Source organism: Spea bombifrons, chromosome 3 (assembly GCF_027358695.1).
Source record: "Spea bombifrons isolate aSpeBom1 chromosome 3, aSpeBom1.2.pri, whole genome shotgun sequence".
Lineage (NCBI taxonomy): Eukaryota > Metazoa > Chordata > Amphibia > Anura > Pelobatidae > Spea > Spea bombifrons.
In genome coordinates this window covers 101794300-101938478 of record NC_071089.1, presented here as the reverse complement: position 1 = coordinate 101938478, position 144179 = coordinate 101794300, and the positions used below count along the sequence as shown (strand labels likewise).

Genomic DNA, 144179 nt, shown 5'->3' with positions numbered 1-144179 from the left:
GTAACTATATACCGTAAATGAATAAATATGTCTATTTTAATATATTTTGTTATTGAATATTTGTAACAATTTTTAAGTGCTGAAATATAAAATGTAAATATTGGGCCTTAATCATCACAATTTGGAGATCTACTCTTGAGACTTGAAGTAATTACCCTCTATATGCACTACTATACACTGTGCAACACATCAAGTACGCACACACGCATGAAACACACTTGGCGCTCACGTTATACAGTCAGACACACTCCAAAAGTATGCTTACAACATAAAGCATTAAGCACGGATCTGTATTACTTTGTACATTGTCTGACGCTGAAGGTACCAACCAATGCTACTAGATTATTAAAAATGTAATTATTTTCTTGCCTAAAGTAACAAAACAGATATTTAGGAAACATTAGAGTATGCACAGGAGTAGTCTTCACTAAACTGTGAGTCTGTGGGCAAGTTGGACAGTTTAAATCACCAAACTTACTAAACATTATTAAGAGCTGACTGCAGTGAGCATCTATTGCAAAATGTTATGAGTAAACACATCAATAATTTTGGTATATATTAGATGAGGGCCTACCAAGATACAAAATAAAAACCCAGATTTCTAAGTAATTTGATGCAGAAGCTCTAGGAATCACACAAGAGTTTACACAGACAAATAAGTGACACATAACACACAACTTGACTTCAGTTAAGTACTTTATTTACACGGCATGTTTGAATACATGAATACCCAAGTTTTTCCTGTATCGGAAAACAAACTGAAACAGAGATCATCCATTTCACCAAACAAATCGCACATAGTGATCAAATATTGGATATTACTGGATGTCATCATCATCAAATAAGTCTTCAAAGTCTGAAAGAGAAGAAACTATTTAAGAATGCACTGCTAAAAATTGGTATCAACATATGTAATTTTTGGTCACAAGATATTCTTACCGTTAAAGAAGTCTGCATGCACCGCCTTTTCATTTGCAGCCAAGTCCATTAGAAGTCCAGTACTTCCACCAGCCTGTAGGAGATAGTGTAGGTTAAGTTTCTTAGTACTGATTAATTATGTAGAGATTGTGGATTTGGTAGACGTATGTTTGCACAGATATTGCATATACGAATGTGTATCAAAATTATCATCTATGGCTACAAGGATCTGTTCAGTACAATATCTAAAAATAAGAAGGGCATGCAGATATAGACAGACAAAATAAGGCACAATTTTATAATTTCTGCCCACATAGTTAATGTGTATATGTCCCACTAATATGTACTATATACATAGTTTAGTATTTATCTGTGAAGCTTTTGTTATGTAAAAGCCTCAAAGAAACACAAAAGCAGCATTAACTTGTATTGTCGCATGCAATAGCATATGAGAGGTATACTAATTGGATCATACCTCCTAAATTTCCAAATAATAAAGCAAACCTTCCTTATACTAAAATTAAGGTTTTGCGGAATTGTTCCATTACAAGTTTCCCTGATCTTTTCTTCAGAAACCGGTCTCCAAAACGTACAGGAGCCTGCTGTGTCCATCAAATGCAGACACACTAACTCAGAGAATCTGATGGTGCAGTTTAAACATCTGGCTTCTGTATGGTTGGAGACCAACTTCAGCAGAGAGGACCAGTGACAAGGAGGCAGGTGGAAGGATCCACCAACTGGCAGGAAAGTAAGGGTTTCTCAGAAAAATATATCTTAAAGGGGACAATTCCGCAAAGCCTACTTTTATTATAAGTAAGGTTTGCTTAATTGTTTCATTAAGGGTGCCAGTTAAAGTTTACATATTTAATCCCTTCTAAGTCATCATGATGTTTAATGCTGAGTTACATTATCTCCATCATCACAGCAGGAAAGTGTATGCTTTATGTAAGTAACTCATTAACACTCCTGATGCAGGGGACTGCTTTACAGACCACTCATTTACGCTGAAACAGCCCTGGCAATGGTTACCTGATTCCCATGATCAAGTATGACAGTATGTTGTTTTTCTGTGTCCCTTTTTTTTTTTAAAGTTTACATCAATAAGCAGCTTATTATAAAGATAATTTTAATTATATGATATTTTTCATACACACATATTTGTACTGAAGCGTTTAATAAGAGACCAATATCAAATAGTAAATGTTTTGGGGTTTAAATGTTTCTAAAATTATTGTTGTATAAAAACATCTGCTTTTTTTGTTTCGCTCCGCCTTCTATTGACTTTTAACACAAATGTACCCAGAAAACATTCGGTACCCGTAAACCAGATAGCTGGGGCCTTTAGGAAGTAAGGAAACGACTTTATAATATACTCCAAGCTGTGGCAGGTAGTTGACCACCATGACACTAAATAACATAAACTGCGGTATACTGCAAGTAACACCTTATCGACACCACAATAAGAAGTAAAAACAAAAAAAAAAACAGCCATGTCGTATCTGTAAATATCTTCTTATACTTCTGTACATGTATAGCTGATTATCGCTGATAGACAATATACATTTCTAATCTGTATATTTTACTTGGCTCTCACCTCATCAAGATCTACATAAGGACCAGCTCCTTCCGGGAACATCTCGTCCACTGCCGGCTTCATGACGCCTATAAACTAAAATACTAATACGCAGCAATAAAAAAAATATTGTATTTAGAATTGAAGGAATACCACTTTCGTGCAGCTGCTCAGAAGCCCCCTTTCAGGGTCAGCATAATCGCTCGGTAGCCCCACTTCCGGGTCTACATAATCGCTAAGCAGCCCCACTTCCGGGTCAGCGTTATTGCTCAGTAGCCCCACTTCCGGGTCAGTAAAATAGCTTGGCAGCCCCACGTCCGCTTTAGTTCCGGTTTAAATTGTTAGCTCGGAAGTTCTGAATAATATCTGTTTGCAAAGATAGCGGGGAGACCTGCTTAGGGTTCGCAGCGCCAGTGTTTTGAGTAACGGGATAGCGTATGTCTGTAATACTTCAGAACGTCTATCGGTTACCTTTAGCTGGTTTATTTTTCGGCCGGTAGTGTGGGGTTCTCGGTAGTTAGTAGCTAGTAACATACACATTGTTATGGAATATAGGGACTGTAATTAAAATTAGAATTTCAGTAAAGATGAAGATTTATTTTTTCTTTCTCCTGCCCATGATTGTTTTTATGAACTTCTTTAGCGTTGCTCAGTGTTCTGAGGTTAGGATACAGTGACTTTTAGCTTGTTCGGTGTAAGGGTACAAATAGATGAGATATAATATAAATAGAATGTATATACATATGGAGGAGATGTACTAATTTTATTGAATAACATTATATAGGCCCCCCAGGACACATCACCGTTTTGGAGAGAAAGTGAGTGCACACACAGTTCTATGTATCCTCAGAGGAGAAAAAATACAGATTATATTCAACCTTTGAAACCTTTCTGCCAATTAAAATATACTGGCTCTGTGCCAGCATCTCATCCATTATTTAAAGTGTATTCTTAAAGGATAACTCAAACATTTGTTGCTATATAATAATAATAATAATACCTTGTGGATACTTTTTGTGTGTGCGTGTTAGGGGTGGCAGTAAAAACTGCTCCGCTTAAGCTACGCCGATTTTACAAAACATATCCATATTTATGGATCTGAGCCTGCAGTTGTTCCAATTAATATATATTTAGCAGCGGAAACACTGTTATCACAGGTAATGCAATCCTGTCACTATTTTTTATTCCACCTCTATAACTGATGGCACTTTTTCTGTGCTAGTCTTGTCACTGTAACCCAACATATGACCTACTAATATGGTCTCTTAAGTTCTTTTTTTGGCCCGTTGCTTGAAAAAGCCTAAACTAGAGTTATAGGTTGCTCCTCGAAGGCTCTTGTAGTAGTAGTAGTAGTAGTAGTAGTAGTAGTATCTTTTATTTACATAGTGCCAAAGTGTTAAAATGTTTTTATTTGGGCAAAATGAGCTTAATTGCTGTTCTGCTATTAGAAAGTTGGTAAACATGGCGCTTAACGGAGATGAATGGCTGCTTGATTGCAGTGCTGGACCAGGAAACAAAAAGGAGCCTCAATCAGCAATTGTTTTTATTGCTATACAACACATGCACAGCGTTTTTTTTTCTTTACAGCTTTGTATCTAATATTTCAATATTATAAACATTCATGAGGGTAGAGGTGGCAATACATATACATGAACAATGGAAAGCATTACACTGTGCAAATAGTTTTTTTTTCTTTTTAGAACTGTTTGAGGCAGTTGGATGATTTAATGATGGATTTTGAGTTAGGATGATACTTGGTTCACCCATTCATTCCATAATCATGGTTCTTCTAGATTTCAGATTCTTTTTTTATGTACAGGTATCTAAAGCTATGATACTACCTATAACCATACTTCTAATGCTCATGGTTTGGGCCCAAAGTATCTCCCAGGGGATAGTGAGCATAGAAAGTACGGGCCAGGTCATTAATCTGGTCGTATGCACCCATGCTGCGGAAATGCTCCACATATTGCCAGAAATCTGAGGCCGAAAAGGGCCAGTAAGGTTGAGCAGGGGCTTCAGCATATGGATCTGTTGATACAAAAACAGGAGTCAGAATATATACACTATATGGTTGTGGGGATATGCATCCCATTCGCTGCATTTTAATAAATGTTTTGCCATCTTATGCACTATTACTGTGTATGTTTATATTCTGAATTGCAGGCAGTACTATTTGGTTTATTGATGAATTATTTATATATAATCAAAACAGATTTGATTAACTTAAAACCAAGAAGACTGATTAGACTTTGGATTTCTGAGCTATGGAGACTTCACATTACATTTTATTTATAGAGCACCAGTAGTTTCTGTAAGCATTGTTTTATAATAGGGGGGCTGAAAATGAACAATAACTCTAAAAATGACAAGATGCTGTTTGATAATAAGATCCACACAGGTTAAGGTATACTGGCAAAGAAGGAGAAGAGGGTCCTGCTTTTTGACTAAGTGCTGACTGCTATCAAGGCAAATATGTTTCTGCCAGAACTATCTGCCTGCAAGGTATATTTTTTTCTTTCCTTAAAATAGTTGTAGCACTAAACAAAATGTGTAAAAAGAAAAAAAGTTACCATCTTCCTCATGAATTGGCCGAGCATCTGTAAATAAACAGGGAAACCATATGTGAGAGGCATTCATAATAAACAATGAAGACTTTCATAGTTTAAGGAGTGAGCAAAATCCTAATGACAGCAGGAATTCCTAATAGTGCAGGTCTGTGTTTCATACAATAGGGTCCTGTGTCCAGTAACTCAGCAGCACTAGACCCATCATACGCCAGCAAATGAAACAACATTCTAGGGCATACATGCTGATCAGGGGAGGACGGTGGTGGTGTGTGGATAAACAGGATGTACCTGCATAGCTATCTCTCTTACAGAGCGCTATCCAGCAGCATACACATTTTTTTAGTGGATCTTGCCACCATAAAACCACATATTAGACGGACGTGTAAAAAGAACGTACACTATAGTCTGTTTTAAGTATCGTAAATATCAGTTGGACGGATGCAGTCATATTTAGATAATTGGTGTGGAATAAGGTGCAAAAAGCTATGGTATGCATTTTACCTTCATGCTCAAAGCATCCATGAACAGTGACTGATTTTTTGCAGAAAAAAGATCTCTCTCTGTTTTGGTGCATTTTATTATGCTGACACTTTACATAGGAGCCACACCATATACACGCAATGTAATTATGTAGTTCTTGTTAGTGGCATAGTCCAGCTCATCAATATACCTGAAAACTTTAGAAACCAGCTCTCTCATAGTTTCAATAGTGTCTATTGAGCTTGCATTATAGAGCCTACATTAACAATGGTGTTTTTCTTTTTAAAGACAAGTTTCAAGACATTCGTAATAATAGAATCCTCACCAAAACCAACATATACATTTGTATATCATTACTGACATTGTGATATCAGCCAAACACCGGCTCTCTGGCACATTACAAAATCATCTCTGAGAAAAAAAACATCTTTAGCTAGAAAGTCCAAACCGTTTAGCGCTAAAGACCAACCACTCAAAGTTTGTACACGTACACTTACCCATGAATGTTCCAAGGAGGAGGTAGGCAAAATATAATCCAATAAAAAGTATCTTCATTATGCCTTTGATGTATTTCCTGAAACATTACATAAAATATTTATGTAAAGGAAAAATGTCACTAAATCTTTTGTTCCACACAAGGTGTATTTTGTTGTCTAGGGATGCAAACATATGCATTCTACAGTACATGTGTAATGCTCAGATTAGGGACTTCTGTATGTATAGAACATTTTCTTGTAAATACATTAAGGTGCATAAACAGATACATTGTACTCTGTAGGATATCGTATTTGAGGTATAATTTCTAATATGCATTAAACTACATTAATGTTGTGACAAAACTAATGTATATTCTCGTGCAGAGATGTAAAATCACTGCCTGACAATTTCTGTACTTTAAAAAGAGATAAAGTTAGATATAGAAAAACAGAACTAGTGCACTGTGCATTTCCTCAGAAAAAAACTCTTTCATATATGTAGCCTTTTCTATGTGCTAAGTGTTACTAATGGTGCTGATTTGTCTCCCCTTGTCTTGCTACCTGCTGAAGTCCTGTAACTTGCTTAGCTGTTTCCAGTGATGTATTACCTTTTACTGCCGTTTCTTGTCCTGCTCACGCTGATGGCTCTCGTCTCAGTTTGTGTGCTTCTGTGTCAGTTTTCTCTGAGCTACTGGTATATAAACAGGGGGCTGTTTGACACAAGCCCAGGATCAGGTTCACATAGAAATATAACTAAATAGATTATGCTGTCTCTGTGGGGATTTTTGACCATAACAGACTGGTGTGATTGCTGGAATATTGCCAGGTTCCTCTGTCTGACCCCCCCTTCTCTCTTACCTCATAACCATAAGAGAGAGAGAAAGTAAAGAATTGTAGCTACAGATTGCTGCACTTTACAGGCCACAGCAAATTGACAGTAACAAGTATAAATTGGAATGCATGTGACATATACTATAGATATATACCCTATAATTTGTTAACGGCTCAGTCGATTGCATGGTTAACCCGTAACCGTCCTGAGAACTCTGGGCTCCCCCTACAACTTGAATGGAGCCCAGCTTACTGATCACAATATGATTAGTAAAATAAGTTAAACCTTTTTAACCATTTTTAACATGTCAAAATAATTCCCCACTGATGTCACCGTCGGGGGAACCATCCAGTTCCAATAAAGTGTAAAAAAAAGTCAAATTTTTATATATATATATATATATATAAGTCCTAAAATGAGCGCTATATCTTCACAAAAATTCTCACATGGAAAAAGTTAATACAGGCATTTGAATTTTTTTTTAAAAATGAACGATTTTGATGGGGTAAATCGAATTGGCATGGTTCAAAGATGTCTCAAAAATAGGACATGGGCACAGACTGACCAGATGTCAAAATTCCAAAAAATGCACACCTCACCATGTCAGGGCCCATTCTCAGCAGGCAGGAGGCTAGCCATCAGTCCCCTCCAAAAGCTCCAGCGACAGAAGGTTCCATCACAGTAGTGTATGGAAAGAGTATTAAATACTAACATTTGAAATAATGGGGTGTCTAGTTTTCAAAAACATATGGTTTGATGGGGTTAGTTGAACTGACTGGCTTCAAACATGTCCCTATGGCACATGGGGGCGGAATGACCAGTTTTGGGAAAGAAATGGTTTTGAAATAGCAAAACGCTATTTGTCCTTATTGCCATATAACTTGCAAAAAAAAAAAAGAAGAAAAAAACCCCTAAATTGGGTATTTCTAAACTTAGTACACACATTCGAATCTATTCAGAAGGTTTTACATTAACTTTTGTAGATGACAAAAGGTTTTTCAAATAAAAGTATGCTTTTTTCCCCTTCAATGTTTCTCCATATTTTTTATAGTAAATTAGATGATGTGTTACATAACTGCATATGCGATGCTCCTCTTCCATGCCTTCTTCTCAAGGAAGGGGGAGACCCACCTTCTCCTCAAAGCTGCTGCTACAGCAACAGCCGCAGAGAAGAGGGAGACCTTCCTGCACTTTGCAGCCAGTGCGGAGAAGAGGGAGACCCTTCTCCACTTCACGACCACCACAGCAGCAGCCTACAAAAAGGGGAGACCCCTCTCTACCTCTCAACTGCTGCAGCGGCAGTCGGGGGGAGACCCTCCTCCACTCCGCAGCTGCCTCCTCCAGAACAGCTGCACAGGAGTGGGAGACCTTCCTCCCTGTGGCAGTCAGGTCCTGCAATTGAAAATTCTGTGCGTGCTAGATTACTCAATACACAGATCCTGACACCGGAAGTGATGTCTTGACTGATTTTGGAGCCAACTGAATGCCACGCCTCTTCAGGTTCCTAGTTAAACATCCCAGTTTATCCTCGGCAGTCCTTTCATGTGTGACCTTGGCTTGTTTCCTCGTTTATGTTAATGCTCTTGTATCCTGGCCTTGGTGTGTTATCTGTTGATCCTGGCGGCTGGTACCCTGACCTCGGCCACGTTATCGCTGCCCTTAGGTCCTACCTGACTCTGGTGTCTCCAACCTTGTTGTGCGTTACAATATGATCAAAAAATGGTATCTAAAGTGAGGTCCTAGATGGTCCTATGTGGGGTCCCAAATGACGACTCACTTGGTGCATGCTACCCTTCTCTTGCAGTAGGGGTATTTGCAGGCACAGAGGGGTCAGCTTCCTACGTGCCGTCATGTCACAGGATCTGCCAGTAAGCAGCTCTTTTTGTAGTCGCATGTTGAGGCTGCATGGCTTTTAAGGAGAAGGGAACGGTAAGTTACTGTAACAGGATCCCCCCCAGCCCATCAACTTGCAGCTGCAGGACGAGAGATACTCTGAAGGTAGAAGCTGGGATCTGTGTTTGACGTGTGGTTGTAAGTAATATGTATATATATTTATAAGAACACACTACACTAAACTGGATGAAACAGAAGAACAAACTTAACTAACAACCAATTCACCCATCTACCACAAATGGTTACACCCTTAAACCAATCGTGGCCCTGCCCCAACAAAACCACAACCTGAAAATATCACACCCAATTTCAGACAAACGTGTACCATCTTTTCTATTAAGAGCTTCACAACCACCTTCAAAATCTGCATGTCTAAAACTAACACCCATAAACTTTTCCATTGACCTATTTAACTGTGACGTACCTTTCTAAAGCTTTTAAATTTGCTCTTTTGACCCAGATAAGTCTTTGCACAATTTCAGACCATATTATTATTAAAGCAGTGCCAAAGAATCTCTTCAGATCCAACATGTTCTTTTCAAAAAAAGCAATAACTAATTTTTTCTTACCTATATACAGTTGGAATCAAAATTGTTCATCCCCCATTGCAAGTCAGATTTATTGTCAAACTTTACAGACTTTTTTAGCTGTTTGCAATGAAGAAATTAAAAACAAAACCAATTGAAATAGCTCAACACAACAAACAAATACTTCAAGTGGTTTCCCCAAAACTGAAAATACAGCTTATGACTTCTCCAGTCTCAAAATTATTCAAATAATAAAAATCAATAGCCATATATATGCCACTCTGCTCCTCAGATATACTTTATGCCCCCTGATATGCCACTGCCCCCCAGATATGCTTTATACCCTTCTGATATGTCACTCTGCGCTCCATCATAGAAGCCCTGGCATATCCCTGGCGTCGGGCGATACGAATTGCGCATCCCTGCACTAAACCCCAATTGTGCGGCCTATAATCGGACCAATATAGCATTTTATAAAGACAACACTCAAATTAATTCCAACAAACTTTATCTAACATACCCACCAAACTTTGCAGCACTTCAAACAAAATTGGTCTCCTTGTATCCAATTTACCCTTTATACAACTATAACCTTTAAAAGCAGGTTTAATCAAGAAATCCTTAAAGCTTGGTTGTTTCCCTGACAACTTCAAGAAAAAAGAACCCCCTAACGAACACCTGTTTATCCATGACTGTGAACATCCTTTATTTATAAAATTCAATACAAACTCTAAAACCCCTATCCAAAGCATCTATTCCTTCAGGTATTTGGGAGCCTTCTGATGTTTTTCTAAAAAAATAAATCTGGATGTCCTCCTTTTTAATGTTGCCGATGTGATCTCGTATTTTGTTCTTTAATTCACGTGTCGTTCTCCCCACATATTATAAACCACGTCGGCACCTGAGGAGGTAGATAACAGTTGTACTATTGCAAGTCAGGAATTATTTGGTGGGATAGGTTTTCTTTGAAAGGAAAGGTTCTGTAAATCAAGAACCATCAGAGTGCTAGAAGGTATTTTCGGCCCAGCATCTTTTTAGGGCTTTAACATTAGCCTCACCTGCAGCCACTAATTAACCCATTCACTACTGGGGGGGTTAGTACTCCAAATACTGTACATGTTTTGCCATTGTAGCCTATCTGGGTTTTATTGAGATTCCCCTTTTCCGCATTTGATGTACCCACACAATTATGCATCTTGTTTCCAGAACAAATTAGGCTTTCATTTGAAACCATAGAAACTATTTTCTTTGAATTTCTTCTACACATTAGGTTGCACAGTTAAACAGTTACCAAATTCACGTTCAGCAACATGTTCTAGAGAGCTGTAAAAAAAAAAAAAAAAAAAAAAGACTTTAGTTATTGAACCAGACAAAAGTTTGTGGGTTGGTTGGAATCAAAACATGCATCTAAATAAATGCTAGATATTAGTTTATTAAAGTTCATATTATTTGCAGCACATATTTTACACCCTTTCTGCTAACTTTTTAAAATAATCCGGAGATTGCCAACAAGTTCTTTTTTCTATTTGGTGATCTATGGACCTTCTTTAAACAAACAGCAAAACAGTTAACTTTAGCATCAAACAGTTGCCACGAGCACCATCTTGTGGCTATTATGTCCGATCTGCTGTCACACAGCACCATCTTGTGGATACAAGCTATTTTGGTCAAAGAAAACATGCCTATTTTTATTATCACCATAAACCATTTCTTCAAGAAGTGTTTATCTTCATTGTCATTTTCCTACATTGAACTAGAATACTTTCAGTATTAGCTGTCTAATATATCATACTGTTTTCCTGGGTATGGGCTGGTATCTTAGAAACATAGAATTTGACATGGGATCATTCAGTCCATCTAATCTGCCCATTTTTCATTTTTTTCCAACTCCTGGTGACTGAAAGCAAAACATGAGTTAAGGGTTGATAAGTAGCTGATTGAAGGCAAAGAGAGCAGGAGACTTTGAGCTTACATAGAATGTGTAAAGACAGAGGTCAGGAGACAAATTTAGGGACGTAGTCATTGACAAGCTGATGTTAGGGACCAGGAGGTCAAGCTACTTATAGGCATACTCAGGCTGACCAAGATGCTGCCCTGAATAAAGAGTGTGGTCAGCATGTTAGGTGGGGGATACACATAGAGTAAAGAGTGGCAGGAGGAAGCCTGAAGTCAACAGCAAGTGTTCTAGAAGTGAGTGGACATGAGCAGGGCAGGCCAGGGCCAAGCCAAGGGAACAGGAGCCAATGACCTCCTATAAAACAACTTAATAGATGTCAAGCCTGTAAATAGTCTGTGTGTGCGCCAATTAAATTAGACATTATTATTATTTATTGTTTTAAATAGTATCATCAAATTCTGTAGCGCTGTACAATGGGTTGACAAGACATAAGTTACAGAAACAAGAGGTGAGGGGGGACCTGCTCAAAACGAGCTTACAATCTAGAGATGACAAGTTATTTTTCGCTGAACGTTCTCTAATAATGTTACTTATTAAAAAAAAAACATATCCTTTTATTTTTTTTTTACTTTATAGAGAAAATTAATTTTGTGCTGCTATGCATTGTACCAGTTAATAAGCTTTATTAGAGTGTTCATTACCATTTGTAGTTTTTTTTTTTTTTTTTTTTAATTGTGTGTTGAGTGGCGTGACAGGCTATCGCGCAATAATTTAGTAGAGGTGTGTAATAAACTATTGTATCGATAAATGGAAAATATGTGGTATAATACAAAAAGTATCACAATTTTGTAATAACATATATAATAAATAAATATCTCCTCCAAAAATGCACCTTCCTACATACCACATTTGCTCCATTATAAGACAAGGGTTTTTCCAGATCAAATGCTGCTGCCAGGCTTCTATGACTGAGCACCGGAAGCTCACGTCACGCTGGCGCTCCGTCATAGAAGCCCCGGCGGAACTAACGGGCAGCAGAGGTTGTCTACGCGTATTGCGCAGACGTCCACCAGCTGCTCCCACTAGACACCAGGGAGTCAGAAGTACGAGGAACGAGTCTGGGGAAGCATTGGTAAGTCGGGGCAGAGTGGCATTCCTGTAGGCGGAATGATATATAGGGGTTAAAAGGCATTTTGGGGGGGGCAGAGTGGTATAATGGGGGTTAAAAGGCAAACCATTGAGGCAGAGTGGCATATAGGCATGTATAAGGCATATCTGGGGGGGGCAGAGTGGCATATAGGGGGTTAAAATGCATTTCTGGGGGGGCAGAATGGCATAATGGGGGTTAAAAGGCATATCTGGGGGGCAGAGTTGCATATAGGGGTGTATAAGGCATATCTAGGGGGAGAGTAGCAAGCCGTGGGGCAGATGTGCATAACTGGGGGGCAGGTTGGCAAATAAAAGGAAATGAAAACAAAAAAACATTTTTCTCAATCAGTTTTTATTAAATAAGAAAAATAGTTTACATGTGAATTAATATTTACTAGTAAAACATTTTTCCTATAGGGTAGTCTTATATTCAGGCTTTTTCTTTTTTTTCCTAAATTAATATTCAAATTTTGGGGGGTGGTCTTATAATCAGGGTCATCTTATAATTGAGCAAATACAGTAATAAGGAATTTTTTAATGTAATGAAGCTCTAAAGTAATAGACAGCCTAAAGTAAACAAATTCACCAGACCTTAAAACAAACCTAGCTCTTCAGAAAAAGAACCCTGGCAACAATGGCAGTTGGTTTCTTTGATTCCTGTGATGTACTTGATTTTATATTTTAAAGGACATCAATAACACTTCAACAAGTGTTGAAGATCCAACAGAACTTTTGAAGCTGTGCTAGGGCTATCTTGTGCTTTTTCCAAAACCTGAGTTTTAAGAGTGAAAGGACAAGGTTGAAAAGGAGGACCCCCCATGGGATTTTACACATCCTATCCTGTTTTTAGTTGTTACAGTGTAACATTCTCCAATTGCTTATTAAATAGAGTGGATCCTAAATATTAACATTCGGGTCTAAAAGGTATACTGTTGGAGTGGCCATCATCCCGGCTTAAACATGCAATTGTAGAAGGCTAGATAATTACTTGATTGATTTTTTATGTCAAGCTAATTCTTCTCTTGCCCCCTCTTTTTCACCTGGCTTTGCTATTCTGATTACCAGTTCTGTTTATAGTAAGTCCAGTTTAATTTTCTATAAAAAAAACCAAAAATTATAAATTTGTTATTTCCAACAAGAGATACAAGTATCTACTTGTCAGGTACCACCCTCCTCAGCCGGGAGTTTTCAAAACTTTGCTATGCTCAGGTTGTTCTACAACCACTAGTGGCCGCCCTTCTCTCTCTGGAGCACCCAGACCTCATTATCACCAGCAGCTGGGTCTTGTTACCTGGATTACCCTGCCCTTCTGTCAGGGCCTTTTGCATTAATGTGTTTAGACTGCTTTGCTCTGGCCCTGTACCTGACCTTGTATTGTTTCTGCCGTGTGCCCCGCCAGTGGGGTTTCTGCCGTGTGCCCCGCCAGTGGGCTTCCTGCCATTTGTCCCGCCATTGGGCTTCCTGCCAAGAGACTTATTACCTGTACTTATTTGCCCTGCCAGTTTCCTCAATACAGACTATATCCTAGTATTCTGCCTGTGGTGTATTTCTTTGCGCCTGTCTGTATCATCCCACAGTTATTATGCATCGTGGGGTACAGACAGAACCCCAAGTACCCCCTGTGACTGGGCTCTTACCCAACCTGCTTGCCCGGGTCCTGACACTACTTTATTTCATTTATTTAACCCATGGTCTCAAACGAAATTCTTGTTATTAATTTGCTCATACCTGGCCCGTTCTTTTTATCGCAAAGAACTTTGTTAGATCTCTAATTCCAAATGGCTAGAAAAAAACATTCTGGAATTAAGCATTTCATCCATAGGGGGAGACAAATGTTTACATCTTTAAACAGCATCTTCTCAGGAAGAGAAGTGATGGAGCATTACATTTTTTAAAGCAAATTATGTATTGTCAGATGTACTTTTAATTTTTATTCTACTATTCCAACCAATATTTTTTTGTTCCAAATTGAGCTATTAAATATTATGCTCTGTCAGAGTCCAACAGAATGTGTATTCAAAAGCTTTGCTGTAAAAACGAATTTATTGTACCATGCAGACCTGTAATATAAATAATGTCAGTCAGTTAATCATGGGCTTTTATAAACTGCTGACTACCAGAAATTTTAGATACTTGCCAATACTGTAAATTAAAACAGTCATTAATTGAATTTTGCGTCTGCATACAAGGTAAGGAACTCAATGTGTGTTAACAAACCCATATATACACAGATCTGCCATAACTTTCCGACAACTGATGGGTGAAGTGAATAACACTGATAATTAGACTTGTGCATTCATATTCGAACATGGTAACGAACACGAAGGGTGCGTTTTCGTTGTTCAGCCCGAATACCGAAGAAACGAACAAGACGGCGGCAAAACGTACACGAAGACGAAGAATCTTTGCTGTCAGGAGTTAAAGGTCTGTACGAGGGACTATATTGGTCTATTGGACCTTTAACTCCTGGAGCGGGGAGACCAGTGGTCTCCTCAGGCCAAGTTTCGGCACAAGGATTCTAAAAGTCCATAGGAGCAACTCTATTGGTCGCCGGTAGGGGGCTCATCTGACATCAATCAATGAAGAGCAGCTGCCCTTCATTGGTTGATGGCAGAGGAGGCCCCTGCAGGCGACCAATAGTTGCTCGTACGGACCTTTAAAATCCTGGGCCAAAGCGGCTGCAAACCGTTACCATGTTAACCCTGTATTAACCACGAAGAATGTACACGAATATTCACCCGAACCGAACACAGGAATGGGCGAATATTCGTGGAATATGCAGATTTTTTCCCCACGAAGACGAACACAAAGAGTTGGCCGGCGCCCAAGTCTACTGATAATCTTGTTATCGTGGCACGTGTCAGTGGGTGGGATATATTAGGCAGCAAGTGAACATTTTGTTCTCAAAGTTGATGTGTTAGAAACAGAAAAAATGGGCAAACGTAAGGATCTCAGTGACTTGGATCCATGGAGGCCCCACCTCACAACATACAGGATCTGCTGCTATCGTCTTGGTGCCAGATGCCACAGCACGCCTTCAGAGGTTTTATTGGAGTCCATGCCTCAATGGGTCAGGGCTGTTTTGGCTGCAACAGGGGGACCTACACATTTCACTAGACTAAATTTTAGTTTCATCATAGGAAGAAGTAAAATGCATCACTTAATTTCAAGAAAAAATAAAGCATATTTATGAAATCTACATTTTATTCCTTATTTCTGAGCAGCCATAGTGTCTGAAGTGGGTCGTTCTGGCACTTAAATGGTTACGCAATCTTCAGTTTGCAGAAGTCTGTCTATTTCAGGGGGATTGCTCACTTGCTTTGGTTTTCTAGTCGGCTAAAGGCGCTATGTGTACAATTACCCACAGCATTACTCATGACATATTTTAACAGGCTGTGGTAGTCAAAACATTTTGGCTTAGCACAACAACCTAGTCAAGACACGTCACACTTTCACAGAGCCTGACGCTAAGCATGTATACATTATTAGAACTGGAAAAGGCAAGAAACTGTTGTATAGAGCTGTTTGATTATTTTTACATCAAATTAATTTCTTACTGTCAGTAAGACTCTATCACAATATGTCTCCATACACTCTTTTCCTTTTTAAATTGTAATGAACACTCCTCTCACAGACCATCACAAGCAATCTTTAGAAATGCGGTGTTTCCAAAGATCATTGCCGCTTTTGACCTCGCCTCCAGACAGATATCTTGTATGAGTGTCACTGGCACATTGGACGGATTTGGTCCTCAGTATCGTTTGCCAGGATAATTTTAGCAAACATATGTCTGTGTCCTTCATTTATAGCCATGGCCTCTGTAACATGAGTTTTTAGAAAAGATATAGACATTCTATGGCCCCACAAGACAAACCGGAAAAAACACTTTTTGCTTCTTTAAATCGTCGCTCCCATAGGCTGCTGGAAATTTATTAATGAACTTTATACTACTACAGAACTTAACTGGAGCCAGAGTCTGTTTTAACATTTCTTTCCCAAGAATGCCTGATGTGTTTTTATATTAATAATACTGATATCCTTTTGTACTGTTAGGCGGAAAAGAGAATATCCAAAAACTGTACATCTTTATAATTGTGGACTCTCGTATGAATAGACTTTGGATTTGCAAAGTGGCAAACAGTGATAATTGCCTGAGCTAAGGTGTACACGCATGCCTACATAACTGGTTATCAGAAAAGGCACCTAATATTCTGCAGATTACAACTTCCATCATAATCGACCAAAGACCAATTCATCTTTAGTGTGAGTGGTAGTGATAGACTAGATAGTCATAATAGCTAGTCTCCCTTAGACACCGTAGAGGTGTCAGATGTTGCTCTCCACTGGTTGCTTAACTCTGACACTGTTTACATTACGTATAAGTTTTGATAAACATGGCGGTATGACTTGCTTCCACGTTGTGACAGAAAAAGCAGCCAGAACATGATTATAATCGTTTAGTTTTGCAGCCAGTAATGACAACACTGCATTCTCCTGTCAAGAGTACATAACAGGCGATAAACCATTTGACTAACATTGGTTTCCAGGCCAGATGAAAGATCTGCTGGGCACTTGCACATAAATATTTCCTTTCCCTTTCTGAGTCACAATCTCATTAGCAAATGGCAATTTGATTCCCACGTTGCAGAACAGCAAGTCCTGAAACAGCCCACAAATCAGTTTGTAGTGAACACCTTATCAATTGATAAATTGCAATGATTTTGCATCTGAAGTCAATATTAAGGGGAAAGATCAATATTATTTAGTAAAGTGCTGACAGGATGCACAGTTGTATTATTCTTATTAAGAGGATGGATAACCAGGCGCTTCTCATGATGCTTTGTCTAGTGTTTACAACTGCTTGAGAACTGTGTTTTTTCTTTAGATGCAGTAAAAATGGTATCGATTACATGCCAGGCCTGGAACAAAATTACTTTGTGTCTTCGGATTAGTCTTGTGAGCGCTAAAGGCAGAAATGTTGCACCCCACTCTAGTGGTTAAATAGTTCTTGGTAAGAATTCTTTCTAAACAGTTATACAAAAATGCCAGGTCGAAACAACACAAGACCCTTAATAAGAGGAGGCGTGGAGATCAGTCTAATTGGCAGTGAAAGTAATATAACTGTTGGGTTAGACAAAAGCTGCAGGGACAAGCTGAGTTTATTGAAGTTCCCATCTTGGAATCTCTTCAAATATTTGTCCAGCTTACACAGCTGTGGCCAGTGAAGCCTGCCAGATTTCACAGGGAGATCCGGGCTGTTTCGAGAACTGTCACTGGCTCTGTATCGTGTTTCACACTCTTTCTTTCTGATGAGTTTGTTACAAGTACAATGGTTGTCATTTCACTTCACAGAGTTGAAGAACTAGCGAAGAGCTTGAATTGGCACGTTGTCTCTTGGGACACTGCAATACCCTTAACAAAGGGTTACCTGCATCAAGCAATAGAAGAGCTTATTTTCTTGAGTAATTACCCTAGCTGACAACCTTGGAAATAGTTCATCTGTTGCCATTAGCTGTCATCATGGATTTCTGGTGTTGTATTTCATGACAAGAAATGTCACAGAGAAATTACATTTGGAGATCCTTTAAATACATAACCCCAGAGTTTGGTGACTGTATTTTGTCCCAGAGTGCTACATATCTCTTAATAAAGAGCTTGAAATGGAACCATGAGAGATTGGCCTTACATTTGGCTGATTTGTTTATCAGCTGTATTGTACATTATACCAGTTTCTTCAGTCTTCCGAACATTTTTAGGGTTATGATTTTCAGTGGCGTTTCCAGCTTTCATATTTAGGGGGGCATATGGGGGACAGGGACCAAAGTGCGTGTGTGTGGGGGGGCAATTATAAAACGCTATATATATATATATATATATATATATATATATATATATATATATATATATATATATATATTCCTTAGACATGCATTTTTAACTACGTAATATGTACTTTGAAGAAAAGACCTTGATTGAAATATGATTTAAAAATAACATCTGAAGTTATTTTTCATTCTTTAATATTGCACCCTTCTGCATATATATATATATATATATATATATATATATATATATATATATATATATATATATATATAATATATATTATTATTACACCCTGCTGCTGATATATATTATTAGCCCCTGCTGCCAATATATATATATATATATTTATATATATATATACCCTACTGTGACATTGAGAGCTCTCCCCCGTATTCATCCCCAGAGTCCCCTCATAAACTAAACCACACCTCCCTTTTCCTTCCTCCCTGTAGCTTAGGTATAGATCAAACACATGGAAACAGCATGTGTAAAGGAATAAGACATAAAAACCCTGTATTTATTTACAGGTATAAAATAATGTATGGAAACATAGCATTGCGGGTATAGATCAACTCGAAATCACATATAAACTCAGCACTAAAAGTATAGATGAAATAACCAACACATGGAAATAGCACTGCAGGTATAAGACATACAAACCCTGTATTTGCAGGTATATAAATAATGTATGGAAACAAAGCATAGCAGATATAGATCAACAGAATAACACACAAACACAGCTTTGCAGGTATAGATCAATTGGAATTAAAATAAAAACTCAGCATTAAAGGTGTAGATAAAACCCCCTAAATTACAGGCATAGATCACAGGTTACACACCCCCAAAGGCCAGCCTTGGCATCCACACTGCCCACAAAGAACCTGGCCAGCACCCAAATTAAACACATGGGACGTGTCATCTTTGTCCCCAAACAGCCCAGCATATGACATCTTTGTCCCAAACAGCCCGCCCTTTGCCATCTTTGTCCCATAACACGCTACCTGTGCCATCTACCCTCTCCCCCCGTTGTAGTTCACTTACCTTGCAGTCCTGCGGTGGGAGTGTGAGGCCTCTGTCTCGCTGCTCTGCCGCGGTGCGCACTGCTTCACTGTTGAGCGCTGGAACAGGACATCATATTTTGGTGCTCAGCATGACAGAGGCAGAGGACGGAGGCAGAGGACAGAGGCCTCGCGGCGCCGAGCAGTTGCTGAAAATGTATTCCTGAGTAACCGCTTGGCACCCCTCTCTCTCCTCCACGTCTATCACGGCTGTATTTTACGATTATATTTCATGATATCTAGTTTTGGGCAAACCCTAACTAGAGCGTTCGCTGTTTCAAGTACTTCTACATTTTCCTGATCTCATTTTCAATTAATGGCATCCTCAAAATGATTCATCTTAACTACATGGTAGCAAATGTCTTCCGAATTAATAAAGCAGTTTAATAAACCACCCTACCCTTTGTTAGAATTTAGTCCATGTTATAGTAGACTGTATATGTTGTGGCAACAGAAATAGGCTTCTTGGTGTAATGTCCCCATCGTTGAGCGTTCTTAACTATTCAGTCTTGGTTGGAAATCAAATTATTTTTTAGCCAGTGCAGATTTTTCATGTTACACAATGCATAGATTCTTACAAGTTATAAAGTAAACATATCCTTTCAAGGTTTTTTAGAATGAAGGAAAATATTTGTAATGATTTGGAATTGAGATCAGCTCGGAGAATGGCAGTAATTCAGAGTTTGCTTAGTGTGGTTGCTTTACGTCGATATCCTGCCAGTTTTCCCATGTGAGGTAGAGGCTGTCTCTAACGTCTCATCAATTATGAGAATGAGATGTGCAGACCAGCACATTACAATCATACCAGAGAATGTCTGGAGACTGTGAATTTGGGTCCGAGACAAGTTCTTTACTAAAATCAGCCACACAAAGTCATAACTCTATGGTAAGATTTTACTTAAAGGAATAGATGAGGGAGAAGTCAGTATCCATTATAATAGAAAAAGGCTCCAGGCACTCATCAACTTGATAAAGACCTCATCGTGAGGTCGAAACGTTGTTGTTCTTCTCCTTCAAATAAACCTGCCTGAGTGGAACCCTTGAGTGCCTGGAGCCTTTTTCTATTTTGATTTACTGGGGAGCTGGCCCTTCCTGGCACAGCTAAGCACCTGAGTTCCTGTGGTGTGTGCAGATTCCTGATTCTAGTATCCATTATAATGACATATGTACACAAATGTTTTTCTATTTTCTCCTTGACAACTACATTGTTTGAAACCTCAGAGATGGTATTTGCCTCACTCCTTTAGCTTAATGATGTCAGAAGTTTTTTTTTTTTTTAATGCATTAGTTAGTTTAGTGTGCAAACATGCATTGGCTTATGGATCAATATTGGAAGCATATAGTAAAAAATAAAATCCAGCTACTGTATTTATTACATGTCCTCAGGAAATCAGACACTTCTCCGAACTGTAAACTAGTACTGGGGGTCATTTAATTAAGGCTTGCCAAAGGTAATTCCTACAAGTTAGTAGTAATAGATATAAAGAAAATGTATACATATACATGTATAGTTTGTATCCAATGAAAGGAGGTACTATGACCAGTGTGATCTGCCAGACTTATAAAAGTGTAGTTTTAAATGCAAAAAACAGTGATTTAAATCATAATATATAGTGTTCATGTACTGGTAATCTCACAATGAAAAATACCTAAAAACATAATACACCAAACTATGCTTCCTTCTTCCCAAGACCACAGTGCTTGTTACCGTCCTGAAAAGGACAGCCAGCTATTACAGTTCACCACCCCATACATCAGGCAAGACCAATGTTGAGGTGAAACAAGAACACTTTATTGAAGAAATCCACAGCCTTGTATACATAGCTAAATCAGATAACAGACATAACTGGTTTCACAAACACAACGGATTTACAAAACACACACAGTTCTCAACCAGGTTCACACACCAACTCTAAGGTTTCCTAAACAGGAATATGTCTCTGGTGCCTCTGGGGACCCTCTATAGGGAACATGCTGTTTCAAAGGAGTTCCCCCCACAAACAAGGTCCCCTCTATACATGGTCCAAATAACACCTTGATGGGAAACTGAGATACAGTCCGTTTATACTTCACTAGGCCATGGCTGACTTCAAACCGGATGCAGAGTTCCAGGGCTTTTGGATGTTTTCCCCTGGTCACGAAGAGGTGGATTTTTGGGCTTCCCTGTGGAGCACCCACTCAAGCAGTGGATACCTCCATCACCTGTTTGCAGAACAAAAAAGTGGCTTGATCTGTTGTTTGGGGTCCGAGCGAAGTGTTAGTGGGTTGCGGCCAAGCTCCTATCCAGGATTTAGTTCCACAGCATTTCTGTGTGTCTCCAGGTCAAATGCACACAGCATGCTTGGCTTTCCTAAGGAGCAATAACTGGTCAGCTTCTGGGAGCCTGTCTGGGAAGCTCAAATAGGGTTCTGGCTGGTCTCTCTGTTGTCACATTGTACCCCTGACAGGTACTGGAAGACAAACATAAATCCACCGAAGGGAAATGTTAGCAATCCAGACAGTGATAAGTATTTTGTAGAATATAGTAAATAGTGGATCTGACACAGGGTAAACCCAGTCCCAGCAGTTCCCAGGCCCTTGCAAGGGTCCACGGCGCAGAGGTCTCCATGACAATTAGCATAAGTGGAGCAAGGCAGAACAAGACAACAAGGAGCTGTGGGGGTATGGGTAGGGCACTAAGCTTCACCTGACTTTCAACACAGGATACACTAAAAGAGCCTATGAGTGCAGGTCTGATAGGAAGATAGCCCTCGTATAAGCAGAACACACTGCAGACGGGATCTCTGGTAGTGTTAAAATGGTGGTGGGCCTGTGCTTAATGCAGGGAGAGGAAGGATGATGCAGCAGTGGAGAAGGGGAGGTGAATCTTCATGTAAGATTATAAAAGTTTGTTTTATCCTGTATTAACAGAATAAGATTATCTAATGGATACGGTTTATTTGCCATATTTGATTCTAATGTAACCTGAAGAATTTGTTCCATATACAGAATAACGATACACAGAAATGTGCAGTTCTCAGTATGTAAGAACACCTTTTCTCTAAAACATTATTCAATGGAGTTGTTAATGTCTCACCACACCATATAAAAATTACATTTTATAGAATCCAGCAGTTTTGCTCATGGAAGTGGAAAATAAATGTAAAAATAACTTCAAGTGAGCTTTCAATAGCCAAACACGTTCCCAGCTATAAACGGAAACATTTTTGGAATCTGATAGAACTATCATTATCTTTCCCTTTTACCCAGACTATTAAAAAACAACCACATGGCTAAACAGTTATTGATAGCGCATTTCAAATTTTTAAAATGATTCTGAATAAATTACCCTTAATCTACTTATTTTTTTTATCAAATAAAAGGAGACCTTTTTCTTGTAAATGTCCTTGCCTTCTCATTAGCTAGTACACTTGAAACAACATTTACTAGAACTAGAAATAAAACTAATTATATATTGTGAGGTAGGTCTGTGATCACCCCTCGCTGAGGTCAAGGGACAAGCGCTGTCTCCATTCAATCCAGGCACACAGCAGTAAATTCATGCAATCTGACACAGGGTCAGGTTTATTAGAAAGGTTGCAGGGACAAAAGAAATATAACAGTAACAAAAGAAACACCTTGCCTGTCCGGCACTTACTATACATAGGCTGTCCCTCACTACCAGCTGGAGAGCTTCTCTCTGCCAACTTAACATAACATAACATAACATAACATAACATAACATAACATAACATGTCCAGCAACCTTTACTCACAGGTCTCTTCCACAGACAGGCTTTCTTTGTCCTCAGTCAGAGAGCTACCTGCCCTCCTGGCTTCCCTTTTATATCCACCCTCTAATTCACCTAATCACTTAGCAGGTGGAAGTCTCAGGTGTTACTCCTCATAGGAAAGGAATCTAGGAGAAACATACCTTCCTTCCACCACCAATCCTACATGACTGTCACAATATATATATATATTAGCCAGCTACACATACTGCAAGGCAGTACTTTATCTGGGCTGCTCAACAATATGCAAAAGTTGTGTGTCCTGGAAAACATGGCTGATGTGGTCACCCTAACATGCATACACAACAGATGCATGCAAATACAGTTTATAGGGTTGTTGATTGCCCAGATGTGAATGGATAGAAAGGAGATCTATAGGTTAGGAAAACAAATGTATCCTGTTCTTTCACCTTCCTCCAGTAGCATAAGTAAAATATAAGCAGTAAATTAGGAGGTTGTTGGAATTATGTCAACTACAGCTTGAAAAACCTTGAGTCCAAACACTACGGCGAGGACTCTCTGACTCTCTAGAAGGACTTCCATGTAGCTGCCCTAGATATCTGCTCCAAAGAAGAAAATAGATGAATCCCTTGGTTCTTTTGAGGTAAATAAGATTTCTTTGGTCATCCATGTTCAGAACATGGATAAAGACAAACATTCAGGAAAAAACAGAACTGATTGCAGTGAAAAGCTAAGTCTGCTTTGGAATGAATTCTGGGGCAAGGCAAATAACTATGTCTAAATGCATCCTGAGGTAAGGGTATTCCTTTGAATTCAAACAATCTTCTGGCAGATGTATTTGCCACAAGGAATAGAACGTTAAAGGAGAGGAGTTTAAGAGACACTTCATTAATGGCTCAAAGGTGCTCGAGCCAGAGTTGATAAAACTAGATTAAGGCACCAGGCTGGAGAAATAGGCTGTAAGCAAAGATCTGGCCAGATCTACTGTCTGGGGACAATCTTCCAGAGAGAGAGCGAAAAAACCTGGGAGTCTGGCTACATGCATCAAAGTGAGAGGTTGATGGATGTATTGTAGAAAATGTTTAGCTAACAGGTCATCATTTTTTTCATTCTTGGAGGCTGTATTGATGGCTGTTGATCATAAACCTTTTCCAAAGTGTCAGGCTTACATATTTTAACTATACAAGCAGTAAATGTTATTAAATATATGAGTTACAGTATACCACATGTAATTCTACATAACATCTGGAACGTGAATGAGTGAATAAATTATCTAGCATCGAGCATATTGCTAAATGTAATACATTTCAAGCAATGGTAACAAACCAGTTTTGAAGACCTTGGTTTATTGTTTGTTTTTTTAATGTACAGAGTCTAACTTGACCATAAAGTAACCATGCTTGTGGAAGGCAAAAGTGCCAAGAGATTAAATCTATCTACTGTACCATAAGTGTGAAATTCATACATAATTAACATAAGTGTCCATATAAAATAGGATATTCCAGTATATACTCCTTTTTTGTGTGAGGTGTAGTGGTGTTTAAAGACACAGTCAACTTAGTTGACCCACTGAAATACTGATATAGTGAATTAAAGGTAAAAAAATTCTGTCTGCAAATGATTGTTTTAAAATTTCCTGTGATACGAATACAATAGATGCCTAAAGAAATGTATGGTGATATGAAATGTGTGGCGTTGAGAAATCTTGAGTCTGACTGTCTTTAGGCTATGTGCGTGTAAAATTAAAGCCTCAACTGTATTTGTAAGTGTATGGTGTGAGCGTGAGTGGGTGTTCCAGCGAGTGTGTATGTAAGTATGTGCGTGTATATAGCATGTATATAGTATGTATATAGCAGCTAACCCAAGTGTCACACCTGTCAGGTCACATTGTGGGATGTCAATCAATGGCATCTCACTGATGTATTATGGTGTCTTAGCCCAAAATCTGTGCATGCCTGCATACAGTGTCAAAATGTATGGTTTGTAAAGCATTCAACTATTAAGAATGAAATCCTTATTGGAGGTTAATAACTTGTATGGTGCTTGGCAGTCAGCTTTGCAGTGTGGTGGTGATGATATATCATTTATGTAGAGAGATCAAGTTATTAACAATGTGTTTTTTAACAAAGTTTATATTCGCCAAGAAGTGTATTATAGCATGTGATTATATTTTAAATTACACAGTGGTGTTATAGAATGGGTTTAGAGATGTAGGATATAATGTATAATAACCACTGACATGCTGCAGTTAATTAAAAAAAATGCCGCATAGATCTAGATGACCAAAGATAAGTTTAAGGTTTTGCTTATAACGCAGACTGGCGTAGAAGTCTGATAGTCCTTTCTTAGCATGCCCAGACAGGGAGCGCCCCTTACTCGGCTATATTGAGACGTGGGTAGGTGGTCTGTGATGCTGCCCCATCGCTCCCTTGCTGGTTCTGCTCTGTGGCTGCATAACAATGTTTTCCTTTCTGTTATTCTTGGCAATGACATCAAAACCTTGTTATTAAAAATTCCAGCATTCATGTGCTCTCGCTCAGCTGTTTACATACCACGCAGCTATTTTATTGCTGTTATCGCAAAAGATTTGTCCTAATCTCATCTGCAAATCTGGACTCCAGCCAAAAGAGGAATTCATTTACAATGAAGATGTGAAGTTTCAATGGGAACTGCTTAAAAAATCCCTATGAAGCAATAACGTGCAGTATAGGTAGGATGACGCTTGCAGTCTCTGCTTCATGGCTATTTTGTCTTGGATATACACTGTGAAGAGAATATTTAGTGTAAGCAAGGTTTATCTTCATACACATCCTTATTTTGATTAACACATTTTAGAAATTGTTTCAAGTTACAGTGTGGAACAAAAATGTATGTGCAGTTAGGCAGCATCAAGGTAGATACACATCCAACATTGAAGAAGGCAGTAACCTGTAGAGGTGTGTGCTGCACTCCTGTCAAGAAACAGTAAAAGAGGAAACATAGAAAGTAGTTGTAGAAGTCTTTTCATTAGCTAGCATTAGAATAGTTTGTATATTTATAGATGTATATAACGAAATAATAGATCATTTCCATTAGAAATTGTCAGTTGGAACTGAGGACACTTCATAAAAGTGATTATTCATTTTTTGCCATGTGTACAAATGTACTCCCATCGTACGAAGCAGCATCATTTTGTGCCTCATCATATAATAGGTTAGCTCATGTGTGAGCATTAGATTTTCATTCTCTCAAGTATTGCATATTGTCCTCTACAAAAACAAAACAAAGGCTTATTTGTATCAATCATCCATCATGTATATGCAACATGAATTGGACAGCAGTCAAAAAAAAGGAAAAAAATATTCTGCTACCGTTCCCAAAAACCCAAAGTGCATTCCATTGGCACAAGTATCGGTGTTGTCAGAGGCATATTTGTAACATATCTTTATAGTTAGCCATACAATGGCTACTGATTTTGCTACTAAAATTCTACACCATTGGGTGTCAATCTGTATACAAATCATTTGAGATGTAATGCTGCTTTTCTGGAAGATTCAAGCTTTCCACTTCAAATATATGTGATAAATAAGGTGAATTTCAGAATTATTTGGCTATATTGGTAGTCCAGTTGTATAGAATTGCCTGAAGTGGTTCACAAGCTTTTTCATGTTCTTGACTTGACAAACCTTAAGCCACCCTCTATGGTTATAGGGTCATGGCTGCTTCTTCCCTTCTAAGGCTAATATACTATTTCAAAATCAGAGCATATCCAATGAACAGTTTTGTTTTGATAACGTAGTAATCCATAACCCTACATCTTATCTTAAAAATATAGTTTTACCGGATGAGGTCCTCAATAACTCATCAAGCCATTTAACTGAATTTCAGGATCAAGGTAAGCATATTCCCCAATTAGGACCTCTGTTAAGAACGGTACCTCTTTCTGCCCAACAGACTGCTGTGGCTCATAAGCTCCCATGGCAGTCTTCCATCACTTCCTGGACAAGCTCTGACTCGAGTGTTTCTCAAACTTTATTTAAGACCCTTACACTTTGTTAGGTGTTTGGATCTCTTGGTGCTATTTAGTGCAACTCAGTGTTTACTTGTACCAGTCCTTGTCTTTGCTCCAGTTTCTACCCCTCCTCCTCTGTCTCCTATACTTTTTTTGGCTACTGTTTCGTTTCTCACCCAGGATTTTCCATGTGGTACCTTTGCACAACTTGTTAACCCATTTCTGGCCTGCCTCTGATTCTGGTCATGAATCTTTGTTATCGGACTGTTAACCCATTGCTGACCCCAGCTGGTCTCAAGAGTTTTCATCATAAATCATTGCTACTGGTCGTTGATCTTGGCTGCTTCTGACTCTGCATCCTGAGCTATGACCATCTGTCTACTGTGCCTTATTCGGGCACTTAGAGCATCTTATTCCTGGCCACACTCCCTGTCTAGCTCTACAGGGAAGCTTTCTACACTGCCAGGCATTCTACCATCTCTGGCAAAACGGCTTGAATCTAGGTAGACTCAATAGATATTTGGAAAACCACACAATGCACCAACTGGTAAGCTCACTAATTTAAGGAATTTAAGTGGTCTTGATGTCATGCCCTATGGTCTCCCTGATTTCTGTATAAATATATTGCAGCGTGTTGGACGATAATTTGGAAAATAAGCAAAAGATAGTTGTGTAATTCATTTACACAGGGAAAACTAAAGGCAGAGCTCAGTGATATCTCTTTGTTTCTCATCGTCTGCACCTCATATGAAATTGCAAAGTCATCTATATATTACATTTTTACATGTCAGCCTCTCTACTCTTCTTGATTTGTCCTTCTTTATGCAATCTCGCTTTAGACATTGGCTCATGCAGGCTGCTTTAGTGAACAGAGTATTGGATTCAGGTTTATGTAATACTTTTATATTCCTTGGCAAGACATTTATCTCTCCCTCTATCACCTGCTGAATTCTACAATGCCTGAAGGAGAGATGAGATATTGGTTTGTGAAAACCTTGTTCAGCCAAGAAATATTCATCTAAATTTACTGTAATCCTAGAGGAACAGTCAGTGGGTTTATAGTACAATCCGACCTTACTCCTAGCTTGGGATAGGTCCTATCAATTATAGTTACAGTGTGTGTGTGTATATATATATAGATAGATTTTGAGGTTAACGTGATAGCTGACAGTTGATTACTTAAAATAAGAAATCAATAGTTATCAATAGTTGGATATCTATGTGATGGGATTCCTTAAGGTTAATATTCACAAAGTCTTTTAAATCAGTTTTCTTGGAAAGTTTCCAACTATGCTTTAGTGTATTCTGAGATGTGTAGCACGATTGACAGCTTTTTGGCAAGCATATCCACTTCTACGTCCTTGTAGATGGAAAATTAGATGACTGCCTGCATTCCTAGATTTGTCGGAGAACAGTTTAATTTTGTTTATCATCTATTCATTGATGTATTTTCATTATGTTTAATACTCTTGTGTTCACCGTTAAATTTGTTGCCTCTGGCCTTTACAGTTTCTGGTCAGGTTTAAGGCAAAATGAATACCAGTTATGGTATACCTGTGTAACATCTTAACCCTGTCACACTTTCACCTTATGCATTCACATCTCATATGTCTCTTATCTACATAACCATATCAACGCAACCCTTTTCAATTTTTCTTTCACTTGGCATAAACAGATCTCGAATGTGCCTGTATGGTATGCTTTAATCCTTTGTGGCTTCACATTTGCATGTATAAAGAATGCATAAACTGTATATATGCAATGGTGCATGCATAGCCATTCCTTCATTGAAAGGGCATTTTTGTTTCAAACACACTCTTTCAGAAACTTCCACTGACATGTTTGTATTTGGAAAAAAACTGTGGGGCCCAGCTAAACATCTTTGATGTGACCAAACCCCAATCTGCCAGGGCCATCACCAAATCGGTAGTAGGGGCAGGTAGTGTATACAAAGAGCAGTGATTTAATTAATGCAAGCTTATGACCAGCACTTACTGGTTCATGGGAAATAATTGCAGTCCCCAACCTCTATCACAAACAGGGTTCAGCAGGTGACCCACACCTGTCTGCGAAGGGTAAAGACACACTGATCCGTTCAGTGTAGCACATGTGCAGCCATGGACTTCTAAGGGCATCACAGACCTGTTGCTCGATCTAATGTGGCTGAACGTCATTTGTCCCCCTAGAAGTTGGAAGCCAGCCACCAGGGGTATTGTAATTAACCAGACAAATCGCTCCACCATCTAAGATCGGCCATGCACCACCACCCAAAGAATCAACAATTAAACAATTGTTTAGAATTAAACAGTTCAAAAGAATAATTAAAATATAAAAGGGAAACAAAGTGAGATCGGTGGCCTCTTTCCAGTGGCGACTCTAGAAACAATATATAGGGGGGGCACACAAGATGCCACAGTCAAACTGGGGGGGCATTAATAATTTCCACCATTAAATCATACCACTGAAAAAACACACACACACATATATATATATATATATATATATATATAAATATATATATATATATATTGTGACAAACCCTATAGCATGAGGGCCATACACGTCACTTTTAGGGGTCCTAAGCACAGTCCTCTAGGGCAATCAGAGTCAGGAACAGCAGCTTTAAACAAAACAGCGCTTTATTTTAACCACTTAAACCCCAAAAACCAAATCATAAAAAGAAAACCTAGCTCCCAATTGGAGCCCTCTCTAACTTAACTATGCTGGTCTAAACTGACCAGCCTAATCACTCACTACCTCAACCTCCCAGCCAGACCCAGCTACGCCAGGCTCTGGAAAACCTCCCCCAGACAGCACACAAAAGAGTCCAGGCAGGTATTGCCTCACTTGGCTCAGGGATGATCTTGTTCAGGGCCTCTCCTTGCCCTGGGAGCTCAGGGAAACTTCCTCTTCCCCCAACAGTCTCCCTGAGTATCAGGCTCCAGGGGTTTTTAATGTCCAGCACCTGTGCCTGATGTCAGCCTAATAGAAATCCCGGACCGGATCCTGTGGACTTCTTGCCTCATGGAAAACCCGGCATGGAGTTTCCACAAAATGGGGAAATGGAGCATTGGCCCACCCTGCTCTCCAATTGCTCCACCCCAGGGACCCATATGTATAATCTGCATAGCAGCTGTACCCAGATGCCATGCTAAGAATCTCCCTGGGGTTCACACTGTTTGGCAATATATATATTGCCAAAAGTAATGTGCTATGGAATGATACTTTTGTTTTTGGACAATACAATACTTGATCATTCAACATGGGAAGCCTGAAGCCACAATTTAGTAAGACTAATCCTTGAAATCCTTTAAACAACACAATACCTTAACTTTTCCACTAAATGATTTCAGGGCCTAATATTAGTCCCTGCTGCCGATATATATATAAATATATATATAAATATTACACCCTGCTGCCGATAGCAGGTATAGATCAACACATTAACACGCAAACCCAGCTTTGCATGTATAGATCAATTGAAATTCACTTGTGATCTCAGCACTGAAGGTATATATCAAATAAACAGAATCAGACATACAAATCCTGTATTTGTAGGTATACAATAATAATATATGAAATGTAGCTTTGCAGGTATAGATCAAATCAATACATGGAAACAGCATTGCAGGTATTAATCAACTGAACAAGACATACAAACCCTGTATTTGCAGGCATACATAAATAATGTATGGAAACATAGCATAGCAGATATGGATCTACAGAAGAACACACAAACCAAGCTTTGCAGGTACAGATCAATTGGAATTCACATAAAAACACGGCATTAAAGGTATATTTAAAACCCCCTAAATTACAGGCATAGATCACAGGTTGCACACCCCAAAGTCAGCCCTGGCGTCCACACTGCACACATAGAACCTGGCCAGCACCCAGATAACACACATAAGATTTGCCATCTTTGTCCCATATACACCCTGCCTGTGCCATCTTGTTCCCCAAGGCTCAAACATCCTGCTAGTGCCATCTTTGCCCTTCCACAATTATACATATATGATACACACAATCACATTAACTCATGCTCTCCCTCATTCAGACAATTCATCCATTTTAAGAAACTACACCCCTTGGAGCTTCAAATGAGGGGCTACATGTATTTCTAGGACAAAAGTTGAGTGCACAAATAATGATGGAATATGTCGCTTTGGCTTGAAAATATGTTTTTTCTAACCATAACGACATGTTCATTTGTGTCTTGCGCACTCCAGGTTTGTACTAGAAACACATGCAGCCCCTCATTTGATGCGCCAGGGGTGTAGTTTTTGCAAATGTGTACTTTTTGTGCCATAATTTAACTTCCTACGTGAGCAGTAATGCCACGTCAAGGCTTCAACCCTAATTACTGATCATTCACACACCTTTCATATCTCCATTCACTCACAGAAGCACACGCCATTCTTTCCATACATTTACTCACAGTAGCACACATCATTCTTTCCCCTTACAATCCCAAAGAAATGATGGTAAAGGGAGAAAGAAAAAAAAATACTGTTTTGCAGTAAAAATGCAAGGCGCTCCAGGGATGATATGGTTACTCACGTACCGCACAGGCTAAATGGCTGATTTTAATAATATTTGCAGTTCATCAGGATTTCAAAAATTGCCTCCCTCTACCGTTGGCTAAATTTAACCCCATGATCAAAGGGATCATAGGATTAAAAATTAGTATCGGCCATTTTTAAAAAGGGAATGTGACTTTTTATAGCTATATGATCGCTGTGGTAACATTGGCTACCACAGTGATCATTTAGCTAGAATACTTAAACTTTTTTTTTTTTTTAAAGTTAAACTACTTTATGTTTAAATAATTTAATTTGGGGGTCTCTAGGCAATTTTGATCTTTTTTATCTGCCTTTAGAGACCCCAAATCATTTTTTTTACATTTTTATTTTTTTTAACTTAATATTTTTTATTCTGAGGCGATTACCTTTCCAACGGTATATGTTGGGGGTATGTAGCTGCTTAGATGCCTGAGATACAGGCATCTAAGCAGCATGCCCCCATACCTCTTTAACTGACAATTGTCAGTTGTTAATAAAGTTGCGCGGTGACGTCATCGCGTGAGACATCACTGGGCAGATCGGGTGGCCCCGGTGATGCCCTTCAGTGTGAGGGGCAGATCACCGGGGTAGGTGGTGATGGAGGTCCACAGACCTCCATTAAGGTAAGATAGTGCTAGTGACTGCATGGTGCCGTCGTTAGCACCTGACTGGGACTGCTAGCGACGGCACCATGCCGTCGTTAGCAGTCAAGGACTGTCCTGGGTAGTTATAAATTCGGCGGGGGGGCAACAATTGCCCCCCCTTGCCCCCCTGTAGCGACGCCACTGCCTCTTTCACAGAGGCCATGGAGGAAGCCTCAAGGTGAGTGGACCTTGAAGTTTTTCAGCCAATCGTATTCCTCCATGGAAGCCCTCTCTTTATAAGAAATATCTGCCACCGCTGTGAGGATGTCCTTCGCCACCATCTGACAGGGTAGGACCCAACAACTACACTGACTAAATACAGGGTGCTCAAATGAATCCTATGCTTTTTTAAGCTGGCTGTCCCATAGGCCCAACCTGCGTAAGACATACGGGAGAGGCATAGGATACCTAAAGCGGCTGGCACCCTCCAGCAGCCCTCCATGTTAAAGGGGCACTCGAGGAGAAAGTGGTCCATGGACTCTGTAAGAAATTATGGGGTTTTTTAGGTAAATTGAGTGAGAGTTAAAACACAGATAAGTATATCTATATGCAACTATATTGTAACAAATTGCCACAAAACAATCTCTTAAAGATACAATGGCAAAAATCATCAACATAAACACCACAAAAGAATAAACAGGATAATATAATATTTTAATTACACATAGCACATTACAGCACACCTTAATCTAAAACCAGCAGCAAATATTCCCTTTAGAGTGTCCCCTAGAAAAGAACACACCATGTTTTATTTTGGGTGAGCTTCATATATACATGAGTCAGCAGGGCATCCTCTGCTCTAAGTAGTTTCCCACATACTCAAGTATGTCAGGAAGCGATTCACCTACTCCTGGTTTTCAGTTCTGGTTCCAGGATGTAGAGCTGAAGTGAAAAGATCCCTATCGTCCTTCCTTCTCCCTTGTTTGGAGTGAATATGGCCATCCATATGGCCATCTTGGAAAAATTATTTTGCATATAGGGCTGGGCTGCTTACTGCACAGTCTTAATTCTTTCAGATTTCCCCCTAGGGACTCTTTTCTTGCTAACAGGACATCAGGTCCTCCTGGGAGGTACTCTCAGTGCCCCCTTTTAGCTTTCTCGGCATAGGTGGTGCTCCTTTTCCCGCTAAGAGTCGCAAGATGCTCTCTCGGAGGAGAGCCTATATAATTCTGGAATCTACTGATTTTAATAGATTAAGAGGACCACTTATATGATGAACCCAAACAAATTTTTTTTATCATTGTGTACAGGCACATTAATTAAAGAGAACTATAAAGTGCCCATTACTTAAATATTAAAATCGTTGAATAAAATATATTTAAATTAATTATTGAGAAATCTATTTACAATACTTTTTAAAAAAAGTCTATTGAAAATTCTTGCACACTGGAAATATTTCACATGTGAAAATATATGTATATGTAAATATAAATAACTAAAAACCTACTATATGAAATAAATTACGTTAAACATAATAAATTAAGAGAAAAAATCCATCATTGTATAAAGATTCATTGTGGAGGAAAGTGCTGTAGGGTACCCCTCTAAATTCCAAGTTTAATTTTTAATTACATATATACAGAGTCTGTTCAATAAATACAATAAATTATAATATTAAAATATTTAAATATTAAACTATTAATTTAAAAAATATTTTTAATATCAAATCATCAATATAAAATCTTGTTTAATACTTAATCCATAAAGGCTAAAATATCAAGTTCTGTATTTAACCCTCCTTTTTTGTGTGTTTGGAATTTATAAATCCACTTGGTTTCCCCGCTTAGCCAATGACTCTTTTAGATTTCCTCCACGCCAATGTAAAGATACTTTGTCTGTCTATTCCTACAACTTTAAACTTTTTGCAACTATTGCCATGTCTAGAGACGCTATGTTTCAAACTTTGTTTTCTAATGCCTCCTAGATGTTCCAAGCCTCTTATTTTCAATTTCCTCGAAGTGCGTCCTATATATTGGGCTCCACATTTGCATTCAAGGAGATATACCACATTTGTTGTGTTGTAATGGATAAAATGCTTAATTGTATATTCTATTCTTGTATTGGTGCATCTAAACGTGGTGATTCTCTTATCTTGTGTGCTACACGTTTTACATAGTTTACACCTCCCGCATCTGTGGAATCCTGGTGTTTTTATAGATAGGAAATTCTGATTATCTTTATTCTCTATATCAGGTAGTGCACTTGGGGCTAAAATGGATTTAAGAGTTTCTGGGGTTTTTTTTTTATAAATGATATATTCTGGTAGATGTTGCTTTAAAATCGGCCAACGTTTTTTGATTGCCTTTTTGATTTTGAAGGCTCTATCATTGCATTTTGTAAAAAATGTAAAAAAAAAGGTCTTCCCTCTGTTTTTGTTTTATTAACTAAAAACTTTGATGTAAAAGATCTTGTGGATACTTTTTTTCCCTCAAATTTTGTTAATTGTTGGCTTTGAGACACAAAGTCTTCCTCATCCGTGCAGTTTCTACGGATACAGGTTATTTGGCCTTTTGGAATATTTCGTAGCCAGTTTGGATGATGGCAACTTGAATAGTTTATAAACCCGTTCCCGTCTGTAGGTTTAAAAAAGGTTTTTGAGTATATTTTGTCCCCGCAAATGTGTAGTGAGAGGTCTAGGAAATTGATTTCCTTCTTATGAATACAGGAAGTAAATTGAAGGTTATGTTCATTGCAGTTAACATAAGATATAAATGAGTTTAGACAGTCCATGGGTCCTTTCCAAATAATTAAAATATCATCAATGTAGCGACGCCAGAGGACCAGATTTGCGCCAAATGCGTTGTTAGACTATAAAACTATTATCCCAACTTGTTCAAAAACATCATCTGAAACACATGGTAGCCTTCCTTTAAAAAAAACACTGATACACCTTTAAACAGAAAAAAAGAAAATTGTTAAAATATAAAAGGGAAAAGAAGTGACATAGGTGGACAGAAACCATGGAGGAAGTCTCAAGGCAGATGAGCCTTGAGGCTTTTCAAGAACGTCAACCAACCGTGTTTTTCCATGGAAGCGTTCTCTTTAGAAGAAATATCTGCCACCACTGTGAGGATGTCCTTCACCACCACCACCACCTGACAGGTATCCCTGACAAGAAAGGTCCTACCCTAACAACTACATGGACTAAATACAGGATACTCAAATTTAACCTACCCCCTTCTGCAGTTGGATGTCCTATAGGCCCAAACCGCATAAGACAAATGGGAGAGGCATACCTCCACTTTAAAGGGGCACTCAAGGAAAAGTGGCCCATGGACTAGACTTTTGTGTTACATTCAACCTGGGTCCTCTGTGTTCCTGTACTGAAATTCCCTCACATGTAAAGTCTGCCGTGAAAGCTGAGAAACGCCACTTCTCTATATTTCTCCCCCAAGCGAGACAGTCTCTCATGTCAGCAAAATGCTAAAGTGCGTGGCTGGCACCCTGGAGTAGAGAACTCCAAAATTCATTTATGAAAATTTCTACTGACTGGAGAGCTAGAAAATACATCTAATTGCAGAAATGTGTTCTCTGACACAACATTTTTAGGGGCAACTTGTACGACCTATATACTGATTATTGCAACATTCACATATAAATATATATAACATTATTAGAACTACAGTTAATGAAATATTTGATCAAAACTTTTGCTTTTTGCATGACGAGTAAAAAAAAAAACTTTTTAAGCACATATCTACAGCAAATAGATCTACTCGATCCACAAAAGTGAATCGTTTCAAGGTTATATCTTTAAGTCAATACATTTTAAAAGAATTTGGTTTAAAATTTAGGGTTTAAAACATCACATAACCTTTCACAAGGTGCAGGGTGATGTGGTGCCAGGGCACAGGCCTCGGGAGGGCCTGGGGGCAGGCACTCTCTTTGGAGGTGTCAGGAGTAGAGAAAGGAGGCTCTGCAGCAAGGACTGATGGCGCTGCTGCACACCCACGGGTTCCCTGCACTTGGCATTGGGCCACTGGGAGGTGGCTCCCATGCCTGAGGCCTCAATACTGCAAACAGGGCCGCTGGGGGCCCGGGAGAGCGCCAGCATATAGGGAGGGGGAACCTTTGCTTGTGGCGCAAAACAGAAGATGGTCATCACTTGAGCCAGAGAGGCCATCGTTGTCTGGCTTTTGCGGGGGCCCAGGTAATCGCGAATAAGCACAGCCCTTCGACTTCACTGATTGCCAGCCAAACCGCTTCTCACAATGGTTGTAGGCATGGAAGAAAGCCCTACTATACTATAGGATGTCATCAGGGATAAGTTTCTCACCTGTTTGAACCTAAGCATGGTCCAATCCCAGATGGTGATAGAATGCTGGGACAAGCAGGTTTTATTGAAGTCTGAGTAAAGAGTTGGAGCTTGGAGTGAAGGCTCCAGGGAGATGAGAAAAAGCAGAGGTGAGAGTGTGGGAGAGGGTGCACCAGGGATAATTAGGTTTGCAGTCGGGCTATCATAAATAGCATGTATAACATTTAGAAACTTAATTGAATCACGACCATCTTGAGTGTAGCGTAATCTGCCTACATAAAGGCCTGCAGTTTGGGAGTTCACTAGAGGGCGCGCAAGTGCCGAAGCGGAATGCCGTGCAGCTGGAGGTCTGCGTCTCCTGCGCGGCTCAGAAGACGGCAGCAGAGGTGGCCGTGGGGTGGAGGGGGGTCTCCTTCTCCTTCGTGGCGGCTGCTGCAAAGGTGGCCATGCAGTGGAGGAGGGGTCTCCCTCTCCTTCGTGGCGCTGCTGCGGAGATGGCCGTGCTGTGGAGGGAGGTCTCCCTCTCCTTCGTGGCGGCTGCTCCAGTGACGTGGGAACAGACGACAGGTGAGTAACAGTAACATAACAATTTGACTTACAGAAACAACAGGTGAGGAGGGCCCTGCTCAAAGGAGCTTACAATAAATGTTGCAGAGAGAGCTTGTCTTTATACTTTAAATTCTTGAGATTTTGTGTCCTCACCCATTTTCCAGGCAATGCTACCTTTCTGCTATTCTCTAGTAGTCGAGGGGTTAACATATAGTCCCAGATCTCTCCGTTGATTGTGAAATATCACTGCAACCCCCAGGAATCTCCTCTCTTTAACTGATATTAGATTTATGTTTTTATGCTGACAGCCAGCACCTGCATTTGGTTAAAACAGTCATCTGTGCAAGTCATTAGTTGGGAGGGCGCATTGTATTTAAATAACTACATATATATATATATATATATCTGACCTGTGTTCAACATCATAGCCTTCTCCTCTTACACCAGTAACATTATTAGATATTCCTCCTTCCATAAATTGTCTTACCTATCTTTCTAAATTCCCTGGACATTTTAGTAACCATTGTTATGATACATTTTTCCCATGTCAACTGTCAGGCTGATTTACCTCCATCACTGATGCTAATGTGAGGTTTCACTATAAAAATTACTATGAAGGCATTCCACATTCTCTGCAATCATTCTTAAAATACTGGCAACAAATCCACATCTGCTAAAAGCAGTATTTTTGCCTTTATTCTTCTAGCGCATTTCTTCCTCTATGGAAATCCACAACATCGAGTACCCACTTTTTTCTGAAAACAAAAAAATCTTCCAACAGATTAGACAAATTCATTGATGTTTCAGGTTTCCTATCTGGCATAACAATGGCTTCCCTCTGCTGCATCGATCTGATTCATTTTTACATACAGCCTGCTAATTCATCAGCAACAGGTAACCTCCAATTATTCCACACATGTGGAGCCCCTGTCTAGAATACAATCTCTGGACTGAATTTTAAACGGCAATTTGTGCTGTTGGCGCTACGGCCCACCCTGCTCTCCAGCTGCTCCACCCCAGGTACCTTTACCATGGTTTGCAATTCACCAGCAACGTATTTTGTATGCAAACCCAATATTTTTCCCTGGGACATTCTTTTCATTGACGTGAAGCAGGCTACTAATGACCAAAGCAGGTCTGATGTGCCATCCATTATTGACTGCACTGTACATTCTGTCACAATATATATTTGTATATAAATATATTCATTTAAAATTGGTTGTCCTATTCAGTAATGCAATAAAACTAAATTAGCTGTCACTCACACTCTCTTGCTCTCACTCTGTCATGCTGCCTTTCACTGTCACGCTCTCTCCCTACCTTGTCCACCAACCTCTTCCATGTCCTTGTCTCCTTTTTCCACCACCATGCTTCTTCTCTTGCCTCTTCTTGTTATTCTGTCTTCTTTCTATATCTATATATATATCACTATTAAGATGTCACATATTTACGCTAAGGGTGCAGCTTTCAGGTTTCATATATAGCCTCTTTGGAGTTACCCACCTGAGAGAGGCATATTTTACACTTCACATTGTGCATGCAATGCGAAGATAATATCATTTTATTAACAGAATGTTACTATGTATATAATTACATTAGGTCAGCCTATGCTGCTTAATGATACAATGTGGCCACTTAGATTATAGAGTTAGTAAAACGTGATACTGTGAATAATGAATCATTCTGAAAAGATACAGAATACCAATATTGCATGCAATATGCTCCCGGTGAAAAAGCTAACAAATCTCACTGTGTGCTGAATGGAGATACAATGTTGTCAATCCAGATAATTACGTTGGACAGTCAAATGGATACACGCTTCTTTTGTGCTCCAGGGTGATATTAGTAAATCTGGTTAGTTTACCAGCATGCCAGGTTTAATGCAATCATGTGAATGAGGACGATAGGAGCAAAGTCAGCTAATAGAACATTTCCTGCCTTGTCTTCTCATTTCCTATCACACAACATGACGCACTCGGGTCACCTCAGTGCAGCATTTGTTCTGCAGTTAAACAATGTGGGGGTATAGGTCTATTTAAAGAAGTGCCCCTTTCCACTTTGTTTTGATAGTTTTACTTATTAAAAAGTTCCACACATTTGCCTGTAAAATGCCTTAACTTCACTATGCTCCTGCTTGACCAATAAATGATCAGGGGGCAAAACAGTGTGGTCTCTGCTCATACATAAGATGCTTTATAAAAGGTCTTCGTGAAAGCATGTTTTAAGGCAAACTGTGCATCATATCATATAATTTATGTGACATGTTAACTTGAGAGAGTCATCCATTGGCACAATGCATTGGTGTATGATGTCAGAACACTTCCCGTCTTGGATAATCCTGCTGCTTAGATCCAACTTCACCCACTCCTATGGTGGAGAGTTGGAAGAACGTTTTGTGAAACCAGATTTGAAGTGTAACTGGAAACTTTGTTTGGAAAGCTCTTTAGCCCACCAATATTCAAATGAAGCCTATATCTTGTTATATATTAAACCTGCTCATATATGATTATGCTATGTGCGTTGTAATTTCTCTATTATGTGAGTCAGTGAATCCATGCATAACCTGGGATGGCTTAAAACTGGTTCAAAATGCCTGTAGTATTCTATTTTTAATTTACAAGAGGAAGTTTTACTGCCCTCAACTGGGGATTAGATAATTTCTCAAGTAGGTCATTATAAGTGCCATTTATTCTGTTTGGGGTAACATTGCAAAATATGCTAAGACACTTATTTTATTTTAGAAATGTCAGAAAAACAATTCTATATTAAATAGTCCTTTATGGCTTAATAGCGTGTGGCATTTTATATGTCCCCAAATGGGCACTGAAACTCTGGTTCTTAACCCCTTTGTGACAATGGCTGATTTCAGTTTTTTTGTACCCTTCGTGACAATGGCTGTTTTAACATTTCTGTGGTGCTTGTGTTTAGCTGTAATTTTGTTATTTCTCATTTACTGTATCATGTTGCATATTAGGGGTTTTCTTCAGAAGAAGAAGGGCTATCTTCAGATACCGTTATTTTGATTAATAATAATAATATTTATCCTGAGTTTAGAAATGTGTTTTTATGTGTTTTGCTTTTTTGGAAGGTATAGGACAATAAATACAGTTAGCATATTGCTATTTTAAAACCATGTCCTATTTGGGACATCTTTAAAGCCGACCAATTCAATTAACCAAATTACCGTATTTGCTCGATTATAAGACAAGGTTTTTTTCAGAGCAAATGCTCTGAAAAATACCCTTCGTCTTATAATCGGGGTCGTCTTATAATCAGACCTCAAATAGGTCTGACTATGAGACGACTAAGATCCAGATCCCCCGCAGCTGCAGGGGACCTGGATCCTCCTGTCTCGTCCCCCCCCCCCGCCCCACTTACTGGTACTTCTGAGTCCCCGGTGTGTATTTTTTAAAATGTGTTCTTTAATCTGTTGTGGATTTAATAATACATCCTATGACTCCTCGTTAGAACATATGTATGTATATGTGTATATAGTATGGGTGTAACAAATTCTAAAGAAAAGTTTTAATGGTAGCAATAAGCAGAGGATAGATTGGTTTGCAAAGGGGTTCTGGTGTTTGCTCATTAAGTAAACAACTCACAATGGGCCGTTCTCTTCAGTACAATTACAGCAGATCTCCAGGGCCGGTTACTAAGGCATTCTTGGACACAAACAATTCCATGACCCAATTGCACCCCCGGCCATGGTACAATTCATGGATTGAAAAAAAGGAGAAAATGTGTGGTTAGCAGGACATTAAACACTCATTTGGGGGAATAACTGTTTGCTGATCCTGATCTCACTGGTTTGTTATGAGATGTATCTATGGAGCTAATGAGAATTTACCTAAGGTCAGCCCAACAGTGGTTGTGTATAGAACATCTGGGAATTATTTGTGGTTTTATACTACAGTAATGCACCAGTTCTGCTAAATTTATCATTCATAAAATGCAAGCATTCTTTATTTTAATGGATAGGTCTGACCTCAAAATATTTTTGGGGAGGTAAACCCTAGAGAAGTGAAAAATTCCATTCTTTATTTCTTCTTGTGAAGCTCTGCAGCTATAATGTAATTATGAGCAAGAATGATGAACTGCAGGAGCCTCAGAGCTAGATAAATTATGGGAGCTCGATAGCCATGGCTCCTAAAAGTTTACTTCTGGCACCTTTTTTTGCGCCATTTAACCCCTTCATGGCACGTTTCTTTTCTAGGATTTTTTTCTTGTAATACTCTTTTTATTTTGAAAGCCCAGTTATAAAGAATAAAGTATTGAAAAAGAGAGACATAGAAAAAATACACTGCAATTCTTGCTAAGTATTTCTTTATTTGGTCAGGTGCCCTTTTTGTGAAAGAAAATACAATTTTGTCCATTAAAATAACATGAAATGGATCAGAAATACAGAGCTGACGTTGCTAATGTAAATTACTATTGTAGCTGGAAACGGCTGATTTTTAATGGAATACCTTTATACATGTACAACGGCCCTTTATCGCTCCCATCGCTCTTGTGTTCCAATGGCACGTTGTGTTAGCAAATCTAAGTTTAAGTTTAAATGATCGTTACAAACCCTTTTGTCCTTGTTTGCCATGAAAATGCCTAAAGTTTTGAACTGTAGTGTATGTTCAGTTAAATCCTCATAAATAATCAATGGTATCTCATGCAATGTGCAGTTGTTATTTTTGTTGCTTTTTTTGTTGTTGTTGTTGCGTTCGGACTTTTTATAAAGCTAAGATAATACTGTTTTCTTTTTATACTATTTATATATTTCATTTTACAAATATTTTTTAAACATACTTTTCATGTGTTTTCCTGCTTGGGCAATTGGACCAAATAGTTATCTGCTGACACATTCTATGTTTCTATGCTTAAAAAACAAACAAACATAATGTATATGGGCAGATTGATGCACACTGGTGTGTATAGTAATTTTGCACCGAAAAAAACCTTCCTTTCCATGTTTTAATAAGATTTAACAAAAATTGGGCACTCAAAAACGTTCACCATCACTGACTTACAGTATCTCAGTTTGTTGTGTGGCATTGAGGCAGAGTGCTGGGATATGACATCATATCTCTTAGCACAACATCAATGTGCAGCGTTAAGGCCACATGGGAGCTGTGATTAAGGTTTGTGCTGCAAAAGCATAGGCCTCAATGTTAGAACTTGGGGGTCAAGGGAGATTTACTGTTCCCCAACCAGATTAGAGGCACAGTGCCCAAAATCATGGCAGTCCCACAGCTGGTATGTATAGGAGCATGGTAATGCTATATAAATCAATAAATACTGGTAATATTTTCTATATTGGGAATATAAGAGTTATTTAAAAATATATGTGATGTTTTTGGCTCCAGAGTAAAGTAATTTTACATTGTACATCAGATTTACTTGTGCTTAATAGCAGGAAATTACAAGGACAACTGAACATCTATTATTGCTGTTGGGGGAAAATATACATAGTGTTAAATATATTGCTTTACCTCAAGAGGAGGGAACGTTTACATATATATTGTTACAAAAACTCTTTCATATATGCAGAAAATGAGGTTTTATGTAAGATAATAAAAATGTACAATGTGGCCCACTGTATATTTTATTGAAACTTGTATTTTAAACGCGGGCTATAACTGATTACATAACAAAATAAACAAACCATTCTGATAACTTAATGAATATTAGAAGCTATTCATAAAACTAATATCACATAAATAATATTAGTTGTTAATAAAATCTCAGCCAACTCATTCAATTTTGAAACAACGGTTTATAATTGTTATATTCGGCCTCATAGTAACACTAGTGAACACTATTCTGTTTACAAAATATAGGCATATTTACTAAGCAGTAAAAATGGTAAGAGTAAGAGCTATTTTGACCATCAGTTTTATATTTTGGTTGGCTAAAGGAACTAAAATGGATATTTCCTATGGTTTTAAAATCTGGTCCTGAATTTTAATTAACACCTCATTAAACAGCTAATTCTCTAGCACTTTCACAGGAGAAGTAAAATGTAACATTAAGGTTAAAATGGATAACAACATATAGTAGGAAAAGTAGGAAATGAGGGCTCTGTTATTGTGGGATTATAATCTATTAGGCGGTTGAAGGAGAATAAAGTTGAAGGTGAGATACTGATTGGGTTAGGATGATTTGCTTGTAGTAAAGGTCATCTGGAGAAGTGGAATGGGTAGTAAGAAAGTCTTGAAGGTTGGGAGAGCAGCATTTGTTTCAGAATTAAATTTTGGGAGGACAGATTTTACAGTGGATTTTAGTGATTGTTTTTTCTATGGAACCTTTTTATTTATCCTGAAAATGTGTTTTCACTAACCTGCTTTCCAGCGCATCGTAAATCCCAGAGAAAAACGTATCGGAACAAAACCCAGCTGCAATGAAAAGGTACTGTTCCACTTAGACAAAACCATAACTGAGCTCTCTAAAATATTATCAAGATGTGTGATTATTTTTTCTCCTTGTAACATTTGTTATGGGTCTGTGAAGGGAAATGTTTTTAAAGATTAAATTGATTCTTGGTCAACAAAATTACCCTGAAGGGAATATTTTATCACACAATTCTGTACAAGTGACTCAAGGTTATCCCTCTAGAACTAATAGAAAGGAGGCGTAATATGGTGTCCTGTAGTGCTCTACCATAGATCTAGGAATTAGCCTCGTGGCTCCAGAGTTCTAAACTTGTAGTAATTAGCACCATTTTTGCAGTAAAGGTGGAGGGGGTTAAATATACTGCTGTAAAACATTGCTTCAACCTCGGCTTTGTGGCACAATGTGTACAATGATCTGCATTATAAGATGAGGAGCCTCCATCATCACTATAGTCATATTGCCTTCCCTTGGTAGCTTATTTCTGGAATCTGGGCCCTCATGCTCACACTCTTGCCTATGTTGCTCTGTTCTCTTTCAGACTGCTTGGGTCAGAGACATTCTGCGAGGGGGTCCTTCCTGCAATAGTGATGCAGGAAACCACACAGTTGGTATGCAACTTTGTAGACAGGTCTTAACACCATCTTCCTTACCCATACGTATACACTAACTATCCTTTACCCATATCGACACTCACTTCTGCCTTCCTGCTTTGTTATAAACTAAATGCTGTCCTCTACAGCCAACATATTTCCACCCCTTTGGAGCCCCAATTTCCCCCCTCCACAGCCCCCAAGTCACCTTCCACGCCCACCAAATTTCAACCCCTTCACAGCCCCTTATTCCTGCTTTTTTTGCAGTTTCTTTTGAAAGTTTGTTTTTTCCTTCCTTTTATTTATTGGGAAGGGACAACAGGTTTGTATCCAGCAAGAAGGGATGAGCTGCCCTGTATAATGTGTAATTCAATATATGAAGAGACATTGGAGAATCTCATTGATTAAACAAAACATTGCACAAGGCCACCCAAGTTCTGCCAGCACCAGGAGCTCTCTGGAGATGGTCCATAATGTATAGTGAGGTCAAGGAGGTGAAACCATAACTCTCCTACAAAATCTCTTCTCAACTCTGGCTTTAGTGAATAACCCCCCCCCCCGCCTCAGTAAATTACTGAATACTGAATTGATTCAAAGCTTAACAGCTTTAGAGAGAAATATTCACAAATCTCTAATGTATAGTGTGATGTGGGAACATATCTACAAAATATATTACCGTATTGGCTCGGATATAGGCCGCCCCCGTATATAGGCCGCACCCTAAAAGTTTGGTGCTTTTTTAAAGAAAAAGTTTTTCTTTAAAAAAGCACCAAAAAAAACATGCTGCCACTGTCCTCCCTCCCCGAGATATGCTGCCACTGTCCTCCCTCCCCGAGATATGCTGCCACTGTCCTCCCTCCCCGAGATATGCTACCACTGTCCTCCCCCCCGAGATACGCTGCCGCTGTCCTCCCTCCCCGCGATACGCTGCCGCTGTCCTCCCTCCCCGAGATATGCTGCCACTGTCCTCCCTCCCCGAGATATGCTACCACTGTCCTCCCCCCCGAGATACGCTGCCGCTGTCCTCCCTCCCCGCGATACGCTGCCACTGTCCTCCCTCCCCGCGATACGCTGCCGCTGTCCTCCCTCCCCGCGATCCGCTGCGCTCCCTCCCCGAGATCCGCTGCCCTCCCTCCCCGAGATCCGCTGCCCTCCCTCCCCGAGATCCGCTGCCCTCCCTCCCCGAGATCCGCTGCCCTCCCTCCCCGAGATCCGCTGCCCTCCCTCCCCGAGATCCGCTGCCGCTGTCCTCCCTCCCCGAGATCCGCTGCCGCTGTCCTCCCTCCCCGCGATACGCTGCCGCTGTCCTCCCTCCCCGCGATACGCTGCCGCTGTCCTCCTCTGCCCCCCCTCCTCGACTTACCGGAGCAGACTCCCGGGTGTCTTCAGGGCCGGCGAGGGACATCTACGCAATACGCGTATGCAACTTCCGGTACCGTTACCGGAAGTTGCATTTGCGTATTGCGTAAATGTCTCCCGCCGGCCCCGCAAGACACCCGGGAGTCTGCTCCGGTAAGTCGGGGGTGGGCAGAGGTAAAACGCTTAGATAACCTCCCGTGCCAGCACCCCCCCCCCGTGGGAAGTGCTGGCAGGGGAGGCTGTCTGAGCAGAGAAGGATGCAGGTCCCCTGCACCGCTGCGGGGGATCTGTATCTTAACCCCGCTGCCTGCCCGGCGCCCGGGACTGCATGTCCCGGGCGTCGGGCGCTAGAGCCCGAATATAGGCCGCACCCCCACTTTAAAAACTTAAAGTGGGGGAAAAAAGTGCGGCCTATATTCGAGCCAATACGGTAAATGCTGTGTAAAAAGCCAAAACAAAACAGAAAAGGAAACATTTCTGCATTAATCAGCACATCATAAAATTAGTCTGTATTTTGTTTTACTTCTGACTGTTCTCACTTCTCTAGTGATTTAGTTTAAATTAGTTGTCATATGACCCGTGTTAAGGGTATTTTGGGCACACAGTTCCTTATTTTTTTATTCATGCCTAAGTTGTTAAATCACAATGCTCTAAAACATTGTATTAAGCAACCAGTCTGGAATAAGCAAGCAGGTGCAGGAGGGCAAATTAAACATAAAACATCTAAGAGACAACTAATGAAAGTTTAACTATTTACCTGAACACAAAGATCTTTAAAAGCAACCAAGCCCTTTAAGAAAATATTAGAAATGTTTTTTATATTTCACTAATAAAAGTTTTCTTTATTTTTTCAGATGACAGCTTTGATTTAAGATGTGGACATTGTATAAGGCGCGAGAGTTAAACAAATATATATATACGTAACATGCAGTATAAACAAAAAAGACAAATATTTTTTTAAGGTTTGGGAAAGAATCAAATGTTTGTTTCTGTCTAAGCGCAGTCTGCAAATCAGTGTTGCAGTGAATGTAAATTACCTGGAGGGCTCAATATCTCATATGCCCCCATACCTAACTACTGCTGACTTTTATGCTGCATGGTTCTCTTGTTTGAATTATCGGTGTTTTATTACCATAAGTGGTCCTGATATTTCTCAGTAAGTGGGGTCTTAAAATGTTAAATTGATTGATTTTCCTGACAGGGTGGTAGATAAGTGGAATAGCCCCCCTTTAGAAGTCATAGAGGGAATTTGAACATGCATGGGATAGACATAAAGATCTCCTTAATCTAAGACAAGAACAAGAATTGATAAAGGACTGGTGCTTCACATCAACATACATAGGTAGACTAGGTGAGCCGAATGTCTCTTATCTGCCATCAAATTCTATGCTGGGATAGGCAAAGTGTCTGTACAAGGACACCAGTGTCCATGGCAAGGTTTGTTAAGGTCCATAGAACATAATAAAATTGGCCACCAAAGACTCCAGTAAATGTCTATAAAAAACAATGTTGGTGCCTACCCCTGATTCTATATTTCTATGTCCATACAAAAGAACCGCTTTCCCTCTATCCAGCTAATCACTGTTCCAGCCCACTGTGAAAAAGCAGTTTTAATTCTATGGCAAAATAAGACCCAATATTTATTGTTTTAGGTTCAAATATATTTAATTATAATATTAGTATGATTTGCATTTACCTTGTGCTATTAGATTGCAAATTATTTGGATGGATTTTATTAAAATGGAACTGGAAATGGATAAAAAAAAATGCATTCTTGGCTGGTGTGCACTTAAATATATTCATCTATAAAGAGATATGACAGCAGTATAAAAATATATTCAAGGTCCACTACCTAAAATTCTCTGGAGAGCTTTTCATTCTGAGAGCTATAATTGCCATGCTAGGTCATCACTTCAGGTTAAAAGGAGTGGATTTCTTTTTTTTTTCAATAATAAAATAAAGACAAGGAATGCTGTAGCAAGCATAGATTGTTTTGTAGATACCAAGAGTGTATTTCTACAATGAAACCCATGTGGGTTATTAATGTATCTTTTTTTTTTTTTTTTTTTTTTAAAGATATGACTCCTTAAATTGTTGGCCAGATGGTGGATGTGGATCCTAGAAACATTCCTACAATTGTTCCAGGGAACAAAAATGTAGCAATGGTACAATTTTGTGAGCTCAATTTTAGTCTTTTTTAGATTTTTTTGTCAAATCATCATCAAGTGCAAATATAAACATAATATTCAGGCTTATTCTTCCACACTAGACCAGGAGGGCTAACTTGTGTGTGTTAACTTTCTTTTTGCTGAAACATACTTTTCAAAAGCTCTCTCTCATTGCAAAATTCCACAAATTGAATTTGTTGGTTCTTGGCATAATTTATTGTTAAATACTATTTCATTATCAATGTAGGAAACCCCTTTGCATGAGGTTAGATTTCATACTATTGACAACAATCAGAATTAGGTCAATTGACAATACTGCCACTTTAGAAGATACCTATAGCAGATTGTTACAGCAAGAAAATATACATCAGCATGAAAATGTAAATTAGGTGTTTCCAGAGGATTGCTCTTTTTTAACACCAAATGATCAATGTTTCTCGTGGTCTTGTTTAAATGATGAAGTATTAGCTTTCTGATATTGTGAAGCACTTAAGTTTAGTGCAGCTGTGCATCAGCAAGATGAGTAAAATGTCAAAACATAATTTCCTTACAAAACTACCCTGACCTTACACCATGTGGTGTCCAGACAAACCATAACACTGGGATTGATGAAGCCCAATAATGAAAGGGCTGGCTGGGAAGAGGGGGGTTAAATTGCCATGATGGGATGGGGGATGAGTGGAGAGTAAGAGAGGAGGAAGGAGGGGCTGAGAAGAACATTGGAGGGAGGCATGGAGTGAGAGAGGAGAACTGCATGAAGTTGGGAGGAGGGAGCTGTCGGTATGGGGTTTATCTGAGAGAGAGAGAGAAGCTGACAGACAAACCTATAGGGGAGATAGAAGCCAGCAGTGAGGTAATTGTTATTTGCCCCATACATCTGTGACACACAGAGGGAGGTAACAGTGTATAAGGGGAACACACTGCTGTGTCACTGACAGACACCAGGCTGGACAGTTGTGAGTGAGAAGAGATGATCAGAGCTGGACACAGCCTGTAGGTTATGAGAAGATAGAGAAGGAGCTGTCAGGTTGTGTGTTTGCAGAATGCCCTCTCCGTTGTGTAGGGTTGTGGATGTAAAGGTCCTGCTCTCCCCTCTATAGGCAATTCTTGTGTTTGTTGGACATGCTGTGTCTAAGTGCAGATACCAAGTGGATATAGATGCACTGTAGAGGGTGACACCTAGGGCAGAGCTCTGCATTTGCCCCTCTGTTTGGTGAGATGCCCCGGCTGTTTTTACCCATCATCTTGGTCCTTCACCTTGTGACACCGATGTTTCCCCTGCGCTCCCCGAGTTGCCATGAGGTCCGTGCCGCTTTCCAGCTGCAGCAGGTCGGGAGAGCACGACTTGTACCGGAGGTACCGCTGGAGGGTGAGTGCACACTACCCTGATCTGACATGATTTCTCTATGGACCTCCTCAAAGAGCCCAAAGTAACAGTGATCGCCCCTAACACAGCACCTGTATTAAAATATAATAACACTTATTAAATGAACATCTTTCCTGGGAGATAACATACCTGGGAAGAAATATTATGGTAACATAATAATAGCAGCTGACTCACTCATACCCTACATTGATCTGATGATATCTGACTGCTTATTAGTGCTTTTGCTACCTGTGTGCGCATGGCTGATATCCCTGTTTGAATCCATGTTACTCAATTAAGTGTATCTTTAAGCCAAAACTTTCATTAGGAGTTACTTGGTTAACACACGTGATGAGCCAATACATAGAATTTTCATGATGGGTCATTAAAGAGTTAATATTTGGGGTCTTGGTGTCCGCTTATTTAGAAAGAGCGCTTAAAATTTTACTTAAAGTTTTACCGGTTTTAGAAACAATCAGGAAAGATGAGCGAGTATGAGCAAGGTGTATTTGTGTTAATACAGACAGTGATCCTGTAATAAGATTACATGTTGTTGCAAAGCAAGCAATTAAGGTTATTGAGATAAGGCTTTAATGCACCACGCTGTAAGATTATATGTGAACATCCACCATATGTAGGGCATTTTCACATGATCAGTGTGAATACCAAGACTTGCATGTGCAGAGCTAGAGTTGCTCTGGACTGAATGTCACTTTGTATACTGTGTAAACTTTCATATCAGTGGATTGTGTGTACTTGTAAACACTCAGATTATTTGTAAATACAGTGTACATACTGAGATTACTGGATTTGCACAATGAGATTTGTTTTAAATTGCATGAAATTGCACAGTACTTATTACATGTGAAATCATTGTATATAGTGATATTAAAGGGTTTATTCACATAACTAGGAAACATATGAAACTCTGAAATATTATTATTATTATTAATATTACATACATAGTTGGGAGATTTCTTGAAAATCATGTCGCTAATATGCATTATGCAGGGTCAGCTGGGCCATTCCTACAAGAAGGCCTTCACCTCACACACACTCGCCTGCAAACGCCCAATCTAATGAGCATACCCCTAAATGTGCATATGAGGTTATGCTGACACTATTCCTTGATACATTCAGTGCACATTACATGCAGTGTATACATTGAGACAGTTGTAGCTCGTTATATACTGTAGATTGATAAAGTCCAATATAGAAAGGTCATATGGTGGCACCGTGAACAGCCTGTGTAGCGACATTGTGTGTCAGCACTGTTTATAGCTATATACTGATATTTCTGACTGCAGAATAAGCAACGCTGTGATGGGGTCTAGTGAAAATGTGTCTGCGATACAAAACATTTTAATGAAAGTTTGTAACTACAATATGAGCATCATCTATAATGTGAGCTTTTGATTTGGTACACATCATATGGGCATACATTATGAACAGCCCAACATCAGTTGTCCCTACATAATGCAAAGATAAATTGCTAAGTTCCTCTCACAAAGTTGTTTAGTGTGGTCTGTTTATGGGGTGTATTCACTAAACTAGGGGTAGGGTAACCCCCTGACCCCCCTATTCATTATAAAATACTAACCCCAGTGTGTTTCACCTATACAAAGGGCTGAGTTGGCTCTGGATGATACAAAGGAAATATGGGGACATTTCTATAGTCAGTTTATCGTCTAAACCATGCATTATGCAGGACTAGCTCGGCCCTCCTTGCAAGAAGCTCCACAGTTCCTCATAATGCACAGTAGTGAGTAAAAGCTCCTAAATCACCTGAAATCTCTGTTTTGTGAAACACCCCTACTTAGTGGCATCAGTGTAGAAATCTTTACTCTGTAACATTTTGCTTAGGGGCAGTTCAAGTGTTAGGAGCTCATTTGTACACTTGGCAACCTTTGTAGCTGAATGCACATGTCCATGATATTAATAAGGGGATATGTGTATGTTAACAATTATGTATTAGTGCTGTATTTATCTGCATTTAATTTCTCCAATTTAGGGACCAATGATAAAGACTGTAGGTGACATTTATTACGGCAGCACCCGGAAAGATGTGTCAAACTTAGTCGTTGGAACAGCACACTACTGAAAGTATACAAGCTTTCTAAGCAAATACAATCTGTATCTTCATGTTATTCTTACAATATATAAATAACAAATGCTTTAGGCAGTGACAATAATTGATGATGCAGGTAACCAGTCAAAGATGAGGTGGGAAATATTTCCTGAATACTGTAAATCTTTTGTTTTTGCTGTTACATGAGGACATAGCGGATGAGTCTCCATTTGTTCTGTATGTCACAGACTGCCGCCCTGATGTCACTTACTGGCTCCAGACTTATAAATAAATGTGCTGTCACATCCAAAAAAATGTCCCATGTCTCCGACCTTTTGAACTGGAAAGGGCTCAGAAGAAAGTTTAGCAGGACCATATCTACAATAGAAAGTGGTGACTGGCACCTCAGTCAGATATCCTGCAATACATGCATGCTATTAACTGATTATAGCACCAACAAATTACTGCCACTCATTAAATATTTAACTGATAGTAGAATCTGCAACTCATATAAGGCATTCTGTATATTATTATTATGTATACTATTTTGAAAAGCACAAATAACGTTTGTATTCCATACACCACTCACCATTCTTAACAGTCTGATACCCCAGACAAAGATGTACCATAGAAGCAAAGAATTTGTCAGCAGATAACAATGGCCTTCTGTCTGTCTATTGTTTTTCTGTTCCAAAACCCAAAACTTGGTCCATGGCCTTTTGATAGCCCCATGACTGTCCTCTACTTAACTCTATAACCCCTGTCACTTCTGCTAAGCCCTTTCATTTACCACCTTATCATAGAACAAATTGTGTTGTGCAGAGAAACCTTTTTGGTATGTCTAACTCATGCTTTTCAAATTAAATTTATGTTTTTCCTTGTTACGTCTTTGTTCTGGATTCCAAACGTGAGAATGCAGTGAGAGCATACAAGAAGTATGATTTCTGCTTACACTTCCTAATTCCGGTGGAGGTGGCCAGAGGAGGAGTTAAAGGAACAATCTAATGTCCCATACAGCCTCACCAACAAAGAATGCATATTATAGTACTTCTTTACTTTCTGCATAAACAATAAAGTAGTGCTTCCTCTGCAGTCGGGGTTCTACAGCAGTTTTGGTGCTAAAAGGATTCTCCGCTAAGGTAGGGGCCACGGGTGCACAGCACTCAGGGGCCCGGTAACCCAGGTAACCCGGGTAATGGAAAGCAGCAGGGAGGTCAATGATCGGTGGTTGCCCCAGGGTCCTGTGGAACTCTAGACACAACTAGACACTCGGCAGACACTTGACTCTAACATACGCACCCAGACACACACACACACACACACAAACATACCCAGACACAGGCTAACATACAGACACACTTTCACTAATATACCCAAAGCTACATGTTTACACACTAAGATACTCTGATATACATGCTAACATGTCCAGACACCCATTCTAACATACTCAAAGACACATGTTCACACACTAAAATACCCAGACAGGCACACACTAACATACATACCAGGCAGACAGGCACACACTAACATACATAACCAGACAGGCTGACACACAGAAACATACATACCCAGACAGGCAGGCACACAAACATGCATACCCAGGCAGGCACACGCAAACATGCATACTCAGGCAGATAAAAGCTGCATGCACACACTGTGAGGCAAAGAAGCCTCTGGGAAGGTAAGGAGGTGAGGGAAGGGAGGAAGAGAGTGAGATGATAAAGGGTAAGGGAGGGAGTGAGTGAGTATGTATGCATGTATTTATGTTACAGTGAATGTGCATGTGTTAGCATGAGTGCGTATGTGTAAGTGTTAGCATGAGTGTGTAAGGACCCAGTAGCAGGTAGTAAAAAAAAACAAATGTTAATAATCAGTCCAGAAGGTCACAGGATCACAAAGGGTTAACAAGCCAAGGTTGCAGAGGAGCAGGAGATCATCAGGTTAACCAAGTAACAAGCCAAAGGACAATGGCCAGAAGGTCAAGCAGGGTAATGAGCTCTAGCAAGAATAACAGATTGGGTGCATTTAAAATTAAGCATACTAGACCAAAACCAGAAAATAATTATTGCATGGATAATATGACCTGCAATAATTCATCAATGATGGGTAATCACTTGGGATTACACATAATGCTGGATTACAGTAGGAAAGCAATAGTATACTTCATCACTAGCGATACATTACTTGGAAGTGGAGAATAGTGTTGTACCGCTGCAAGAGTCAGTGATGTAACTGATATTAAAGTGATGTATCCTTTGGGAATCCCATAATGTGATTGATACTGTGTATACAACTATTTGGGGGGCCTAACAACCCTAAAACAATGCTAATTCCTCCATAGATAACTTTGGTGCCCCCCCAAGCACACCTTAGTCGCAGGCTTGCAAAGTCATCAAAGTCTGGTCCAAGAAACTGTTAGTTGGTAAATACTATTAAGTACAAAAAATGTCAATAAGATGTAATCATATATATTATGTATAGAAAAACATGTAATTACGTGTATCTGGTTTCCAGATCACTTAGGGAAGTTAGTATAACATTCAAGGAGACACTTAATACCACACCAGTGTAGGATAGAAATGAAATCATGCATTACAACATGCATATCATGTTATCTATTGAGATTGTAAAATAGTAGGGTAGCAGTTGTAGGCTTTGAGAGCGATATGTTTTTAATCGTGTCAGTATCATATTATATAACATATGACTGCAAGTTAAGTTGTTGTTATTGGCCTTGTGGTATCACTTTAAGAAGAAAGGTAAATGGAATCTTTTTAAGACTATAAGTTCTACATGGCTGTGTGCATCATTTTCATATAATGGGGCAATAATTATACAACTGTTGTACCAAGAAATCTAAGGTTGCCCTCAGAATCATTATTCGGTGATAACAAGAATTATCTTTTATAGTGCTCAACCCCGCAATACAAAATAAGAATATATTGAAAATAATTTTATTTTAAATATTGAAAAATACACAATGGTAGGAATTTACCATCACAGGAGGAAAAAAATGGCTAAAATTGCGAATAACCATTCTCACAATAGTTTTGCTGTATTCAAGTTCCCTTTTTATCGTGAACCTGCTGTTTAGCTTTATATAGTTTGTTTTTTTTTTTTCTGGAAATAATTCTGTAAAAATGCCAGCTTCCATGCAAAATAAGAAATAACTAAAAAATGTCACACTATTTAATCTGCCACATCGCCTAATAAACACCCCTCCCAGTTTTATATTTTTACTGGAGCCTGTTATATATGACACAATATAAAAAAGACTAAACAGCCCACAGAGTAAATTGTGTTGACCTGGTAATGATTTAGGGAAAGATTACATAAGAACTGTTAAGGATCTCAATCTTTAAACAAAATTCGGAAGATTACAAGTTTATTGCTAAATGACGTTCGACTTCGTTTATTCCATTCTGTTGAGTATACAAACCGAGAGGAATTCATACTCTGATGCTAAATATCACTTATGTAACTTTTGGTTGAATGTCAAGAGTGCTTTTTGGAAAATTTTAAATAAACCATTGCAGTGAAAAACATCTTGAACTCTTAAATTGTGCATTTTATTCCTGGCCCTTTCAACTACTATTGTTGATTTCTATTATTCCTGGCTCCAACTGATAAACATTCTTTTCCGAGTATGAGAACATGGGTGGTTTTAGTAAAGCGCAGTGTTCTATGGCTGTTATGCCTTGGGCTAACTCAAATAGTTCAAGAACTACTGTCAGCGGTATTTAGCATAACAAACATATTAAATAAAATTCGCTCTTATGAATCATTTTACTTAATATCGATATATTTGAGACCAGAGGCAGCATGCGGCAGGGCCCACATTATCTAATCTATTTCCTGTTTTGAAATTCTCTCCCTTCTTCTCACCTACCCAAGGTGCATCAAAAATTAACTATTATCAGTAACTTAACAATAGGTAAGAAATAACATGTTTGTAGAACCTGAGAAAAGGAAGCTAAGATGATGTTTAATATGTAAACGCTAATACATAACTTTATTTACAGTATGGTACTATATTACACAGTATTTGGGAAAAATTGCACTTGACACATAAAACATATTGTGGCATGCTTTCTGGTAAGTAATTCATGACTTTGATCATCCATTGGCTCATAAAAAGCTCTACCGTTAACAGCTATTTAGAGTGAAGTTCTGTGAAGTTCTTGAATACTGTGGTCATATTTGGACACCTCTGAGTTGTATCAGTTGAGAATGTTTCCGTCATTATATTGCAGATCTGTAGTATTACTTTATAGAAGCTCATACAGACAATATAGGTATATATAAAAAAAATATAAATATATATATATATATATCAATGTAATCGCAGTAAACAATATTAAGGTATAAATTGGGTATGCTTGTCAGTAGGAAAATACCGAAGAGCTAATTTCAGCCAGGAATTGTAAGCTTGTTATTCCATGTGTCTGCCTCTTAGCTCAGCCTTGTCATATAGACAGTTATAGATCTGCTGCAACCTTTCCTTGAAATAAGGTATGGATGAAAGCTCGATTGCTCTGCCGACTGTCATCTGTAAAGTATCTTAGTCTGTCCAACTGATTGATAGAGCCGACTTTGAGATCATTGAATGGGGCTGGTGGTGAATTATAACCTGGTCACTACACAGCTCAGAATAAACCTTAGTTATCTGATCTATATGATACAATGCTCCGTCAACAAAGTAAATTAAAGGTGGAATTGTTCCAGCCACGTTTGCAGGCATTAGTTGCAGATGGAAGGGGTAGATACTGCTGATCATTCTTGGAAATTGGGTTTATATATATATATATATATATATATATATATATATATATATATATATACACATATATATATATATACACATATACATGCCGTGTGATGGACGGCATGAAGTGAACATTGTACAATTTCAATCCCTCTTTATCAGTCGCTCCATTTTAACAATGTAGAAAAATTCTTTGATCTTATCTTTTTTCCCTTTCCTCTAGGTGTAAGGTAGTCCTTATTAGTTGCGTCTGGCACAGTGTTAATAAGAAGTCTTTAGTCAAGTTCATAATTTTTATTGGGCCTGTGAAAATTAAGATGATTAATAATCATTAGGTTAAGTAACCTTTGGGAACTTTTTTCTGATCATTGTAATTTATCACCTCACTCACCATTGATAGAGCTTTGCTTCAGAAGAACATTTTGTATTGTGCAAGGAGAAAGACACAAATCTTGTGAATAATGATGTCATTATTTTGTAATTTTGTGTAATCAATGCCATTTTTTGAGGTTCTTTATTTGTTGAATTTGCAGCGTTAGCAGCCATTGAGAGTAAATAATAATAAAAGCTGACTGTTCCAATATACTGTAATAGTTTCTTTCATAGTGTTTGGTCTGAAAAAATAATCAGATTAAGACTAAAACGCCACAGAACCTAGAAAGCACAAGAATAAACAGTGGTATACTTTCCAGCTGCTCTATGCTGCCCTCCAGTGTTATATATATATATATATATATATATATATATCCAGTGATACAAACTTTACTGTATTTTAAATTTGGCTAACACATCAATATCCAGGCTAATGAACAGTAAGGTGGGCTCATGATCTTAATATTATTTGCACATATTTTGAGAGGTCCAGTAGTCTTTTTATAATATTTATAAATTGTTTGAATTCACATTTTTAACTTCCAGCTTGGTCACTTTTCTTTGTCATAGAGTCTGACCTCCAGATCTGCCAGAACAAGGCTTCGACCTGCTGCACCCGGAAGATGGAGGAAAGCTACCAGGCCGCGGTGAAGAGAGAGCTGACCCATAACATCCAGGCTCTGAACTTTGAGCTGAAGTACATGATAGTTGCACACATGTCTGCTTTCCAAGGTGAGGGCTCAGTAAATGACCATACTGAAGGGTATAGAAGTCTACAGTAAATATACATTTCATTTTAATATAGGTTTGTTTAAACAGACTTATCCAGCGATGGTCAACACCTTGCTTCAAGGGTGTCTACAAAAGAATAACTAAAACCTTCACTGTAAGAGAGCACTGCAGAGCAGAGATTAACACTTCACTGCCAGACAGGACTGCAGAGCAGAGATTAACACTTCACTGCCAGACAGGACTGCAGAGCAGAGATTAACACTTCACTGCCAGACAGGACTGCAGAGCTGAGATTAACACTTCACTGCCAGACAGGACTGCAGAGCTGAGATTAACACTTCGCTGCCAGACAGGACCGCAGAGCAAAGATTAACACCTCACTGCCAGACAGGACTGCAGAGCAGAGATTAACACTGCAGAGCAGAGTTGAGGTTACTTGGAACTGTCTGCTTTCACTATACAAAAGCATACAAAATATTGCCATGTAGCTTCGAAAACAAGTTTTGTGAAGCAGGAAAATCTAGAGGCAGGAAAATAAAACATTCCGTCCCATGGAAAAGTGTTTCCACATGCAATTTCTGTTGCTAGTTGCTTCATGTGCGCCATGACATCTATGTCATATCACACATGATATTTCAGGGAATAATAAATCGAGCCTTTGCATGTGCCGTAATGTCAGTGAGCACAAATTATTAGTTTGTGACCTACAGATGTCAGCATTACAGTGGCATGAGATTTATATTCTCATTAACTCCATAAGAAAAAACTCATGATTTTTGCCCAGCTCTACAACATACTGTAACATATAAAGCCCATGACACCATTTCCCCTCCTGTTTGTGCAACACTTTAACAGTCCAGCTAAACTTTGAGGCATATTATTTAGTGTGGGACCTTTTGCTCCTGTTTGTACACCCAAGAGTTCACCTGAAATATAGGTATGTACTCACCATCACACCTAAAATTTAACATCCTACTCTTTGGTCAGTATATATATATATATATATATATATATATATATATATATATATATATATATATATATAAATGCCATTCTTTACATACAGTTCACTGTGCTTAATAAACACATGCAGTGGTGTTTACAGTTTACATGTAAACCTGTAATTCAAATCAACATTCCTTGTGACAGCCATTTTTTTTACTAGCTGCTAGAAGGTTTTCATTATATGTTTCCATCTCTCTTCTTTCTCATTATCTCATTATATATTACCCTGGCCAGAGCTGTAATATTGGACAATAGAGATCAGACTTAATTTTCCATTCAATATACCATTGACATAAATGAATACTTTTTATTATGGGAATATTCAAGCTGACCCCCAAATAGTGTTAATGATAGACAAATATTAAATAAGTGTTTTCCTATTATGATTAATATTACCTGTGACTGTGGCGAACACACTTTACTTCTCGACTGCTATTCCTACTTTTCATATTTAACAGCTGCGCCATTTATAAAGTAACTGGAAGGATTTCAATGATTACATCATGATGCATGCTGAGGTTGTTGGAGCTAATGTATAGTCCTGCATATTTCACTATAAAGCCCAGATTCCAAGATGTTAAAGTGCTTTGGCTATAAACACAAGAATTGACTGTAATTAAGAATCATTTTCATGTCATGCTACCTACTCAGAATGACCTATTAGCTGCAATTCCTTAGCATATCAGACAATGAAACCTACTAACACAAATGATACTTACAGAAGTGATGTGTGGACTTTAAATGAAAGAAAGGATTTAAAGAGAAAATTCCTGGCACGTTGTATAGCAATTAAGTGAGCTGATTTATGACCTTCAAATTACTCCGAAAAGAACCATAAGCAGCACTACCTACATGAAGTTAATGTTCTGTTGTAAGGGTATGGTTGGAGATATTTATATACCCTGCACAATCCATAAGCCAGCCTGGTATAATACATATCAGCCATTCTGTTTTTAGGGTGGTGATCGGATATAACTCCAATGACTCTTTGCAAGTATTGTGCAATTCACTTATCTAATTTGGTCCATGTTATCTTCCTAAACTACCTACTTTGCTTTGTTCTTTATTCCCGATTCTTCAAGAACATTGTAATATTTCTACATCAACTCTCTTTATGCCTTTATGCTTTAGTGAATGTTTAGAGGTCTATCATATTGTGAATATTGTAAACTGACAAGAGCAGTGCCCTCTACTCCTTCTGTACTAGTATTTCTTATTTTTATTTATATTATTTCTAATTTTAATGTGATTGTTAAAGAACAATTTACCTCCCACAATTTTATATTTTGCATGTCGGAGACTATTTTAAGTTCATTTAATGCATTTTACAGAATGCAAATTAGTGAAGGTATCTAGTTATTAGAGTCTGAAAATGAGACTTTCTCCACATGCACACAGGGTGGGCTTGTTAGACCCCTGGAAATCTCACATGAGCCAAGCTAGAGCGGGCTGGCGCTGAGTGGCCACTCATGCACACTACTGCACAGGAGACACTCTTCTTGGCTGAATACATCAACTGCAATGCAGACAGCTGCGGTAGGACTGCAGTCAAAAAACATAGATGTGATTCTAATAAATCCCTCAATACATTTACAAGGGACACAAAAAATAATTTAAAGGTGACCCTGAGCTGTCATGCATTAAAGAGTATTCCTTTAAACATAAGCATTGCGTGTCTAGCTAACTGACTGCTTCAGAACATTGGCTTTTGGTCAACCCATCTATAATATGTACAGTACATATTATATGAGAAGTTTCTTAAATCATTTTAAGTCTGTAAAGCGTTAATTATTATTTTCTCAATTGAGCTCAAGTGAAATGATCATATATAAGATCTCTTATTCTGGATATTCTAAAATTATTAGATTCCCCCTCCAATAATTTAGAATTGCATGATAACGGATTTTTAAACAGCACTGTGTATACTATATCCTAGAAATTTGCATACTGAGCTAAGAGTAAGGTGTAGTCACAATATGTTTGATATATTTGTATTTCCCTTTTTCCATGTAATTTTGGAGGTTCTTATGGATTGACATGTTATATATAGATGTGCAGGACCTTTTTAATTGCCTCAGACCGGGATTCTTTAATATTATAGTTTTTACTGGTGTCCTAAATATGGCCAATTGCAAACAAAAGTGCTTTGTTTCTTTGCTGAATAGCTACAAGAAATGAAGCAGAAACTGAAGATGACTTTGTGGAGGCCAGGAACGTCATCCAATTAATGCAGCTTAATTGTGTCTTCGCTTTGACAGTCTTTGAAGACGTGCATTTGATTAAGGGCTGCTTGCCGCTGTCTGATCATGTCTGGGATTTTCCCCTGTTAAAACATTGCTTTCTCTGAATCAGCAGATGTTTGATCCCAAAGGGTCAGATCAGGGATTTGGTTTCAGAAACATGTAACTAGTTTCTAATTTCAACCGGCGGAGTGCTTTTTTTGGTAGACTTGCCAACAATTTCCCTGTTTAAGTGAGAAACTGCTGACAGCCCTCAGTGGAGCTCATTGTTAGAGGGGTGAGGTTTCAGAATCCATAATCATTACAAGATGTTGGAGGGAATGCAGCCAACGCCAAGATTCCAGCATAGCTAAGCCATCACTACAAACCCTGGAAAAGCTATTAAAGCAACTATTTGGAAAATCCATTTTTTATTATATAAGACAACATAATATGTTTTTATTAAACCGTTAATCAGAATTCATTCCCAAGCAAAAGCTGCTGTGCTCCCATATTATGCCAGCACTACTGTATGTGGCAGCAGGTGGCTCACTCAGCAGCTTCGGAGCAGAATTAGCAGACACTTATCTGTATGTGCATAGAGGAATAAGTGTGGGGGCACAGAAGTAAACAGTCTTATCGCACAAGGGCCCTTTTACTAGTTCTTTGTGTTTTCTAACATATGCACATGATTCACATTAAAAACATGACTCAAGAGTTCAGGGTCTCCGCATTGGTAGGTAAACTCTGGCACTGTTCACACTTCACCCTGTATTGAAGTTCCCTACAGACACTTTTGAGCCACTTTGAGTCTGTTTGTAAAAACACGCTTTCCATGTCTACAGGTTTGTACCATATGATTGCATACATTACCTTTTATTCATCCTGTTGCTACCAGCTATTTGAATGTCTTCTGGTTTTCCAGGATGTGTGGCGTTTTATATCCAGCCTGTAGCAGGGCTCTAAAAGAATAGATCTGCAGGGTGAATGGTAGGAAAGGCCAGTGACCCATGATGACTGTAACAGGCCAAGAGGCATTTGTCCAATCTCCAAGATGACCAGTCCAGGCGTGGTCCATTCTCTTACAGTCATGGAAGGTTGTGGAATAAAGTATTTTACGCGATAAGCCTTTGCAGTACCATTTTTGTGGAATCTGCCGCATTCCAGTAACACAGGACAACTTTGGTTCTCCTCTTGTTGTGGCTGTTCCTCTGGGTTCAATATTTTATAACTACATGGAATGCATCAAGCAATAGTAACATAGTAATTTAGGTTAAAAAAGAAAACAATCCAGTCCATTAAGTTTAGAAAAAAATGAAAAAAAGCAAACATTTTACATTGAAGCAATTTCCAATTGTGCCTCAAAAGGGAGCAAGTTGCTTCCTGACTCAAATTGTCGATTTGGTTTCTCACTGGATCAACAAGCTATAATTAATGCCTTTAATAGCATATTCCTGTATATTCAACTTTGCTAAAATGAAAAAAGTCCAATTCAGTTAAATTTGATAGTACAACATCTGTAGGTAGTGATGTGAGCAGAGAACCATTTATACTGACATAGGTGTATACTCTGTTCCTCGGGTATCAGTGGATGAACTCTTATTCTCTGTGCAGCCCTTTTTTTGGTAAGAAAGTTTTGGAAATGAAACTTATGTTATTATTTTTTCTAGCCTGCATTTGCACTCAAGTTCCATACTGTCATTTTTAAGAGCAGATACCCAGAATGACATTACATACTCAAAGTAAGGGCTTACTATTCCTTTTTAGAGGCCAATATTATTAGAGACATAACAATATCTCACCGGCCCTTGCAATCTCTGAGTGATTTAGAAACACTGTTGCTAATTTTTGTCTACAAATTTTCTCAACGCCTTCTCGTTTAATGGTTTCACTAATGTAACCTGATTTGGAATATATTTTGCACATTTATATTATTTTCAAAAATGCATAACATTGCATTCTTGAAGATTATTTCTCATCTGCCACATAGAAGACCAGTCCCCACATTTGGAAAAATCCTTACTGCAGTAGAATATCATGCCATTCAAGTTTTGTCATCTGGCAAGCATTTATTAGTAGAACACAATTAAGTTAGCCTGGTGTGACCAGTCCTTCACAAATAAGGGTTGACTCAGACTATTGATGTTTACAATTTTGAATATCTTCTTAAATATCGGTACTACTTTGGCTTTATGCCACCAGGCCAGTCAAGAGAAATAATAGCTATTATCTTATTTCTATGCTTAGTGTCTTATGGACTGGTGGATGTATACCATATAGACTTGGGAATTACTCTGCTTTAGTTTAACTCTGAAAGAACTCTGGTTATCAGCTAAATTAAAACAACTTGTCTGTATAGTACCAACCAATGATCAATCGATCTGAGTGAACAATCCAATCCAATGACTGTAATCTGTAATTGGTCTGTCTTAAATTTGCTGACCGAAGGCCAACTGTAATTGGCTTGTGCAATTATTATTGATAAATGGACTTTAGAAATTTGGCTGTTTAGTATCATTCCCATAAATTATAAACCATTCTGAGGATAACTGGCCAGTGGACTTCCATCATCATGAATGATTAGCTTTTATTTATCTTAAAAAGACTGATCATTGAACATGTGCATTTGGCCTGAAGGATACTATTTAAAAATACAGTATAATGTCCCATACAGCCCCACTAATAAAGATAAAGCACACCACCCTGTCTACTGTCTGTGTTTCCCACCAGTTTTGGCTGCTTGAAGTCAATTTGAGCACTTTTGTTGCAGAATGCACCTCCAGTAAACCAAGAGGCGTCTAAACATTGCATATGCTTATAAAAGGATTCTGGAAAAAAACTTTACCCAGTAAAGAAAATGATTCTGTTAATGAATAAAGTCCATATTTCATAACCACATGTATGGTCAGTTTTTTTACAATTTAAAGTTGGTGGTAAATATTGTTCAGCTATGCTAACATGTAGCTCTTAAAAGCTCATTATTGTGAATGACATATATAACAGAGAAGGCAAGAAATGGAGATTTAAACTATACATCCTATACATTCTAACATCCATGCAAATAGTTTGACTCATAGTCTAACTATGAAGTTCCCCAAGAAGAACTGGTCCTAGGGTTTTCAGAGTTTTATGTGATTATTTTTTTCTGACACCCCGTTATGCATGCATTTTCTAAGTTGTCCATATAGTAGGTGAGTAAATCATCCTACACACATATTGTGATTTTAGCTCCCCTTATATAATACATTTTACTTTGAATCACTCTTTCTTTATATAGTTCAGGTTTTGAGAACAACTTCTTTACTTCTGTGTCATGTAGTTGCTCTTGAGTTCAGAAGACCATGGACACCAATGCAGAGCTAAGCTTTCTGGTATTAGCAGAACATTCTCTCTATGGTGCCTACTCCCTCTGTGTTAATGAGAAGCAACTTTTTGTTCAGAAAATGTTTTGCTTTTAAAGACCAAGTCTTGTCAGGTAGCGAGTTCTCAGTATCCAGTTTTAGATGTGACAAATCATTGGTTACCAGGTGCATGTGCAGCTTTTCCTGGTTTCCGGGAGAAACTGTAAATTTTAATGTTTGGATATAAATGTGCTTCCCTAGGTCATCTTGTTTAGCAGACCATGCCAAGATTATTGATGCTAACATTTCAAAAAGACATTTGGCAAAATCTTAGAAAGTAATGTAATTTAGATGTGAGTAGTAGGTCAGACATTTATGTGATTGTAGGACCAGCTTTTATACAATGTCTAGGCCCACAGGAATTCTTAAAGTATCTCATATAGCACATGGAGATCAGACATCTGTTCTTCACTATGGGTTTCCCCTGGACACAAGCTGTTTGTATCATAGACAACAGAGAGTTTAGAAGTAGACATTTTTATGACCAGAACAGAATTCAAAAGAGAGGAAGTGTATGTGAAATGTTTTTAACAGAATATTTAATAGCTGAAGGGCCTGAATTCAGCCTTATCTTGAAGTAGCTGATGTAAGCTAAACCAACTTTCGGGCACAAACAAAAAAACTCATGAGCTGAAGCCACTGGGGATTGTGTGATCCAATAAGGGGATCCAACCAGTCAGGGCACCAGTAGATCTTTTGAGAAGGACCCTTGGAGGCCACCTATATCAGTGGTCAGTCTTCCTTTGGGGTTACACAAATGCCAATAAAGGGGAAAAGATAAAAGATGTAAGGGCTATCATTACTTAATTACCTAACTCTGTGAGCCTGAATGAGAAAACATATGGATGTATTATATCCCTTTTACCTAACTTTAGGGATGTTATTTTTAAAGTACACGAGAGACTGAAAAAACAACACAAATGAGAAGACACCATGAATTTTCCAAAATGTAAAATGCAATTGGTATTCTTTCCACCTACACCCCAGGCTGGTAGTTCCCAGCATGATCTCCCCCACAGCTTCCAATGCACAGATTCATCATCATGAAAAACTTTACTCAGCAGAACAACCAGGATCCACAACTGTTTGACCAAAGGAATTTACAAATACACAATTTCTACAGTATTATTATAGTATTTAAGATATTTTTCTGGGTAGTGGATAAGGTAAGTCCTTACCTTATTGCATGCATCCTGAATATACTAAACTAGTTACACGTTTAAAATGTGGTTTGCTCACAATGATGTAAAACTCCCTTGACATCCAGATTTTACACCTCTGATATACAAATACAATTCAATGATACCCCCAGAGCTATATGTCCTATGGAAAAATGTTCATTGATCTTCCTTGTTGTTATCAATTAACTTTATTTCCCTTTCTTTTTCTCAGAGACATTCACCTTTCTAATTGACAGTGCCACAAACCATACCATGTCTTTGTTTGGCACCACTTACCGGACATTGGCACAGGACGTGCAGGATCCAGTGAGAGAGCTATTTACAGACATCTCTCTCAATATCCTGGGTGAGGAGATGCCAGTGGACAATGCTGTTTCACGATTTTTTGATGCACTTTTTCCGTTGGTCTATAATCACCTTTTAAATCCTGGGAAAGGTACTTTGTCAGAAGAATATTTGGAGTGCCTCCGCCTGACGCGACAGGACATTAATCCATTTGGACCCAGCTTCCAGGAGATGGTGACTGTATTGTCCAAATCCCTCTGGGCCAGCAGAATGATGAAGCAATCACTAAGCATGGCAGTTCACATAATAAATAGCACGGAACATGCTGGGATGACGAGGGAGTGCACCCGAGCCCTGGTGAGGATGCAGTACTGCCCTCACTGTCAAGGCCTTACTCTTATCCGCCCTTGTGTGGGTTACTGTCTCAATGTTATGAGGGGATGTCTTGCAAGCTTTGCAGAACTTGATGCCCCATGGAGGGACTTCATAGCTTTGCTGGAGCACCTGGCTGGACAAATGTCTGGATCACATGACCTGGAGTTGGCACTTTTGGGGATTAGGGACATGATCAAAGTATCCATTGAGTATGCAGAGACACAAAGTCACAATCTTACATCTATGGTAAGTTTGCTTTTCATTTTGAATAGATTGGTACACTCTTTTAACCGCTATTGTAACTTTATAATATATTCCTGCATTCCGGGTGACAGAGCAATGCATTTCCTGTAGCATTCCATTTAGATTTAGTATCTACTGGCAGAGTAAGAATGGGAAGAGCCTGGAGCAAAGTGCATATATATACAGTAACAGTAAAAAGATGGCCAAAAAGTACATCAAAAGGCCTAATCATATTCACATCTATGAAGGGCCTTACTAAACCAGACTTTGCAAGATAATTGAATATTTCAGCTCCTGGATACAACCATTTCTCCTGCAACAATGACAAAGCTGGACCTGCATAATGCAAAGTTAATGTTGGTTGAGCGCTTAAAATGTATCTTAGCCATTCTTGCAGGAGAAGCTCTTGTGCATAATGGAATGTTCAAATCTCTTAAATTTAGTAAATACACTGGACTGGGACAACATGCAATTGTTTAATCAGGTTAAACTGCTCTGTATTCACACATTCAAATCTGATCGTACAACAAATTAACAGTTAATAAGCCGATTGAAAGACCTAATCATATTCACTTTTCATGAAACGCTTTCATGTTTATTTAGCCTCTGTTTAAGGACAGTCTGTGGGGCAGGTTAGGCTGTCTATTATAGCTTCTATACCTTAATTATGATCTGTGAAAACCCAAGCTGAAATCAGCAATTTTGATGTTTTTAAGGAAGGTAAGCTTGCTTGTTGGTGCCAACTCATTTCTCAAAATGTGAAAGAACTGCTGGTTTTAGCTCTTGAGTAATCCCTCTATTGTTCACGAACAGGTGTGTGCAGATAATTCAAACCCTGAAAATGCAGTTAGCAATTCATGTCAAAAGTGTTGTGGTATTTTTTGTGTGTTAAAACTTCTGAGTTAGTAGCCTGCAGTTTTGATGCAGAACAGTGTAACCTTTGATTATAGGAGCAGCTGTGCATTTCTTGTCTCAGGATTACACAAACAGAAGTCCCTTATTTGGATAAGGGTGGCAACATCTCTGGGTTGAAGAACCCTACATCACAGTTAATAATGTACTTGGCAGTCAAGACTTCCTTTGAGGAATGAATGGGTTAATATTGTTAGAGGTACGGGGGTGTCTCTATAATGAATAAGGGCGATATTCAAATATACCAGTTTCGGCTTGTGACTTATATTACTCCCTCCCACTTTTGTTTGCGATTGTTTCCACATAAATGGCATCCACTTTTTCCTCTCCCCCCCAAAAATGTCGTGCTAAGGACATCTAAGCTGATGATCTGCTACCCTGCATTGAATAGAACTCATGAAAAGGGGAGTCTGGAAATTGCAGGAAAAATGTCATTGTTCACCATTATCTTAAAGCTAGTACCAAGCAGTGATAATGTCCCTCTAACACAAAGACTCTATAGGACCTTACTACTAGGTACTAATACAATTTTAATTTTCTTGCTTGACTACTTTTCTAGACACAGTATGATGAAGGTCTTATGTTGGGGGGCCTTTTGCTATGCTGTATTGAGTCAATTTGGAGAGATAATTTAAAAATATTAGTAGTGTGATAAGAAAACTAGGGTGTACGGTGGTTTGTCACAATGCAGCCTGGGATTTTTTTTTTTTACAAATTTTCCTTAGTAACTATGCTACGAAATTGGATATCAGTTTATTATCATTGTCAAGTTGTCTCCCTAAATTCCTCATTGTGCAGCCATTTGTCTCGATAAGGATAATTGTTACTCAAGCTACACTGTATCTGTAAAACAGCAGGTGGACAATAACAGCTGACCTAGAATTACGACCTTTGATTGCTCTTGACACAAAGAGCCTATTTTTTTACTTGTATTACATCCGAGAAACTTTGGAAGAAAATTGCAGGCAGTATAATGTAATTACCCTGTCAAACTGTTGAAATAATATTTATTATATTAATTACCCAACATCCCTCATTACAAATGTGCAGACCTAAGGACTAAACTTAAAGGAAAACTTTACATGCCTAATATGACCCTACTAAGTATGTGCTCCAAAATACAAGTCTAGTAGGTACATGATATCTCACAGTATTTCAAAAGCATAGAAATGATTGGACAAGAAGCCATAGTCTACAATTATGGAATCAGAGCTTTAGCTATAATGTAAAAAATATTTCTTCTATATATATTCTATATTCTATATAGTGGATAGCCAAAATAGTTAACTTAATGAGGAAATGTAAACATGAATTCAATAGACCAGGTAAAGATTGAGGCCTTATAGGTAAAATAATAAGTAAGAATTGGCTGGATTGGTTCTAATCTGCTCTCAAATTTTGAGTTTCTGTGTAGTATATTATTCATCATGTTGGAATGTTAAGAGTTAAAAAAAACTATTTTAGGTATACTGTTTACTATGATGTTATCCGCAATTTAGGGGTGCTGAGAAAGCAAATCTGCAGAGTCAGCTTTCTGTGTCTGTCTATAAAAATACAATAGGACGAACTAAGCCCCTAAGCTAGCTCATATGTCCGGCCATCTGTTTTCACTTTAGAATTCCTAATGTGCAAGACAGAAAAATGACACCCAGTTTCTATCTCATAGCTGATACACTCACCATCTGAGTTTCTATGTTTTTGGCTTAAAAGTGTCCCATATGTTACACTGTAGGCAGAATGGATATTTAACGCCTTGTACAATAATGCAAAGGACATATAACAAATAAATGGTCCACTGTCAGGAGCCTAACGAACCATTACGGTAGTCATCATGGGGGTCACTTCAACCAAATTACATGCAGTATGCAGAGCTGTTTAATAGAAAAATCTGCAGAATTTGACTGCCACTCAACCAAGAGAAAGTTTTCAGAAAATATATTCTGCCACCTGAAATAATTACCTTGGTATAAACGTAACAAGCAGGTCTGAAAGGTTTAATATGCTGAGCAATTCTACCAAATGTGATTGCTTGTTCACTTTAATGAAAGCCTGATTGTCCATAATTATTAACAGAAAACTCTGCTTTAGTGAGACCCAATTTAAAAACGCATATTTTGGACACTCACTGATGTCCTTCTTATCTAAGAGGCTACATATAAAGTGTTGATTCTCAGTAGGGTCACAACAGTTGGATGAACTGCTTACATTTTAGATATGATGACATGAACTAAAAGACTGTGCTACCTTTCCATAATTGCCGCTGAGTACGTGGGATATCAGTTGAAATCACACACTTATCTGCATAACATTTAAAACTGGGCGCTTCAACAAAAGATTACTATTTGCATCTAACATATTTTGCTAACTGTATTAATGTCAGAGGAATGCAACTGCAGAAATGGAAAACATTGCTGTCCGAAGATTCTAAATTAGGTCATTCATTGTCATTTTGTTTTCTTAAGTATTAGTTCTCTTTACAAGCTCATGCTGGGCAGCCTTCTTCAGATCCAGGACCACATAGAAAGGCAACAGATGGTCCCCAGATAAACAATAAAGAGTTTTGGCAGCCTTCCATGTTAGCATGATCAAGGTGAATACAACAGCATAGAATCTCAGCAGGGACATCCTATAAAACCTAATGAAACAGGTCTCAGAGGCCTAGGATTGAATGCAATAAATGCAGTTAAAGGTGGTGTGAAGCTTTTTTGTAAATCAAAATCTGGACGAAAATATGGATTTCCTACTTACTTCTACATAGGGTTTCAATGTAAAACACATGCCTCATGTTTTGTACCATACACATCCCAATAAAACATGCAGTAAACAGTATATGATGATATAAGAGAACAAAATACCCTTCTGAAATCCCTTGGAGCCTTCCGCCCCAGATAGTCTATCAATATTGCAGATCAAAGATGTATTTTTTTTTTTTAATACTTTTTATTAGTCATACAAAAGACAACAAACAAAAAAAAAATAAAGTATATAGATAAATACATAAAAAAGAAAACAATACGGCGGTAGTTCTTATAAAATGTATCTAACAAATACATTAACTCTTTGCAGAGTGCAGGAAGGACATATGGGGTTTTTCGAGAGGGCAGGAGTTGTATCATAAATAGTCGTTCAGGGTTACTGAGAAAAATTTATTACAAACTACATAGGATTTCATTCCACATATCTTTAGATTTCGCTTATGAACCAGTAATCCAACTGTCTTTTTCTTCCATGTTATTTGGTATTTTATCTGCGTTACTAATAATTGGAAAATCAAAGTCTAAGTCTTGTTTCCAATGTTTAGCGATTATTTTTTTTTACTGCTAAGAAACAGTGGATCGTGAGGGTCTTTTGTGTTAGTGTCAGAATCTTTGATCTTTGGCGGAATAAGTATTTTATAACCACACGTCATTTTGACTGCTATACCTATAATGCATTATGTGTATGGGCGCCTGACTTGTGGAATCTTCAACTTCCCTTCGCCCTTAAGGCCATGCTCCCCCAAAACCCACTTGACACATTCATGCACATAAACACTCGGACACAAAATGCAGAAAACGAATTAATTTTATGAGAAGAACAGTACTACGCACTGACGTTCTCCAATGAAATGGTCTTGTTTTAGATTCAGTATAGCTTTAATGTTCAATTTCTTATATTATATTAGCCTGTATAACTTCAATGCATCATAATTACTTATTGGTGGGTTTTAATGAAATAAGGCATGTTTCATATTAATTTCTGTTTTGTTTATTATCCCTGATGTTTGTAATCAGTCATTAAACCTCATTCGCAATGTTGCAAAACCGCTAGTTTAAAGAATGCTTTTACGCTCACCTATTGTCTCTAGGACTGCCTGTATTACTGGAGCTGGTATTCTGCCCGAAATACAGCTTGGCACTGTCAATTTAGGATATGAATAATAAATAGGGTTTTCTGCAAATACATTCTGCGAATGGGAGACTGGGCAGAGAACCCAGCCGTCTGAATAAATGACTGAAAACCAAGCTGACAGAAGCAAAGCCAATTTCAAGTGTTTATATAATAAGTACAAAATCTATTTATTTAATGTGATAGAGTAGTATTTATAGAGTGCCAGCACTGCACGCAGAGTTTTGCAAATATGTTTAAAAGGGAAAGTATTATATAATAGAGTCCTGTTTCATGTCCCTCTATCAGTAACCTGCCAAACTAAATTGAAGCATAATCTCCCATTCTCTCATTTCATGAGGTTCTTTTAATAGAGGAAGATAACTAAAGTACTTTATGTGATCTGGTTGAAGAATTAACCACTTAAAGGGCATCATAGAATATATTCAGGACTGTCTGATGCTAATTGGGTCTTGAAAAACCTCTACAGTAGGGTCCCTGCCACAAACAATTGAAAATGCTTTATATCTCACAAGGTTATTATAAGCTCAGCAATTGTTCTTCATATTTGCCCTCAAGCATTTGCATCCTTGCGATAGGTGGCAGCTACAAGGAGCAACTATGATGTGTCCAAGTCATTGCAAACTTTTAAATATCAAGAGTAGACAAGCACTGCTTTTAGATTACTTTACCGTCAAGGTGTAGCAATGACATTGAGATTTATTCACTAAAGCAAGAGTTTGCAGGCACAATGAACATTTCACATGTCTGATATCCCTATACTTTATGAAAATTCTGATTGATAGAATCACATCTCTGATTCCTGGGGTTGGTGCCTGATGTGAGTAGCTTAGTAAAGTTGACTATGACAATAGTAAACAAAACTAACAATCCCTTTATACTGGCAACTGATCTGATCGCTTGTCTGGTTCCTGATTACAGTAGTTAAATGTAGTTACTTGAAATAACAATGTCTGCCAGCTAAGTTTAATACTCACATATATATTATACTTGTGTAAATGTACCAAAAACGATTCTGACAATTTTTTTTTTGTTGTTTTATTTTTGGTTCATTTGTTTTTGGACAACAAAATGTGTTTCCTCTGCTTTCAGTTTGGACAAAATTCTCCTCATTCACTCTCTCATTCTCTTTCACATTCTCACTAATGCTTTCCCACACACTCACTCTCTCATATTCTCTCACACTCTCATTCACTCTCTATTACACGTGGTCTCTGAATATCCGCCTACCTTCTCCACCAACCGCTTATGTGTCATGTGTCCTGTCTCCTTGCCCCACCTCTTCTTTTTGCATCCTTTTGTTCTTCTGTCTCATTTCATTTTCTGTTTCTCTTTCTTTGTCTGCTTCTGAACCTAGCCTGCTGGTGAGCTTGCGCAAAGGGGCAAAAGTTTTGCCCAAAAGGGAGAATCTCACCCTTTTACCTGATTGGTAGAATATAGAGGTGCAGAAACACTTCTTTTTCTCTTACATGCATACACATTGCATTCTAAATACATAGACATTAATGTGTAGCTATAACAGCTTCCACTCTTTTGAGAAGGCTTTCCACAAGATTTTGGAATGTTGTGGGGATTTCTGTGGGATTTTGAACATTTGTGAGGTCAGGCCCTAATGTTGGACTGGAAGGGCTGACTCGCAATCTCCGTTCTCATTCTCTAATCTCTAAGGTACTCCATGGGGTTGAAGTCATGGCTCTGTGTGGGCCAGTCAAGTTCTTTCACATTAAACTCATCCAACCATGTTCTTATGGACCTTGCTTTGTGCACTGGGGCACAGTCATGTGATAGATCATGTGACACAGATTGCACACAAGTGAAGTTTATGTGACTCGTGAAGGTCTTATGTGGGGCTTCATAGCTAAGGGTGAATATACATTTAATTTTTACATCTTACTTCGCCAATTTGAACTATTTTGTGCATGTCCATTACATGAAATCCAAATAAAAAAAGTTGTAATGCAACAAAACAGGAAAAATGTCAAGAGGGTGAATACTTTTGCAAGGAACTGTATGCATATATATATATTTTACACACACATATATATATATATGTGTCCCTAGGTAATGATAATTAGGTTGTTGCCTAAATATAGTGATGGAGAAAAATGTGGGGTCTCCTGTGTGAGAAATGCTTCCAGACCCTTGCATTCAGAGCATTAATGGCGCTATACCCCAATGCACCTGCTGCACCCATGGTATTTCCATTATTACATTTTTGCTTTCTAGATCTCATACCACAGGTATGAGGAATTACTAAACTAAAGATAGTTCGAGATGTTGTTGATATTTTATGTGCAAATAATTCTAAAACAAACCACTAATAGCATGTGGTAGAAAGTAAAAAATACCACTTTGCTTTGGCAAACATTGTTTGTTAAAAGGCTCCATAAATAGTCTGCAAATGCTTCTGGTAAAATCCCTTCTTATACTTATTTTTTTCAAAATCTTATACTTTTGCAGGTCAGTTTTGTGATCCTAGACCACTAAACCACAGCAATTTAACAACAAAACTCCCCAAAGACATCTAAATTAGAACCCGCATTCCTGTGTTGGCCCGTGAAAGAGAAAGGAGAAACAAAATAATACCACCAATTTAGAAAGTTCAGAAAAAGCTGGATAGTAAGAAAGGCTTATAAGAAATCTATATCCGTCCCTAATTGAATACCTGTGGTTGTCTGATTTTACTTTTTTTCATATTTGTTATACACTGATGGAGGAATACCATGTCTCTACATATGTTCACCCTGTTGAACATCAGTGCACAGTGCAACCATCACTATAAGCGCAAGTCTGTCATAGATGTGAGGTGCCTAGATTTAGGTTGGGCAGTGCTGCAGGCCTGACGATCAGCTCCCCAGCCACCACTTAAGACCTACCTCCTCTTTGTCCTCAGAAGAATACATTGTGCTGGATACTAGCTACTACATAGGTCTACCAGCTAGTCACAGACCTCAATAGTGTAAATTGTTACAAGGGAGATTTGTGATCTACCCTAAACAGCCCATTGCACAGATGTGCAGCCAACACTGTGTGACTCTGCTACCAGCACAAGATAAATAGCACACACGCTAATTGTGTATTGATAACAGTGTTGTAGGGTTCTATGATATAAGTCTGTGGGTCAGTTCATACCTCGGTACTCTTTGGGTGTGAAGCTCTGTTTCTCTGGCATTCCAGGCATTCTGTCTTCTCCCTATGCACCTTTTATCCTCCCTACGCAACTTTCCACCTCCCTACCCAGTTCCTTTCCAATAAAGGTTCTCTAAGGTTAGCCCTGCCCCTGCACAAAGCCACCCCAGAGGAGAGAGAGCTTAAGGTGGTATACTCGAGGAAGTTCCCAAGTATGCTCTTTTGTTCTTTAGGTTACCATGGGTTTGGTTTTAACCCCTTAATGACAAAGCCCTTACATGTACAGGCTCAAAATGCATTGTTTTCAATGGGTTTGGGGACCGCCCATTGTCCTTAAGGGGTTAATTTACCAGAGACCAGCCTTATATCAACAATAACATTTAAGACATAAGTACAATGTTTACCATGTCCTACCAACAATCAAATAAGAGGGTTTATAAGCGTGTTGGGACCTAACATTATTTTTTTTTGCATGTTTCAATTTCATGTATAACCATTGCAGAAAATGTTTTCCATGCTATCACTAATACAAAAATGGAAACTGGTGAAATGTTGGTAGTGGATGAAAGTGGATATGAATACAATGTAAGAATGACACAGTTAGACAAGAAGCTTTGTACCTTTGTGGAAGACTCTAGCTTATGAATAGACAACGAGAGCTTTTATGCTCGAGGGATTCCAGTAATGTTTATTAAGCCATTGAGGGTTTTCAGCTTATCCTACCCTCATCAGCACTAATAGGTTTTAATAAGGACTCCCTTTTTCAACCATTTATAGAGTTCAGTGTGTATGTGCTAAAAGCTTCAAAACTATGGGATTCCTGCATGTCTCGCACTGATTAATCACTATGTTTTCGGCTTCAGTGGAAGAATAAAACAATTGAACACCAAGTCCCCAACATACAGCTTGAATCTAAGTTGTCCTCCTCACAAAATGCTATAGACAAATGTTTGATAAGGGAAAATCCAAAAATTAAGAGTTCAGACTAAGGTGACCCGATTGCTCCTTTTTGTATAACACCTATACACTTGACATATTATTGTGCAGTAATTTTGCTAACCTGTAGAAACTCACTTAAAGGAATGAATTTACACAATTTAACTTGCACTGCAAGGTGGCACATTACATGTTCTGGTCGCTATCTCATAACATGCATATGTGTCTTGAGAACATGAAACGTATTTAAAGTAAAGGTGGGTGACTGACATACTTGGGTTTGGTCCTGTCCACCCCCACCCAGATCCACCCACTAATTGCCCCAGTCCTGTCCCAATCTACTTTAAATTATTTTGGGTCTACCTTTGCCCCTACATGTGGCTAGCTCCACCTACTTCACAAGGACACACCCATTTCCTGTCTCCCATAAGGAGTAGAAGAGGGAGAGCTCCAGGGGAGAACCCTGGGATGTCCCCAGTTATGTTGATTGACCAACCTGTGTTCTTTCTCTGTAGGTCTTTCACTGTGCTCCTAGACTAGATCATGGTGCTTATCCTGTTTTTTTCATGTAAATTTACATTGTATCTATATATCTCGGTTTCCTTTGTTCTTGTAGTTTTCAGTTAATAATTGTGTTATGTTTACTTCATATTATAGGTGGAGAAGGTATGTGGGGAGCTGCAGGAGAGTCCCAACAATCAGGCTTCAAAGGTCAAACTCCATATGGATGAGGATGTTGATCATCCTCCAGTAACAAAACTTCCATCTCCTGTTCAAATGAGAAGGTAGTGCAGGTTCACCATGACTCAAGTAACATCCTGTTTTATCATGTGATGTATTTTCCTGGATATAACACATATATATATAAATGCGTGACAACTGCTTTTTTTTTTTTTTTACTTATTCACCTTTTATATTTCCCCTTCGAGTGATAACATTCTATGAGGGTGGACTGTAAAAAGCTTTGTGCATGAAACACCCCTGCTATGTCCTTTTCTGGTCAGAGTAGACCTTTTTTATCTTTGCATGTGCAGAAAACACTTTCATTTAATCAATTGTGTGATGTTTTCCTTTCTTTCTTCTACTCCTTTGCCTGATCTCCTGCTTCCCTCTTCATTATTTTTCTTCTGGTTGGTGCTTGTTACTTGACTTTGGGCTCTACAGCTCTCTACCTCTGAAGTCTTCAAAGAATGACAGACCTCGCAGTTTGAAAAGAATCTCTCGGTAAGACAAACACAGGCTTGCTGTTTGCTTTCCATTTGTGCATCTCCCATTGGCCCCGTTTCCACTTCTCCTTTCGGAATGTTAGTACACCCCAAACGCCTGCTGTAAGATAACATTTAGTTTGGCTGCCACATTTCAAACTGTTAATGGAACAGCAGATCCAGCTGTGCGATATCAACATGTGTATTTAATTTAACATAAATATATATTATTTTACACATTTGGTCCTTGCAACTCCAGTCTTCCAGGGTTGCTGTGAACTGAGCTGCTTGAGAATGTTGTATGGAAAGATGTGTGGTTTGAGATCTGAGATTGAATTACTACAGAATCAACTTCTACAAAGGAATTTTAGACATACACCAAAATTGATGAAAATATGTATTTTTAAGACCAATAAGTTATACTTTACAACACATTTAGGAGCACTTTTAACTTTTACAAAGCTTGTACTACATCACACCAATCTGTTGCATGTTCAAAGGCATAATCATTTAATGCCTTGTAACAATAATATTAAAACTACATTGGAATTGCAATGATCCCCCACAACAATAATCACCCAATGAGATTGGGTGATTTTCTGACCACCACAGGCTTCTTTGTTAAGCTCAATTCTGGCCTACGTTCAGGTCTTAGAGAGGTCCGCTACATTACTTGAACATTTCAGCCCCAAGTATGCATCACAGTACAACTGGAATTTTAGAAGAACCTTAAAGCTAACATGGCCAGTTGCAAAATAAACGTAGAAATTACATTACAGCTGGACGTTCGTTGGACATTACTACCTGCCCACTAGTTTAAAGCTACTGAGCTAGCACCTGTGTTGCTTGTTGAATGATTTCTGCCTTCTTCAAAACAAATGCTTAGCTAAAAAGATGTTTTGTGAAAAATCATCTCAGTTTCTTCATTGAGATTTAATTTAATCATGTAGTTCCAGAAAACTTATAAAAGTTAGAAGCAGGGAGATACAGTTGAAGCTGTTTCATGGTCTACTCTAGGTCACGCTCTGATTAAGATTACTTTTTTTTCTAATCCTATTTTGGTTTCAGGGAATTTATCAAGTATATGAAATTGTCAAGGACGTTTTATGCATCCCTGGCAGAGCGTTTGTGTGATGGGGATTTGGCAGTCAGAGATGGGTCCACCTGCTGGAATGGAGAAGATGTAGTGGAAAGGTAATTACTGGATTGTTTTTGTATTTCATACTAACCTAATTTCACAACTAACCTATGGGAAGTTTGCAGAGTTTGATTTCCTCAAAGTATAAGTATGTTAGGATAAAGATACTCCTTTGCCATTTTTAGTACGCAGCAGAATCATCTCAGAAGAAAGTTTGTTTAGTTTTTTTGAAAATCCTTGCTTTACTCAGCACCAACTATTCATTGTTCAGGCCATCAACGGTTTGGGAAGTCGACTCATCAGGGAACAGCTTCAGTGCAACTGAGTATTTGACTGTGGGAACTCTAGGACTTGAATGCTCACCTGCTATAGCAAACCACTTGGAAACTGTAGAGTGAAACTGTAGCCCACGTTATTCTTCAAATGTTTGACTAACGGGCCCCCATATACAACGTATGTAATTTCACATCAATTCCTTATGGCAGATCAAGTGCTTTTTATTGGGAAATTCCACCTGCTTACACCATTACATGCTCTGTGCTCATAGCCTACATTTACCATTAACCACCCATGGATAATTTTACTGGACTAATCAGATCAACAAAGTACAGCTCTTTCAATACTATCTATTTCAAATAGAAACACTTCATGGGTAAAACAGGTCATTTATTTCCTTATCAATGTGTATACTGAGAGTTATATTCATAGACCTCCCTGTACTAGAGAATTACTTGGTTTCCTAATAATGTATGTATTAATCTATAGTATGAGCAATTATATTTATATGAAATGGTCAATGCAGCTCTATGTACAATCCGTTTGTTTTAACCTCTGTTTTGGAAAAAATTTCAGCGAACCATATTAAGGAACACACTTATGTGTGATGCAAATGCTTTTCCAATAGTTTAGATTGTAACAGAGAAAGCACAACACCAATATATATAACTAGTAAAACAAACAAGGTCAGAGGGAATACCAGCCACCCAGAATGTCCAGAGGTCACACCAAGGTTCCAGCTGGTGGTTGGACGGATGACAAATGTCTCTCTGCCCTGTCGAGATAATGCAATAAAATAAGCAGCAACCTATTATTAGAATTATAGATGCTCATTGTGTGACACTTAAAGATGGTGGAAGTTGGTTTGTCTTTTTTTAGCTTTTAATTACATTGTTCTATCCGTGTATTATTAGAAAAACAATAGAATTGTAGAAATATAGGAATCAGTGTTGATTTATGCGTACATAAATTTATTAATTGTTAGGGATCTACGATTTTATTTTTTTTAAAAGCGAAGTATGCTATAAAAAAAAAATATTGTTTCTGAACCATTGTTCATAAGCATCAAACACTGCCATCTAGGGCAGAATATCCGTAATAATTAATACGCTTTCAGTTAATATTGCATTATTGACCACATTTCACATACACTTCGGTGTGCTTGGCTGACAGATTATTTGATTTTGCCTACATCAGATGTGGTGCCATGACCAGCAATCTCATATGCCGCATCAGTGATCCGCTGTTTATTATAGCACATGCCTGTTCAGTGAAAGCTGGCCACCCAGGATAGCAAAAATCTTGGTTGATTGCTGTGACGGACTGTGTGACAGAACTGTCCATCACTGGGGCCCCTGGAGAGGACTGAAAGCAAGCCTGCTACCCACAGATTATGGGACCCTGTCTCCTTGCCCTGGTGAGTAGGACTGTTGTCCTCGCCTGGGACCCGAACTCCCCAGTCTTCAAGTGCACCTCAATACTGGTTAGTGGCATAGGTGGCTCTTGCCAGCTCCCCTGCATCCACAACTCTAGGAGTGACAGGGCTGTGCTCCCTGACTAAATGTTGCAGGTTCGGTTGGGGTCTGGCCCCAGTTCAGGGGAGATATGTGACAGAATGACCTGTCATACAGGGCCAGCCAAGCCTGGCTGCCAAGCAAGGATAGCACAGGTAGGAATCTATTGTTTAACTAATCACATCAATAGGATTGCTGCCAGGGGGATTAAAGGTTGAGTTGCATACATGTATCTGTTTATCTATGTTAATGCAATTCTGTGGATATATGAGGCTATGTTTTCCAACAATAAAATGTTCATTCTTGCTGTACTCAATTGAAGGTAGTTGTCTTCCATTGTCCAATTTTGGTGAGCCTGTGCAAATTGTAGCCTCAGTTTCCTGTTCTTAGCTGAGAGAAGTGGCACCCGATGTGATCTTCTCCTGCTGTAGCCCATCTGCCTCAAGGCTCAACGTGTTGTGCGTTCAGAGATGGTATTCTGCTGACCTTCCTTGTAAGGAGTGATTATTTGAGTTACTGTTGCCTTTGTGTCATCTCGAACCAGTCTGCCCATTCTCCTCTGACCTCTGACATCAACAAGGCATTTTCGTCCACACAACTGCTACTCACTGGATATTTTCTGTTTTTCTGACTATTCTCTGTAAATCCTAGAGATGGTTGTGCGTAAAAATCCTTGTAGATCCACAGTTTCTGAAATACTCAGACCAGCCCGTCTGGCACCCACAACCAGCAACAAAGTCACTTCACTTAAATCCCTTTTCTTCCCCATTGTGATGCTCGGTTTGAACTTCAGCAAGTTGTCTTGACCACATCTACGTGCCTAAATGCATTGAGTTGCTGCCATATGATTGGCTGATTAGTTATTTGTGTTAACAAGCAATTGAACAGGTGTACCTAATAAAGTTAGAGAGTATAAACTAGTTGATAAACATAAGATTTTCAAGATCCCATGAACTGGATTTACATTTGGCATGTATCTAGCCAGGGAAGGATAATATCCCTTTAAATCTTTTCTTCTGCTATGAAAGAACAATGATTTCAATGCAGTGCTCAGCTTATTCACATAAATACATACTAGTTTTATGAAATGTGGTTCTGAGGAATATGTATGTATTCAGTTATATTATAGATTTGGGTAAAGTGATTTTCACAGAATGAAGGTGAGATGTGGTAATGCTGTCGACATAAAAATGTAGTATGTGTATGTGGCATTTGCGTTGGTGTGGCTGGGAGTAGTCAGTGTGATTTTTTTTTTTTTTTCCTCAGTGTCTGCCCACTAAAGGGATAGTTGAGAGGAGAGTTGTGGCTTCCCATGGCTTCACTGTACATTACTTTGAGAAACCTGCTAGTGTTGGCAGGCGACTCTATTGGTCGCCGGCAGGGGGCTCATCTGGCATCAACCAATGAAAAACAGTTGCCCTTTCCTATTAATTCTTTACTGCTAACTGTTACAGTATTATACATTTTTTCATTCATAGGTTTTTTTATGAATGAGGGACATCACTTCATCATTCATATTCAAATATTCATAAAGGTGCCAGAAGCACACCTATGAATCAAATGTATAACACTGTGGGGATCTAATTTTTCTCACACTATTAGGTTTTTCTCCCTTGTGGATGCCCGTATTAACCCCTGCTACACTAGGCTACAAAAAGTTGAAAAAGGAAGAGGAAAACAAATACCAAGAACGTATGCAAATATTTGCCCGAAATGAACACAGGATTTTTTCCCGAACACGAAGACAAACACAGAGACTTTGCTGGTGCTCAAGTCTAATATATACTATGGATTTGGTGCGAATGAAAAGTGGTCTTATCACCACAGCAACTGATTATATTGTTCTACTGTTTGGAGTAATATATTTGTTGATATTTTTAAGAGAAAACCTTTCAAACTTTGTGCCTCTGTAATTGTTTGTACGTAACAGTACATAGCCCTTATTGTATCAGATACCCCAGGTCTAAGCTGGTACACTGTGTCAGATACCTCAAGATCTAAACTGCCTTGCTGTCATATATCTCCCACAGGATTAAAGTGATTCTTTGTATCAGTATACTAAAAGCCTTAAGGGGCACTGTTTGTACATTTCACCCCATGCCTGGCTTATGTAGTAAAAGTGTTGAATGCGGATGGGAAACAAGTTGTTCGATATAGTGGTGCATTGTCTTATATTTTCTTTCTGCATGACAATCCATTCACTTTCTCATGAACCACATTAATGTCCTTCACAGCACAACGATGAGTTCCTGTGGTTACCATGGGACCGAAATTCTTGGCCTACTAACTGCTCGACTAGGAAGTTTTTTCCCATCTCTGCCGTATTGTTGTGTAAATTGAGGCAACAGCCTTTTGAATGTAGATGCTGTAAACAAATGCAAGCATAGCGTGAGTACACTAGTGCTAGTACCCCATCAGTAGTAGATCATTTGTTCCTGGAGAAATACTGGTGAAGCTTTAGATGTAATGTAAATTTGTTTTCCTTTACCAAGAAGGTGGTTGTTGATAAATGAAACAGCCTCCCATCACGTTGTAAAGGCTAATACAGTGAGGGAATTTTGAGCATGCGCAGGATAGGCATAACTCTACCCTAAATCTAAGATAGGATCAAGGACTGAGTCTTGACATCATGAAAAATGGGCAGTCTAGATGAGACTAATTGTTCTTATCTGCCATCAAATTCTGTGTTACTCTGGACAATGCTCGATAATGTGAATTATATCATTTTTGTGATAAACGGATGTGCAACCAGGGTAATAGAGCGGTTTTCGATCAACGCACCATAAGTTGCACTAATAAAGGAATGTGCTCGCACATGTACACATCTTGCAAGAATATGTTGTGTTTTTATATAACAACAGTAGTGCCGTTTATTGCATGTAATATATTATATACCTGACCTCCACATATCTATCAGTTACTAGGGATGACAATAGGGAATGTAAGCATGACTGTATGCCATATGTCATGTGCCTTTTATAATTAAAAAATTGTATGGTCATGATCTTAACAAATCGTTAGCCCTAAATAGTGTTGTATCTCTCTTACGTACATACCATTACATTCCTATACAGCTGAAGTGAGATAAACAACTAAAAACATCCAGTAATTTAAAGCAGATCAGGTGACCACAACATCGGTTCAATTTAAAATAGACCCCCAGACTAAAAAGTACTGCAGGCATTAGCCCAGTGTGCCCTACTGCCCTACAATGCTTCAGATCTTGTTTAAGTTACTGCCGTTGGGGGTGACATGATCTTGTATAGCATCAGTGCACTGTGGGTTTTTTGTTTTGTTTTTTAATTCTGCACATAAATTAAGTCTGCACATGAATAGTTGCTGGGTTTTTTGTTTTTGCAAAAACATCTTACTAAAATATTGCCATCCTTTCTGTTTAATTTTAAATAGTAGTGCTTTTGCGACTACCTACAGCTCCATGTAACACAGTAACACACCCTCTGTCAGGATTTTTACTCCTGCATGTTTTTGTATGACCAGAAGAGGGTGCTCCTGTATTATGATCATCAGAGACATAATCAGCACATCTAAGTATGTAAGTACTGTATGTAAGTAAATGCTATTATCATTCACCTGTATGTATGTGAACAGTAGGGCAATTAAAGTGCAAACATCCTTAACATCCAGTAATCCATGCCTAAAATGTTAGCTTTAAATGAACTGTTATCCGATGAATTTAGCACATGTAAAAGCTGAGAAAGGGGCTTCATTTAACTCATTGCACACTCACACACATGATGATATTTGTGGAAATTGGGTACATTACATTTATTTAAATGTGGAGTGGCAGATGAAGAACGATGACGTTGTTAAGGATGGTTTGGAGTGGTGAAAGGCAGGAGAGGGGGGAGACCAGCTAGTAGGGAGCTGCAGTAGTCCAGATGGGATATCACGAGGGAGTGGATTAATATTTTTCTTGTTTCTTATGTGACATATGGGCGGATTGGGGAGATGATTTTCAGGTGAAGGCAGCAGAATTTGGTGAGTGACTGGATGTGAGGGATGAAGAACGTAGCAGAGTCAAAGGTGAAACCAAGGCATCAAACCTGGTCTGTCAGTTGTATAGTGGAGTTGTCAACAGAGATATGTCAGGAATTGTGGACAGAAGGGATGGCAGGATTACCATGAGCTCAGTCTTGCAGATGTTGAGCTTTAGGTAATGGGACGCCATCCATGATGCAATTCCTGAAAGGCAGTCGTTAAGGAGAGTTAGAAGCGAGGAAGGTCAGGAGAGGAAATTACTCCTGTCTGGATTTCAACTTAACAGTTTAATTATATCCATGCATATATACAATTTGTACCTATTTCTATTACCTAACGCAATTTGGCTATGCGCTGAAGGGCCTTCAGCAGGTAATAAATGTTTTAAATTTAAGAACCAATTCTTTGGGAAATTACATAGAAAAACAGAAAAACAATTCTTATAATTATTTCTCCATTTTTATACCTTTGCACTGAAATTGTTCTTGACAAAGCCAACCATATTTCTCATGCTACTTGTTGTCAGGGTTCCACCCTGCCAGCCTGGACAATGCCATAATTATTCATTGTCATGTCTACCTGCAACCACTAGTGGCCTCCCTTCCCTCTCGGGAGCACCCCTTTCTAATTACTTGGGACGGCTGAGCCACGTTACCTGAGTTTAGCCCTGCCCTTTTATACCTGTTCTGCCCTTCAGTCTGAGACTTTGCATTGTTTGGCTTTGGTTCCTGTTAGTCCGCTTGCAGCTAAAGCTCTGTGTACTTCGTTATGTTCCCCTGTGTATGACCTCGGCTACATTCACGATCCAGCTTTGTGTACCAGACCCTGGCGTGTCCTAGACCTACCTGTCCAGCTGTTTCCAAGCCGTGTGGCCTGCCTGAGGGCCAGGGGCGTAACTAGAAACCTCAGGGCCCCGGTGCGAGAATCTGTTAAGGGTAGTTCCGCCACTGCTGAGGGGTTCCAAGCCACGTGCCCTGCCACTCTGGTTCCCCTTTATTCTTTGATTTCAGTCCTGCTTTCTGTCTGTTGTGTGCCTGTCTGTACCTACTTACCAGTCATGATGCATCAAGGGGTACAGACAGAGCCCCTGGTATCCCCTGCAACGGGGCTCCTACCCAACCTGCTGGCCCAGGTCCTGACACTTGGTCTGAGAGGCAAATGAAAAAAAATATTAGCAAATAGAAGCAGCCATTTCTACATGGTGTCTGTGTCTAAACATTTTATAATACACACTAATGCACACACATACAAACTGTAACATACATACACACTCACACTTACACAATACCACACATAATGACATTCTTACACACATACACACCTCTACCCTTTTTCTCTGAAGAGTTCAGAAGCATACTTATATTCAAAGTAACAAACGTACACACACATACTCACACGCTAAACATACCTACACACACAGTAACATACTCACACAAAGTAACATACACACACACACACACACACATACCATTACTTGCATTCAGGTGACAGGGCCAGACCAGGATTTCTCAACTTCATTACCCAAAGAGGCATTACAAAGAGGTCATGGAGATTTGCGTTGCAACAGTACAGTCATACAGAAAGCCCTGCACGCTTCATCTTATGACCTCCAATTTTGTTGTGAGACTTTAATCTGTGATTAGTATCATTATTTATTTATCAGTCAGTGATTGCATCGCTGCATGTTTTATTTGAATACACACTGAGGTGCTCTATGAAGAGCCGCAATTCCATTAAAAATACAGCGGAGGTAATTAAACCACAAAATCCATTGTCTCCTCAATATTTTGTCGTACGGCTCTTCTATTTCAAAAATACACAGTGCAAACATTAAAAAAAACCATAGCTGTGTCGGTTAACTCTTGGACTGTGAATGTGATTGAAATAGTTGATTTTTCTGTCACTGCACTTTTCCCTATACCGTTACACCTCACAATTTAGAGCAAAGTACTTTATAACAATTGTTATTATGCACTCACAGGCCCTAATACATTACACTGAAATTGCAAAGAACTTAAATGAGATATCTGTAATAATGTTAACGATTGCTACCGGCAACTGTGCTGTTCTGGAAGCATATGAATAGTGTTTGGTTAACACACAAATTTTCCTTTTTATTAGAAAAGTATTACAAAATGATATATGGGGAAAAAAACTAATAAAACGGAAATCTAAATTTTTACAAAAATTCTACTTTTGTTTACCTGAACAACAACAATGTATGTTTTATTTCATTTTTTAGTGTTTGATAAACATTATTAGCCTATAACATGTTTCTTCCATGCTCTTACTTATTTTAGCCGTATAGTATACGCAGTCCTCATATATGCACACTGGTATATATATATATATTTATATATATACATGCAGAATGTGAGACTCGGGTAATATATAAAATGCCTAGTTATATATCATTCTCCTCAGAGGCTATTTAAAAGCTAGCAACAAACACTGATGTTAAAGCAGTGTGGAAATTCAAAATGCTTTTTATAGTAATAAGCCTTACTAATTTGCAATGCCCAGCTGGAATGTACTGGAACCTAGTGTAAATTTTTAATGCAAACAGGATAATGGGTAGACAGGGCAAGCCATACTGCTGCAATCCGCATTCACATTCATGTAATGTCATTTAATTTATAGAATACATCCATACAACAGTGACATTGAGTGTGCTTGTTACAGAGAAATTACTGACCAGATTTTTCATTTCACTGCTTGGCATAGAATACGCAATGACATTTTTTTTTTCTTTTTCATGTAACTTTGGAGAGATTAAGCATCGGAACCTTGAATGTAGCATGGTATACAGGATGCCAACAGCACCTGTCATGAAATATGCTTTGGTCCTCCTCTCTCTGTTGTGTAGGCTGATTTGTTATAACTGACAATTATACATAATTTTATAATACTTTTATATATATATAACATATTTTTATAAATAAAAACTTTCAATTTTAAAGTGATACATATTCAAATTAAATTGCATATGAACATATTACAAAATACATGTCATAGAAAATACACAAGCTGAAGGTCACTGAGACCTAAAATAGCCGGCAGGTAACGTGATTCTCCATGCACATCCTACATTTTACTATAATACCTTTGTTATTCAGAATCTGTATAGCTGGTTTTCTACTGTTCTTGTAATGGCTGAAGGTCGTTGGTATGCATCTAATGCAACGTAGGTAAATCTTGAGTGCGTGACCTTTTTTATGGGTTCAGCTTTTTAAATCCCATTCATGTAAGAAATAGAATTATTCTTTTGAGAATGCTTGGATTTCACAGCTACTGGGTTTGTATCTAAGATCTTAATAGGGCGATCTCAAATGATTAGAACATTTTATTTTCAGCTGGGGAATGCTGGTTTCAACGTTTACCCGAAATTTGAAATGAAAGGGCAACTCAATTCAATTGTGACCGACCTTGTATAAAGATCTACAGCGTGGGGCTATGCACTTTTATGCTTAAACAATTTCTGCCACCTAAAGTCCTTCTTTCTTATGGATAAATCCGGGTATCGTCAAAAACTTTAAAAGTATTCTGGAAAATATGTTGTGTATAAGGTAGCTGTAATGATGATAGGTTTCAAACTATTGTCTTTAAAATGCTCTGATGGACACTAGCGAAAATAGCATGTATGCTATTGAATTCCTACACCAGGAAGCAACCCCTTCACTTAATGAGCTCATGTGAAATCTGCTCACGTTTTAGTGAATTGGGCCTGTTTCAGTGGTGTTATGGATATGGTTATACACCTACTGGTATATTTATTGATGTGGTTATAAACAAAAAATAGACAATTACTGTGCAACACACATGACCCCCACGCAATATGTACGTGTAGAAGAAAGGTTACTACTTGATATGGATTGCAAAATGTAGTCAGGAAGACAGGCAGATCAATAGAGAGATCATAAAAGACAATGTTGAAGCACAATAGTCAAGTGTTGCCATTCTGGCAGGCAAAAGGTTAAACAGCTAGCGTCACCATCCTCCAGTAATACATTGTGCCTATAATTTTGCGTTTTTCCTACAGAAAAGTCCTTGCACCAGGCATTAAGGGACAATTTTCAGCAGATGCCAATGACGATGCTGGGTTTCTAATGTGCTGCTATTTCGGGGGAATGCTGTGCTCAGCAGAATCAGGCAGGCAGTAAATTACTGCACATTAAGAGTCCGCTCTTCTTCAATCGATAAATATTTTCTATTGCAACATTAGCTATGTCTGGGAACCTTGGGAGTGAGTAAAGGTTGCTGGTTCTGTAGTGGCAACTTGCTCTTAATGAGGGAATAACCTGCTCCCAACTATTAGTCTTTTAAAACATCATCTGCCAGGGTGCTAAAGAGATTAGCTCCCCTCCTCTGTTTTGAAGGTTTTGGCATAATACAAAGTGGGGAGATATGGATTAACAGATCACAGATCACTGTTAAAATAGATCATGTGATATCCCCTCTAAAAAAATAAAAATAAAGAGAGGGAGAGCTAAGTGGTTTACTGCAGTTATAGCTTTAGGCTGTGCATTTTGAGAAACAAAATGTATATTAGAGATAATGGTGATTATAGACCTGATATCTAGATGTATTCGAGGTCTGTAATGTATATTAGAGATAATGGTGATTATAGACCTGATATCTAGATGTATTCGAGGTCTGTAATCCGTTTACCGGCTCTAACCCGCAGTCATCATATTGTGAGATTCTCATTTCATGCTACCTTACTCACGAGCTACTGATAACCCAGAAAATAATGTGTTCCATAAGTATGTCTTCATCTCTGCAACTGCATAAGCTATAGTATATGGTGCTATTATTCTGTAGCTTATATGATTACAGTGATGAAAACATACAGTACGGAGTCGCTGGGCTCAGTTGAATTATATGTGAAATATATTACAGTTCTCTGTGCCTGATTGAATCAGGATAGTTAGTCTGGTTGTGTGGTCTGTATAACTATATTAAGATTTAGAGGGATAAGTTACATAGCTGGATAGTGACCCAACCCTCACTTGTATTTTAAAATCAAGGTTTAAAAATGTAAAGCCTCTTTAATTAAAATGATCAGTCTATGGGGAAAAATGCCGTCCGGAAGTAAACACTACAGAGGGATCTGATGCACAGATCTGGTTCATCTACCTGCATACAAGCCAGCAACCTACCTACCATACGCTCATTATGGCCAAAGAATCCATGCATACAATATAACACAGTTACTGGGCATATGTCCTATGTATCTATTCAGAACAATCCTCCTGTATATATTTAATCACTGCAGTGGAGGTTGTGTGGGTCAGACAGCCACGGTAATATATTTACATTAGTGCATGTGTAGTGTGTATGTGGAAAGAGTGAGAATGCATCTGTTTTACCTCCAAGTGACCTCATGAATAATAGGGCTGTCAGGGCGCACCGTCTCAATTCTACATTGAACTAATTATAGATTTTAAATTAATACAATTGATCACAACAGGATGCTCTTCACTAGGAAAGGAGGCCAATTTACTACACTGTTTGTCTGAGCTGGTCCTTCTCCTGCCCTCTTCCAGCATTGATCTGTTGGTGGCCACAGTACCATCACATTCTAGATTCTTTAATGATATTCAGAATATATGAACATGATGCATGAATCCTTTGGGTTCTCTGGATCGAATCAATGCACAGCTCAATCCTCTGGCACACAGGTTTAGTAATGACCCAGATCAGTGTCGGCATTATCCTTTTGTTACTGTAAACCATGAAGTTTTATTTATACTAAGACACAAAGCAGTGTATTGCTTGCCCTTGCGACACTGAAATCGTTAAGCCGTACTATCTCCTGTGTTAGCAGATGTATTTAGTTTCCACATAGAGATCAATCCGAAAAGCTTTGCTTCTCATCTGTTTTCATTGTAATGTATAAATTACGCTTCACTGAGCACTCCTCGTTGTTTTGTGATGCTAGTCTCAGACCTGCCATGTCCAGGTCATGATCCATCAAATCCTAATGAGTAATAGGAGAGAAAGATACAGAGTGTCAAAGAAATATTTTGGATGAACAACATTTTCTTTAGCGCCATCTCACTTGCATCAAACTCAGCTAAGGACCCATGTCTATAAAAACTCAGGCCCAGGGGCCCTCTCTGATCAGAGAGGTTCTGCTGTTGACCTCCAAGTAAACAGAGGGGTGTACCCTGGGAAAACTATGCACGCCACTTTTTCATTGGTTGGTTGGCTGTTGTCCATGTTTGAACCTCTTTTATTTTTTCTATTCTAGCTATACAAATATTGTTGTCTCCAATGAACTTAAAGCGCAAGTCAGTAACCCAGAGGTTAAGGTGAGAGGACCCAATGCAGTCATCAGCCAAGTCATTGACAAACTACGTCACTTCATACAGGTATGGACAGCCTTACCCTTTATATTATCTTTTTCCATTCACTAAAATGAGAGTCGTCAGGAGAGTTTGCAAATTAGCTGTGGTTTTAACTTCTTCAATATGAATGTGGCAAGTTTCTCCGTTTAGAAGGACTGAGATGTCCATTGATTTTTACAGCTCCCTGGGATGGTGAATATGCTAATGTTTAACCCCTTCACAACAATTGACATGCCAGGCGCGTCATGGAAAAACACCCCTATGGCAACAACTGACCTCTCTGGCACATCATCGAGGCATTACAGCAACACCCAGATTGACAGCAGGGGCCCCGCATAGCCCCTCCCCCAGTCATCAACGTCCACCATACATTGTATCGCGATCGCTTTTTTCCCCCAAATGGTGTTGCTGTAAGGCCTCAATGTCGAGGCATCTGTGTGGTCCCTCCCCCAGACATCAACATCCACCGTACATTGTGTGTCCACGGACGCCTGATTTAAAAAATCTTAGGAGGCGATCAACGATAGCAAGGCATTCAGCGACACACCGAAAACCCAGGAGACCGGTCACAAGCGCCACTGCGAGAGATTTTGAAGATGGCGGCGTCCATTAAAAAATAAACAATTTTCCAAGAGGATCTCCATGCTCGAACACACTTATACATCCACATCCATGTTCCATCTATGGTCACATACACTTACTGTATATATAGACACGCATGCTCAGATATACTTATACATAGACATGCATGCTCACACATACTTATACATAGACATCCATTACAGATGAAATTTTTGGACCAGCTATATTGAATACTCTCTCCCTCTGCTCAGTCACTTACTAACCTTTTAGTATGCTCCAAACCCAACAATCTTAAGACAAACTTCTTTCAGGTCTATTAAATCATAACTCTCCTGACCCCATTGTACCCTCCCACACTCACAGGCACAATCAGTTAAATCCCAAGCATAAAAAACTGACTTTTCTACCAGGTAGGACAAACAACCAAAAAGCCAGTCACTTCTGAAATTCTCAAATGTTGCTACCTTGCAAAAATCTAATAGCTTGCAACAAAAAATCACAGTAGCTCATCTAATATTTCCCTAATCCCATATTTATTTCAAAAAGATCGCTTTTTAAGGGATCATTTCACCCTACTGAAAGAGGTTAAATCACTTATCCATGTTTTTAAAAAAAGAAGCCACTAAACGATAAGTTATTTTTGTATTTGGTATTCTTAAACTTATCAGTTTCAAATCACCCTCATCCCTGAGCAGTGTTTTTCAGGGCAAAAATACATTGAATTCCAGAGATTGTCAAAGGGTATAATAATCCCCCTGTGGTATAACTAGGTTTATAATGAGGCATTGGATGAACTATATAAATACATAAGTGATTTCTGCTGGAAGAACATTGTGTATTTCAGGTAGTCCCAGCAGGCTGTGTTCTGTGCATGTGTAGTGATTCTGGTGATAGTCTGCCTGGGGTCTATGCTGAAAACACATCGACTCCCAGGGAAAGGATTAGACAGAATAGTGAGTAAGACCTTGATGTTTTCTTCCGTTTCTATAAATATCTTTTGATCATAATTTATATAACTTTCTTCTCAGAGATCAAAGTGTAAAATTGTGACTTCTTTTCAGATTTCATATGGCTAATGTGTTCCAGCAAGTGGATGTGAATACATTTATGTATATGATTTTTTAATCTTTATTTCCCATCCATATTCTTGTACCTTTTGATTCAGAATATCCCTGTATACCTCTTTATTGCTGCAAACGTTACAGAATATGTGTGTGATATTATAATGGCCAGTTAGGGTTTAACACAGTATGGAGTCATTTTATACTGAAAGTTATATTATTTTCATACAAAATGATATTGTAGATATTCGTGTGATACTTGGCACACAGCTGCATTTGTAATATAAGCAATTTCTGCTTCAAATCAATAGCAACAGAAATCTACAATTTACTAAAGTGTGAGTTGTATCTTGTTCATGCTGTGTTTAACAACTTCAAGAAGTTTCAACTGAACTTCAATAGACCCGATTCCACTAGTTATCCTTTCATTCTGTATACCAGAAAAAATAAAATTGTTATCGGCAAACAATTGGATTTTGGACACTTTATGATTGAATATTTGTTTGAGCAGAAGGCCATTAATTTGCACATTTAGCTTTTTATGAGTATACCCCTCAGTGATTTATTTTAATTTCCATGAACAGGAAGACTAATTAGATCTAACTGAATACAAATGTTAATACGTTGTAAAGGTTGAACTTGATTGATAATCATTTTCCTGTTAAACCTATGACATAATATTTTCTTTAAAAGAAAAAAAAAGCATCCTCTCACATCTACCTTCTCAAATATTAAACAGTTTTAAATGTAGGTGCCTGCATTCTGCCTCCCTTTTCTCACTTTCTCTTCAATTTAATCAGTGTTCTCCTCGCCCTAATGGTGTGTATTCGGAATCGTGTCTCCGCCCTGTAACCGATCCTGCCTTAAAGCTACTGTCTCTACATACTGCTCAGAAAAGATGTCTTTAGCAGAATGATTTCATACATGCTCCACATTTTATCTAAAATGATCTTTAGCTGTATTATATTTAGTGACTCTTTTATGTTATAGTTAGTGTGCCACATTTTTGTAGTGTGGGATCTGCTTTAACTTGTTAAAGATTCTTCTCCCTGTTTGATCAGCTGGTTGCAGTCAGGAGGAAGGATGTCTTTGGAATTCTATGTTTTTATTCAAATAATGGACAGAAAATCTTTGTTCCTACTTGTTAGATTCAGTTGTTTGTGACTCATGTCTTGCATGACTGACTTTCAATCATCTCTTGCTGCATCAGTGTTTGTTTCAGGAACATAGCAGCTGCCTGAACTCTGATGTTAGCGCCAGAGAGCTTTTTTTTGTCAACAGATCAAGAGGTTAGCACATACCTAAACTAACTTTACAAAATAAGCACTCGAGCTTTGTGTGTTTCCCAATAATTAAGATTCTGGGTATAAAGCCAGTAGCTCACCAGCTATTGTCAAGCTACAATCCCACAAATGTTTTCCAGAGGTTTACCTGGCACCAGGCAAAGGTAATCCATGTTACGTTACGACAGGTGTGGTCGAGATACAGGAACCCAGGTTATAGAATCACGGGTTTAGGTGTTATGCATAAATCCACGTTACAGTATCATACATTTAGATGTGATGCAAAAATCTAGATTACAGTAATTTGGGAAGTAGGTTGGAGACCTAACCACAGTTCTTCTGTGAATTTAGGCAGTGGAGTTGTTTATTTCCCTTCATACAATCCCAGACAGACTAGATGATGTTGAGATCAAGGCTCTGTGAGGGCCATACCATCACCTCCAGGATTCCTTCTTTACTGCGAAGATACTTCTTTATGACTTTGGCTGTTTGTTTTGTGTCATTGAATACGTTTGGGGCCAAACAGATGCCTCCTTGATGGTATTACATGATGGAGAAGTATCTGCCTGTACTTTGGTCCTTTAAAAAAAAACCTAGGAAAAAAAATAATTCAAAAACAAAATACAAACATTAGTTTATAGTGTTTTTTGGTCTGTGATACCTGAATGAAGGGGCTGTTTCTGTCTGTAATAAATGATCTGAGCCCTAACCCTCACTTAAGCAATCTACAAAGGGCTATTTCATGATATGCTCTGACTCTTAGTTTGTAAGCAGAGGCGTAACTTGAAACCACAGGGCTCTGGTGCAAAAAATGCCTCCGGACAACACCGTTTCACCAAGCAACATGTCCCATAGTGCAACATGTCCCCAAGCAGCTTATCTGTGCCATCCTAACCCCCAAACACTCTGCTGGTGCCATCTTTGCCCCCAAGCATCTTGTCTGTGCCATTATTGCCCCAAAACAGCTTGTGAGTGCACACACTCATTCTAACACACACTCCCTCTTACATCAGTGTATATATATATATATATATATATATATCTATATATATACACATTCAAGCTCACGCAAAAACACAACAGGTACATGTTCAAGCTCACACAAAAACGCAACACGTACACATCCATGCTAACACACAAACATACAGATTCATGTTAATAAACACATACATAGACATGCAATGCTCACACGTACCTATACATAGACATTCAATACAGATTAAATTTTCGGACCAGCTATATTGAATACGCTCTCCCTCTGCTCAGTCACTTACTAACATATTAGACGATTTTCACAACACACACCACTTTCTGGTCGCAATCTGCCCAGCAATGTTGAGACAAACTTCTTTGAAGACTATTAATACATAACTCTCCTGACCCCATTGTACCCTGTCACACTCATCGCCACAATCAGTTAAATCCCAAATCTCAGACTGCAAAATTCACCCCCTAAACTTATTTTTTTTTAAAAAAACAGACTTTTCTACCAGGTAGGACAAACAACCAGAAGTGCATTCTGAAATTTTCAAATTTTGCTACCTTGCCAAAATCTAAAGATATTAAAGTTTGCATCAAAAAACGCTTACAGTAGCTCATCTAATATTTACTTAATCCTAAATGTATTTCAGAAAGCCCTTAGGTCACTTTTAAAGGGATTGTTTCACCCTACTGAAAGAGGTTAAATCACTTATCCATGTCTCAAAAAAAGAAGCCACTAAACGATAAGTTATTTTTGTATTTGGTAATCGTAAGCTCACACACAAACACTTGCACATTCTGGCTAGTACATCCAAACACTTTCACATACAGATTCATGTTAATAAGCACTTATACATAGACATTCATACTCACGTACATTTATGCATAGACATTCATGCATTTAAAGATCAAAAGTAATTTTTAAAAGTTCACTTATACCTATGTTTTTCTCAACACAACAAACAGTGAAAACAGATGAGACAATGATTAATGAGTTCTATCAAATCTATACCAAAAAAGATAGTCATAAACACAGGCATTTATGCAAATGATATAAAACAGATAATTATTCAAACTGTTTTAATACAAGATTTATGCACACAGCTATGTTCCATATTGTGAACACAGATTAACTGTGACATTTGTCATTTTTCTTTTTTTCTGTGGGTGGAAACAACAGGTTTCAGACTATTTAGATAAGCTCATTTCCCATAATGTAGCACACTGTCTATTTATTTGCTCTCCACAATAATTTAGCAAAAGCAGGCAATTTATTTACGTGAGATATAAGTTATTTGGTTACCGCTGTGCACATTGATTGAAGGGATAGGAAGGAGCAAACAGTTCAGTGTGCACAGTGTGAGCTCATAAGTCACGTCTACAGCAGGATACTGATGTGATTCCACACGCTGGCTCATTGCTTATAATGTTCTATTCCAACCCATTTTTGTCTTTACACTGCTGGGCGGATATACACATGACTGGGAGTTATCTACTGAGATGACTCCGAAGGCTCTTCAAGATTTTAACCCATTAATAGCCTGCCATCATTGGAAATGCAGAATTTCACAGCAGATAAAAAAACTTTCGGCCCATCCAGTCTTCCTTTTTTCCCTGATCGCTCAGAGCTTAATCTGTCCTTGGTTTCGTCTTAGATTCAGGATAGCCATATGTCTATCCCATGCATGGTTAAATTTCCTTACCACCCTCATTAAAGTGATCCTTCCTTACATTACATATAAGCCTCTGACCCTCTTGTTTTAACATGTCTCCTCCTTTGGAATAAACATCCATCCTGTACTTTGTTAAAGCCCTTTGTCTTTAAATGTTGTTTTTTTTACATTGTCTCTAAATCAGGTACTAAAACTGGTCTTCATTCAATAACTATTATTAGTGATATGCTTAACTGAGTCCATCTTTATTCAATTATGACTTATAAGTAAGAAAGATAACATTTAGTATCATGAGAGCATTGTAAAATTCAAGAGTCTTCAAGAGACAGTATGACTGTGAGTACGCATGGACAGAATAGGTAACCCCTGTCTCTCCATGTAAGGATTGCATATCCTATCAGGCGCACTTCAGTCTGATTTTTACCTCACCTGAGTTTGCCCCCCCATATTATTATTTGAACAAAAAAATAATTCCGTTTCTTAGATCTTTGTTAGATCTTTGTTAGATCATGTTAAATCAACTGTTTTTAGATCTACTCCAAAATAGCCAATATCAACAATCATTTTCAGGGGAGGCTAACCTGTAACCAGCCCCCTCAACTATTCAACATCCAACTAAAATATATGTAGCTTGTTTGATTTAATCCTCAGCATTCTTTTGCATTTGATTGGAGTATGGCAACATGGCTCTCATGATATTTTATTAATTTAATAGATTCTGACCTGATTAATTTAAGTGTAACCTAGCAAGATCATAAGCAGGGCCGGCCGAAGACTTAACGCCGCCTGGGGCGAAGTTTAAAATGCCGCCCCCCCCCTCGCCGAGGGGGGGGGCGGCGGCATTTTAAACTTCGCCGACGCCATTATCTACCCCCCCCCCGGTACTTACCTTTTAACAGTCCTGTGGCGAGTCTCCCTGCTCTGCCACGGTGTCGGCTTGTAATGCTGAGCGCCGGAAATTCACGTCACTTCCAGCGCTCTGCATTACAAGCCGGCACCGAGACCGAACAGGGAGACTCGCCGCAGAGGAGAGAGAGAGAGGGGCGCCGAGCGGGTAAGCGAAAACCACTCAGTGCCCCTCTCTCTCTCCTCCGCTTCAAAACGAGCAACAAAAAAAACCGCTTGGGGCGGCAAAGTGCCGCCCCTTCTAAAGTGCCGCCTGGGGCAATTGCCCCAGTCGGCTCCATTGTAGGGCCGGCCCTGATCATAAGCCTGCTTTCCTCTGTCACATTACCTGAAAAGGGCTAGTTCAGAGCATTAATTGTTGTTAGGCAATTTAGCCATCCTTCTCTTGTTTGCTTTTATGACGTGGATAAAACAGCGCCAGATCTGCACTACACGAGGAATTTGACCATATTAAGACATTTCCTATACAAGAAAATTTTTACATTATTATTATCTTTTATTTATATAGCGCCAACAGTTTACGCAGCGCTTAGTACAATACATATATTCAATGGGTATGACAAGACGAGAATTGACAGACTAAGACAAACCGATACATTAGGTGAAGAGAGCCCTGCTAGGAATTACTCCACCAATGGCGTCGTGACCCTTATCCATCTTTAGTTTTAAGCCATCCTGAAAGACCATACTCTTGTTTTCACAAATTATCTTGTAGCTTTTCAAGTCCCATAAGTAAGATAGTTTAATCACACCATGCTGACAATTTATAAAGATCCTAATCCTGAGACGTGACAAATTCCTAATTTTAGCAATTCTGCAGTGAACAGGCCTGACTATTAGTTTTCTTCATCTTTCAGTTCTGTCACTTATCTTTTCACTCTTAAAGGGAGACTGCAGTTCTAGCTTCATGTAAAATACGTCTTGGAGTACATTTACATGGATACCAATGCATATTATTGCATGCGTATAGCGTGAATTCTACAATGTACATCCTACTATGAATTATTTAGATGTATTGCCTGGCAGTAGGTTAGCACATGCCAGAATAGTACTTAAAGCGCATGTACCATGCTTTACATAACCTAATTATGCGTTAATTTGAAAAAATGTGAAGCATGTTAATTATTAGCAACTGACTAGCTGGATTGTTCATTAGGGACCTAAAACGCTTAGAAAGGCGCCATAATTAATTTTAGCAACATATCAAAGGCTTGTACTGCTGTTAATAGGCCACCCACACACATAGTTAGATAACTACAGACCCATAGTTTCCGACTGTCCTTTCTACCCAGGATAGTCCGGAAATTTAGGAGCATGTCTTGATAAATTGGCAATTGCGGGGAATCAGCAGGGCCGGCTGGAATCACGGATCTTACTCTAGCCTGCCGAAAATAAAGGGAACACGAGGTCTGTCCATTTGGACCTCTGCTTCAGTGCACCATAGCACTATATGATGCTATAGTCCAGCGCTCAGCACTCAAGCCACGCTCACTGGAAGGGAGCACTGAAACAGAGTGAAGAAAGTGAAGAAAAGTCCTCTCATCTTTTCAGCAGCCCATCATTCTGTTCTTGCCCTGCTTCTGTATGTATTGTTGTAGATGACTCTTTTTGCGGACAGTGTGGGTAAAACATCAGGGAATATCAAGTTTTTTTTTCTGTACACAATGAGGCTTAAATAGCAGTACAAATTTCCTACAGGTCCCTCGAAATTACACAATATTTTTGGGAGAGTTCACAAAGCCTTTTTGAACACCTGCAAGATATTTTAGTAATCAATATAATCTGGCTCTGAAATAGAACTTGAAAATTTCATGTTTAAAAAAAAAAAATCTGTGAAGCAGCAGAAAAAAGTAATTTGTTTGGATAATTTGTAAAACAATTTCATAACTAACATTTCTTTGAAATGAATTCATGAGATACATTTTAAAAGGGCATAAAAACATTGTATCTCTTCAGACTGTTAGTTAAAGGAATGTAGTGTTACCCGTATTATTATATGCATCAGTAAACTAAACTAATTAGAAGCACAAAGAGTTTCTCATTTACTGATATTAAATGTCAATCGGTCACCAGACAAATTAGCAGGATAATTAGTCAAATCAAATATCAATACATGTGTGATTTGAATAGCAATTTGCCTTGATAAACAAAAACCTACATCTTTATGGAGTGGAAATTGGGTGTAATTAGAGTTTCTGGGAACTTTCTGGTCACACATTCACTTTACCCAGCAACCATGCTGTAATACTGCTAGTTACGTTTGCTTAGGCCTAGATCACCTTTTTATTTTTCCCACGGGATCTACTATGAAAATGGAGAATTAATGATAAATTACTTTTAATATTCATGATTGAGACATTATATATACCAATATAGCTATTGGTTTGTTTTGTTTATTCTTGTCATCCTTAAAAAAAAAAAAAAAAGTTAATTTTTGTATATTTATGAGCCCTACAAATAATAAAGTTGTACCTTCTGCATATAGGACCAGACTAGGGATTAAAATTGACCCTGACACTTTAAGGCCAATAAGTGAGATTTGTGCTGCTGCCAGCTGGATACACGTGGCTATACACTATGCTTTTAAACGTCTGGACCGTTCTCAAAGAGAGATCAGCAAAAAACATTTATGTTGAGTGTTGGAGTAGATAGTCTTGCAGCTTGCATCATTCTTTCCTTCATTTTATAGTCGTGCTATTTGACTATAGCATCCCTAGGCCTTTTAGTCGGTTTTTCTTAGTGCCCTCTCCGTTTTCAGCCTCCAGTTGAATCCGGAAGGAGTTGCTTAAATAACTGGAGTAGGAACACTTCAATGTCTGTTATCGACATGGTTCACTCAACCGAGGGCATATTTAAAAAAAAAATAAAAAAATAATCTTTTGGGGCCCTGCTTGTTGAGCTCCCTCTCCTCCCTCTGATCACACTGAAATATATTGCCCATAATAAAAATAAAAATCTGCAGTAAATATAGTATTGTGTTTTTTTATTATCACTTTTCAAATAATCTATGAGTAATATGGAATATCAGAAAGATTCTATATTTATGCATTGTAGCCGCTATTACCATTGCGTTACCTAATGTATGCGAAGCGTGACATAAATTAATATCACATCTGCGTACCCACATTCAGTCCTGACATTATGTAGGCTGTATAATATCATAACATACGTTCATTCCTTCTTTTCTGCACTACATGGTTAAATGCCAAATACACAGCAACAGAGAAATTAAATTAAGAAACTGGATTATACAACAATATGCGAGGAGCCTTCAGCTCAAACTCGTCAGGTTTAGAGGCCAGAAGCAGTTAGATGGTGAACAAGATGTGACAGCCTTATTCTCCAGTAAATGCACTTATCAAAAAAAGCTGGTGACACAATTCAGATTCTTGATGGGCGCATTATCTTATCTTTTATTGTACATTTGCACTGCTGCTGAAAAGCTGTCAGTTTGTTAAACTTGAGATATTTAATCCCAAAGTGAAATGATCCCTGGTAACAGGGTCCTGAGATGCAAATAATTATTCCAGGAGCGTGGTGGAGAATTAACATTCAGTGGAGCGAGACAGCCACGCTTCCTTCTGCAGTTGAGAAAGGTAATTGTTGTACTAGCGCTGGGCGGCTTGTGTTTGCAAGTAATTTATTGGAGGTTACAGGTTATAGAATATCAAAAGATACACTGCTTGTTGGAATGGCACCCTTTAAGAGATGGTGGGTTAAAACCGGCTGGAAATTGCCTTGTAAGATGTTCTTCAAAATTATAGGTTTTGGCAGCACCAGCCTTTTAGCTAATAATTTGTTATTAGCTACAAGGTTCTGTCACAAGCTGCATATGTGACCTTTTACTTGAATATCTTTATATGACAATGGCTCTGAGGAAACAAATATCCAAATGTAAGGAATAATATTTTGGGTAATTCATGCTGTGATTACATAGTTACATAGGCTGAAAAAAGACATGCGTCCATCAAGTTCAGCCTTTCCTATATCTGTTAATTTGTTGCTGTTGATCCAAAAGAAGGCAAAACCCCCCAGTTTCGCTCTTTCCAATATTGCACTAACCAAGGAAAAAATTCCTTCTTGACCCCAAAATGGCAGTCAGATTTCTCCTTGGATCAATAAGCTGTTTCCCCATAATTAAAGATTATATCCCCGAATATTATGTTTTTCCAAGTATTCATCCAGTTGTACATCTGTACAGAAAGGTGCCAAGTATATATTTTTTTACTATAAATTATGAGGTTCAAAATGCATTTGTGCCCATACCCATGAAATTAATGTGTGATTATATAAAAAAAAAACTAGTTAATGCATAATAAGTTGCAGTGGATTCCATAATACCTTCCCATGTGCACTTCTAGTTCCATGTATACCGTGCTATATTTACAAAGGTGTCAGCTCTAGGGCATTGTCAAAACTTTTGATGAATGTTATCATTTGAGTTCGCAAATACATTGTATATCATTATGAAATACAGTGATACTGATACTCAAATATTGCTTTTAGTATGAAAAAATACTTTTTTTCCAGTTGACAGTTTTATTGCATATACTTTAAGTTTGGAGAGTTCTAATTCCTTTTTTCATGTGGGGTATTTGTTATTCTGGGTGGTCATCTTATATTATATTTTTTTGCTGGCATGACACATTCTGAGATGGGACCAAGGAACTGAAGCTGTGTGTATTGTTGGAGCATAATCATGCTCTGTTGAATTAGTGAAAAGCTCTTTCCCTTGGGTTGCGTGACTTGACCTCTGAGTAATCACTGCCCATGCCATTTACCATGAAGCTGACAGAGGAAAAGCTGGTACATGTGCCTTCAATTCTGTGTAAAATGCTGTTAATTTAGGGTGAACTTCAAAGGAAGCCTTTTTGTTGCATCTAATCACAGAGAGATCGCGAAATGATACCCACATAAATTCAAATGTCACGAGCAATGGACAATACTGTACTGATTACTGATTTTATTTAATCTCCAGACGCGACATGAGTTTTTTAGCAGCTACGTAAAAGCATCAGGTCTCACTGATCTGACACAAGCTCCAGGGATTTCAATGATACACAATGTAGCTAGCTTGAGGTCAATGACATTAATGACATCTGGTCTTCCTTAAACATTCATCACACAAATGATGCTCATGTAGCCACATAAAAAAGAATGATTCAGGAAATGCCTTCTCTCTCTCCCAGAATTCATCGGCAACAAACCATCATACTCCCATGATCTGTCTAAATCAGCACCACAAAGATCTATTTTTTTGGTCAAATTATTATGGCTAACTTAAACATTTTCAAAAACTAAACCAAACCAATATTTATTTTAAAAAAATAATGATAAAACAGCTTTCAGATGTTTCAGGATGAAGAGATTTTATTCTATTTAAGGGCATGGTTTTATGATCGTTGGACACCTGCCAAATAATCTGCTATTATAGCTGTGTGTGGCTGTTTTATAGAACTACTCAAATTAATGTCTTCTAGCATGTCTTGCGGTAGAAAAATACGAAAATACGTGAAATTAGTTTTCCCGCAACACATAGGAATAGATGTGAATACAAGATTTGAAAGATGGTGATGATGTTCACTTTGATTCAAACATAAGAAGTAATAAAATTAAATTAAATGTTTTTTTAAAAAAAAAACAGCCCAACCCTTGAAAAAGACTGCACTTTTAACAGTTGGGATGGCATGGCTGTTTTGTTTTTCTCGTGTATCTAACCAATTGTATGACGTCTGGTGACCGTGGAGCTTGAAATTGATATCACTTGGCCTTTTGGTAAATATCTAATTTAACTCTCACAAGGAATTATGAACCAAAAATATGCAGTGAAGCGTTTAGAAGACTTGCTGCCATAGTAAACAATGGTTGCAAGAACAATGCATTGGTTTCTATGGTGAAAAGACTACTTTTCCAACTTTGCACAATAATCACATTTTGTACAAAAGCACCACTTGATGTTTTACCTATGTTCACCTATAGAATACATTAACAGAAAACAGTAACTAAGCATGTGTGTAATGCCACAATCTTCTCATATACATCTCCATTGTTATCAAAAACAAACATTATTCCTTGTACGTTACAGCTTTTGTGGACTAGACATCATCCCCCTCCCCAGATGATCATCCCTCCACACCACTAAGATTTTCTCTTCTATTCATGTTTTTTTTTGGTGGCAGAGATGGCGCATACAGGCTGTTTGGGGGCACTGACTAACACTTTGGGTGCAAAGATGGAGCAGACAAGCCATCTGGCCGCAAATATGTCATTGCAGACAAGCAATTTGGGCACAAAGGTCATGCAGACAAGCGGTTTGGGCACAAAGATGGCCATTTGAGGACAAAGACGTCATCGAAGCGTTGCTGTAGACTAGTGACCCGTCTACCAGTGAGGGCTAGGGTGACCACTTTTAATTTCTCCCATTCAAGGGCACAGTATGGTGTGGATTAAATTACACTGAGATGTATATTATATGTATATCTCACATACACATGCATTTGCACAATCAAATACATTTTATATTATATCAATTATTAGGAAGCCTTGGGAACCACGAAGATTTCAGATTTAATAACATATATTTATATTATAATATACATATAGTCATTACCAGACATGAGCAGTCTCAGACAATTAACCCTTTCCATTGTCAGACATGAGAAGTCTCAATTAAATCCTTCCATTACTTAAACATGAGCAGTTTCAGACAATTAACCCCTTCTATTATCAGAAATTACACACCCAAAGTAACACATATAAAAACAGATAACCACGGTGACATACACACACATATCATACACATACACATGCAGCTTACAATGAGCTCCGGGTGGAGCAACTCGGCCAATCAGAAGAGGCTTCAGAACTCTCGACCACCCAGGAGAGTATAGAAGTCTCTCCTGATAGGCTGAGACCTCCTTTACCCTAATGAGAGCTCCTCTTCCAGCCCAATCTCTAATTAGGGTGAAGTGCAGAGGTTTTTTTTTCCCTGGCACACAAAACTAACCCATCATTTTTGAAGTTCATCCCATAAGCATAGCTGGCCAATGTCTCATTCTGCCTCTGGCTTCCTACACTATAAATTCATACTATGTTCCTATTACTCTGCTCTCACTCTTGCTAAGGAAACCTCCGTTTTTTTCCTGTTTGTCTCACAACCCTAAATGCCTCTTTTGTACCTTTACTTCTCATTTTCACTCACAATTGTCACAACAATGCCTCCGGCTCGCCCTCACTAGTCCCTTTCCTACAAGTAGAATTCTACTTATAACCAGTAATATTATTATTTATTTATTTATTTATTTATTTATTTTTTCCTTTTTTTTATTGAAATTTTCAAAAACATAAAGGAGGGATGCAGGGCAGGGATACTAGTGTTTACTCTGGGTAATGCTTCCCCAGCGCTGTTACATTCATTAGAACAATTTATAAACACATACAGTTATCTGTGTGAATGCTGAAACTTTGTAGTTTTTTTAAAAAACAACTTCAGCTACATGCCAGTGTTGAAATGTGCATTGTTAACTTTGCAGATGGGCAATGATAAGAAGATGAAACCAAAGAGATGGCGGTTTGGAGAGGGCAGTGGAGGCGGGGAGAGACCAGAAGATTCAGGTCCTAGTGGAGATTGTGATGATGAAGATGGCTGTCAAGGGTCTGGAGAGGAAGAAACCAGAGGTAAACATTGCTTGTGTCTTAATGCCTTATTTTTGATCAGGTATCATTACGGGTTCAAGTCTAGCTAATTAGTTTCTGGCAAGCACAAGAGGTAGCATGCTAATTATTGAGTGATCTGCATACACATTTACATTCGTTCATAGTGATAGCTTTTCAGATTGTAGGCTTATGAGCGGGGACCCTCATAACCCCACCATTATTTCCTGGACCGTTGTACAAAAGTGCCATAAAGGCTATATGGCAAGCTTGCAAACAGGATCCTCAACTCTTGTTCTATATGTGTAAATGTATGTTTGTTATGTATTTGTTAACCACTAAACTTTAAATTGTACAGCGCTGTGGAATATGTTAGTGCTTAATAAGTAAAGGATAATCATACATAATAAAAACATTATTATATTTTATTTAATTTGATATATAGCTACAGAGGGTGTATCTAGTATGTGGTAAAGCCAGGGCCCCATTAGCCCCTTGCCCCCTCCTGTAACACAAACGCGCTGGCATACATTTTTACACACATTTTTTTACATACTTTTGCACAAACATACACTTACAACATAATGCTAACACATACTCCCTCTCACAGGCACTTACACATACACATTCATGCTCACACTCACAGATACACATTCATGCTCACACTCACAGATACACATTCATCCTCACACTCACAGATACACATTCATGCTCACACACACTTATACACAAACATACACACATAGACATGCATGCACACACGTAAACACACTTATACATAGACTCACTAACATACATACAGTCATGCATACATATGTGCATACTACCTCCCTTACCCTCTCTCTCTCACACCTGCAGCTTTTCCTCTGGCTACTTAGCATTACGAAAAATTAGGTTACTTGACTCGCTTCATTCTTTCCTCTCTGAGGTAGTCCAAAATTGTTCTCATAGGGCTGGTTCGATCTGGAGTGGCCCAGTCCAGGTTGGACTGCCCCTTTGTGAACAATTTTAGAAAGGCCAAAGTAGATATTGCCCCTCTGCCCCCCTCCCCTGAACCAGCCCTCCCCTACTATCCTTCCATGGTGTGCACTGCACATGATAAGCCCAGTGCATATGTCCTCTGAGAAGACACCTCAATACAAACAGAATTATTTAGCTTTCAAATTAAATATTATATAATGGAAAACGTGAATTTAGTATTAATAATTAGTAATTTGCTGTGGAATATAGCTTCATATTTTGTTCTTTTATTTTCCTCTTGTGCTTAATAATGAATTCTCGCAACTTTAAACCTACTCTAAATGTCAAGTAAATGTCAAGGAAAATTAAAATATAAAAATGTTTGCGTGATAATCATTTCATTTGCTCAGATTTAAAGCAATAACTCAGTTATAGTTTGTATATATTCCAATGTAATCACCCATTGACAGGATTATAACTTAGGCATCCTGAGTCATCCTTGACTCAAAGAGGTGATCATTGTATTTTTTCCCTTTTTTCCATTCCCCGATGTACCTTAGATGTCTGGCCAAGTGGGTTCACATTTTGTTTATAGACTGGTATTTAAGCCAGATACCAACTAAATCATGGTCTGTGTAGTGAGACAGTTCTGTGATACTCTCTTTGGGTGTGCTGTGTATTTACTGATTTCTTGACTATGATCATACCTAGGAAGTGAGCTAGACCTGTGTTTATTTAAATACTAGCCCTTTAATAGCTCACAGAGAGACTTAAAATGTGTTAACCAATTGTCTCTAATACTGGTCGATTAGCAAACCTTGATTTCTTGATGCTGTACCAGGCCTTAGGCCAGAGGACCAAGCTTTTCCTATACTTGATCTTATCCAAAAGGCAGAGAAGCGAAATATTAACACGTTGTCACGGAGCTGGATAGCGACTACCTCCACTGACAACACACTATTTCTCCGGTTTCCCAGTCACTAGCCGAGACTCAGTGTAGATAATAACCAAAATGAAGACTGCTTTATTTTTCACACAAAAGGGCTGGATATAGGCAGCAAAGCACATATTAATATAAAACAAGATATTGGGATACAAACCGCCCCCTTAATCTGCCTCCCAGAGACAACAGGGTCAGTAAAAGAAATTAACAATACAATCGGGCCCCAACCTCCACTATCTATTTCTGGCCAAAATCAGTTACAAGGTTTGGTGGCCGGAGTAAATGTCTGTAGTGGTGGAACTGGGGGGGGGGGGGGGTGTCTGATACAATGATACAACACATTAATGCACCATGGGGTGGGGGTGTCTGACATTAAACTGAAACAGAGATAATCCCCTCAGCAAGTGATGCTTCTGGGGATAGACACAGAAGTCTTTACAAGGCCAGGGCCCATAGACGTTAGGGAGGAGACTGGCTTTCAGGCCACTCCAGTGGGCCCAGTGATGGAGGGTTCCGTCACACACATTGCTAACCAAAATTCTGAATTTCATTTTCTCTTGTAATGGTCTTATGTGGTGGGAGATCCTGTGTCCAGTTGGTGGAATTAGGGTAGTAAGTAGCAGGGAGTAGCCACCTATAGATGGTTATTGATATAACCGAGTAAATCATTTATAAGAATATATTTTATTTACACAATTTAATACAAAAACACATTTCTGCTTTTTCTGTAGAAATTACTGTAACTTTTAATAATGTAGAATACCGTGATACACTCTTACCCACCAAACATATGTAGATAATAGAAAAGAAGAAAATCATGGGAAGAAAGAGGTACAAGGGAGTTTATGGCCTTAAGGAGGGACATTAGGCAGGTATGTTATCACATCGTAGTATACTAGCACCATGTAATGATGTCCTACATCAGGAGACTTCTCGTAAAAGCTGAAAGTGAAACGATTATGAATTTAACATGTGCTTTATACATAATGATTCAAACAACAACCTGCTCCTCTTACATCATCATTTGAAAGGGTAGTTTTCCGGCCCACAGTTAGAGGATTCATGGTGATAAATTGCAATCTAGATCTTAATTTCTGACATTAGCATTGAATTTTACAGTGTTTTCCACCAAGCTGTGAACACAATAAAGGAGATGTGTAGCTCAAGCTGGCTGGTCTAGTGAACTTGGGCGTTTAATCCAAAAACACAGAGCAGGATATGTGTACACTGTGAGGAATTATGAATGATTTCATTGTCCGTCCTGAGTTGTGTGCTTGTCCATTCATGTATAGGAACCATATACAAGGCCCCATTTGTTTAATTTCTGTTCTTTTATTTAACCGCAGACCCCCTCTTTTTGGCCAAGGACCGTTCCTTTCTTCACAAAGAATTAGCCCTGATCTATTTGACATGGTTGTCAGGTCATGCTCTCCAGCCCACAACTTGGCTTTGTTCAGCCTGTACACATTTTCTCATCATGGTCTTTTATTCCAAACAAAAAGGCATACTGAAACCAATTTTGTAGTCTCTGTCCATCCTGAACCTAGTGTCTTGAAGATAATGCATGACCTTGATTATTTGATGTTGGAAGGAAATGGAAAATGTTAACATGTATTTGAGATCTAGTGGCCACTCCTATGTTTAAGCAGATACCATAGGGGTAAAATGTGTAAGGGTTACTTACAGTATTATATTGGTTTACTTATATTGTCAGTATAACAAAAAGTACTCTTTAAGGCAATACTGAGCCATTGATGTAACTACAGTGGTCACAGCTAGCGCAGCTGCAATGCAATTTATGCTATGTTCCTCCACGTTTTTTTTTAGAAGCAGAACATACAGGGCTATAAATAATTGAAAAAACACTAATATTGTAGAGCTTCTTGATGCAAAGTGGCAAAATTCCAAAAATATCTTGATTGGGTTTTTGCCTTCTTTTGTATCAAAAGCAGGAAGGATAAGTAGAAGGGGTTGAACTCGATGGATTTAGGACTAGTTTCAACCTAAATTACTATGTTACTATGTACAATGTAGGCAAAAACTAATTGAACATCAAAGAGCTTGTTTTGTTTTTGATAAAAAATGTCCGATTTACAGATCTTACTGTCTACAGTGCAATATGATTCTTGGGGATTCTAAGTTGTATTTATTGACCTGTCTGTTCTAACAAGCGTATACCTCCTCAAGGGCATTATTCCCATACCATTTAAATATGCTTCACATTTTGGAATGTATCTTCAAATCCTCTTATATGAAATATAAAGGTTTGCATGTGACTTAAAATAAAGCTTTTAGTGATTTGGACACTCCAGGAGAGAAATGTGTTGAGACTTTGACTGTTTTTATGATGTTTACAGAGGTGTATGTGTTTGCAACTATGTTACATATATATATATACACTCACTGGCCACTTTATAAGGTACATCTGTTCAATTGCTTAACACAAATAGCTAATCAGCCAATCACATGGCAGCAACTAAATGCATATAGGCTTGTAGACGTGGTCAAGACAACTTGCCGAAGTTCAACCCAAGCATCAAAATGGGGAAGATAGGGATTTCAGTGACTTTGAATGTGGCATGGTTGTTGGAGCCAGACGGGCTGGTCTGAGTATTTCAGAAACTGCTGATCTATGCACAACCATCTATATGGTTTACAGAGAATGGTCCAAAGAAGAGAAAATATCCAGTGAGCGGCAGTTGTGTGGACGAAAATGCCTTGTTGATGTCAGAGGAGAATGAGCAGACTGGTTTGAGATGACAAAACAGTAACTCAAATAATCACTTGTTACAAGCAGGGTATGCAGAATACCATCTCTGAACACACAACATGTCCAACCTTGAAGCAGATGGGCTACAGCAGCAGAAGACAACACCAGGTGCCACTCCTGTCAGCTAAAAACAGGAAACTGAGGCTACAATTCACACAGGCTCACCAAAATTGGACAATGGAAGACTGGAAGAACGTTGCCTGGCCTGATGAGTCTCGACTCCAGCTGCGACATTCAGATGGCAGGGTCAGACTTTGGCGTAAACAACATGAAAGCATGGATCCATTCTGCCTTGTATCAACTGTTCAGACTGGTGGTGGTGTAATGGCGTGGGGGATATATTCTTGGCACACTTTGGGCCCCTTAGTACCAAACCGTTTAAACGCGACAGCCTACATGAGTATTGTTGCTAACCATGTCCATCCCGTTATGACCACAGTGGCTACTTCCAGCAGGATAATGCACCATGTCACAAAGCTCACATCATCTCAAACTGGTTTCTTGAACTTGACGTGAGTTCACTGTACTCCAATGGCCTCCACAGTCAATCTAATAGAGCACCTTTGGATTGTGGTGAAATGGGAGATTTGCATCATGGATGTGCAGCCAACTAATCTGCAGCAACTGTGTGAAGCCATCATGTCCATACGGGCCAGAATCTCTGAGGATTGTTTCCAGAAAAACAGCCCTAAAACATTTAAGAGCCACCACCATATGGCTACCACTCTGTATGCGCGAAAACCCACCTGAGGTGTTTATTGTCTATCTCAAGACGGTTGAGTTTGCTGTTGAGAGTAAAGGCTGATGAGAGTAGAGGCTTTTAAAGAGGCTAGATTAAAGATTTAAACAATAACACTATTTTCCCAGCCTTCTTTGTTCATATTTAGCAAGGGTACCAATATAAGTAGAGGGCACTGTGTATGTATGTATGTATGTATGTGTTTTCTAATTCCAAGTGAACAGTGTAAAGCAAAACTGTAAATAGTAAGCAAGTTACATATATCCTGCCGCACTGCTGTATGTCTCTGATGGAGACAATCACAATGCATAATCCAATATTGCCTTATAACTGCAGGTGTGGAAACAATAACAAGCTCAGGCAGTGGATCAATAGAATTACAGTGATAGATGGGAATTTAATCCGATAATGTTCATTAGCCAGCTTTCTGAGCTCTTTAGCAGCAGGGCCCATGATAGGGAGGTGGTCTTCAGTCTGGGGTCAGTTTCATTTGGCTGCAGTCATTACTTCACATATTACAGAGCCACGTCTCTACAAGTGCTGATGGATAAACTTGACTTACTGTGTGCTGCTGACTAGATCATACCTTTTATTCCTTGCTTTGTTGTAATATTAAATGTGACAGAAGACAATAACTACCTGATTTACGCAATCTACCTTCTTCCAGTTCCCATAAAAGCTTCAGGCCATGTTTTGATTTTCGCATGCTAGCTGCATGTATAACACATACATTATTAAAGTATATAAGCATGATGTATTTTATTTAGTGGACACATGACCACTATCCTCCAGGGATAGTCAAGCAGAGCCGTTGCTAGTTTCTTTTGCGCCCGAGGGAAGAATGGAAAATTGTGCCCCCTGGGATTTTTTTTTTTACAGAGGTTGTTTTATTTACACTGCCTTTACACACACCTGCCCATAAACACACACATACACTGCCCTTACACACGACTGCCCATATACGCTGCCTTTACACAAACCTGCCCATAACCACACATATACACACACCAGCTTACAAACACACAGATACCTACACTGCTCTTACACAAACCTGCCCATACACACACACAAGCTTACAAGCACACACATATATAGACATACACTGCCCTTACACCCCTTTCTCCCCATCACTTATCTTTCTCATCCTGTTGTGAAAGCGCGAGGTCTGTCACTCCAGGCCTCTGCTTTAGTGCTCCCTAATCACTTTAGAGATTAGTGAGCACAGGCGCGCAAATGATCTGTTGCCTATATGGCATATCATGCAAATTTAGCTGTTATAGCTATTCTTCCCCACAATGTGTTATAATATCCCTCTTTAACACAGAACCCCGCAAAAAGCATGTACTCTGTATGAGCAGGATGACTAGATAAAGGTGCATTAATGCTTATTTAACATCAAAATAATTTCATTTCACAAATGAAGAACCTTTTTAATGGAATGTGGAACTCTCAGATGTGCTACCTTCTAATCAATATCCATCTCTGGTTATCATATACCATCTTGCCAGATGAGCACAAAACGTACAGTTTACTATGCAGTTATTGTACCGAAGGAATTCAACTTTAGCAACTGATGTGTTCCAAAATGTTTGCTCTTTTCCTTTGACCAGTGTAAATCGGTATATCACTGATGTTTCTTTTTTAGGGTAGTGTTAAATGTAGTAAATACTTTTAAAAGGCACTGAAAGCACTGAAAGCTTTTGAAGTATATAATTTACCTTTAGATTTCCAGGGGACAGTTAAGAGGAAAATAGAAAACCCAAGAAAAGAACTGTCATGGTACATCAGAAAATAGGGACATCTGGTCATAGATACATAGAATGACAGCTCATCTATTTTGCCCATTCTTTACTGTTGTAAAAATATGTTGTGCGCAAAATTAATAGATTTACTTCCTTCACTTGAAGTATTGATGTTGAGTATATGAGAACTTTCCAGGATAGGCTACCCAGAACTCTCACTCTTCGGAGTAGGGGAGTGGGTAGCCCCAGACAGCATTTAGTGGGAGAGAGTATGTCTTTCAATTTAAAAAAAATCAAAAAAGCATTACAGATTTATTTTAATTATGGTCAAATAATGTAATATATGTTAAGTATCCTTCATATTAACCTTTCACATTTTTAATTGAGGATTCAGACATTTATTTGTCACTGAAGCAGGCACATTCCGTATGAATATAGTTGAAAGCAAGAATAGACACAGATCTAAATAGCTCCCCTAGGCTAAAAACATAGGCTGAAAACATAAATAATAATTGACTGGCAAGATAAAGACATGCACACACGCCCGCCCACATACACACATGCCTGCCAATATACATACACACATATGGATTCATGCTTGCCCCTACAGGCACACAGTTACTCACTCTTACACAGACACGCTTGCCCTACTATAAATTGCCCTCACAAACACTTTTAAAACACACACAGAATCTATCTTCATTTTCTCTTTATTTTCTTTTTCTCTCTTCTTTTACTCTTCATGCCATTTCTTTTATCTCATCTTCTTTTATTCTAACTTTTTTTATTATTGTCTTCACATTCTTCCTATACTCTCTTCACTCTCTTCCGTCCACTCACTTTCTTTCCTCCCTCTGTCACTCTCACGCTCTCTCTTTCTCTTCTTCATCAGTCATATCCTACAGTCCCTCATTTCAGTGCTCCCTTGCAAAATGAAGGTCTGGATTTAATTTTAAAATTAAGAATTGCCTTGTAGCAGACGTGATAGAGACTAATACAGTACAACAATTTACTTATCCATGCAACTGGTCCAGTCTGCCCTTAACAAATAACAATATTTTGTATTATGTCACCTTATTATGCCCTTGTGTTATGTTGAGGATAGAATGTTCCAGTTGCATGAACTTTTTCATTGTGCAGGTGTGTAGGTGTAGGTATGATATAGAGCAAATAAGTACAATTTTGTAAAAAATTTAAAAGTGATCCCCTAACCTTGTTTTTGAAAGGTAATGTTCTTTACGTTAGAGATTCACTGTTAAGGAGCGGCCAACAGTGACTTTTTCAGTCCCAAGATTTCTATTATCATTTCTGCTGGAAAAAAAATATTTGAGACATTAGTCCTGTAATGCATCATGGGTGGTTTTCCATTAGAGAGCTGTATGCTGGTGGTCTGAGGCCTTTAACCTCTGATGATGGGCCATGGTACTTTCCAGTTATCCATGTTGTGTGCTGGTTGCCAGCTGGATCCCCTTCATTTTGTCACTGATCCAGGCAGTGACTCATTCTCCTCCTGTAGACGTTGTATTAAACAGAAATGTACAACAAAATTGGCAAAAGTAACACTAATATGCCATTGTATGGCGTGCTGTGAGGTGACAAGCAGGAGCACAGAACCAGACCGGGCAATATTAGCATTGTCAAAATATGTAAAAATCTATTTAATTTGTAGCACTGTTAGATGAAAAATACTATTATGCTATAAATATGTATTATTAAATTGATAATTATACGTCAGTGACATGAGCGGACTAAGCATTAAATTCTAGATCCGACGTATCTTAATGATTATGGTACTGTGTAGACATTTGAGTGCTCTCACAAGTTATAACAGCTATTTTAGCTTGAACAGGCGTGGAGACACTCCAAAATTCAGAAAAATCTCTACAGAACTGGAAGAATTTGTGTCAGCTTCAGGTTGAACCCTGTCATTGATGATTCTGTATGTTTGGCATGAACAAAAAAAAATTCTAGCCTTCGTGCAGAGCACAGTGCGTCTGTTTTCATGCAAGATCTGTTTCCAGAGCTGCTCTTGATCAGATGGGTGTTTGATGATCAGTATTTTCTTTCTAAATATTCACAAGAGTACGGAGTCCAATCAAAGCCCACGTCAATAACTGTCAGCAGTGATAGAGCTGCAGTTCTGGTCGGCTGACTGAAGACATTGGTGTGAAGAAAAGGCGATGTGTACTGAATATTTGCTAAACTAAAGGCAATTACAAGCTGGCAGTGACAGACACAATGCCTAATAAAGAGATGTTTGGCTTATCTGCTAAGAATATTTAACTCTTTATACCCCTGCCGCTATCCTTGAGAGTTATTGCTTTCCCTATTGGTGTTGCAAAATCCAGATAAGACCCAGAAAGGAAAATATTACTGAGTTATATATAAAATACAATGTCATGGTTTGGAGGATGTGGTCATTTTAACTAGGTGCTCATAAACTGCTCCTTGGAGTAATGGTAACGAAACATCACTTCTCCCTATTTAATACACCAATGCAATTCCAGGCTGATAAATAGATAGGGTGTATATATCCCTGCCAAAAGGGATACTTTCACTCTGCTTTAATAATATCATGATGGATACATCTAGTAACTAAAAAATATTTTATAATTAAATGTATACATTGTAGATATTAGGTGTTTAATGTACAATATTGCATATGATATTTGTATAGCAATCCTTTTTCTATACAAAGTCAAAGGCATTTGTGTGCACATTGAAGGTGATTTACCCTATTGCATGTTGACTGTTTTATATTAGAATGTGCTTTTATATTTACCAAATATGATGAGCCCACAAAAAAAACCTAATTTAGGGTTGGCCCACTATTTTTCCAAGGCAAACATACACAACATGTTCCATGTTAGCAATTTAATTGTGCTGGCCTGCAACTTGTGAAATATATGTGTCCTTGCAATGATGGCCAATGTGGCATCCCTACCTCTAGCCATCCCCCTAAGAACTACACTGCTGTGAAAAAAGCATGTGCCCCTTCCTGATTTATTCAGTTTTTTTCTTATTGGTCACATATAATGTTTCATCCAGGTAATTTAAATATAACACAAAACCAATGCAAATACACACAAAATGCAGCTTTTAAATGGTAATTTCATTTATGGAAGAAAAATAGTTAGTTAAAATCTATATTACTTGTGTCAAAAAGTAATTTCCCCCCTACACTTATAACTGGTTGCTTTACCCTTGTCTTGCAACTGCAATAAAAACATTTTGTATAACTGGCAATAAGTCCTTTACGTTGCTTTGGAGACATTTCAGCCCACTCTTCTTGGCAGATTTTTTTTGGAGGGTTTTCGTCGATAAGCTCATTCCACAAGATCTTAATCATATTCAAGTCAGGACTTTGACTAGGCCCCTCCAAAACCTTCCTTTTGTTTCTCTTGAGCCATTCAGAGGTGGGCTTGCTTTTGTGCTTCTGATCATTGTGCTGCTGCATAAGCCAACTGTGCTTGAGCTTGAAGTCATCTGATGGCCAACATTCTACTTTAGGATTTTCTGTTAGAGATTAGAATTCATGGTTCCTTCGGTTATGGCAAGTCGGCCAGGTCCTAAAATCAGCCCCAGCCCATCACACTACCACCACCACCACCGTGTAAGATGTTCTTATTGTGGAATGCTGTGTTAGCTTAACATCAAATGTAATAAGACCCATGTTTTCCAAAAAGTTCCACTTTCACTAATCAGTATTCTTTGACAAATGTTTTTTTTTTTTTATCAGCAGTGGTTTTTTGGCTTGCAACACTAACAAATGGCGTTAGATAGCTTTTTTATCATTTTTTATCATTTAAAAACTGCATTTTGCGTTCACTCTGGTTATATTTGTCTAATATTAAAATTAGTTTAACAAATTTAACAAATGTCACAAATATGCATACGCAGAAGAAATTGGGAATGGGGAAAATACTTTTTCACAGCACGGTATGTAAATCAGAAAATCAGTTTTTATGTTTATGATCGCTTGGTAATTTGCTTTTCAACCTTCTAGAACCTTTAGGATAAATTTATTTTTAGAATTTCTAAATTGGTGCTACAGCCCCCCAATTTGATGTTTGGGCCTATTTAAGATGTTGTGCATTTAGATAAGCCATTAGTTGCATTTTTAGCAAGTTAAGATAACCAGCTTTTGACATCTTGTTTTTTCTTCTAAAGTTTTAATCAATACAAACTATAGCTTCTTTCGCCTACTTTTGTGTCCTGTTTCCAAAAAAACAGTGAGGCAAAATCAAACCTGATTTATTTTTGCAAACAGGTCCTTATTTAATAACAATATTGTGGAGCAGGCCCTTTTATAATAATATTATTTTGGTACAGGCCCTTATATAAGAAACATTTTGTGGAGCAGGATATTTTCTGCTGCTTAGTATTAGGTATGAGAAGCTGCACAAACCATTCTTAACATAATTACTTCCCATTTCATAGCACGGTCAGCGCCTAAAGCGACATATACTTATCAGTTATCAGTTTAATATAAATTAGCTAAAGGCACAGGAATTTTGGATAAACATTTCAGAAATCTGTTCAAACCTGCCTGCTGACTTCCTGCATTATACGCCCAGGCCATGGTCTGAACTCCAAACTATAGGCGTATCTGTTGACAGTATGGATTTTCATGAGTTCAAAACCTATAACAAGTCTGGGATTAGACAAGGATGAAGTGTATTTGAACAACTGCTGCAGGTTTGCTTTTCGTTGATTCCTACCAACTTACGTTAAGAGCAAATAAACCCTACCACTGTGTATTATAGCTTTTGATTCGGGGCTGGTCTTGGCACCAAGTATTATGGGGCGTTGCATGGGAAGCCTGAATCATGGGGGCGCCTGGAGTTGCATATTCTTACGATTGAAGTGGCCCTGTGTCAAGTTACTAAGGGCAAATTCCCGGCTCCCCTCTTACCTCCCCTGATTTATCTCCTTTCTAATAGATCACATTTTATTGTGTAAACACAGAATACTTGTTTACAACCATAACGGTATCTAAAAGGGAAAAACAATTGGGGCGGAGGTGCCAACGATTATTCTTGGCTGGGGTACCATTTGGTCTAGAAATGGTCCAGCTTTCATTGCACTCAAATAAAACACCATTTACATCCAATTACAGCTATCCATCCCAATGGTAAACTAATGCTAAACCATCTGAAATGATGCTCTAAACACTTTCAATAAAACTTCAATAACAGCCATGTGCTATTTAGACAGAGCACTGCCTGCACTCTTTAGTATGTTAGGCGAATAGACCTTAAGCAGATCTGTCATTTTAGTCCTTTCTACTTAACGTCTAATCCTGTAAAACAACACAGAAATACACTATCAATGTACCTACTTTTGTGCCACCTGACAATTAAATGTTGCTGCCAAAATTACGATTGAAGTAAAATGTTACATGATTAAATAATAATTTTTGGAAAAGGTCTCCTTAGTACTAGGAATGATGCTTCTAATGTAATTGCATTTAGTTATAAAAGTGTTTATATTATCATTCAGGAGAGTAGGTAGAAGACGCTCTTAAGACCACAGTGGGAAGCAAGATGTTTCCAAAGAAAATGATTACACCTATCTGAACCAATTAGTAATGTACATTTTGAAAGAGTTAAACCATATTGCTCGAGCTTTTAAATTCATGAAGGTTGTTAATATGGGAGCAGTCGAGGCTGTTAAACTTTATAACAACACAACCCTCTCTTGTCAGGCATCATCTTTGAAATCATTGCTAAAACATGAAACGCTATAACTATGAAAAATGCTACTTCGGTTAAACCAAGGGCAAGGCCTCATCAGAAAGGCATTCATCAAAAGATGAAAAAATAAAAGCATTCAAATGAACAGTCAATGAAAAAAAAATAAGAGAGGAAGTCCTGCACACAACATAACATTTACAGTTATCCCTCCCCAATTGATTTCTCTGTGATCTGTTGATAAGAGCCGCAAGGGGGACTTCTGAGTTTTGATATAATTCAGAGGTGATTTACCATGGGTCCTAAGCTGGCGATATGACCCATACCCATGTTATTCAGTAGAACCTAATTTTAAAACAGTAATTGATTGTTAAGTTATTGTTTGTATTGGCTGAATAAAAAGTAAGGAAAATTGCTGTTGATGTTCACAGCTGGTATGGGTACTTTACCCCAAACGCATCTCAACAGGTTCTGCTTCCTTTGTACTCTATGGAATCTATATGCCGTCATCTATGCAGTGACGTACATATGTCGACTCAATGTATATATTAGCACTATCTGTGAACGAATACAAATAAAAAAAAAAAAAAGGTATAAAATCTGTGAAACTGTGTTATATGAAGCGTGATAACGATTGAAATATGCTCATTGGGCTGTTTGTATTTATGGGGAAGTAATTTCAGAATTCAAAACTGAAATCATTAGAGCAGGACATGAAAATGGTCCGACAGATTATAGGCTGCTCTTACATTTTCAGTGCGAGTAAACCATGCAGACGACGTTATAAGTCATGGAACATATTGCCAAGGCGGTGGCGCTATATTTTGTTTTGTACACCTGAGCAAATGTTTTCTCAAAAAAATCAATAAAAACTTTCAAGCAAAGTTGAGGCTCTGTAGCAAGGTCTAGAGATTCTGGTCACTGGTAAAAAGCCTAGTTTTCTTCCTGGCTCCTAGGACCATTGTTTTATCATTAATGCACCTGCTCCTTAAACCTCTGAATATTTAAGCACATATAAAACACATAATCTTTTTAAGAAACTAAGTAGGACCTTCCATTAAATTTGATTTGAAAGCTGTAACTGTAACAGCTGTTCTGTGTGTGTCTGGATATGTTAATGTGTATATGGGTATTATTATTATTTATTGTTTAACAGCTCCATCATTCTGTTGCGCTGTACAATGGGTAGACAGGACCCAAATAGTGTATAACATAAAAACGGTGAGGAGGGCCTTCTTTGTTAGTGTGTGTGGTTATGTTAATGTATGTGTATGTCTGGGTTATTTTATGTGTGTGTGTCTGGGTATGTTAGCTGATGTGTGTGTTTCGGGGAGGGGGTTAGTTTGAGTGTCTGGTTGCGTAGTCTGTCGAGATCAGTCTCTGGATAGAATGTATAGAACACATTTGCTCCCCATGAAATAGCTGGACTGCAGGCAGTAAATGTACCAAGAGAATTCAGATAATTTCTATACACTGTTCATATCCACTCAATGTACTCTCCTTTCTCATCTTCACCCCTGTAAACTTATTGTTTGCATCTTAATGTACCAGTGGCTCGCACATTATTGCATCCTACAACTTAGAAACAGTGACCCAATCCTAAAGGCAGAAGAAACACTTTTCTCCGTATTACTTGTATGATCTCCATTCACTGAACATTTTAAAACATAGTTGAAAAGTCAGAGAGAGAACTAAGAGCACTTTAAAAATGACTTGATTTAGGCTATTTTCTCTGTAGATGGAATACACATAATTCACAGTTTATGGCAGGTATGAGGAGGTTAAAGGCTAAAATAGTCTCCTAAGGTTTAGAAAAAAAAGGGATAAGTAGTTTCACATGGCAAAATGTGTTGCTCAGCTACTTAGATGAATAGTATAGGACATGACCCTTTACTCTGTTCAGCCTATCATATTCCCTGTGTATATTCCAATCACAAGTATGGATTTTTAATCAAAAAGCAATAACACAGCTATAGGTGTACATGGAAAGTACAAACACATGCAGGGTGAAGATGATAAATAGCTATGAATCATAGAGAGAGAGGGGGCTGAGGGATTGACCAGCCATCCCAAGAGAACAGAGAAGATGAGGCTATGAAATGTCTGCCCATGAAAGTGACATTGATGGAAAGCTTTATGTGGGTGTCTGTCACCGCTCTGATGGCTCCTCTGGAATGTATTCCCATTTCTCTTTAATTGTAGTGCACAAGGTTTTCTTGTTTTGCAGCATTCAAACAGTATCCACCAAGATGCTGTATGATCTCTAATTGCAGACAGTGTTCTTTATCACTTGAGAGCCTACATCTGTACCATCTGACAACTATAGAGAAAGATGCCAATCCTGCACAAGGGGGGTGTTAGTGTCTTATCAGGATTCATTATATTCACAGACACAAGCACCTGTATAGCGTACAAACATTAAAAAAACACCCACCTTGCCCATGTTCCAGTCTTGTCAAAGTAACTGTTAAAAGCTTTACATTAAGTAACCATAATCATTCTGTTTTACTCCCCTCATTATTTTTTGTTGCCATGAGTATTTTCATTGTTTGGCTAAATAATTCTTGATAACCCATTACAGACACCAGATATCTACATCCTTTAGTCATAACATATGTGCTTTATTCCGTTACAAATATTCTGTTTAGCTGGCAGCATTCTCAACAAACATGTGGAGTACCCAAATTAGGCAGTGTACAAAGTGGGCAAAAGGGGTGCAATACCCCATGATTTTAGGAGCCATCCAAATAATGTGGCTATAAGGTGTTGTTATGGGAAGAGACAGGCATGACATAACATTCTGTTATCCTGGCCTTGGACACAGAGAAAGTGTGATTTATGCATGTGTTATTGTGAAGTTCACATGCAAGAGACAACTAAGAACCACTGGCTACTACTACTTCATTTTAACATATGATGCATGGAAAATTAACATGTTCATAATTTGTTATAGTTCTTTAATAATAAAGATTACATTTTATCTGTTTCAGATGCAAAGTCGAGATCAGAGGTTTCCAAGGAACTACAACCCACCGTAAAAGTACCCAGGCTTCCTACCCAGAGTACACCCAAGACTTCACAGAAAAAGCTAAATGTAGCAGGCAATGGTAGTAAAATAAGAGTTCCTTCATCTGGTCTGGTGGTTACATTATTAATCATTTGTCAGGTCATGTTACACCTGTCCAATGCAGCAGCTACTTTCTAAGGTCACAATGCCTTCAATATATATGCAAGCAAAAGAAAGTACCTTTACAGGGTGGACATGAAGCATGTAGATGATCCTAATGTTGCCTGACTTTAAATGGACAATGGGTTGGCCGCTGGACACATGCGCCACGAACAGTTAAGATCCAAATAATGCTTTATAAACAACTCTCATGAAATATCCTCAATACAAACTCGTACAAAGGTTTCACAAGTGTGGCTTGCAGGGTAAGCATCGAGTTGGACGTTAGGTGAATAGACTTTGTGAAGAAATACATATCCTTCTAGTGCTATACACTCTGCAATGCCACGTACCTGCCAAGACTAGTAACACCACATTTAAACCTGCTGAAAGTTTCCATGCACTTTAGAAGCCGGTAGGCAAACGTCTGCTTTGCATATTATCTATACCTCTGGCAATCTCCTTGCATACATTTTATATCATTCATCTAAATGTCACCAGACACTTGTGTTCTTCTCACAACAGTATTTTTCAACTTTTCTGTGTACTTGATACCGTATCGATGATTAGCGTTAGCTCTCTTTTAATGTATACCAAAATGGTACCGGTGTGATGTTACCTGCTATTTCTAATGCCACAAACTGAAGATGAACTAGGAAGATGTAACAACTCATGAATGAAGGAGAATCAACAATTTTTCAAGCTGCCAAGGTCACGTTTTATGTTGGCATCCACAATGCCTTCCTAAGTTTTATGGACTATGCAATTTACAGGTCAAAGTAGTGCACATAAATATAGATTGGGGTAACAGTTTACAAAGATTATAACAAAATATACTTCTTACATCATAGATTAAAACAAGGCGGATCTAATGAGCATAGTATTTCTCTCTAGACAAGGTGTCATTGTTTATCTTTTAGTTTTTTACAGTGAAAATATGTTCATGGATTTAGGCTTATCTTTTACTTACTGGAATGGTAATGCTGTAGCAGCACTGCACCAGATAAGAGGTGCATCCTCTGTTCCTTCAGGTTGGGGATTGTTACACCTATAGCAAAGTGGTTACTTGTGATGTGGCTTTTAGTACATAGTATTTTATGAACCTTTATATCATTGTTCTATTTTAATTTTTTTTAAGTGCAACAAATGTAGTGCGTGTCATGCTGTTAATTCAAATATCTGCAAAAGAGATGAGAATTGTTGATGTAGCTGATGCAATGTATCTAAAATACAAGGAAATCAGTTTTAAGAAGTTCATCAGCCTTTCATTGTCTTATGCTTGACACGTCAAGTTTAATGTGTCTGTTCCTGTCCTGATGCATACATTTGCTTACATGTTATAAATTATAATCATAAAAGGTAACATAAGTGGAATAAAATATCCAATTTAAGAAACTGTGATAAAAAAAATCACTAAATCGAAAGTTTCCAGGAGAAATACAATGAAACAAATGAATTGATACGGGGAAATTCCCATACCTCCAGCTGTCTTGAAATGCTGAGTGAGGGGTGGACTTACAATTGAGAAGTCGAGTCGACAAATTAAGTACACAAGTATGGTCCTTTATAAAGCATCGTAAAATTTGTGAGTTGAAGATGCAACTGTCCCATAAACTCATACTTTAAGAAGTACATAATAAGTTTCTCAGCTGTACTTTAAGTCTAACATGAGCACCTTAATTTAGTGTTCACTCCAGCATAGTATGGCGTTAACCAGTAAATGGTCAGCTCACCTATTACTCCAATTTGCAATGCCCAAGATTTATCACAAATACAAATAATTTCTAGCTTATGCATTTAAGTCCCACGAATTTATTGTTCTGAACATGATGGTACCAAATGCTTCACCTCTAGTTGCCTTGTTGAGCCATGTTTGGCGTTAGTTTGACTTATCTAGATTGAAATATAAGGCAATTAATACACCAACTAAGGCAATATCAATTATTTTAAAAATGTAATTTACATATATTAGGAACCTATAAAATCATTGCAGGCCTCTTTCTGTAGGCCCTTAGGTATACAGCCCACCTTTGAGTTTATTCATTAAATATGAGTCAACCCCAATCAATTTAATGAACCCTTCGTGGGTGTAGGTTTAAAATCCAGGTTCTAAAAAAACAAGGTCCAATGAATACAAAGTGTGATTTGTGGATGTGACATTATGTCAATGTGAATGTGTAGCTTTTTCCGACGTTTAACATACCATGTAACATTCTATATGGAGAACTTTTGATTAACACAAGATCACAGACCTCTCTAAAGTGCTTGCATTTTATGCAGTACAACTAGTAGGGTAAGGAAAGCATACTGGTTGCATCACTTTTCTATAAATGGTGAGTACATTGTTCCTTATTATAATTCATCTTATACAAAGCAGGAACAAAAAGCATTCTTACAACTCGGCTGCGATGGATATTGTGCCTCAGTACCAGTTGTTTACTACCTTTATACTAAAAGTGCCTGCATTAAAAAGGAATCGCCAGCAACACAGAGACGCAACTTGTGTATGAGTACTACTTACTGTCAAAGTGCAACGTATTTCTCACCTTTCTGGCACTCTTTTGGCTACCATCTTGTAATGTGTGTACAAACCCTTAAAGAACGCACTGATACAGAGGTGTCATGTAAATCATATGCTCTCTGTAGTAATGATGGGATACATTGCTACTCCCTGACCCGTAAGACCAATGTAAGTTTGTGATACTGATGTAAACATGACATGTGGACAACTTTGGACAAAGAGCCCCGGGATCGTCCATATTTTTAATGCGTATATATCTTTATAATATGCACTACCTGTCTTTACTTCTGTTTGTTTCAAGTTTCTGTGTATCAAATTAGTTATTGCTATAAAAGTTCTATTAAAATATTTTATGACAAAAAGTGTTGTTTCATTCACCAAGGCATTGTATTATTGTATTTCCACCACTAAATTGAATATTATTTGCGTAATATATAGTAGTACCCATTGGCAGTATGGTAACAAAGCAGAAAAATGCTCTATATTTTAAAAAGTTTGCCATAGTTGTACAGCCCACCGTAAACCATTCTACCTATTGGTCAAGTAGCTGAGCATTAATATCTTCCTTCTTCTGGTCCTTCTACTATTTCCTACTGGATAAATAAAATGTTTACTTTTGATGCTTTATTAAAGGTGATTGCTGGCAAAACTATGGATTATTCTATCTTGCACGATCTTGTTCTATTATATAAAGTAAAATAATAATAATAATGATAATGAGGGGAGACAGAATGAGTTGAATAGAACTCAATGAGATCACTAGATTCTTCGTGTTCGTCTTCGTCTTGGTTTACTAATCTCCCTGACACCCTTCCCCATGTAGCCTACCTTATAGATGCAGCATTGCAGGGGTAATGGGAGCCGAAATCCTTAGGTTCGCCGTCAGGGGTTAAAGGGCCGCTTGAACGACTTTATTGGTGGCCTGCAGGGGCCTCCTCTGGCATCAACCAATGACAGAGGAGCTCCCTGCGGGTGACCAATAGAGTCGTTCATACAGACGAATGGTCTCCCCAGGCCAAGTTCCTGGAGTTAAAGGGCCATGCGACCACGGCGAACCTACGGATTTCCACAGGTTCGCCGTCAGGAGTTAAAGACCTTTAACCCCTTCATTCCCCTATAGACGTACCGGGACGTCCAAAAATGCGCACTAAGAAACCCCTATGGACGTCTCGGTACGTCCAGCCCTTCGTGCAGCGTCAGGGACACATCCCTGCCGCTGCACGGGAGACCAGGCTGTCGTTTGACAGCCTGGACTCCCCCCTGGCAGCAGAAGCCGGCATCGCCGGCTTTCTGCTGCCCGATCTCCTGTAACAGCTTCCGCCATGGAAGCCGGTAAGCTGTTACATATGAAAGTGCCCGATCGCCAGTTGCAAACTGCGGGGATATCCTGCCCTCCGATGAGGCACAGAGACGCTGCGATCTCTATGCAGGTCTGTGAGGACCTGCATAGAGATCACAGTGTGATCGGTGCAGGGGGATCACGGGGAGGGGAGTGAGAAACCATCTCTCTCACTCCCCCTCCCGTCCTGAAAGAGAAAAGCAGAAAAAAAACATTAGTCCATTTAAAAAATCATTAAAATAATAATATAAATAATACTAAAAAAAATTATAATGTGAGCTGTGATGTCATTGTGACATCACTGGCATGTTCAGGAGGTCCCTAGGAGGACCTCTAACCATTACTCTGTAAAAAATATATATAAAAAATACAAAAAAGTGTAAAAAAAAAGTAAAATTTAAAAAAATTTAAAAAATATAAAAAAAAAGATAATAAAAAAATTCTTAAAAAAACCTTACTTCCCATTTCCCTAGCATAACATCTAGCCAGTATAACCCTCCTGCCCCCGTTCACAACCCCCAAACCCGTTAAGCCATAGGCATAAAAATTATACAAAATTGTACACCTAATAGTATGCTCTCTGGTGCTGGGAAAGTCTGGAAAATCTATATAAATTAGGTATTTCTAAAATCAGGACACCTGAATTGATAAACTTGGAGGGGATTTTCCATCACTTTACCTAATTTTGTGAGGATTCAGAGGGAAAATGTAAAAAAAATTAGTTTATTTTTCTAATCTTCGCTAGTTTTTACTAAATTTTTCATTCTAAATTTTTAGCTAATCATCCAACTATGGTATCAAACGAAAGCTCTATCTCTCCTTGAAAAAACAATATATAGTTTACATGGGTACACTATTCACAGGAAAATAGAATCATCGCTAAACCGACATACCCCAAAAATGGCAAAATTGCTCTGGGCTTTGAGGTACCAAAAACCCCTGGGATTGAAGGGGTTAACTCTTGGAGACTCTTGGAGCCTGCAGGGGCCTCCTCTGGCATCAACCAATTGGGCTACCAATAGACTCACTCACACGGTTCTTTAACTCCCGATGGTGCAACTTGGCCTGGGGAGAGCATGGTCTCCCCGCTCCAAGAGTTAAAGGTCCGTACAAGCGTCTCTATTGGCCGTTCGTACTGACCTTTAACTCTTGGAGCGGGAAGACCAGTGGTCTCTCCCGGCCAAGTTGCGGCACCAGGATTATAAATGTCTGTACGAGCGACTATTGGTTGCCAGCAGGGGGTTCGTCTACCATCTACCAAGGTGCATTTCATTGGTTGATGGCAGAGGAGGCCCCTGCCGGCCACCAAAAGAGTTGCTCCTACGGACATTTAAAATCCTGGCTCCAAAGCTGCTGCGTAGTGTGTTAACCCCATATTAACCCCTTCTACAAAAAAACGGCAAAAAAAAGTGATATTCGTCTTAATTTAACATAACGTGCAGCAAACGAAAACCCGAAGAAAGAAGTAGGAAGGGAAGAAAGAGAAGGATAAATGTTACACATGGTGGAAAGAAATGGGAATAGATGTTTGGTAGAAAGAGGAGGTTAAGAGATGAGGGAAAGAGGGTTAGGGGATAGCCGTTTTCTGGTCTCCTCTGATCTCTCTGTTCACAGGGACTGGTGAGGAGGAGAGGGGGAGGTCAGTACACTGTACTGCTGCAGAGAAAAAAAATGACAAGAGAAAGGGGATGAACGTGTAGTGTGCACACAGCGCCTGCCTTAAATTATAATATAATCCGTGCTTGTCAGTAGAGATAAATTAATGCACAGCCTTTTTTCCAGGCACTGAAATCGTTTTTGCCATTTGCATATTAATTATGATCTTTCATGAGACTTTTACTTTTATTTAATTAACTTTTACTCAATGTAAGCAAGACTTACTTTAATGAGAGGGTGGTGGATATGAGGAAGGGTTTTTTGTATAGGTATCTTTTGCTTTGCAGTGGTTAACTATAGCCTTTTTTGTTTTGTTGTATGTAACCTCTTGCACTTTGTCCTTAATGGTTTCCTAGGGAATTTGCATTTGCTAATACCTATTAAGCAGTACCAATTAGATTTATTTGACGCTGAATGCTTTAGTGTACCCAAGTTTTCTCGGAATGCTGCCAAAATGCTAATCATACCTTGTTTAAGCCTGCCTGCCTGCCCAAAGAAAAAGTAACACCTTGTACCATATTTGCTCGTATATCAGACAAGGTTTTTTTCAGAGCAAATGCTCTGGAAAATTCCCCTCGTCTTATATTCGAGGCCTGACTATAAGACTAAGATCCAGATCCCCCGCAGTGCTGCAGGGGACCTGGATCCTCCTCTCCGGCAGCCGGTGCACGTCTGCATGATGCGCGATGCCAGGCTTCTATGATGGAGCACCGTTGTGACATGATCTCCACCATAGAAGCCCCAGCGGAAGTACCGGGTAGCAGCAGAGGTTGTTGTGCAGATGTTCACTGGCTCCTCTCTGGCAGCCAGTGAACATCTGCCTGAACATCAGAAATTGTGTGAAGGAGAGATGACTCATCTATTGCGGTCAAACAAATGAAAGAAACAATTACATTTCAGCAGTTTTGCCAGTTGTTTTAGTTTGTTTTGTTGGGGTCTCTCCTCGTTATCGGAGATTCCTACAAATGTACAAAGCAAGCAACTTTCATTAAACGTTCGTACAGATCCAAATGCAGAAGTCTATTAATGAGCATGTGTACGTCTGTGCGAGAATGTTTCTGTGTGTGTGTGTGTAAGTATATCACTCTGTGTATGTAAGTATGTAGGTATCAGGGGCCCGCTGGCTCAGGTAGCAGAGAGGGGGTATTGAGGCTGCAAGGAAGGGCTCTGAGTAAGGTTCAGGATGTAAGGTTCCCACCACCAGAAGTGATACGTGAGGGAGTGAGTTATATTAATAGTTGTGAGGAAGTAAAGTGTCAAGTGTTATATGTGCTAAGGGATGAGTTTTTATATGTGATAGGTGTGAGGGAGCCATGTGTTATGTGTGATATATGTGATAGTGTTGTGATGTGTGATAGGTATGAAGGGAGTGTGTGTGTTATGTGTGATTGGTGTGAGAAAGTGAGATGTGATGTGTTTTAGGTGCACATTATGATCTTTGGCTTGTATGGAGCTGCTCGGCTATTGAAACCCATTTCATGAAGCTCCCAACGCACAAAAGCAGTTTAGAACTCTGTGCTTCAGCACTTGGCAACCCCGCTCTGTGAGTGTGTGTGGTCTACTGCTTCATGCTTCCACCTCACAACATAGGTGGTATTCTATGACACTGCCATGTTTAAAGTCACTGAGAACTTCAGTGCAACCCGTTTACTACCAATGTTTGTCTATGGTGGTGCCTGCCTATGTGTATACTTGTTAGCAATGGGTGTCCCTGAACACCTGAACTCGATAATTATGAGGGGTGTCCATATACTTTTGCTTGCCTACTGGATAGCCTTATTTAAATCAGTTTGGGAACAGCTATGACAGTACTCCAGTATGCACAATTTCAAGGTATTTTTTGGCTTCAAAGAGCGCACTCTAATAAATGTAGGAGTTATGTTAAAAAGGAAAAAAATATAGAATCAAAAATATGTAATTTCCATCATTAAAAATAACCACAAAGTAGTTAAATACAAACATGGATGGTAAAAAAGCCATATAAAAAAGAGCATACATATGGCTTTTCACATTCCAGTTCTGATTTCCTTTGCTTTGCTGCTTTCCTTAATTGGAATCTGTCTAATCCCTCATGGAGATATTCTGGGACCATTGCAGAGATGCTGAGCTGAGGACTCCATCTGTTCTGAATGTTAAGGCCTTGATTTATCTAATCGGTGAGTCAGAGAGGCGCTCTCTTATTGCAGTGTTATTTTATGGAGCATGGGTTTCACTGTCTATGTTTAATAATGTATCAAGCAATGAAACAAACCTTTAGTTAGAAAGCAGTTCCCATTGTTATTCCATGAAATCTAGAAACGCACAGCATCTTAGAATTTTCTGTTTAAGTATGTGTGAATGTGTGGGCGCTCTGTATAATAGCAAGTTACACTACCAAATTTGATACGTAGCAAAAAACCTCCTCAGGCATGTGGACCCTTCAAACACCACTATGATATATGTGAAGTGTAGGTGCACTTTAAAATAAAGCACTTAAGATCCTATTTTAAAGAGATCATATGTCACTTAAAATACAAAGAGAAATAAGAACCATCATAGTACAGCACATCAACATATATACCCCATATGGAAATGCGTGCACAAATGTAGAGCCTATTACATCTAGTGGCAATGCAAGTGCAACATTGTAAAGTGCAATTGCTTGCACGAGAGCGATAAAAAAAATGTCCCTCTCACATTTTGAAATGTTGGGAGGTATGATTCCGTACATATAAAACATAAATATTGTTCTCTGGATATTACATTTTTTTGTCCATGCTTTATGGACAATTGTAATTGTAAACTCCAATTGCAGTACATGTGTACATCAGCCATTGTAATGCCTTATACCAGGGCCAGCCCAAGTTGTAAAGTGTGGCATTTTACAGCACGGTGACATGATGTCATGTGACCCTGCACTAGAACTGGTACTGTACACACGTCATAGGAGCTAAAGCCTGGCAGAGTAAGGTGGGTTTACAGAGAAAGAAAATAGCTTTTTGTTATTGGGGCAAGTGACCATACATGAACCCTGGCTCAAAAGGTGCAGACTCTCCCCTGCTTTATGTTTGATATTTCTCTTACGGGGATGTACTTTGCAGTTAAAAGCTTTAAAGTGGCTGGTTGTGAGTCATATTGGGTCATTCACAGTGAAGCCATGTAGAAGTGATTTCACGTAGTTCTCCTAATAAAGTGCAAAAGAAAGTAATCACATAATCTAACATGTGACTTGCAATCACATCTGCTAAATGATGTTGCTCATTACAAAGAGATGATGATGGAAATTAAACCATGCTGATCCACATTGCTGTCATTTTAATTCACAATATGTATGCTGTTATCCAACAAAGGTCCGTTCAGACTAAATATAGGCCAAATTCTGATGGAACACATGTGCTTCTGCTGCCACTATATATCCTCATCTCTCCACTTTCTAATTATCTCGTCCCTTCTCTCTATATTTAACCGGTCAGTCTACAACCTACATATACACACACACTCACATATATATATATATACATACTCATATGTCAACAAAATGCAAAATGCATCTAACAAATGTCTACAGGTTTTAAGATGTGTTCTCAGAACCACCAAACTGCGCTTTGTTTCTAAGATCTGCGTAAATGAAAACATTCTTGCTGATCTATTTTTCTTTCATGTTAACTGTTGCTGTTCCTTTAAGCCCCGTGAGGGTATATTCATCAAAATTAAGTGCTAATTTGCAAGTATATCAAGTAATAGGGCATGTATGATAATGACCTTTCCAGGAATCTAATTGTAACACGATGTGCTAATAAGTTTCCTTTTTGTAAGTGAATGCGCTCGATACTGAAATTAATGTTTTTTGCAAAACAGTGAAAACGTTAGTCGCATATCACAGGTTTACCAAATTTTACACTTTTTGCCATACAGTGTCATTTTATAGAAACATGATGAGTCTTACTTGGAACATTACATGTATGCATAAAAAAAGCACAAGGAGGCCTGTAATATTCTGGCCATTTTGCACTACAGCAAACCAACAAATAGTGTTTCAAGTAGACATCTTCTGAACTCACCGTTCATTAATAATAAAAAAAGGTTCCTCCAGAATAAGGATGGTCAAAGAGGTGCCGCAGCAGTAGCAGTAGGGTTAGGCAGAAGCTAGCAGATGATAGGAACATGCAGCCCCGTGGAGCAGGACTGAATTTCACCAATATTATAGATTTTGTGCAGTATAGGCAGTCAAAGAGGTGCAGCAGCTGTAGTAAAGTATTGGGCCTGGGCAGGCATACACTGGCATATGATGTCATATCATGTAGCCCTGTGGAGCAGGACTGAATACCACAATAATATTCCACAATTTGCGAAAGTGCTCCAGAAGGCCTGATCACTGAGAAGCGGACTAAGAAAGAAGACATGGTGAGAAGTGGATAAAAAAGAAAACAGAAGAACAATAAGCGACAAGAGAGGATGCAGAGCTGTGGAAAAGGTGACAGGTACACGGAAGGGCATGGCGGAGAAGGTAGGGAGTCATTGAGAGAGAGTGAGTGTCTAAGTAAGAGTGAGAGAGCGTGAAAGAGTGAGTGTAAGAGCGTGAAGGTATGTGAGAGTGTATGTGTGAGAGAGAGTGTGAAAATGAGTGAGAATGAGTAAGAGTGGGACAGTGTGAGTGAAAAAACAACAAACTGCAAATGATGATGGTGGGAGTTATGCTGTACCACCGTCACTGTCTGTCTCACAATATAATGATAGGAGTTATGCTGTACCAACAGGGAAAAGAAAAAATGTCGGTGCGCTAAGCTAGTCACAGGCTCAAATAATACAAATGTATAATACGAGGCCTACCAACAGGTGTAAGCATGCTGCAAAAACAGTGTATTGGCTGTACAATGTATACAAAAAACAAAAACTGTCTGCGCTTCTTACCCTAATAAAGTTGGCAACAAATATATAAACATAATATAAATGAGAGGTTTTGGTTATATGAATTGGCCAAAGCATAATTAAGCTCACCCGCCACGTCAAGGCACACTCTCAATAGGGTGAGAACCTACTCTCACCTCCTACGTAGTGGACACACAAAGCAGTTTATACTGCTACCAAAACCCAAAATGAGCTAGGTAACGTCCAACCATCAGATTTGTTTGGGGCTGTTGGCTTGTACTGGTGAATACAGCTTATGTGGGGATTGCCTTGTGGGGCATCAGTCATTGCACTTCAAGACACTTTCATGTCTGCAGGCTCCAACTGTAACCAGCTCTCACACTAAATTGTGAGATTACTTGTGCCGAGTGACCACTCAAAGTAAAGATCAAGAGGCTGGTTTCCTGCTCCAGTCAGGCTCTGCTTATAGTTGTTATGTTTTTTTTGTATTTCTTTTGTCCTTTTCTTTTGTTATGTATAACATACAGTGTGCATTTGCATTGTATTTGCTTTAATAAGTTTATTTGGTCTATATTTGCATGAGGTTGTGTGTAACGGAAGCACACCAGAATTGTTGTGAACAAGTGAAAAACAATCTCTGTTTACGTTGGGGTTATATTTTAGTCCTATTATGGAACAAAGGTACCTTATAAATATTCACACAAACTGTAAATTAAATAAATAGTCTTTAACTCACTGTGGGATATCCATATGCTGCCTTGTTGATACAAGCTCTATTTTTATGATATGTAGATTTTGAGGTGTTTTTGAATCACGTGTTTTGATTCTGTGAACTCTAGACTGCTCTGGCAGGGAATAGGTTACCACAAGCCGTTTTGTGTCTTGTGCTCTTGTGATTTTCAGCAGCTTGTCTTGGTCCCTGGAGAAGTCGGAGATATAAGTGGCATCAGGTGAAGACAGGGGAGCTGATGAAACACTTAATGAGGGTGTTTGTCACTTTGGCAAGGACTCCAGCCAACAAGAAAGGGTGGTGAGTGCCAGATAAAGCATTAGAGGACAATATGTTCATTTAATCTCAAATTGGCTCTTTCGAAGGTTGATCAGCAGAAACATAAATATCACTGCTCTTATTTTTAAACATCTGTGTGGATTTTTTCACATCTGTGTAGGTTTTCTATAACAAGCAATGATTAGAATATGACTTTTTTGCATTGTCAGCATTTTTGCTAGTGCTCTACTTTAAATGGCAGTTAAACAAAATCTCCTAACGTTATGAAATATTAGATTCCCTTAGGTGAAGACAAATGCGTAATTTAAGATGTATAACAAACTATGTACAAAACGTCAGGCCTCTACACTTTATCTTATCTGCTAGATCATTGTAGAAAACATCATGCCAAAAATATATTTAGTTTTACCGTAAAATCTCAGGCATCATACACCTGTGTATAACACGCAGGTATGACTTTACATTCAATTTTCTACTTGTGTACTTACTGGTTATTTCTACTATCTCAAGCGTGGATACATTTACATATCCTCACTTACAGTTATAAACTCACCCCATGCAACGCACACACATCTGCATTTAGGATCCCCTCCCAGTTTACCTACCTTTGTAGGCTCGTCCTTTGTGGTCCAGCAGCTGTTCACAGGTCTGTTCTCTTTCTCTCTCATATTTCTTACATGCTGCCTGCGTCTGAACACAAGGAAATGACATCATTTCCCGACGCTCATACTCAGCCTGCGTGCTGGGATTTATCACTATACCTGGAAACTCCACGGTTTTAAGGGACGACACCTGAATCCTCCGGGTTGCGTGGTCCTGACACGCCCCACCTCTTTGCCCATTTCCCCTTTAAACGGGGGTCTTTCTCCCAATCTCAGTGGTAATGCCCTATTGACGTCAGCGGGGCGCCCAATGATGTCAGTGGGCAGTCCTGGCCACGTCCTGCAAGGTTAGGCTTCGGGAAGTCGGAGCCCATACATTCCCAGGTATGATGTTCACCGTGGTTTAAAGGTAGATTTTTTCTTTTCCGGTATAATACGTAATCCGTTTTCAGGACTCATGAAAAAGGGGCAAATTTCTGTGTTATACCTGAGAGTATGTCCATACACAAAAATGGTAAAAAGGATTAGCAAATGCCTCTGGTGCTACTTGGCATTAGTCTTCTTTGCATCTTAGAATATATTTTTGCCTATCCCAATGCTACTTGGACAGGAATGGCAACCATGCTTGTATACCCATTGATTGCAACCTACATAGCCATTGTATGACTCAGCTCTGACACCAACACATCTGCAAAGGCAGAACAAAGTGTTTGAACCTATTAAGAAGATATTAGAGAGGTTATGACTCTCCCTCGAGTATTATTCCTTAACAATGCTAGGCCTAAAAGAGCTGTCTTTTACTATAAGCCACATGGCAGGTCTGAACCTGCAACTCTCAGATTTTAGCAAGGGTTACACAATGGCGCTCCCAATCCAGACCCGTAACTAGAACGGAGCTTTATGTTTCACATATAACTGCAACTACTGATTGCCTTCTGGCTATTTAAATAGCCAACAAAAGGGTGAAACTGGCTTATATTTTCAGAAATCAACTGAGAAGAAAGCTACCATTTTTTGCACACTTTTTTTTATTATATGTTAATCGGATCAGATTGGAAACAGGGACAAAAGTCACAATAGGATGACTAATTGCCAGCATTCTGCCTAGGCATCCGAGCATTGGGGAAAGCCAGGGCTGGGATAGTGATTTCTAAGTGGTCCTTGAACTTTGAGGGTGCTGAATGACAAAGTAGAAAGATAGTAATGAGGATTAATAATAATGCAGATCATTAGAACAGGAAGTTAACACGGTTGCTTCAAAGAAGAACAGGTAAAATTCCATATTTTAATGTGAAAACTTTGCTATATGGGTTTATTTTTGTTAGTGACAGGTCACCTTTAGGTATATGTGTATGTGCATGGGGTCAACAAAAGTGACTCAGCCTGATGCCCACACCTATGTAACTCTATTTGTTGTTGGATCATCACTATTATAACTCATTATATATAGAGCATTGCTTGTTGTCCAGCACTCATAAAGTCACTCACTTTTTTGGTGTAATGTTGCCTATTTCATGTTTGTGAGTAATGTGATACCTTTCTCTGCCAGAGGAGCTGCTTTGTAAATGGCTTGTAACCTCAAGCTAATTACATGCTGTGGATAACAGGGTGTTCATTATACCTTCACGATCACACAGGTTAGCTTAGTCATAAGAAGAATAGCTTTGCTGTCCATCTCGCATTTGTTTGTGCATGTCACACCTGCATTGGAGGTGGGGCAGACTTTACCTCAAAGCGAGCGCTCCTCAGAGTATTCTATCAAATGGTAAGAAGTATCCTGGGACCTCTGACACGGTCATATTAAAGTGCTAGGGACCACAGAGCACTTATAAAAAAGGGTCCCTCTTGTCTTAAACTATATCTCTACATCGACATCTATTGAATATAATGTAAAATAAAAAAAGATATATATTTATTTCAGATTCCTCTACATTCCTTTATGATGTCACACTCTGTTTATATTTGGCATCACATATAGCTAAGCTAATATGAGGCCTGGCCACTGCCTTTGTACAGAGTTGTTGGAAAATGGGACATTATTACAAGCCAAAACTGTCCCATTCACATCCTGGCAATTGTCACAAAATATAATATGGGGCATATCATAATATTACATATACCACACGACACTGGGGTGAAAAACTAGGCACTTAAGATCTCAGTCGTTGCACTGCAAGATACTTTCTTGTCTGCAGGCCACAAGTTTTTTTCTGCTTTTATTTTCGCTAGCTTCATTTTACATGCAAAATATTAAAACAATATTTATTAGATATTATGTTTTACCTACATTTATACAAAAATGAATGGCAGAAAAGGCTGGTAACATTTTTGTTGACATGTCACAGTTACTAATGGTCATACACTTTTAAGCCGGTCAGAAACAGGAACAACACTATAGATCAAATTCAATATGGCAGGCACATGTATAACCACCAGAAGGCCAGGATTAGTGTTCTGAGGCCTCGAACGCTATCAGCCTGAAGATACCGGAATGGGGAGAAGAGGAGTGTCGAAAGCCGCCACAGGCTATATGCTTTTTTCTAAAGCTCTACACATTTTATATTACAGTTGCACAGTCAATACATAAGTTAAATGTTTTTTGATATGTTTGGACTAAAAGTGGCCCTTTAATTAGGTGAAATTCCTCTTTTGTAAATAAACAGAAAAAAGAAACAGAGAAACACCTGTTGAACAACTGGATCAATCCTTTCATAAAAGTTGTTCTGTTCTTTTTACTGTTATCCTTCTAAATCCATATATTTATGTGTCTTAACTACACACGGAGCAGCTGCCAAGTAAGGCAAATGCTGAACTCCCTTCTGACCTTCTCTTCGCTCACAGTGGGCTAATAGATCTTGCACAGTAATAGATAATAGGAGATGACATGTATTCCTGAACAGTAAACTAGGAGGAATTACTCTATTGTCTAACAGGACTAAATTGCCATCAACCTCCCAATCCCCCTGGGCAGGTTTACATTAATGAAGGCAGCTTTAAAGGGCCATACACTGTTTTTATATTGTGCTTAATATTAAAGATTTTACAAAGACACAATCACTGAACATATGAGAGGGAGCGAGAGGATGATATTGACAGATCTGCCAATGTTTTTTCATTTAAAATACTTGAGTGTATTTTCTTTCTAAGTGGAACAGCAGCTTTAACACATACTTTCTTACAGCCGTATGGGTTAAGATGCATATAAAAACTCAACTCATAATGGCAGGTATTTTTGTAACTAAACTTAGACCATCTCAGCTCACGAGATTTCCTAGTGGTGAAATTAAATTCTTTTAATAATATCAACTAAACGGGCAGAAGTTACCACTTTTTCCCTAGTTCTGTGAAGCAAGGTGAGGATTAACAGGGAAGAAAAGAGTCTGGATTTGTTGTTGCTTGATACATAGTCTTCTGACCTCTCTTATATTCTAAAAATATCCTTATATACATTTAATAAACTCTGCCTTAGACATATATACAAAAACCATTGGTTTGTGCTGTGAACATGAGTATTCTTTGGCTGTGAATAAATGGTACAGAACGAGGGTCAGTAAAATTCTTTGTTTTCGGTTTCAGAGAGTACTTTTTTGCTGTTCCCAAATGTACAAACTGAATGCAAAGCGTAACCACAAACAGCTGTGAAAAAGTCAGTCCCAAAAAAACTGAAACAGCCTAAAATCAGTACATTTCTACACGTGTATACAGACAGACCGGAAAGGACTGTATGCTGTGACTCAGACGTTTACGAGACAGCTGTGTTTCTGTGTCTGACCCGTATTTATCTTTAAAAAAGCAATGACTTCATTTTTCTAATATTATGCTTACCCTGAGTAATGTTTAAGAATGTTAGGTAGATGCCATGAGTTACTGTGGCTAAATGGCATGCATAGGTGACAAGGGTGGCAAATTATTTATTTTTGTTAAACCTGATCATATTTTCCACAAATGTCATATTGGGAGCAGGGCACATTTCAAACACAAAACCATCCAAACACTAATTGTAGGTAAAAATGACCACAACATTTATTTTTTAACTATGAAATAAAAGGACCTTGGCAGAACTTTACATATATTAAAAATTAGTTCTATAAAAGAAACACTACTATATACTAACATCATCAAATTAATGTTTGTCCTGCTATACCACCATGTCAGGGGAGCACCATGTCTTCACGTGCACCACTGAGTATTGGGACTGCCTCTACCCATGAGCATACCTGGAACTCTCTGGGTTTTGCCTGGAGACTTCGGTAAAGTCTGGGTTCCCTGGGTCAAGGCGCTAAATCTCCAAGTTGCAAGAGTCACACCCACCCCCCCATACAATTTGGGGCTAACCTCACAAAGTTACTCCCACCACGAGCAGAGAGGACTCCAGGATATCCCCATGACAGGATACTGTACCAAACACCATACAATAAACCTGGGCTGTCACAACCTCTACAAAACCAGCCATCCATCATGACTCTGTTGTACCACAATCAGAGGGCATCAATGCATGACGTGATCGAGAATTTGATTGTAGTACCATTTTTCAAAATAACAATACACCGTTGATTTAAGGTGGTTATTTTCTGATTCATATCAATCATAGAGGGAGCCTAGTGCATACTTCCTTGAGTAATACATGACATTCCTGTGGTTATTGAACTATGTTTTGGGAATAAGTTTGGTTATTTTTCAAGCTATTGGCTTTTATCCCTTTTATCCTGGTTTGAACATGATTAATCTGGACCGGATTCTGCAGACCTCTAAACCCTTGGAAAAGCCGGCATGGATTTTCCACTGAACTGAGGAACGGAGCATTTGCCCACACTGCTCTCCAATTGCTCCACCCCAGGGACCCATATGTATGATCTGAATAGCAACTGTACCCAAATGCCATGCTAATTATCTGGGGTTATGAGCCTCACAGTATGTATGTATCTTACTGCATGTATAAATGTGTTTGCGCATGTGTTAATAACTATTGTTGGAAAAAACTGGCTCCAACATTTGTTTTGGCTGGCTCCTAGATTTCAAACTAATTTCCTGACCCCTGTATTAGAAACGGCATGGGTAACAAAAGTATTAATGAACACTATAAAGTACTGTCTACTAGTCCAGAGGCATGCTAACGTTGGTGCCCAGTAACTATCAATCAAGGTGCCCAGCGCGGTCATGTAACAAATGCGGTAGTATGGTGGCAACAGCACGGCAGCTCACATGGAGAGTGCGAGCTGCAGTGAAGACAGGACCTCATGTGTATATGGTAAATGTATGGTGTTAGGATGAGTGGTTGTTAGATCAAGTCTGCATGTTACTACATGCATGTATTTTTAGTTACAACAGGGAGACGCCAATGACCCTTGGCTCACCTCTGTGCTAATCCCTACCTACCAACAAGGACAATGTAATCAAATTATTGCCCCGTTAAACAAGAATTCATGTATAATGCAAACTTTTTTATACCTTAAAGACTGAAGGTTTTTTTTTTTTTTACATTTTTACCATTTGTTTGTAAAACCATAATTCCTCCTTTTCCATATCTTGTTTTCCCCAGTCAAATTAGACATTGTCTTCATTAGGACAAGTAGAGATTTATTTTTAAATCATATAAATACATAAAGCATAATAATTATAAGACTTGTGTATTCAGGGACTAGCTGCACGTTGGACCAGGGGTAGCCCCAGTTTATTGGGTAGGTGAGTGCAACCAAATGCTCAGAGATTGGAGGAACTGGCCTGAAGTCTTAGGAAGCAATCCTTCACCCAGATTCTTCAGGTCAAGCGAATTCTGGTTGCTGATGACCCATCCCCACAAGAGATTCAGGTCAAAACATTGACATTATTTAACTGCAACCCCTGCAACGTTGTAGTGGTATTATCATACCTAGGGACTTTTAGTGTCTGGCTAACCGGAGCCTCTCCTTGCTGCCAGGACTACTGGCTGTTGTCAGGGTGTGGTCCTGCCGACGTCACTGGGCGTTTTTGCTGATGCCGCAGGATACCCTCCCATTTAAAGGGGAAATGGGTGGGACGTTTCAGGACCCTGCTCCCTTAAACCGTTCTTAAATTGTTCTGACAGCCTTCCTCGTTTCTGACCTTTATTTGGACTTTCTCTTTTCGCATTGACCTCCCCTGTTTTTTCCTCATCCATTAGTGCCTTTGCATGGCGTCCTGTGTATTACTAGTGTATTTCTTGCTTGCTATGCTTACCTGTTAACAGACTCACTGACACACAGGCCTATTCATTAGGCACACAAGGCGACCCTGGCGCATTAACTCTTTTAGTGTCCAGGACGCCAACACCCTTCCTAGTTTGTGGCAGCACCTTAGGGTCCTCTGTCAGCTATTGCTGTAAGTGATTGCTGAAAGTTTTTTCTGCAGTGAAGCTGCTAATCGTTTCCTAAGCTGAACTGCAGCCATCTTCCCCCTCCCAGCGCAAGTCTCAGTTTCACAGTTCTACACACAGGCATCCTCTAGAGTAAAGATAACGCTGCAGATCAGTCACAGACCAGTCAGCAGCTTCTCCAACAATAAAAAAAATGTAAAACTATGTAAACTATGATACATTTTGGCAGAGATCGAACCACGGAGCGTACAGCATTGCATGGCTGATTGCTCCACGACAGCAGTCAGTAAAATAGAGAAATAAAAAAGGGGAGTGGGTGGGAAGTAGGCATTGCCCAGAGAAAGACAAAACTGAGAAAGAGAAAGACCAAACTGACTTGGAGACGCGGGAAGCAAAATGAAAAAAATATTAAAGAAAATAATAATAAAATAAAGACTCTTACTTGCTATAAAGCTTACTTGTATTCCAAATATCCCCAGGGAAATTGGAAAACAAATAATATTAAAATACATATTAATATAGAAAAATGTTGACACAGAGTAATTTATTTTTACTTTTTATTTTTAAATTTATCAATAAGATTTTTGCTTATGAGCAAAAATAATAAGAAACATTAATACTTATGCATTATTGTATAGGATGAGCACATGAAAAAAGGACACAGCACCTGTATGATTATGGTCTTCATGTGCTTAGCAATGCAACGATCCAGTGGTATATGGTATAGTTAACAAAAAAAAAACCAAAAAAAAGTTTCCATGTAGGCTCAGCACTATACCAATGCTAAGATGGAAAATACACTGACTGAAACCACTTATTTGGCCCGCCTCATGGAACGAAGGAACACATGTTGGGTTTTCCAGGCAAATAACCAATAAAATATTTAAGGTATTCAAGAACCACACTTATTTAATTCATTTTCTTTTTTAAAGAACACTATAATTTTCTGGTAATTACTGTTTTTAAAGGGTGGCAGAGAGAAATAAATAGGTCTGTTGAATACAAATTGTCTTTTTTGAAAGATTGAGGGTTTTTTTCCTCTTCCAAATTCCATAGAATTCAGCAGCTGCGTCTGCCAGGGGAAAAAAAAGGTTGACTTGGTAAAATCCGAAATAGCTGCACTAGCTTAAAATTACATGGAGACATGGTAAAGGAGACGTTCCGTGTAAAAGGAGTGGGACATACACTGGTGATTTTATCCAGTGTGTAATTCTTGCTAGTTTTAGATGATATGTTATTTGAATGTGTAAAAGTAAAATAACCTCTGTTATGAAGGATGTGGTCGGTACCTGTTCTGCAGGCCTTACAATGTATCATCTTAAAGAGGAAATTCCATAAGCGTTTTCTTTTTTGTTTTGTTTTGTATTTTACTATGTGTTATACACTGCAGATCTTGAGAGACCAACAGCTGCTCTGTCACAAAACTGGGGCACTGATGTACTGATGTTCGATGGGCTGATTTTCAGCAACTCATTTAAGCTATGGCGGCCTTTGTCTAGCCAGCACAGCTTCCATAGTACCATTCATTGCACATACCTGTTAGGACCATGCACCAGGCATTGCGCATATCACTAAGAGAGGTCCTAGGGCTGGCTGAGGATAATGCCCAAAATACATCACTGATACACTTTATATTGTTATGATAATCATGATCAGAAAATCAGTAGCAATATTAAGCTCAGCGTGCCTATTTATAACAAAGCACATTTTTCTGTCTCTTGCCATCTGGCACGTAGACTGCCCACATCCACCTTCACAGATATCCCATTATAATTCTAAACTCCCCACCAGACCAGCTGCCTCAGCTATTTTAAAGAAGTCCTAGGATTTGAGCTGAAGTGGGACAAATACAGACATTAAAGTCAGCAAAGCATACTCTTTGCTAGTCTGCAGAGAAACCACTAAGCTCACTGATTCTGTGTCACAGACTGCGGTCTCAACAGGTGGTTAGAAAGACAGTAATGATCAGTAAGTAGGCAGCCTCTGGTACGCCAACTGCCGTCAGCTATAACTTCCATTACACTCAGCAAGCCGACAGCTGTTCTTATCCCTTTGCTTTCTCCATCTCAGCACAATGTTTAGTAGTTGTGGACACCGATAAAATACTTGGAACCTGTGTTCCCTTCTTAAATCCACCACTAGAGTCTACATTGTTATTTTCAGTTTGCATAGCTTAAAAGGTGGCGTTTCACTTAGATTAACAACATTGGCAGAGCTGTCATTTTATTATTTCATCTGAAGCACATAAAAACTAAGAAACATATAAGAAGCCTTTAAAGCTTCTATGGCAACATTCTATCGGTGCCTGCTTTTGTATCGCCTTGCAACGAAGTGTTAGCAGCAAAAAATATGAATAAAGTATTATTTTTGGAAACAGTTTGTGTATTCATCAGTACCAGAAATAATTTTTCTAATGCCACACTTTTTAGTGTTACGTTTCACCAGAGTAAGTGGAACACAACCTTTAAATTCCAAGAAATGAATGAATGGTTTAGAGAAGCTTGCAAAAATTAATAGTATTTTTCCGTTTAGCATATCCCTTATTCATCTGTTATTCATAAAATAAGCTATGAACACATAATCTGCACTGCCACACTGAACGCAGCAAATGACCCATGCCAATTGTGAACATTTGCATTAATATTATTTAAGAATGCCTCAGAGAGCCAGCGTTTCAACAATTTGAGTGGTCTTAGTAGCAGTGTAGTAAGTTCAAAGCCCAAAGGCAAGCATTTCGTCCAATACATATTTTTTTTAATGTTCTCTGTATTTAATGGACTCTTATAGCTCATAGAGAATTTAATTGCCCTTTCAGAAAACAAGCTGTTTTTATGCTTGGATCTGTTATTCGTTTGCAGTCCCATAATTATCTGTAGCATTTCTCTAATAAACATCATAATATTACTATAAAATGGAATGGAAAACAAGTCAGTATCTAGCCTTAATAGTTTCCCTTTGAACCCTCTATTCATTATTCCTAGTAAAATGATTGGCTATTAAAAGGATCATAAGCAGTGCTTACCCCAAAATGTTAGATCAGCTTTCTAATAAATGTCTCGACTGTAGCTAATTCACCAAACTGAAGCCAAGCACAATTCTTGAGTTGTAATGTCAATAAAAATGTGTTATTTCCCATAGACATTCATGGGGCTCTAATCCTTAACACACAAGTGTAAAGTGGTCCACTTGATAGTAAATAGTACACTCAACATGTTTAAAATGAGTTTCCTCTGGTATACCATTGAGCTGAACATCTGTTCAATAATGTTACAATATATGTCAGAAGGCTGTAATATTGTTAACTATTAAACACAGAGTGGCTACTGATGCCTGTGAATGGAACATGATACCTCATTGCTTTTTAAACCCAGTAGGGAAATGAGCATTTCTATGACATGTGTTGAGTGACACGGTTGGGGGTAGATATGAGGCATGGGGAGATGAACGGTTATCCAGGTTGTTATTAAAGAAGTAAACATCATCATTCTAAGGACAAGCAGAAGGATGACCTTTTAAACAATGCCAACACTTTTTGCTATATACTTGTCTTCCAGGATCAAAGATGAGGGGATATCTGAGCTGTTGAAAAACACAGTCATACCCCACAAAACACTAAAAGTACATCAATAGAGGACCCCCTTTTGAGCACATGGTCTTAGTCGTGGTTGCCTGGATGCATCTGGCCCTGTAATGTCTCCAGACCATCCTTTGTTGCCAAATACTATAACCTTTTGCCATAAAATTGGTATCATGCTTCTTCTAGATCTGTCATGAGTTAAGAAGGCATGTAAACGTTCCGATATTGGAAGCAGTTATATTTATGCATAGTTAGAAACACTTAGGAGACAGATAAAAGATATACAGCATCATTTTCACATTTAAATGTTCACCACTGTACAGTTCACATTCATTATCTTATAGCATTACAGAGAACATTTGTCTTTCTAATGATCCATCATAATTTTGAAGATATCACATTTAAAAAATACATTTTCATTCGCATAACAATTTAGAACCGAAGAAGTGTTCTGCAAACATTGTGCATGTAAAATGTAAGATGAATTTAGCACATGGGATAATAATTATTTCCTAAAATGTAAGTTGATGTTTATTATTGAATTATGTCTCCACTTCTCTTGTAAATTGGTCTAAAAGGAATTTAACATATGCCATTAAATGCCAGTTATTCTGCGAGGACCACATTTTGAAAGCGCATGATCATTTTATTTTTGATGTGATGAAGTTCAATTAACGTTTTCATTAAATTGAGCTTTATGTTATTTAATTAAACGTATTAAAATGTATGATTCATGTTTCTTAATTTTCTATATTTAGTGAAAAACAATTTCATTTTCATTACCAGAAATACGGCAAATGAAAAATGCTGTACTTTCCTCTACCCTCTTTCCTTACACAACTAAACAGCAGGAATGATTGGTGGGTGCTGCAAGTATTGATCCTACAACAGATTTGTAGGGAAAAGGTCGACAATCTAGTGTGGGGGACAGAAAAAGCAATTATACTTGAGATGCATATCTAGCAAAGTTTAGATGTAAACATTTTTGTAAGGAATTATAATTTTTGCACACTTCTTTGTGTAAAGAACAGTCCTTGCCCATTGTACTGATGTCCTGATCAAGTCCTTCTGGGATGATCCTATGAAATACCCAGTCAGATGCAAGGGCAAGCTGGAGTGGGTTGGAGGGAGACGATTGCCACCCCCCTTCTGGTTATTCCAGGTTACTCTAAAAATTTGCACAGGCGGGAACGCTTGTATAAAGCTTGTGTGTACAAGTGTGTGTGCAAGCATCTAGAAAGAAGGCTCTGGGCAAGATAAAGTGGTAAAGAGTGAGGGAGTGTGTATGTTGGAGTAAATGTGTATGTGTTAGCAAGAGTGTGCATGTGTGTGTTAGCAAGTGTGTGTATGTGTAAGGATGTGTTGTAGGGAGTGTGTGTTACATCATGGATGCTGTCCCATTACCCAACATCTCCAAGGTTATAGTTATTCCTCCATCCCCTCTGTCCAAAATTCCTGACATCTCTATTACTGTTGACAACTCCACCTTCCAACCAACAGACCAAGTTCATTCCCTCCTTCATCCATCACATCCAGTCACTCATCACATCCAGTCACTCATCACATCCAGTCACTCATCTGGTTGCCTTCACCTAAAAAAAATTTGAACATTCCTCACAAAGCTAATCATTTTGCTTATGAGGCATTAAGTCAAATGTACTTCACATTTTGCCCTGGATTCCATTTAATTCATGCCACCTCTATCATGTCTCCGCTCCATGACAAAGAGGTCCCAAAGACAAATGCACCGAACATGTGGATGAACATGCAGTGATGCATGTGTGTAGATACTTGTCTCAGGCTTCCAAACATTAAGAAGGAAGTCCCATTGAGAAAAATATTTTTCAACTTGAGGGTAAAATACAATACTGCACACAGCACTGTATGTTACGATTGACAGAAAACTGGTTTTACCTTCTTTTATTGCAATAAACTTGCTTTATATACAGACCTAGAGGCTGCCATTGTTGTCAATCATGTAATATTTTGGGTGACTTTCCCTGCACGGTGACCACACTGAGCAGATTCTTTATGGAAATGCTATGAAGTCTATTGCTCCAACACTATGATAATGGGCCAGTGTTTGGGGCTAAGAACAAATACCAATGGCAAATATTCAGGTGCCTATAATAGATAGGATCCAGTCAGGGTTTAAATGTTGCCTTTAGTTCTTGTGTGGAATGGGTGTGCAATATGTGTAATGTGTGGCAGGCTAGCAGGTGCCCCCCTGCTCTGGTTCTTGGCAGCACCAAACGATGTTGAAGTGCATGGGGGAACAGATATGCCCTCATTCCTACTGGAAACCTAAGCATCATACCCGAGCACCATTTTTGTTTTGTTTACTAGGGCGTATAGTTTAGGAAGGAAAGTAAAGCTGAAGGAAAAAATGTACAGAAGTGGAAAGGTTAAGGTTGTAAGTGATGGAAAAAAGTTGTAGCAACTAGGAGGGAAAATTGGATGTTAGTGGAGAATAAAGGGAGGAAGAAAAGTGCAAAAAAAGGTATGAGAAAATAATACATGATGAAAGTAATAAATAAGTAAGAAGAGTTATAAGGGTGGGCATTTAGGCAAAATCAGATATTTTGGGCAAATATTATATGGAATAGGGGGCTGTAGACTTATGTGAAGTAATATGGAAGGTTTATTGCAAGGGAGCACTTATAAGGATAGGTTATGTTGCAGAAACTGAACTTATGGAGGTTACATGACACAATAGAAGGTTTTAAAGATGGATGATGTGGTGTGAACAGGAGAATATATAGATGCAATAAGCTGAGGTTTTATGGATTAATATGAGCAAAACCATATTATTCTGTGTTGCTATAATTTGAGGAAACCTAAGGAATTATAAAAGGCCCTATAAACAAGTATAGGTGGTTTGTGGCACGTCCTTTTAAGATTGTAAAACATCTAGTTTGAAATGGCACTGATGTGTTTGTACGCAGATGTGCACAGATGTGCTTTCACAGAAAGCTATGTAATGGGTAGGATCTTCCGTGACTTGATAACCCACCGGTTTAACCTTTTGATTTTTAAAAACCACTGTTTCAAGATAAACAGCACAGATTAGAAGATCAGCAAATTGTGCTCCTAAAACATCTGACTAAACAGAAGCCATTAGCATTATTCATTTGTTTTATATACCAAGTAAACCACAGTGACAGCATGCGCTGTGATTCCTGGTATCCGTTCCACACACAGGAGTGGTCACAGTGTTCCACAGACAGAGAGACAGCAGAGGTGGCCACGTCTGCATCCTCCCCCACCACAAAGACATTTCTCTCTATTTTTGCTGATGGATAATCCCACAGAAGCAGCTGACTTCCAAGCACATTAGCGCTAGCAGCTGACTAGCAC

General features: G+C 38.6%; 3 protein-coding genes across 4 annotated transcripts; 1 reads left to right on the top strand and 2 right to left on the bottom strand.

Moving 5' to 3' along the window:
• Positions 1-678: 678 nt before the first annotated feature.
• COPS9 (COP9 signalosome subunit 9) lies at positions 679-2724 on the bottom strand. Its single transcript, XM_053458879.1, has 3 exons — positions 2513-2724; positions 940-1012; positions 679-856 (listed from the first exon to the last, which is right to left on the bottom strand). The coding sequence occupies exons 1-3, from the start codon at positions 2573-2575 to the stop codon at positions 819-821; spliced, it is 174 nt and encodes a 57-aa protein (XP_053314854.1). The 5' UTR covers positions 2576-2724; the 3' UTR covers positions 679-818.
• Positions 2725-4016: 1292 nt separating this feature from the next.
• Positions 4017-6778, bottom strand: OTOS (otospiralin). Its single transcript, XM_053458823.1, has 4 exons — positions 6626-6778; positions 6039-6115; positions 5065-5091; positions 4017-4522 (listed from the first exon to the last, which is right to left on the bottom strand). Exons 2-4 carry the CDS (start codon positions 6094-6096, stop codon positions 4347-4349), a joined length of 261 nt encoding a protein of 86 aa, XP_053314798.1. The 5' UTR covers positions 6097-6115; positions 6626-6778; the 3' UTR covers positions 4017-4346.
• Positions 6779-48170: 41392 nt separating this feature from the next.
• On the top strand, positions 48171-120334 carry LOC128483369 (glypican-5-like). 2 transcript variants are annotated; one of them, XM_053459537.1, is made up of 9 exons: positions 48171-48797; positions 56570-56731; positions 64749-65443; positions 74963-75090; positions 75470-75529; positions 76579-76704; positions 88691-88811; positions 102806-102950; positions 118764-120334. In XM_053459537.1, exons 1-9 carry the CDS (start codon positions 48647-48649, stop codon positions 118976-118978), a joined length of 1803 nt encoding a protein of 600 aa, XP_053315512.1. In that variant the 5' UTR covers positions 48171-48646; the 3' UTR covers positions 118979-120334. The 2 variants fall into 2 exon arrangements, with proteins under 2 accessions (XP_053315512.1, XP_053315513.1); XM_053459538.1 differs by lacking the exon at positions 75470-75529.
• The last annotated feature ends 23845 nt before the right edge of the window (positions 120335-144179 follow it).

Excerpts from the sequence above, each read along its gene's own strand:
- OTOS (XM_053458823.1), bottom strand. The coding sequence starts at position 6,096 with ATGAAGATACTTTTTATTGGATTATATTTTGCCTACCTCCTCCTTGGA. Across the intron at positions 5,092-6,038 it reads CCTCCTTGGAACATTCATGG|ATGCTCGGCCAATTCATGAG; the intron begins GTAAGTGTACGT and ends GTTTATTTACAG. Across the intron at positions 4,523-5,064 it reads GCCAATTCATGAGGAAGATG|ATCCATATGCTGAAGCCCCT; the intron begins GTAACTTTTTTT and ends TTGTATCAACAG.
- COPS9 (XM_053458879.1), bottom strand. The coding sequence starts at position 2,575 with ATGAAGCCGGCAGTGGACGAGATGTTCCCGGAAGGAGCTGGTCCTTAT. Across the intron at positions 1,013-2,512 it reads CTTATGTAGATCTTGATGAG|GCTGGTGGAAGTACTGGACT; the intron begins GTGAGAGCCAAG and ends TATCTCCTACAG. Across the intron at positions 857-939 it reads GCATGCAGACTTCTTTAACG|ACTTTGAAGACTTATTTGAT; the intron begins GTAAGAATATCT and ends CTTCTCTTTCAG.
- LOC128483369 (XM_053459537.1), top strand. The coding sequence starts at position 48,647 with ATGCCCCGGCTGTTTTTACCCATCATCTTGGTCCTTCACCTTGTGACA. Across the intron at positions 48,798-56,569 it reads ACCGGAGGTACCGCTGGAGG|AGTCTGACCTCCAGATCTGC; the intron begins GTGAGTGCACAC and ends TCTTTGTCATAG. Across the intron at positions 102,951-118,763 it reads TGGAGAGGAAGAAACCAGAG|ATGCAAAGTCGAGATCAGAG; the intron begins GTAAACATTGCT and ends TATCTGTTTCAG.